Raw genomic sequence first — 141870 nt, forward strand, 5'->3', positions numbered from 1 at the left:
AAAAAAGCTGTAAGTGTGATTTGTTGTTCAAGACAATGCTCTTATGAATTTATGTGTACAGAAGTCCAACTCTCTGCCTAAGGGTAAAGTGAGTCTCCAAGAGAAGGAATTTTTTGTAGGTCACTCCAGGAAGTGTAAAATTATTTTTGACAGAAAATAATAACCATTGCATGTTTAGCAATTTGCATTTCAGATGCAATGCATGCCTCTTCAGTCTTAAATTTTCCTGTTAAGACATATCAGGTATTTGTTTGTCAGCTTTATTTGTTTGCTTGTTTTTTAAATCCCTGAACTATTCCTATAAAATCCTACAAAACCAAGCAATATAAAAAGTAAACAACTTTCCTTCTGGAGAAAAAGGAACAGATGGAACTGTATCTGCTGTTTCATGAACCATTGACAAGGCTTAGCCAAAACTTTGTGGGGTGATGGAGTGTAGGTTACCGACGGTCGGGTTCGGACGGACGGACGGTGACGAGAGATCTCTATAGGCAGGTCTTGGGACACAGTCGGTTTATTGTAAAGGTGTGGGTATTGGGGCACTGCTCAGAGCTGCCAGACTCAGCTCTGAGCAGGCCCAAGAGAGCAAGGGAGTAAACGGGTGAGAGAGAGAGAGAGTGTAAGAGCAAGAGTGGAAGTAAGAGCAAGAGTAAGAGCAAGAGTGTCTGAAGTCCTGGTTACAATACAATAAATCATCTTCTGTACTGAATATTCTAATTGTCACTAACCAATCTAATACAAGATACAAATCCTATAGCATTTACATACAGCCTATAAGAGTTCTTATATTACCATAGAGTGTTACATCTTAACTTCTAAAAACTACTCTTTGGACCCCTTCTGCTGAGCTAGTAGGGTCTGCTCTGACCCTTGGACCTGCTTGCAAGCAGAGGGTATTGTTCCATCAAGAGGGGATTACCTTCAGTCGGCCATACCATTGTTTTCCAGTTGTTCAGTAACTAAGACTTGGTATTTCAAAAGTGGCTTTCATTTCGATGTTGCCTGTAGTTTTCATATTCCCAAAATCTTTTGTCAGGCAATCATATTTATAAGGCTTTCCTGTTTCATCTTCCCCAACAATGGAGGAAATAATGAAGGATAAGCTATGAGATTAGTATTGATTGTAACATACTTTTTATTTAAGAATGTTAAATGCAGACTGTAGTACATATGAATTCACACTTAAATAAGTTTACCAGCACTAAAAGTCATTCAACATCAGATATTACAACACAATCACGGTACAATATCTGAAGTATAAAGTTGTCCACTGTAAATACACAATAAATGTCCAAATATAGAAAAATACTGACCTTAATTCATGACAACCTTTCCTGCATTAACATCTTTATTTCTCCTCCTAATAACTAATCTTAACTTGAAGAAGAGCTATTTTCCAAGTATGAGCATCAGCATATTCTGGACAAATGTGTTTAGTTCTATGCATAAATTACTTTTTCTTATTAAATAAATCATCACTTTCATCTAATTTTATTTTTAATCCTTCATTTTCAATAAATATGCTATATAACTCATTTTTGTGTTGCATTTGCTGTCTGGATATTTTAAACTCCACATGGATTATTTGTATTTTCATCTGTATTTCCATTTATTGTGATGCCAGAAATTCATTGGAATAATCTCCTCAGTTCCACTGTGACAGCTCTCCTCAAAGTTGCCAGTCACTCACCTGCATTTCTCAGCATCCTGGTTAATACATGTCCAGAATGCACTATCAAAACAGTTTCCAGTTGCTGTTAAGAATAGTAACACTGAACTAGAATTTAATTTTACACTACATAGAATTAAATGTTGTATGAATCTCCTTTCTCCCTATATTCATATTTCCATTCTCAAAGCCAAGATCACCCTTACTGCCAGGCATTTTCAGAAACCTCTCAAGGCTTCTTCTATGGATAGCGTGACTCCTGCGTGTCTGCTGAAACATGATCAGCTCCGCTGTGCTATTTTCTACCTGGCAATGGAGTAAGAACAATTCAGTCAAACTCATAGTCACTCAGGTACTTCTTACCATAAATATTCTTGATTATTATACATTGTTTGTTGTATCTGGCTTTCTGCAATGCCCAATTTGAAATTAATTAAAATCAAAACTTACAGACATTCTATGGAGCTATTTTTGCACTTTATTAGGCTATGGCGGAGCATTTTGCAATAGTAATGAAAAAACAGAAGAAAGAAGAATGAATTTTTTTTTCAGGAAGAGCAGGTTTTATCAGGAAACTGCAGGATGACAAGGAAAAGAACAAAATTCTGTCCGTGAAAACTACATTGTTGAGAAGGTACATTAAAACAGTATGTATGTGCACATTCAGTAAGGGGTAAGTGAGACTACAGAGGAAGCTATTATGTTATTTTCCTATAAACTAGCCCTTAAGGAATACTTCTGTTCTTATCACATCTCAATCACTTGTTTTGGTATTTCTCACTAATCCTTTTGTCTCTCACTCTGTGTTACTTTTGACATAGGCAGTAGTTTCCCAAACTCAGACCATGATTCATTACAACCCTCCTTCATGAAAAAACTGCTTCTACTGTGAATAATACAGGAACTAAATGCCTAATGTAACTTCCAATTCGGAGGTTATTGATCAAAATCTAAGTGCTATTGTTTACTTGTCTTCCAGCTCCCCTGTTCTTTTATTGCTGCCTACTAGTAGGATATGCATAATAACAACTGGACATAACCTTGCATTTGTTGCTCTTCCTGTGGGTGTGGACATGCTGCATTCTGGTTCATGATGTAGAAGGTCACCAGCCCTTCATGTTTCTGAGGTCACCGGAAGCCTTCCTTACTCACTGCAGCCTGTGCACCAGCCTCCTCTGGTGAGCTCTGCTCATGTCTCTGTTGAGATTTGTGCTGTTTGTTAAGAGCCTGAACTGAAGCTGATTAAAGCACGTTAAATTGGGAGCATTTTTCTATCATTTCACTGCAAATCACAGTAAATAAAACCGAAATGTCTGAAATGTAGTTGAGAGGATTAGAGCCAACAGAGAACTTAAGTACCTGAGAACCTTTTGATCTGATCATCATGTGGGATGTGAGAGGAGGAATTCAAAGCTAGCTGTTGATCAGGCTGGTGTGAAGCTGCGCATAAGGGCCAAGGTTCTTGTATACACAAGCACAGAGCAACAGGCACGATAGAGTTTTAAAATGGAAAAATAAGATTCTCTGGAGCCGGTTTAAATAACAGTTGAGAAGAGCTTATTTGATGAGCAATTTTCAACACAGGAGCCTGAAATCCTATGTTAGTCATCAAAGCCCTTTGTTACAGTTGAAATCATATTGGCTACTTCATCCAGGAATTCCTTAGGCTTTGATAAAGAAATGAAAGGATAGTATTTACTTCATTTGGAGAAGATTTTTATGGTGGCTAACATTTTTATGACAGTCTGCCTCATTCTAGCTTGCCATATATTAATAGTTCAGCATGACTGAACTTAAGATATTTTCTAGTTTATAAACACTTTCTTTTTTCTGTATAAATGACTCCATTTAAAAACAAGTTTAATTCTTGGCAAGGGCAACTGCCAATTTCCATGTTCCTAACCCAGCCACTTTTACTCAATTACTCCTTAGTCTATGTATTTTTTTTGCCCTGAGTTGAACTACCCTTATTTATTTACTAGTCAGGTTAAGATTGCTACTTAGATGTTAATGTATTTGTTTGATCAAAATGAATTGTGAGCACATGACGTCTCATAATTGGCAAACATATGATGACAGCTCAAACCCATCTTCATCACAGTTTTTCCATTTCAGGTAGCTAAAGGAAATTGAGAGAACACACAAACATTTGAATTTAGGAGTATGTTTTGTCTAAGATTATTTCAGATTAACCATCACATATCATAGAGGACTCAGCATTATTTCACAGTGAAACATGATCTCTTGCAGCCATATCAATGTTATTGATAGAGTACAAAAACTTTTCATCTTGTTTGTTTGTAAACCTTTGACATAGAACTTCTCTCTGGTGTCGGATAGTTTACCAATTACCAATAAAATCTGACAGTATTTGTTTTGCTTGAAGTTTCGTAAGTGATAGTTGTGTATACTGCATACATAAGAAATACACCTAAGACCTAATAGAAATAGAAATAGACCTAAGATGGTGTTTAGAAATATTATGTATTTATCAGTTTCAGGATTTCAAGACAGACCTTAAGGACATTAACAGCTAGCTGAAGACTCCAGTGTTGGGAGTGAACAGTCTCCATTACTCTTGTTGTTTTATCTCCAAGGCCAATTTAAGTATCAGAGAAGTTAGCCATTCCATTATTGATAAAATCTGTAGACACAATCAGAAAATAACATTATTTCATAACCTCAAGCTATTATTTCTTGCTGTTTCTCAGTTGATTCTCACAAGAATTGGCAAACCTCCTCCATTTACTAGAGGTAATTTCTGCAGTGGTCTTAAGTGTTGATAATGTAAAACTGTTAAAGTTATAAACCCAAAATTTTGATAATCATCAGGTAATTCCAGTTAAAGACTGGGGATTATAATCTAACACACAATAGAGAACCATAAAGAAATACTGCATTTCACAAAACTCTGGTAAGAATTTTTACCATTCTAAGGATGGAATAACCTCTACCAGAACTGCAGCTGTTACCGGAAGGAAAATAAGGACACAATCACAGTATCAGACAAAAATTATGCTGGAAAGGGTTTCTGGAAGTCATCTAGTTCAACCTTCTGCTTCAAGTCAGTTTAACTGAAAATATAAATGAGGATGTCCAAGGACTTGTTCAGTCATGTTTTGAAAATCTCCACAGAGGTGGATCCCATGCTGTCCAGGAAGCACATCTCAGTGCTTAACCACCCCCACAGTGAAGAATTTTCCGGTGCCCAATTACAATTTCTCTTGCTGCAACTTGTGATACTTGCGTCTTGTTGTCTCATTGTCACAGAGAGCACTGCCTAAGTGCCATTACAATATATCCCCTTCCTCCCACAACCTCACAGCAAGAACCAGATTGAAACAATAGACTCTATATTTTATCTACCTGGAATCCAGATATGTTCAGGTTTTCAGCTCACTTTGGGGGTGATGATGATGGGGATCCATCATTCCCAACTCTCATATGCCTCTGAAAGAGCTGAGAGGTGAAGATGGGAGACCACATACTCACCCAAATGCTTTGTTCTAACCAGTTACTATCAAAGACATGATGTAGAATTAGATGGATCTAATATAGCTACTCCTCTTCTGTAGTTGAAACATCTCCAGTTTAACCCAGAGCAGTTGTTCACAATTTGTACTTGTATTTGAAGTTTGCTGTGTCTGTTCCAGGTTTGGAGAAGTTTCAGTGACCATAAGCTTGTCTGCTTTCCACAACAGCATTAGCTGATTTGATGGAAGATTTATCTATTCTTAAAAATCTGAATCATAGATATTCTTAGTTTATCATGGTCATCACTACACTACTACATTAATTTTCAAGACACCTTGATAAATTTAGAACAAATTATGTTTATTTCATTAATTGCACATGTAAATTAACAATTTCACACTGATTATAAAGCACCAAATTCATGGGAAAACATTTGCTGAGCTCATAGTACTCATAAGTGTACTCCAGCATTTGCTGTGTACCATTCAGCCAATAAACATTCCCTAATCAAAGGGCATTTTTGTTTTCTGGGCAGGTATGTGGACACTTAAGAAAACCTTGTATGTGAGGACAGAATATTTCTGGCACTTTTTTACTACTTATGCCATTGATAATAACTTCCTTGGCTGTAACTTCATTGGCAGTTTGTGAATCTACCCAGGAAAGAATAAACCTGCCATTTCTAGTAGCTGCATTAAGATTTAGGATGTTGGTACTATAGACACTAACAACTTCCTTTGTTGTTGAGACTTCAATGTGATTTCATTATTTGATATAGGCTGCTCCATTCCCTGGTTTATTTTCCCCTTCTACTTCTGCCAGTATTACTTTTGACAGCCAGAGAACTCCCAAAGGCACTGTGAAACCTTTAATCCTTCCCAAATTTTAGAATAAGAAAAAGTTTAAAAGAAAGACTGGCTTGGGTGGATAAAGTTCCTGAGGACCACGAGCACCCAAGCAAACATCAGGGTAACATTGAAGGCTTCAAGTAACCAGCTCTAGGAAAACTAGCTTCAGGCACTTCTGGGATTGGAAGGAGACAAAGTCGTTTCATCCTTTTGCCAGCCTCACCTCCAAGCAGAGAGGTAAATACTAGGCCAAAATTGGGTCCTTGTAAGTACCAACCCACTGTCAAAGTGGTTACAGATTTGAAAATAAAATGTGCAAATCAAGCAACGATTTGTTCCTTCTAGCCCTGTCTCAGTTTTCTCTTTTTATGAATTTATTTGCAGGACTCACCTTTTTTCCCAGTCAGAAGAAACCTAGGAGCTGTGAATTCTCCTTTTGACTTGAAGATCCTTATGGCTATGTAGCAAGAGTCTACATGAAGGGAGGGGATGCCATCCAGAGGGACCTTGAGAGGCTTGAGACATGGGCCTATGCAAAGTCCATGAAGTTCAACCAAGAGAAATGTGAAGTCCTACACCTGGGTCAAGGCAATCCCAGGCACCCTTACAGGTTGGGCAGAGAAGGAATTGAGAGCAGCCCTGTGGAGAAGGACTTGGGGGTGATGGCTGATGAAAACTCAGTGTGAGCCAGTGGTGAGCTCACAGCCCAGAAAACCAGCTGTGCCCTGGGCTGCATTCAAAGCAGCATGGCCAGCAGGGCAAGAGAGGTGATTCTACACCTCCACTCTCATGAGACTGCACTTGGAGTGCTGCAACCAATTCTGTGTCCCCAGCATAAAAAGGACATGAAACTGTGGGAACAAGTCCAGAAGAGGCCATGAAGTTGGTAAGAGGACTGGAGCACCTCACCTATAAAGACAGTCTGAGAAAGTTGGGACTGTTCAGCCTGCAGAAGATTGTGTGGAGACCTCACAACCACCTTCCAGTATCTCAAGGGGTCTAAGGAAAGCTGGAGATGAACTCTTCGTCAGGAACTGTAGTGACAGAACAAAGAGTAATGGGTACAAATGGAAAGAGTGGAAATCTAGGTTATGTATTATGAAGAAACCTTTTACTTTGTAGTTAGTAAGGCATAAGACACTGGAACAGGTTTCCCAGGGAGGTTGTGGATGCCTCTTCCAGGGCAGTGTCCAAGGCCAGGCTGGACAAGGCTCTGAGCAACCTGGTCTAGTGAGAGGTATCCCTGCCCATGGCAGAAGGCTTTGGACTAGATCTTTAAGGCCCATTCCAACACCTGAACATTCCATGATTCTATGAACACGCTGTACTTGTTCTGGGGTTTTGGTGATGGCCTAATGCAAGATCTGGATCTGCAGATCATTAAAATATTAAGATCAACAGCAGACAACTTGCCATTCCATAAGGGAATTATTCTCCCTTCCTACATGGGGCTGAACATTCATGGAATCTGTACTGAGGAGAAACAGATTAAACAGTAAGAGATATTTTCCATTACTAATGGATAAACAGCAAACTGGACTTTAACGTACTCAAAATCTTGGACCAACTGGTGTATGGTTATGTTTAAGAATTTGATTCTTATATACAATGTGAATTTGTACATAGTAGTTTCTATAATATTAAATGCGAATACTTTAAACAATTATCATAGGTTTACCTTCTACTAAATTAGTGTAAAATTTTCATTTTCACATTACCCTAAAGTATGTCTGACTTTAAGACACAAGTGCATTCATCCCTAACCTCTAAACCCTTAAGCCCTGAATCTGGATTGCAAAATATATGGTTAAGATTTTGTCATTCAAACGCCGGCAGTGCACCAGGCCTCGGGAAGATCTGATGAGGAGAACAGGCTAAGTCCAGTAAGGAAGATATCCCAGAAAGTTCACTGGTAAAGTGAGCCAGTGGACAGCAAGATACAAGAAAGTGTTCCAACCAACTGAAAAATACGGTGCATTTAACTTTTTGCTTTATTTTTCTGGCAAAATTTGTATTACTGCCTGCTTGTAGTAGTAATAGTACAATGAGTTCTATTTCCAAAGTAAGTCAAAGGTGGATGTTGAAGTAAGGGCAAATGAAAAACAACTACAAGAATCATCCTGAAGTATGTGTCTTGGAAGCTGCAACAAAAATATGGATACTGCCTGGGCAAAAAGATTTCGAGGACTCTGAATAACAAGGACACTTAAAATCTCAGAAGACTTAAAATCTCAGAAGACATAAAATCTCAGAGAAACCTGCTGCTCGTTGTGCAGCTCTCTTCCCCAAGGGCAGGGGTGGAACCATGCTTAATGGCACTCACTGATACCTAAAGCCTGTAAGAAGACCAAGAGGAGCTACCTCTCTGATCCATAGAGAAGGAAGTTAATCGGAAGTAGAAATCTGTGCTTCTACTTCTTTATATTGAACTTAGCATGCTCTGAAGGAATAAGAACAGTTGTACGAATTCAGAACAAAGATCTGTGTAGCTCTTTAATGACATGTAAACAAGCGGCAAAGAGGAAAGTGAGAGGAACAAAGAATAGGAGCAGAGAATACTTTGTCAACCTCCATCAGTTTGAAACTTCTTGTCTTGGAACTGCCTGAGCAAGAGATATTGGCTTCATATTAAAGCTGACATCAGAGGAGTTTCCTTCTCTGTATTCAGGCCTGTTGTACACTGGAGCTACATGTCATGTAATGAACCACACCAGGAAGTCTCAATCACCAACTCCATTCCATTCTGAAGAGTCGCAGCCTGTGTGACTCTTCCTCAGATGGCAACTCTTCTTCACCTTTGATCATTCCTCTCACTCTGCTCTTTTACCCTCTCTCTTAGCTAGTCATGCAGGCGGCAGAAAATAAAGACTGGTGGATTTTTATTTATTTTCTTGTGCCACAAAAATAATATGCTTTGCATAATTTTATTCATCTCTTACCATAAATTTCTCAAAGGAAGCACACGGATGCTCTTCACACAATTGAACTTCCTAAAGTAATTTCAGTAGGTTTGTACAAGCCTTTGACACGGGACCTGACCTACAACAAAAACCTACCATATAGTACACAGCACATATACCCAGGCCCCAATATATGGGTTAGGAACCCTCTCAGTAAAAGATCTTGGCTTTAATACTTTGTATTTTGACTACTGGCCATTTCTTGATAGAAGCTGTGAAAGTAATTGGCAAACTAGCCAGTGTTTGGACATTGCCAAATATTTTCTTAGCATTAGAAGGACCAAATTAATGCATTCTTGATTTAAGAATATGATACCAAATAGAGTAGGTTATGATTATTTAATTTGAAAAAGGTCTACTGAGAGTAGGACACCTGCTTTTCCATATTAATTTGTAGTTTTCTGTCTCATTTTTCTCTCTGCTACTTTATGAAAAGTGTGGATTTTGTATCACTACTCATCAAGCTTTGTACAAATGCAGTGCAGCTCCTTTTATATTCATATCTGTAGCAACACATTTCCCTTAATTTTAAGATTAGTGTGTGAAGTCTCTGTGCTTATGCTTTAGCTTAGATGGCCATTGATTTGTAAATAGTATGAATCTTCAGGACTGTGTTTTTTCTTCCTCTGTTTAAAATCTAATAAAAGCTCAACTCATAGGTGTAATGAATTGTATAAACATCCACTGCTTCCAAATCAATGTTCCCTTTAGTAAATCTAAATGAAATCTTAGTAAGCATGCAATAGGCATATAATTCATATAAATATTTCTCCTTAATAATCATCCATATCATAAACTTCTGGACTGGTGTCATTGAATATGTGATAATAATCTTTTATCTTCTGCTTGCATTCAGCTAGACCTGTACAGGGCAAGATGATCTGTCCATACAAAAAAAAGTCTCAGAACTGGAAACGGATGGAAGTCACACGGATGATCATCCATCAGCATTATCATCTATTGAGTACCCAGGTCACTTAAGACAATCATTCTAAAGATGGGGGTATCAAACATACTGAGTTGATCCTTCTATCCCATGTAGTTTATGAACAAGCTATGTCTAAGAACTTCTGTCATTTTGAGGCTTTATGAATCAGTTGGATTACAGTAAAACAATTCCAATCAATAGGATGCTTAAACTGATGCTGCTCAATGCCACATTTTCAATGGCAAAAGGAAAGGCCGTTTAGGCCAATGAGGGCTGGCCAATTTCTGCAGTCCCTTCCCCGCATAGTGCTGCAGTTCCACAACTCTAGGAGTAAGGACACTGAAGCACATACTCCTGCCTCATACTTTTACAATGCAGTTTTATACCTATTGTTTAAGAATTTGTCTTACTGCTTATTAAGCTTGCTCATACTGTCTGCTTCCACTGATGCCTGTGGCTGCAAGGCACAGAAGTTTGCTAACTGCTAGGTAAAAATGTTCTTTATTTAGACAGTTAACAGTTTCCAAAATATATTACCCAAGCTGTGTTTTATGAAGTGTCTGGTCTGGTATAGCTACTGGAGGGCTTCAATTGATAAACTGTAAGGGAGCTGTAAGGGCGCTGTAAGGGAGGAGAAAAAACCCTTTTCTTGTACAGATACTACTGTAGCAAAAAACCCTAGATCCTTTCCTTCATGCAGATTTCCTTATTTAGAAACCTATGACTGGTCTCATTACAGTTTTCTGTTTATGCTAAACCTGTACTCAACCACTTAACTTCTCTAGAAGACACAGGCTTGTAAATTTTGTGTAATAAATGTCCAACCAATTCAGTCAAGGTCAAAAGAGGTTTTGTGACCATTCATCTACCTTCCTACCCTTTCATAAATAATTTTAGAAATAATAAATAATTTTAGAAAATAATAAATAATTTAGAAATAATAAATAATTTTAGAAAATAGATCTGCTCTTTTAAAAATAGCCTCACCTTCTTATGGGTAAGTTTCCACAGAAACATGTTCTCCTTCCTGACTATGTATTTTCATGGGATAGAAAGTGCTGTATACTAGTTATAAAGTTCTATGTACCTTTTAATATTTTGTTTGTTTTTAAAGCAGTTTTCACCCTGTATTTTTCATCAAAACCAGGGAAATTCTTTTTTTGAGTGTGAGAAGGGTCTAATCGTTTAATCCAGATGCTCCTTTGTCTGTAAAGGGTAGTCCATGACTATATTAACACCAACTATTTCCTCTTGTGCATTCCACTACCTGAATTAACTGCACAGGAAAAAATCACTCCCTGATGGCCAGACTTATACATCTATATACACATAAATATACAAATATTGCTGTGCAGATATTGCATTTTTTTTTACTGTTTTCTTCTCAGAGACCATCATCAGGATGTCACAGTAGAGCCATGCTTAACTTCAGAAACAGGATATATCCCACACTATTAGGCAGCAAAGGTTAGGAAAATGACTTAGGCTTTATCAGCAATAACTTATCCAGTCTGGCTTTAAGCACAAACTGCCAGGGTTACACTGCATTGTCTCCAACACCTCAAGAAAAAGCTGCCTTTAGTTAGGGACCACAAAGTAGATATGGACAAAGCCTATAAAAAGTTTAAAATTACAAAACCCTCTCAAGTATGCTTGTTATGCACATGTGATGCGCTGATCTGTTGGTGGTTGCAAGATCCTGCTGCAAAGATGATCGCGTTTTCAAAGAGCCTTTCAGGGAGGGCTCTCCAAGGTTTCAACGCGTGGATTGCCATGCGGCGTGCCCAGCCTGCTGCTGGAAAGAATGAAGCAGGAAGGCCCAGATGCATTGCAGCCGGGATGGGGGCTCTACATTCAGGTCCGTTTCTCTCACCCGAGAAATCAAGAGCAAAAGAAGAAAAGCTTCTCAAAGCCACCTAGCTATGGAAAGGGGGCTTGTCCATATATCCTACTTTGAAGGTCTCAAACGGGTATCGCTCCCTTGCCGGGACTCGCTCCACCGGAGTTAACCTGGAAACCGTGACTCGAGGCTGACGGGTTTGTTTTTTCTTGAAGCCAACGTTTACTTTTGAGTTTAATCTCCCACGCACACCCCGCTCCCGGGCCCGCCGCGGGGCTGCCGACGCCTCGGCTCGGGCCGCCCCTGCCCCGCGGGCTCCCGCGGCTGCCGGCCGGCCCGGAGGGCAGGGCTGGGGCGAGGGACCCGGCGCGGCCCGGGGAAGGCGCTGCCCTTCGCTCCGCGCGAGAGGGCCGGGCTTCCCCAGTTCAGACAAGTCCTTGCCCCGCTCCCGCGGCGGCGGGTTTGGTGCGACACCGTCCTGACATGTTGTAACTGGTTTCCACACCCACCGCGCCTGAGAGCGACGGGAAGTACCTGCGATGAGCGCTGCGCCGCCGTGACTCGCCGCCGCCGCGCTCGCAGCAGCCCGGTCGAGCCGCCCCGCCGCTCCGGAGGCGAGACCCCACGCGGGGCACCGGCGCAGTAAGTGGGTCTCCCTTCAGTCTCCGACGGGACGGGACGGGACGGGACGGGACGGGACGGGACAGGGCAGGGCAGTCCCCCGCCCCTCCAACATGCCGCTCGGCGCCGCGGGGCGCTTGGAACGGGGGCGCGCGGGTCGCGGGGCGCAGGCGACGGCGGGGACGCTCCGGCTCGGGCGCGGGGGCCGGCGGCGGGCGGGGGCCGGGCGCGGTGGGCGGCCCGCGGGCGCGGCTCCCGCGGCTCCCACGCCGCGCTCCCTCCCGGGGCCGCCCTGCGCAAGCGGCCCCCGCCCGCCGGGCCGGGGGCGCCACACGTGTGGTGTTGCCCAGGGGAGCGCCCGCTGCCCTTGTTTGGGCTGGAAAGTTAACTTTCTGGTTGAACGAACAAAGGCATCCCCCCCCCTCCCCCCCCCCCCCAAAAAAAAAAACAAAACCAAAAAAAACAAACGCTCCACAAAACAAGCAAACAAACAAAAACAGAAAAAGGAAAAAGAAGGAAAGCAGCAGGAACGCTTGCGGTGTTGTTTTTCACTTGGATTTGATGGCCTTTGTATTCACAGAAAATGTAATTTCGTTAATAATTAAATAATTGCCTGTCACTGCTTAATGTAAGGTAATTATTATTTATTCTTGATACAATTCTTTAATAGGTTGGTGGAAGGCAGGTGTCATAAAACGCCTGTTTGTTCTCTTAAAGGTTGGTCATGCCAGGCCCTTAAGCCGTGGGGAGGCTCCTTGACAGAGCTGTGGGCCAGACGTGCTCAGGTGGATGTCCCAAAAACGATACCTGAGAGTACGCAACAGCTTGCAGCAAGGTGTTCCCGAGGTTTAAATTTCATGGCAAGGTTGAAACTTTATGTAGAAACTGTCAAAGTTACCATCTTTCCATTGGAAAAGAGATAAGGACATCCTGAGGAGAGCACCATGACCAGGCCCTTGCCAAGGACTGGCTGTATGAGCCTGAGGTTAGAGCTGCTCCCTAAAGTTGCTGAATAGGAAATTTTTCAAATCCTGTGAATATTAGTATGGCAGGGAAGTTCCTTGTCTCTAGTACTAGCCTGGAACCCTTGTAGAATGTTGTATAATTTTCTTTAGTGGACATTTGTCATCTGCTGCATTTGTGAAGTCTGGGATACTCTCCAGATCTTTCTGTATAAAGGCACAGTTACATCTTTCTCATAAAAAAAGGTCTTCTCTTGCTAGGTTCCTGGCAATGGCATTAGAAAGGTCTGAGCATGTTGTTAATAGAAGGACAAGATGATCACATCAATGCCGGGTTCAGAATTTGTGTACTTCAGCAGAAGTTTCAGTTTTAGCAGCTCCATTGGAGTTCAAATTCAATTTAAGCCCATTAATGGCACTTACTAAAAAAGTTTTATGTGATTGAACCCTGTGTTCAAACAGAGAAGATGGCTGATATGCTGGGCTGGCATTAACAGCTAAGGTTATTTCTCAGAGGCTAAACAACAACTTTCCTGGTGCTGGTGAAATTTGTAATCATGTACATAAAGTGTGATAAAGATCTGTAAGCCTCCAGAGATGGGCCTCATTCTGCACAACCTTGCTAATATAATTGTTGACCTGAGGAGGACCTTTGAAGAATCAAGTTTATTATGCAGAAATCACAATACATAGTTGAAGAAAACACCAAAAAGTTTATTTAAGAGTTTTGTCTAAATCTCTGCCTCTTTATGCAAAGTAATACGGTTTCATAGCTTCAGTTTCTACAAAGTAGCTCTTACCTTTTAAGAAGGAAAATACCTATGTCAAGACATCTAGAGCTTTTGTCAAATATACCTGAAGCCATTGTTTTAGTTTGGGAGTTCTCTTTTGTTTTGTATTAATGTATCTCATGCTGATGTCCTTAATTTCAAAAAACAGGATTAAAATTTTTTCATTTGTCTCAAGTGTTCTGTGATTTATTTCCATGCTGGCAAATTTTACATTTACTTTCTTAAATTAATGTGCACTGCTTTAAGCTTTTTTGTAAACAGCACTTGTAAATCAAACATCAACTTCAAAGACGTTCACTGTAAAATGACTATTCTTGTTTGGAAGATGCTGCACCAGAAGTCTCACCTTTCCATGGTTACTTATATGTATACACTACTTTCAGGATAAGTCTGAGCATAAGTTGCTGTATTTGACCTCTGCCACAATTAATTAATTCATTATATTCAATGAAAAGTCAAGCAATGTACTGTACTGTTGTGAAAAACAAATGAAAGAACCAAACCAAATAAAAGAAATGCATGTGAGGCAGAACACACATGCAGTCATTTTTAGCCTTTTATTTATTCATAGCATTCAATATTTGATATTGCACAATGTTACATATTAAGTATAGTCCTGTTCCCTTAAGTTATTTTCAAAGAACAGAATGGGAAAAAGAAAAAATGAATTCAGACAGGCTTTTGAAATAAACACATCTTTCTCAGCTGTATATATGCAGTCAGTGGAAAAAATTCTATTTTAGAAGTATTTCCATTCCAAAGTAGTAAGAATTTTAGAAATATCTTTCACTTGTCTTTGTAAAATCATATTTATTCTTAAATATCATAATAAGACTGACTTTTAAGACTGACTGTGTTACTACAGTGACTAGAGAATTACTTGTCCTGGAGGGCCCTAAAAGAAGGTTGTATTGGAATCTCAGTAAATCACCTGTATTAGCATTCAGACTCTTCAGAACAACTCAGCTGAGTACCTGCATTTTGTACTCTCGGTTGTTCTTCATTCTTTATCTAAAATGTCTTGAAAACCTGGTCCAGATGATTGGGCCAGTCCTGATGTGTGACTGTTTTAATTTTACAGTATGTTAAGAGTTTAATCTTTGTCTGTCTTGCCTGTACTGTGTGCTAAGTTCTCGATCACCTTCTGCCACAGGCTGTATCTGCATCTGTAAGAAGGGAAATGGTATCACTCCTGTTTTATAACATTTCACTTCTGTTAGTGAGAGCAGTGTAGAACAAAGCCCTGAGTGGCTGTCAGAGGAATACATGTAGTTCTCAGTTGGGGGGAGAGCAGTCAGATCCCTTTCGTGTTCTGCTTTCCAGTTCACCACAAAGAGCTACTCTTGGAGCAGCCAGGAACACTCCTTTCCCCCAGGCTCGAAAGCAATCCTATCTGGGAAGATCTGCCCTGCTACTTGGCTGAGAGACAGGATTCAAATGGAATTATTCCATATGACATGCTGATGCCAGCTTCAGATCTGGATTTGTGTTTCTTGGTCTTTTTTTTTAACCTCAGACTCCCCAAGTTTCCTATAAATCTTGGTTTAATTGAACATTTAATTGGTTTTTGAAGTATGAGTAGTTATGGAGATTTTTATTGTCATTCCTTTAGGTTAATACAGCTAATTTACATTTCCTTTTGGGAAGATTTAAACTGTTCCCGACAGTGGAAAGCAATTGCACTGTTTGCAAAAATATCAGGAAGGTCTTGATGGGAAGAGGGAATTAAGTTACATTTATATGCCAGTAAACGAAATCAGGACTCCCTATGACTATTTGCTGTTATACTTCTATACTATTAATTAGGCTTGTAGGGAAACCCAACGTTAACTTTTAAGCTATCAAAGTTTTTCTAGCTATTCTGCCTTCATTGCATGTTCTTCCTACTTCTGCAGTCTTTTTCTTAAGCTTCATGCCTTAGCCCTGACAGATGGAAGCCCATCTTTCTATTTTACATGGCTATGCTGATGCTGCTGTCAGGAAACACCTCCCCACCGTTGTCTGGTGACTTACTGAGGGTTGCAGAAACATGAAGGAAGAAACACTGGGTATTTGTTCTCCCTATATCTTAAATCCCAAATGTGCAGCACAAAGCAACCCTCTCAGACCCTGTTAAATGAGATAAAAAAAGTATGAGTTTATAAAACATCAGCAGTAAACAGCTTGTTATTAATGTTTTGAAAAAAAAAAATTAAGATTAAAGCAGCCGCTCCTTTTGGCAGAAGGAATGAGCAGGGTGGAAACTAGACATCAAATTGCTGATTCAGAGTTTGATCCCAGATGTGGGAGGATAAATCTTTCTGGAGTTCCTCATAACTCACTGAAATGAGGTAGGCTGGTCCTGCTTGGGAGCAACAAATGGATTAGATCAGCATGGGAGAACAGATAGATAAGGAGAAGTACCTGAATGATTGTGGTTTCAAGGAAGCCAAAGAAAAGAGATGCGTTGCAGAGACAGTAATGCATCAAAAAGTAGGAAATTTAATTGGTTTCTGAAGTGTTTGTTTCAACAGTACTCAGTTGTTACAAAGGGGGTTTTGAAACACGGCCTATGATAGTGTACTGGAACATGCATTGGGTATGTATTGGTGTTACTGGTACAGGTGTTCGGTGTACTATGAGCTCTGACATAGCTTGTAATATCAGAACTTCTTAAAATCACTGAATTATGTGTTTGTTCAGTTTACTTTATGTAAAAGCTCGTTGGCTATCTCTCTAATATATTGTCTTTCTATTTAATATTTATCTCTTTAATATTTAATATTTGGTAATACTAGTCCCTGAGCCTTTTCAAAATGTTTTTAAATTCTTGGAAGATGCTAGAAAAACTTGAGCAACTTTGCCAGAAAAGTATTTTAGTTAATAACTGTGTGTGTATCATAGATATCTAGAAATATTCTGATTGTTTTCTTACTTACTTTCTCTTTGCAGATACATTTCGTCAGCTCATTAATGGAAGCTTAGAAGACTTTATACAAAATATACGTGAAAATGGAAACTTCATCTTTGCTATCATCCTTACACGATGAATGCAGATCAGACAACTATATTGAACCTCATTACAAGGAGTGGTACCGAATAGCTATTGATGCTCTTATTGAAGGAGGTTTAGAAGCCTACAAAGAATTTCTTTCCAAAGAGAGATGCTCAGAATTCCTAGCAGATGAGGAAATTGATTATATTTTGAACAATGTTCACAAACTTCCCCAAAACACAATTTATTCCTCTAACCATTCCATTGATGACACCTCTTCCTCGGGAACCTACTGGCCCATTGAATCAGATGTGGAAGCTCCAAATCTTGACTTAGGTTGGCCCTATCTGATGCCTGGAATTTCTGGTGGAACAAATATTGATCTGCTTTTTCATCCACCACGAGCACAGCCTTACACCATAAAGGAAACTGTTCGGAAGATGATACGAGATGCAAGAAAGGTAAACATGAAAAAGCATATTGGGAAAAAAGTGGCAATAATAATAATCTAGTTCGTGTTTTATTACAGGGGGATTTTTACTTTTATTTTTGCCCTGGCAGGAAAAAATTACCTGGTTGCTCACAATTCAGTCAGAAAAGTTTTCCCAGACTGAGATCAGTCCTTTGGTGTCACATGCACCAGTGTTATTCACCTTAATTCAGAGGGATCAGGGGTTAATTGGAGGGATTAATTAATACTACCATTATAATGAATAATTACCTTTTACTGTAATGCTGACCAGTGCATGAGAATTTCGTAGATAATGAGCACACCTCTTCTTTGCCTTCAGTTGAGTATACATCAAGTGATACAATTCTGTATAACTTCAGATGTTTCTCTCTTGCATCAGTGGGAGCATGCATTGGTTTGGCATGGCAGACAGTTACAAGGAAACAACACCTCGGTGTACATCTGACTCACGTATTTTGAGAATCAGGTTTTGTGATTTTTGTATGTCCTTGCAGAAATCGAAGCAAACTCAGAATGAAAAAAACGAACTAGACTTAGGAAAGAAGGAAATAGATTTTACTTGTGTATCTTGCCTTCATTTCTGATTAATGATTAGAGATTTGGACATTTTTCCAAATATATTTGTCTCCATTTAAGGGCACTTGTGTCTTGAGTTTCCTACAGCACACCCAGTGTACACCTTAGTGGCAGAATGTTGTATGTACAAACCGCTTTTGCTTTCAGTGTGTCAGTTTAAAACATCTTAAGTTTTAAAACAATGTCATTTAAAAATATCAAAAAATGTATTAATATGCAAATCTGTTTGACACAGGGGCATAATACCTCTTTAACAGGTATAACAGAGTTTCAGAAGTATTTCTAGCAAGTATGTCAAACTCACAAATTTTCCCCATGAAATACAATTGTGTTCTGCATGACTCTATGAGCTTTAAATTGGTAGAATGGGCTCTAGCTCACATACATATGTAAACACTTCAGGGGCTGAAATATGTGTGTAAATGTGTGCAGTAGAAATGGACTGAACAGGGCAGGGCAGGGAAGGATGGCCTCTTTTTACAATGTCTCTGCTATATTTAGATAACACATACAATTTGTTGCCATAATAGAGTTATCACTAAGCCTTTTATCCTACAGTTTATGATTTGGTATGACTGTATGCTCAAAAAAGAGTTAATTAATTCCCTCCCTCTTTGTCCCTTTCTGAGTGAGATTTGGTGTTTTCTGTTTTGGTATGCAGTGAGACTTGACTGAATTACCCAAAATAACTCTGTCAATGGCAGCTCCTGACCTACCAATGTATCCGCTGTAAGGGAAACAACAAAACCACTGTTAACTCTATTGAGAAGGCTAGTTCAGTTTTGCTACAAGGTCTTGAAATACCATGAATTTAGGCCATTCCCCCTTACTTGCTCCTTGGAATGCAGCTATAGAAAAAAAGTAGGTGTGACTTAGATTGGCCCTATCTGATGCCTGGAATTTCTGGTGGCTTGCTTTGCTTTGGAAGAAAGTTGAATGCATAGTATATTGGCTCCCTGATGTGCTTGTGGTGCTTCCACATTATAAAGAGGATGTTTTATGTGTGTCACTGTCAAATCTAACAGCTGAAAGGTTTGTTTAGTTGATCAGCACAACCTCAACAACCATAACACTTTTGATACAAGTGATACAGGTTGGTTGCTTCAGGGACCAGCAATTAAATCTAAGAGACGTAGTGTTGTTCAGCCTCTTCTGTCTGCAGATGCATAGAAAAGTTTAAAGTATTTCTAAGTAAGGAAGTGAAGTATCTAAAACATACTTACAGTAGGGAAGCACTTTGTAAACAGCCTAGCACACTTCTCGTAAGCCACTTAAAAAATGTAGTTATATTAACCGGGGTTCTTTGTTATGTAGTAGTGGAGATGTGTAGTCTTAAGAATACTGAAAGACAATAGGATAATGTTACACATGGAAAACAGAAAGCTTTAAAGAATAAATCAGCAAATCATGTTCAGCCAACACATCTCTAAGCCAAATCTATGGTAATTTCAGCAAACTTCTGTGTGAAAATAAACAGGCTGTTGGAGGTGGGCATATTCATACCACCTACATTTAAGCTCCAAACCTGAGTGGCTGAGTTCAGGCATTGATTTCCCTGGGCTACCTGAGAGCTCAGTGTAGTAGAAAACCAGCTCCTATCAGGGCAAGGCAGAGAATGTTTCTGCACTGATTCACTCCGTGAAGGAACCCATTTGATGTGTATTTATATGTATAAACTATCCCAAAAATTCATGAAGGAGACTGAGCCACTTGAAACCTAGATGCTTTTGAATACTGGGAGATCTATAAGGATAAGATGACACTATTAGTGGACTTTGTCTTGACCTCTTTCATGCTTGATGCATCACAGTGTCACTCCTTAAAATGATTATTACCTATGTTAATTTTGACCTTAAGAAGATGTTGTAAACAACATTAAGCAACTTGGTTGCTGACTGAATTTTTTCCTGACTAAAGAGGAAAATAATTTGTAAGACCATGCTACACTAGACTAAAACCTGTGACTATAGAAAAGTGTTGTAATAAAATCTTGTCACATATTTCTTGCATATGTAATCAGCATAAAAATTACAGACATCGCCTTCATTGTAAAGTACATTGTAAAGTACAATATAATAATGGAATTCTTACAGAAAAGGATCAAGACTGTTAAATCCTAGAAAAATGAGCGAACCGTTTAAAAGAGATGAATCCATGCTTGTGATACATGTTTCTGAAGTTATGTTAGAGCAGGGAAACTATTTGTACACAGCATGGCATTACATTGTCATCTATATACTACAGCACTTTTGTGGGATAGATGTGATGTTAGCAGAGTGCCTTAGGTCAAACCAAGATGTCAACAAAATGGGCTTACAGTTGGTGTAACTAGACCTCATCTCTAAATGATACAGCTTGCCAGCCACCCTCCTCTGTCAACATAACCTGTGCTCACACAAGGAAGCTGTGTGGCGTGACTGTGTCGACTGGGGAGACATGAGTCTTTTTCGCATGTTGATATAAGCATGTGAGCAAAAAGCACTGCAAGGTCTGCCTGACCTTAATGATGGAGACTTTTGTAAACAAGCTGGTAACCTTATTTCTCTTATGTTTTGGAGGTTTCTGCCTTTAATCACTTGCAAGTTTCCGGCTTCTCTGAAGCTTCAGGTGCTCCTACAGCCTGACTCATCATGGCTGGGCTGTCTGAACAGCAACTGATAATGTTTAGCAGTTTTTACTGAGAAGATTATTCATCTGGGAAATTTTATCAAGATCATTACTCATCTGTGTCAGGTTGTAGTGGGTAGATGCTGGTTAACATGAAACTTCCTTCTTTTAGTACAGAGTAACACAGAGACATCAGTAATTAGGTGTTCTCTCCCTCTGTGACTTTTCATAAGAGTTGCCTCAAAACCATCAGTCATGAGGCTTGTACATGTGTGCAAGAAATACCTTGTACTGTTTTCTCAGGTGTGATTGACAGGGTGAGGCAACAGGGAAAGGACAGGACAGAGCACCAAAGGGACCTTCTGGCAGTGTAGTTTTCTCTTATACAGTAATTAAATTCCTCTTTCGACCATGGAGACATTCCTACACAGTTTTAGAAAAAAGGCACAGTTCAGACTAATATCCAAATAAGGATCTGCTCTTCCTAGAGAGAATTAAAACCTGTTTTTTAAAGAACCATGTTGTATAGACAACCCAAGGGTTACTGGTTTGTAGCACAGGCCAGAAGACACTTAAAGACTTTCCTGACATACTTTTGGGATTTATGATGGAATGTTTGAAGTTACACATTATTCACAATATACACAATACTTTTCACTGATTTTATTTTATTCAGATAGACTAGCAGTCATAAGCCTGGGTTCATGAAGTCAGTGACATTTGTAAGAATTTTTTAAAAATATAATTGCTTAGAAGCTTAAATAAAAATTTAGATGGTTAGTGTATTACCATTTCGGACAATTAAAAAAGGCTTTGTTTGTTTGCTGAAATACTCATGATTGGGGTTTTTAATGAGAAAAGTTGCAAAACTTGGACCCTTGGGAAAGAATTATGTTATACACTGTGAATGAGTGTAACTTGTTATTAGTCTTGCTGGACACACTGTAGGTAAGCACCTACTCAAAATGTCTTCCTTTGAATTCTTGTGAGAGAGAGTTATGTACTAAATGTAATGCCTGCGTTGTTTTCTAAAGCAGTGGACCTAGTCAAATAAAAACAGCTGACTCATTTTAAAAATATATAAAAAGGAAAATATTTTCTTTTACTTTTTTTTTTTAATTTTATTTTGTATTGTTTCAGGCAAGAGTAAAATGTGTTTTCTGAAACAGAAAAAAATTTTTCATTATTAATTCATTATTATTGGCTATTAATTAGTATTTTTGTTCATTATTAATTCACTATTATTTACTGTTGATCTCATTTGGTCATGTGTATAATACAATAATAATAGTCTAGTACTGGCTGCAGTCTAGTATGAAAGAAAATCAAATTCTTACATACTTATATGAAGAGTGATGTTCCTATACAGAAAAAAACTTGTAGAATATGGATATGTTGAGCAATCTTTTATTACTCTTTCAACAATGCTCTTTGCCAGCTATTTTAAATATAATTTGAACACAGACTGGAACAATGATAATGAATTGTGCTTGTGGCAATACTTGTCTTAGCTCACTAATTGCATCAGTTCAGGCAGATGAGAGAGGGACTGCACTTAAAAACCAGAGCAATCTGCTGAATTCAGGGAGACAGAATAGATAAATGCAGTAGTTTTCCCACTCAGACATTTTTTGTACTATCTATAAAGTGTTTGATAATCAGTGGGTATCTTTTTTTAAGATGAGAGTAAGACATAGAAGTACTCAGTTTCCAGCTGAAAACATATAGGCAGCATTTTCCCTGCCAAGATACTCTGCCCCACAAGGATTTCAGAAGGTGCCTTTTGGTTCGGGTGCTCTGCTGAAGGGTGAATTCATCATTAACTTCCTCTCAGCTTCTGTTAAAAGACTTCCCGATAGTTGAAAATCAGCATGGCAGCCATGTGTATGATTCCCAGGTGAAACATAGTTTTTAGTTTGTGATAGATTTATTTCAGAAAGTGAGATCGTGTCCCAGCTTTTCTAATCACTCAAGAGTACATGCCATGCGTTGGGAGAGGACTTGTCTTACTCGTGTGACCCAGTATCAATTTTTTGTCATCACAAAGTAGTGCTGCTCACAATAAGTAATTATTTCAGGCATTTTCTCTGCTTGGATTTGCCTGCAGAGTCTTCACACTATTTTGTGTGCCTGTCCTCTTCTCTCCCTGCTGTCCTGCTCTCCCCATGTAAGGGTAGTCCTAGAGCAGGCACAGCAGAGCACTCACAGTGCAGGCAGAGAGGACTGCCATCGATGGGACACATCTGCAAGCAGTTTTATAATCTGGAAAACCTGGGGCTTTTGTGAAATGCAATTCTTACGTGCAGTTGCTCTAAACATGAAACCGGCAATTTTTCCTGGTAGTGCTCCTGTTACGTGGGAAGGATCCAAAACTGAAAAGCAAGCGCAGTGCAGAGCCTGAGGAGTGGGAATCTTTGAGAACGTAATTTTTAATTAGTTGTGGTAGTTTTTTATTCATTGGTTTCTATCTTTGCAAGACTTTTGACATCTTCAATACTCGTATTAGAAGATGTAATTAAATAATTTATAGGTATTGCCATTTTTATGTCATAGCTGTGCTAATGTGTTATCAAAATACCACACTCCATGATGAATTTAAAAATGGAATAGGGAAGATTAAAGGCCAGATATTGCAGGCAGCTGTATTTCTTTATTAATGTCTGTCTCATTCACATACATATGAGAAGTAAGCGTACACATATGCGTTGTAGCAGTTCCTTTCATTAAAGCATTTTCGGTCATTGACATTAATCTCTGTCAGTCAAAACAAAAGTGCCATTAAGAAGTCATTTACGCTTTTTGCACATTCACTAGATTAACGTGTTCTTTATCATATTCAACAGTAACTTTGTACTACATTATGCTGAAGCAATTACAGATCAAAATATGCTATACATATAGGACTGTTGATTTAAAATAATTTTGCCCAGGCAGAATGCTTCTTTCAGTGCCCAGACTAGTGTCTTTGGGTTCTGTCCCTTTCCTTTTCTTGCTTGTCAAAAAAATACAGATAATGTTGAAGTGCTATTTTTGTTCATCTGAATTCCTCTCCTGGAGAGATCTCCATTTTTCTATATTTTTTTTCAGCCAGGAAACAATCTTGCCTGAAGAACTATAGCCTTAATCACTTCACATTCATAAATCCATAAGCCTTTTTTCATCTTTTGCAGTTTTAGCGTAGCTTTTGAACTCATGATAGCTTTCCAACATAGCCAGTGATGCTCTGAGGGGACACATTTAGGGTGATTTTAAACTTTGAATTTGTTATATATTGAATTTGGAAAATAAAATATTATATTATATGTGGTAGAATTTTAAATGAACATAGCTTGGTGTGCAGATACCTGCAATACTGCAGCAGTATTTGTGTAACATGGTGTGATAGGATCTACATAGAAAGTGGAGAAGTACTGACAAAACAAAAGAAGTTCAAAATTTCCCATTCTTCTGTTTGGAAGGAGTGGGATTGCATGCCAGTGAGTTACATGTATTAAGTTTTCTCATATATCAGATCTTAGTGCAAGCATCTACTTCACTTGTAATTATTTCAGAACAATTTGCTTAACGCTGCATTATTTTCCTTGAGGAGTACTGCAGGTATTCCAGTACAGATAATAGAAGGGTCAAAGTACACTTCTCTTATTTACCTCTTAAAAGAAGTGCAGACCTCGCCACAGATAGCTGTGTAATCATGCCTTCCATTTTAGCCTGATAATAGAGTATGTCTATAACCACTTTTTAATAAAGATACAACAAAATTGTAAGAGAAGTTAAAGTCCACATTTTCAGAAGTGCTGTCAGCATGCCTGAGACCTCAGAGGGCTTTTGCTCTGTAAAACCCAACTGTAATTTACCTTTGGAAGGAAGAAAGCGTTGGCCATCACAACCATAACAGGGTGTAACTGGTGCTGAGCTTGCTACTTTACCATAGGATCTGCAGACATCCATAAAATGACTCACCTCAATAGAACTGTTCAAAATAAATAAATTCAAGATCTGGCCGTGGCTTGCTTGATCAACAGTTAATAATTTTTCAGTATACAGTCCACTGATCAGTAAGCCAGCTGAGTTTATAGTAGTGTTATTTGCATTATAAATACAGAATTATAAGCAACCAAACTGGCTATGTGTGCTTTCCTTGCCCTTGTTTGTCTTCTTTTCCAATATCTTAGGTGGTTTTTTTCTGAAGCAATAAACATTATTATGTTTTGCTGCCTGTCTATATATCATACATGTTACTGGTGTCATAGTCTTCCTGATTGGTGCCAGTCAGTACAGACATACCACTACTAAAATATGAACAGGAGATTCAGAATTGATATGCTCTCCTTTATTCTTAGCTAGCGAAGAACATAGCCAAAGTGTGTGCAGTTTTGTAGATGAGACTACTGAGACACATTGAGTATTAAATGACTATAAATCAAAAAGCCTGAGAGTATTATACTTTAGCAAACAGTACTCAGAACAAGTAGGGGCCATTTTTTATTTTCTTGCCTCTGTGGTTTTATTGATGATAAAAATTACAGTTGTGCATTTGTAGTTACGCAGGCCAATTTCTGACGAACATCAGTACTTCCCAGATAAAAGCTGCAAACCATAGCTTTGTAATGCTTACTTTTCAAATATGTTTGTAAAAGCATGAAGCATTTCTTAGCTTCAGATAAGGAGGGTGTATCTTTAAGATGTATACAGGGTGTTCTCATACCTTATCTCGGAGCAGGTTATCTTAACCAGTTCTGTCTCTTGGTCTGGAGTGCTTGTGCTGACTGCCCAGAAGATGTATGGTGTGAGGGAACCAGAACAGATTCCTCAAAAACAGGGTCCATGATGATCACTGCTTTCCCCAGCAAGGCATGTGGGCTTGTAACCGCCTTCAAAAAACTTTCTGGTGCTTCTTTTTACCGGGGATTTTTGCTAACTGCAGCACCAGATCTCCTCAGGCCTTTTCGCATCTGCCAGTGATCCTTCTGTCAGAGACGAAGCTGGGTGATAGGATAATAGGAGAAGTTATGCACCATATCTCTTAGAGATGAAAAGAAAACTTTGAGATCTGCATCATCCACTAGCAATCAGGCTTGAACAGTAGCACAGGATTGTGTGTTCAGGTGGCCAAATAGGTGTGCCTTCAGTTCAAATGGCAGATAGAACATCTCAGCCTTATTTTCATGCTGTTTCCTGGAGCTGCAGGCACTCTTTGCCAAGAAGGCTGCACTTCAGCTCAATAAACTCCCTTTATGGCTTAAGCACTAGGTAAAGCACTAAGACGTCACCTTTGAATTCAGGTGACTCTGAGTGGCATCAGCCCACTCAGAATTGTAGTTAGTGTTTTTCTTTAGGCTTTTGATGCTTGATAAGCCAGAAATAATATTGAGGATGAGATGAAATAACCAGCGCAGAAGAAAATTATGATTCCCAGTGGGACCTTTCTCAAGAAATGTCCACTAAGGGACTAAGCTCTTCTTAAGCTGTGCAGAATTCCCTGCTAGTGAGCTCTGCCTTCTGATAAGAGGCATCAGAGGCAGCAAACAGAAGTTACAGTGTCAAGCCAGCAAAACTGATTTGCTTCAAATGCCAGGGAGATACTGCTTGTCAAAGCAACTAGGTCTCCATCCAGCATGACAGAGCACAGTAATATCTGAAGCTGTCTGCTGTTCTGATAATTTACTGTCACTGACTAATGGTGGATTAGCTCAGGCACGCAGTAATTGCCTGAAAAGCCCTGTTAAGGGCATGGGGTTTTTTTAAGTAAGAGGAAGGCCTCTGTGGCTGCATGGAATATGTTTGATACAGATCAGTAACCTGTGTTTTCTGAGGATGGGCCTAAAAATATAGCCATCTAAAGGTCTAATTCTTACAGCAGTATGTACTCTTAACAAGTCTACAGAAAGTTGCTTTAAAATGTAACAAAAACTATGTTATTTTGCTCAAAGGATATATACTTTTGGAATGAGAAGACCAAGCATAGTGGTGAAACTGGGAACTATGACTGATTCTTCTATTTGTTTATTTGCTATCACCCTATTTCATGTTTTAGCATAACATGAGCACCAGTAATATCACTGTATTTTCTAATGGATTTTATGATGCATGATACGATTGCAGTAATATCATCTATTCTGTTAATGAACTCTAGAGTATTGAATATCAGTAAGCCACTTGTGCCAGAAATCTCATTAGTCAGATGATTTGATTTCTTATGCATAAGTTTAATGATGAAAGTTCAGTCCAGATCTGAAGTGCCATGATAAAATACTGCAATCTCCTGTTACAGGATTTCTGTCCCAAGTAAAGGCTCTGTACTTTGTCTTGAAGTTAGAGGAGTTAAACAGTGCCTTTGCAATGAGTTCTTTACAGCTCAGGAAGCTCTTGTGTGTACATGTCAGAGCCTTTCAAAGCCAGAGCTCCAGGTGCTTTTTGGAGGAAGGAAAATGAAGAAAAAGATTTGCTGTTCTTGGGTATTGAGAAAGGCATGTCGGAGGAGCAGGGATCCCTGGCAGTCCTTTCAGTTGATTCTTAATAGAAACCAGTGCAGCAACTAAACACTGTTTAGACCTTCTGAGGGACCATAACACTCTGGAGCCTGCACCCAGGGTGAAAATGTTGGCAGCTTGAGGTTACTGGAGTCTCAGAACATCATGTGGAAGGGGACAGCTTAAGAGATACAGATGGATCAATGTTTGAATCAGCTGGGCTCTACTCTGCGGTGGGGAGCATTGATCAGAAGTAACTCCCTGAGAATCTGTATCAAAGGAGTGGGAGTAAGGCACAAAAGTTGTGCATACTGAAGTGACCATACTTACAGTATGATAGGAAACCATCATACATACATTTTTGGTCTTAGTTCTTCTTTCCTTTCCCTCCCTCTTTGTCCCCGTCTCCAGCTCTATCCTTTGGACAGCCCTATCTCCTCTGTCTTTTCTCCTTCCATTCTGCACCTCAGACAGAGGTGAACATTTGCTGCCTGCTCTAGACACTTCTGGCATCTTTCTGGAAGGCAGTTCCAGGTGTGACATCTGGGAGTAATAATCTCCCTCTTAGGTCAATAAAGAAATGTGGCTGCCCTTGACGATGCCAGTCAGCATCCCTGAAGACAGTGCTTGCAGTACAGTGTTTGTGTCTTTTCCCCATCCTCTGTCACTTCCAGTGAGAACTTAAAAAACACCAACATGATGTTAGAAACACAGCAATGCTTTTGAATTGCTAGTCAAATCAAATTCATTGCCAGGTTTCTGATTTTTATTATAAATTGCATATCTGACATTAAATATTGGGGCGGTAGATTTTCTGAACAGGACTGTCTTACTGATGTTTTTGGCAAAAATGACGAAGTTTAGAGATCAAGCAATTGTGTATCAGAAATGACAGTAGGCTATTGAACTACAACCGTGATTTCTATACACACTTGATTTTCATCTCATTTTAACAAACAATACATCTAATAAAACTTGACAAGAATTTTTGGGGGGTATATTTAGTAAAGGGCAGAGAGACAGAAATATAATATCTGCTCAAAGAAGACGCTTTTTTTTCTTCAAGCAAAATTAGATCCCTTATTCTGGGAGGATTTAAATACTGTAATTTGTGCCCATGAGAGGTTCCATTAACTTCACATGCATATGTTTGCAGGATTGATGCCTAGGGATATGGCCATATATCATTAAGGATCTGATTTTGAATGTTTAATTAATCTCTTTCTCGTAAATCATGCCACAGTACATTCGTAGTACAAAATGAGCTACATCTTCAGGTGATTGCATTCATTGTTAGCAACTAAAAAAAGAATAATGTGTGTCCAATCAGATTGCTGTAATTCTTTTATTCTAAATAAAAACTGTGGTGAATAATTGAATATCTGAAAGCCAAGCTAAGCCATGAAACCAATGGAATGTTTTCCTTTCCCCAGATGCTATTCCATCCCTTTACTGATCCTTGCATTCAGGCCCAGGTCCTGCAGAAGCAGGATGGATGCACATATGAATGTTACAGAAGATAGGCTGGTCCTTTCAAAAGAAATACAAGAGCGAGACTTATCATGTTGATACATAAAGAGCAAGATCAGATTTTGCCAATATAGAATGTCTGTCAAAGAACATTTTATTCCATAGTTTGCTGTAAAAGGCCTCAACCAAAATGATTAAGTCCTCTGCTAGCTAACCCTAACAGTTTATACGAGGGATACAGGCCTTACTATATTCTGCCAACATTACACGTTTACTGAGCTTATGTACACTGCAAGGAAAATTCCATGGAAAAGTTTCTCAATTTGTACTCTTAAGGCTTTAAAAATGATTTCAAAATGTTTTGCAAAAAGCACACGTGCACTTTGTCATGCATGCTGGCATGGAAGTAAGAAAAACAAAAGAAAAACCAGTAAGAAGTGAACATCTGGAATTTAGTTATTGTGGTAGAACTGTCCAAAATAGTTTATGGATTTTGGTTTTTAATGCTCTGTATTCTTAAATTAAAACAATCACCTCAAGAAATGGACAGTTATGACATGTTGATACAATATAGTGTGTACACAGGTGTACCTATTTTGAATTTTCTTAGCGGTGTTTCAAAAAATTCTAGGGATCAGAACTTTATAATCTGCTAAATTCTGTGGAGAGACATTGCTCATTCTGTCTGAATTTAATTATACAAAGTAGTCCTTTGAGATAAAAAGTAAAAGAAGAAAGCATTTCAGTTTAATGGTTTACTGTTTAGTTCATAACCCAGCTATCTATTTTTAAGGTAGTAGACTGCACATAACAAAAATACATATAATTTGAAAAGGGAAAAAGATCTAATTTCTGAAATATGTAATAATAATATTTTAATGCAGGCTTTTTTAATGACGTTAAAAAGCTGAGTACTCTATCTGAAAGCATCATTAGAAGATGATCTTGTCAAACTTTTTTCCACAGAATGTAATTAGTTTCAAAATACCACAAAAAGGTAGGTGTTTAAAGATTTTTGGGGATTTTCAGCTAGGTACATTTGTTGAAACATTCTAGGAGCACAGTTATAGTTATCTGTTGTGGAAATATGATGCTGAATGAGAAACCGAAAGCTGTGGCATTTTAATTCCAAATACAGAAATCTTTCTGGCTTGTTTCAAAGAAGTAACAGTGGCATTGTTGGCTGCCTTTCATTTCACCCCGATGTTCACACAGACTTTCTAGTTTTAAAAACTCAAACGGAACTTGGTCAGAGCTGCTTGTTGTTATATAGTGTGTGGGGGGATTCATAATACATATAGTGCATGCAAAAAGAAACAGACATAGGTTTAAGCGTAATTTTTCCTTGCTCAGTAGATATAAATTTGGGCAGTCTCTTTGATCAGTCTTGACTGACTGTGTATCAAAAATCTGAAATTTTCCCCAAAGAAAAGAAATCCCTGATATGGTACAAAAAAGCTTCTTATCATTGCCTATTGGAGGCATTGCTGGCCTAACAGCGGAGATGTTTCTGATAATTACACTAAATATATTCGTGTTTGGAGATTATGAAAGAAATCACTTTGACCAGAATTTAAGCTACTTCTCTAGTGAGTAGAAATGTGGAAATATAGAAGGCATCGTAACATAAAAATTAAAAATAATCCAGTAATTTGTTGTTTTGTTTTGTTGTTGTTGTTGTTGTTGGTTTTTTTGATTTAGTGACTTCCACTGACTGTCATAAATTACAGTAAAAATACACTGGCTTGTATTTTTTCTTTTTCAACAGCTATGAATGAAGCCATTACAGTGTAAGTAATAAGCATTGAACTGTTCTGGTTTTGTTTTTAAATTGCTGATCTGTGGCTCTAAATTGGATTTTGGCCTGAAACAGTAAAAATGTAAAGCATCCTCTTTGGATCAATTTTATGATTATCAAATATATATACCAAATAGGAGAAATCTCTTTACCTGTTGAAAAAAAGAAGAAAAAGCTGACATTAAATATTTTTCAATAATCTGTATTAACAGGTTACAAAATATTTATATAAATAAATACACAGACACACACACTGGAATTTCACTGAATAGCTGGCTGTCAGCAGCTGCCACAGGCTGAAATGCAAAACACCTGTAAATATGATGTATGCCAAAAATCTTTAATTGTAATTATGAACATAGTTAACTAAATGAATGCATTATGAAAATTGAGAATGGTATTTTACTTAGGACATTTTAATTAATTTCAAAGTCATGGTTGGTTCTTGAAGGTCAGCGGGTTATCCAGGAAGGATTTTAATGGTAATAAAACTGTACACTCCTTTTTCCTTCCTTTCTCAAATTTGTTCAAAACCACAAAACCAAGAAAATCTCAATTTAAATGTTTCATTTGTTTTCAAGTTGTAAAATATTCCTTGGTGTTTCAAAGAATCTGCAGTTTGTGCTTCCTTGGGTTTTTTTAGGCATGATTTGGGGTTCTCTGTGCCTGGGAATTTGAAGTGAGTTGCTCATTGCACTGTGTCTAGTGAGAATTCCTATGCTCCAGGGTCATTCCCCCAAAATCCCAGTGGCAGGGCTTTAGTTTTGAACTCATTCATAGAAACACAGTCTCCCCTCAAGACCAGCAGTTATTCTGGTATTTTAATAAATGCAATTTTTTTCTATAAAGCAATCTTCTGTCCTTCTTGATTATATGCTGCTGCTTGTACTGTGTTCATGTGTCTTCTTCATGAGCCTGGTCATTGCTTTCCTTTCCAGATACGATTTTCTAGTTGATTTTACTGAGAATTGTTTTGAAAAAGAGCTGGGTAAGCATGAGCCTGTGATGAGTGTTTGTATCCTTTAAAAACTTGGAGCTTTTTTGGCCTCTCCCTATTCACCTTTGTAGCCATTTCTGGACTGCAGAATCAGCAGAGGCTGATAAAACTGAGAGATTCACAGGTTTCAATGTCAGAAGGGACCCTTATGATGATGACATCTGACTCCCTGCACAACACAAGCCTGATGGTGTTGCATCTTCGAAGAGCTGATGTTAAGAATAAATCTGACCTTAAAACACGTGGGTGCTAGTCTTACCGTCAACACTTCTGGGTAACTAATTCGTAATTGCTCAGGAGATAATTTTTTCTTAGGACAACCACATTTCTCTAAATGATGGAATTTGCTTGAGGAAACCCGTATTACAAGCCCAGACCAAGCCTGCTTGTATCTCATCACTCAACATGACAGTCAGCCAAAAGAGAAGGTGCAGAGACTTCTAAATGCAGGACTGGAGGGTGAGGTGAGGCTCAGGCTGCTTCGTAGCTGCAGGGGTTGCTTTCATAGGGACCTTGGGATGCTCAGCCTCTCCACAAGCACTGGCTGTTGGCCTCTGAGAATCTGCTCACGCAGCAGGGATCAGTGCACAAGGACACTCCTGAGGAGCAGGGTGTCTTCACCTCCTTGGAGCATCACCTTAGCGTGACTAGACTGTTTCCAGTAGCAAAGCTCATTAGCAATGGGCTGACTCAGGTGTCCCTGCACAGGACAGCAGCATGACATGCACATACACACGCCCTGTGTATGTTCAGTTTCCCAGATAAAAATAGGTGCTGTGTTCCCACATTTATGGAATGCTTTGTGCTTTACAAAGATGAGCTCTCTGTGTGCATTTAAGTGTTAATTCACGAGGAATTTAAAAAGATGCTTATTTTTTCTGGTAATTCTTCCGGAGTCTTTTTATGACAGAGAAGTAGTAGAAGCAGACTTCAGTAAGTTTCTGGTTTTTTAATTGTGCCAGGGATGATTCAGGAGGTTGTAAATAACATTACTCTATTAAAAATATATTTCTATGCTAATATCTTCTAGAACTGGATAAAATGGGAGTGATTTACATGTTTCTCTAGTTCCTGCATTTGTATGCATTCAAAGGTCTTTTACATCCTTTAAAATTTTTTTTTGTTTGTATGTTTTTGCTGAATATAAAAGTTTTGTGATTAAATACATTGGTCTAGGACTTGGAAGACTTGTATACAAATTGCTTGTAGAACATAGACTCCTCACCTATAAATATGAATATTATCTCAGAGTAATTTGTGAACACATATACATAGTTTGGGGTACTCATGCTAGGGGTAGGGAACACAGTTTCAAGAGCTTAAGGGAAATCTCCCTTTTTTAGGTGCTTGCAATGGTTTAAAACTTTATGTTTTGCATCAACCTTTTGTGTATTTGTTTTGTCCATAAGATTGTTTGTTTGCTATAGAGCATTCAAGCAGAAATATTTCAGTAATATCCAAATATGAAACAGAGTTGTTTGCTTCTCCATTATCTGCCAATGTTCTGATGTTACTTTTTTTCTCACACTGTTCCTCTATGCATCACTGAGAAACAAGAAAATAACTTTTTTGTTGTTCACTTGAAATAGTGTTTCTAATTTAGGTCGCATTTCAGCAAACAGTCACCCACAGAAGTGTCATGAAAATCTTACCTTTGCATACCTGACTCTCGTTTCATTGCAAAAATTGTTCCTATGTCAGTGAAAATTATGTATATTGCATTTCTAAGATTGAAAAGAGATTGGAGTATCTTTTAATTACCAACTGCTGGTCACAGTTAACCAAAAATTATAATAAACTCTCTGAAAAATTCCTTCCTGATGGTTGTACCTCAAATCTCATGTGAGTGCGTACTGCACCAACATCTGAAAGCAGATTCAGAATTACAGGGAAAGACTCTGAAGATTGAGAAAAGATGTGCACCTTTTTAAGTGAGCAAGTAAAAAGGATAAAAGGTGTCTTGTTATTACATCTGAAATTATTACTCTTTTTTTTTTTTATCAATGCAATGCTGGTTTGAAACTTTTTATCCAAAGGAAAGAGGCAAATAATAAAATTTCGTTTTTTCAGTCAATGTGTGTGCATGTGCATACAATCCTCTACATGCACATGTACACACTGTGCTACAGAGAAGCGTGGATTCCAGGCATGCAGACATGCACAGGGAGCATAGCAGTCTGGGATGGGGAGAGGCTTTCTGGCATTAACACGGAGTGGGCAGCTTACTGAAGGGAAGATGTTTCCTGAGATCTGAGAGGTACTTCGTAAGAACAAATATTTATTTGAAAGGCACTAGTTTGAATCAAAAAGCAACAGTTTACAAAATGTTCTTGGAATAAAATGTTTACCTCTCCTCTACGTATTGCAGGTTCTCATCTCCATTCTTATTTCAAGCAACTAAAGTTATCTAGTATATTTAGCTGTTAGCATGCTTGGCACATTTTCCAACAGAGCCAATTTGCCAACAGAATGTAGCTTAATGTAAATCCATGGGTGGTTTGGTCAGCGGTGTTTCTGCTTTTGCTCCTTATTATGAGAAGGTTCTGCTTTTGATGGCAAAAGAAGTGAATTTTCCTCTCCGCCCCTCATGTTTCCTAGCATATGTAATTTTGAGGTACATAGCTTTTCAACACAGGAATGTTTTGTGGCTGCAGGGAATTCACTGGCACAAATAGGCCGTGATTCTCGCAAAGAAAGCTAGTGAAGAGCTGCAGTAAGTGCCCCTGAGACTGATTTTCTTCTTCCTCCATTCTTAAATCCAGGTATCTGCTGTGATGTTTTGGAGGATACTGCCTTGCTCTAGCAAGGGGTTTTGCATTTCTTGCAGATGTTCAGCAGGCTTCCTGATTAGATCTCTGATTATCATTACCCAAATGGAGGTTAGGTGTGTGTGTGAACTGGCATGCAATGCACATCAGGAGGAATATTTTGTGGAAAGGGGAATGCTCTCACATACATGGAGCTGTAAAGTGGAAGATTTGTGATAACATGTTTCTTTTCTACTCATTAAAAAACCCCTATTAACTTGCCATGTTGGTCACTAGCTCAGTTGAATATAAAGGGTTCAGTTGCTTGCACAGTGATAACTCATTTATTTGAATAATTGTTCATTTTAATGATTCTTGAATGAGTGCTTCATTATGCATCCTATCCTTGTGAGAATGAGAAAAATGAGAGGAGCAGGGGAGCATGGGATGACAGTGCCCATCTGTGGCTGAGGCAGATGGAATCTGGATCGTGGAAGGAAGTCTTGCAGCCTGGCTGTGTGTCTGCTCCTCCCCAGATGTGTCCTGGAAGTGGCCTAGGGCTCTGGTTTAAGAAAACATTATGAATACACTTAGTAAGCTTTTAACCATTAAAAATAAACTTTTACGTTTAAATGGAAAGAGTATTAAATAGCAAAGATGGAGTATTATAAATACCTGATCAGACTTTATCGCGAAGATCAAATAATCATTCCTCTGATTTTGCATAATTGCAGTATCAAATTGCAAGTGATGAATTAATACCTCTGTGCTCTTGTGGAAGAGCTGTACGCAGATCAGTGGAAGCTGATGCTAACGGCATTTACAAAATAATAGTGTCACCAAGATAATTCTTAAGCTGTATGACTTCTTGCTTGACAAAGATGGTTATGCAAAAGTCAGCTCACACAGAGGCAAAAGATCAGTTGAGCAAAAACCTGGCAGAAACGAATAAGAAAGAAATGTTTCTTTAAATTTTTTTAACTTCTGTCTTTGAATTCCCTTTCTTATCCCTTGACTTGCACTCCCTCAAATACCTCACTACCTGTGGAAGATTCACGCTTGAACAACAGTTGCCAGGTTTCACTTTAAAAGCTTTTAGAGGGTTTAAAAATTGAAATAATTTTTATAAATATGATGCTTTTAAAGCATAGCATTGGTACTGAAATTATAACTCTTTAGTAATAATTTTACTTGTAATTCTTTTATTGTTTTATTTTTTAAGTGCTGCATTTGATTCAGGAATTAAATTCTGTTTAGTACCTTGTTTAGTTCCAATTCACTATTCACTCCACTGGGGCTGCAAGAATTGCAGCATTACTTATCTTTTTCATTTCAGTCTGCTTCACAGGAGGTTTGAGCTGGGTTTTTATAATTGCTTCCCTACTATTTCAGACATCTTGCTCCATATGTTAATGTGCATAAAAATGTGAATCTGTTTTCTTCCTGAAAAGCTGCACATAATTACTTATTAACAAGATTAATCTATTCTTATCTTTAGGACGTTCTGCTGATGCTTTCAAACTAGTCTGCAATTATTTTTTCGTTTAATCTATAGTAAATAATCTAGCATGCCAGGGTAATGGATTTCACCTGAGGATCTGAACATGATTTGCAGACAACAATTAATTAATTAGTTTCAAAACCTGTCTTTAGAATAGGTGAAATTGAAATGCAGTCTGCCAGCACACAGTCATTAGCAGTATGTTGCACAAGTCGCTGTGGCTGCTCTGTGAGCAGGTGGTGTAATCTGCTTCTCGTGAGTATCAGGGAAGGTTCCTGCTCAATTGGCAGCATGTTTAAAAAGTAAATAGTTTAAATCATCTGATTGGGTTGTTTACTGGCATTCAGATGTAACTATGTGCCATATGGACTTATGTAGGCATACATTATGTCTCTAGTATATGTTTCAGAATACTGATCTGACATCATTGCTATTGCTTTTTTTTGCAACATAAATGTTACTACAGGTGTTGTCCAGGCATGCTATTTTTACTTATAAATGCATTTTACTATGTCATGTAGCTAAACTGGAAAAATTTTCAATGTGAACAGAGAATCTGGCAGAACTAAACCCTGCAGAAACTTTTTATTATTCATCCTCTTGTATTTATACCAGAGGATCACTGGCCTTCCTCTATAGTGACCCATCACTGACCTGTGACCAGTAATTTTAAACAGCCTGCATTCTGTATTTTTCTGGTTTACCCTAACCATATTACTGCTTGAGTTGACCTCCTTAAACATATTTAGGTACATCTATAAAAATGGAAATTAGTGGCATTTAAGCAAATAGTAGTTGTAGCAGGAAGCAAAAGCTTTATTGTGAATATCATAAGGGTATAGTCATAAAATGTGTAATAAAAAGGGAGGTATTTTTAAGCTTGTATAAAATGTGCAGGAACCCATTTTAAGCCCACATTCGGTATCCAATATCAGGGTTTTTTTGCAGTCTCAAATTTAAATGAGTTTGGAGTTCGTCCCTTGAAAGAGGGAAGAAGGGACAGGAAGGGAGAAAGCAAGAATTAAGGGAGTGAAGTGGTAGAGGAGAAGGAGGGGGAAGAGGGAAGTGAGGCAAAGGCAGTCACAGAAGGAAGGGACGGTGGTAACAGAAGTAGGCCATAATAGTCTGTAAATTATAGTGGGTTTGCTTCCACTTCTGTGACAGCAGTATAAAAATCTTTAATAACATTGAGCCTTAAAAGGTGCTAGAAATACATGCAATCAAAATGTTTTCACTGGACAACTGCTTTAAACATCTAGCCAATGACCAGTCCTTAAGTGTGTACCTCGTGTGTCTATTACTGACTCTCAGTCACGTTTGAAGCTGAATACGAAAGCTGTATTTTGAAAAAGGATGAAATAAGCAATATTTGAAAAGGTGTTTTCCAATTTACCCTTCCCTAAATATGTGATTTAAACTATCCAGGTCTGCTAATTGTAGCTGCAACAAGTATAGTCTATTGAAGTAGACTGTAATGTTCCTCTTAACCTTCTTAACCTAAAGAAATTATTGCTATTTTCCAAAGAATAACTGGAGCCTCTGTTGAAGCTTCCTTTCTTCACTTCGATATTACCTTCTCTAGACCATGAACTAGAGGAGGTTTTTAACCAGAATTGGTTCAGTTCTTAGTTGGTGTTCTATGGATATATAACAATGTCTTCTGCAAGGACTCCCAATATTTTATTTCTCTTTTTCTTCTACATTTGTCTCCGAAACACTTTCTCTAGCAGTGTTCCTTCGGATTATGCAGTCTACATTTTGGTAGAAGTTTTGACTGTCTATAGAGGACAAACCTGCAACAATTAATGAACTAATTAGGACTTGTTTCTCAGTATTAAGGTGATTAAGTCAGTTATATAATCAGGTCATGCTCACTGGTCTGTAAGCTTTCACTGATTTGAAATTTGCTGATTTAACTTTTTTTTTTAATTGGGCACTGCCTACGAAAATACATTTGTTTTCTCTTGGATGCAATGTCTTTCATGTTAGAAAATATTAGCCTTCATATTAGTTTGTGTTTACTTGATGCAAGGTTACCGTGGTATAAGACTCATGGACTTAACAGTGCATGGCTTACAAGTCTTCCAGAACTGTATGCTTTTATTTTTCCACATGCCAAAAATGTTGATAGGCCATCCGTGCGGACTGTGCTTAACGTACTGCATATAGGCATTCCAAAGTCCATCTTTCCAAATCATAAGCCACTCTGAAACATATTGGATTTGTCTGCGGACTTAGATCCGCCAAAATTTTCACATGCATAGAAATGCAAAAATAAGTGTTTCCTGCTTTTGAGACACTTACTTTCATCTAACTCCATTCTTTTCCGGCATCTACTATGGAGTCAGTCAGCACTGTTTCCATCCCTGTGTTATGTAGCTGCCTTTCTTTTTTGATTCTCTTCTTTTGTGCAAATTGTAACTGTTGTACCTACTTATTCTTGTAAGTAAGAGCAAGGAATTTCAGGCAGTATTATAGAATTGAACTACATAGTTATGTTTTACTGGAATTTTTTTTTGTCTAAAACATACATATATACTAGCAGAAGCATTGAAACTCATGCAGGATATTTTAAATATGTAGCTTATTTATAAAATATGAATATTAGATATTCAGCTCTTCCTATTTCATTTAGTTTCAGAAACTGTTTACTATTAAGTTTACTCTGGAGTTTGCTATTAAGATCTCAAAACAGTACACAGCTCTTGCATAAGCAAACCTAAAAGCAAAATTATCGTTCCTGGTCTAGAAAAGTCAGTCTGAACCATCTCTTCTTCCTATAAACCTGCCTTTGACAAAGAGAATCTTTCATTGTTTCCAAGTGTCGAATTAACAAATGCCAACAAAGTTCTGTACTTTAAGAAATGCTTTTGTCATGTAAGTTAAAATTTACAGCCTGTAAGTGTTCATTAATATTGTGGGGTTTCATACACTGTCAAGTGTTTTTCCATATATAAGCTCTCAGGAAGAGGGGTTTAGTGTTGAAAATGTGTTTATACGGGATTCCTGAGGAAACCAAGTGAAGCAGTGGGAAGGCAGACTGACTCAGAACATCAGTCCATTCCCGATCTAAGAAACCCCACCAAAACGTACTGTTAAAGGTGGCAAACCCCCAAAATATTCTCTAGAATTTTTACCTAGGTTAGCTGAAATCTCATACATTTACTTTGACTCTTTGATAAGCAGTCAATTGATTTAATATTTCTTGAAAGAAATCACAGAAAGAGTCCTTAGAAGTATTAGTGTCCAATCTACCATGGCATGAGGAGCATTTTTAAACAGGAGCAATTTGAAATGACAATTTTAGTACATTTTAAAAAATGTTTTTGTTCCTTTGCCTTCCCCTCACCCCCCTGCGTTTGAGGTGTCCCTTTCCCTTGTTCTCAGGTGTGAGTTAATAATTTCAGGTATTGAAAGAGTTTTTAACCTTGCAGTGGTCAACTCATACTACTGGCACTTTTAAATAAAATAATTAAGGCTTATCACACTGTTGTGCATTGTTTGTTTTTGTGCAGTCACTAAATATTGCACACATGAATAAACATGTGCTTCTACTTAAAAACAAATTTAAAATAAAAAGTATAACATTATAATATTAATTCAAGTAGCCCAATCATTCCCTAAATATTAAAGGATCCCATGACAACCCACATATTAAAGCTGTTAATTCTCTTTTAAATCAAAAAAATATTTCCTAAGCAGCAAGTCTTTGAAATTCATCATAGAGAAAGCTGGAGGCTAGAGAAGTACCTTTTATTTTTGTCATGACTTTCCATTGTGGTATAGCAGAGTCATAGGCCATCAGAAATCCTGCCATTTCCTTTCTGTTTGCTTTCTTCAGGAAAAGCTTGGCAGCTTCTGAACATAACAACTGAATATGAACATTCTGAAGAGCTAAATACAAATATTAGAATCTTGCTACCCAACCAGCTGCAGCCCACCTGGCACTGGGAATACAGCAGCAATATCAATGGCAAGAGAAGAAAGGGCAGAGTAAGGTCCCTAATGCATTCCCTCCGTCGTGCCAAGGATTCTTTGTGCTGCCTTATGTGCTTCTCTGTAGGGCCTCTGCCTGCTTCTGTTCTCAGTGACAGAACACAGCTTGCTTGCTGAATACCAAAAGCATTTTAGTTATTGATGGGAGCATTACAAGCAGGAAGGAAAGTGTTAAAACTGAGCATTGTAAACGCTTGTTGTTTTAACCATACATGACAGTTCTTTGCAAATTTAGGTAAATGTTTTCTTGTCTATGGTGTGCCAGCACTGAGCAGCAGCTGTTTCTTTGCAAATCCTTCATTCCAAGGATTAGGTTTGTAAATGCTTTCTGGAAAGTCCCCATGAAGAATTCCTGGAATATCCCCTTCCATCTTCTCGTTGCCATGACTTGCTGACACTCAATTCTGCGTGTGTGGAAGTGAAGCTTCAGAGGAATTATTGCCCTTGCTGCTGGCTGGAGTGAGGTGGTGTCTCCTGTCATTTGGTCAGCTCAAGATGAGTTCTTACTAATCCTTCAGCCAGAATAACAACTACCAAATCCATAGATAAAGATCATATTTATAGAATTAATTAATGTATCTCAATCCCATAAGTTTTGCAAGATAAAAATCCCAGTTGTGTGAATTTGAAGAGGTAACACAGAAGGCGTCACGTCAAGATGGTGTGTGTATGGCTTGCTAGCTTGGTCTGCAATAGCTTTCTGAAAAGTAATGCAGAAGGCTACTGTACATTCACTTCTCAGAGAAAACAGTCGTATTTACATTTCAGAGAGCTTTACTTTTGTGTTGGTTTTAGTTTCACCTGTTGAGGAGCTAGTGCTGGTTTTCTGATCTGTTTTTGTAGTCATATGAGCTATACAAAAGTTGCCAAATTGAGCAAAAGGCAGAATTCTCATGTAGTTTCAAGAAGGTTGTTCATTGTAAAAAATTGATCTTCCCAGGGTTTTTCAAAGTAAAACTGCATCTTTCTTCAGAGCTCCTGTTATGACTCTCGTATTATTCTTTGCTGACAGAATCAGAGTATTTTCCCCTGTTACTGATAGCTAGAAAGTTCCCCTCCTGCACATCTTCAGTGTGTGTTTCTTGGACAGAACAGATAAGGTTTTACCATGTGGACTGCAGAGGTAAACACAGATAAAACAATTTGCCTTATGTGGTTACCTGCCTTCATAATTTTCTAATAGTTTGCATTGGTTTTTCTTGTTGTATTGCAGGAGATAGCTAGAAGTTTAGTATATGTTTTCTGGGCAGTGAACTTACATATATTTTTTGTTCGTGTTGAACTTGTCTGATGTCCTGTTGCAGAGAGAAGCTGTTGAGGTTATTGAAGACTGCTAACGTACATGTTGGAAGTTAATTTTTATTCCATATAAACTTAGTTTTTACTTTAAAATTCTTAGGTTTTATAGGTGGTACGTGACATGACAAAATGAGGCTTGGTGATCAGAACAGAAGGTGTAGTTGGTTCTGAGAGCCTCTGTTTTTCTATCCTCAGAATAAATGGTAGAAATATTTTGGAGCAAGAGGAGGAAAAGAGGGTAGTGAGGGTTAGGAGAGCTGATTCTGAGGTGGTGTAGCTGCCAGTAATAATGAAGTGCCAGACTTCACTCTGTAGTTAATTAAATTGCTTTTAAAGAATGCAATAATGGAAGAACATTTCCAAGTACACTGCATAGTTATTGGCTATTGCTCTGTGTCTGTAGAGCCAAATTAAATATATTAAATAAGATCTCAGGGGGTCAATTATGATGATAATACAAGTAGTGACAATGCAACAAGTAGTGACATTAATTTCATGAATGTTGCATAGGTATAAATCATCTCAGTATTTGTTCATTATATTGCCATAGAAATTGTTCGAAAATGGATAATACCCAGATGGTTGATTACTATTTATATTATTGTATTAGGCTGTGTTTACAGAGCAGGGCTCCCCTCATTACATTGCTCTTTGGCACTTTATTGCAAGACTTATCATCTGTTTCTGCAATTCATCCAGCACAAAGGTGACCCAGCATATTCAGGTGCAACTCACAGTGATTTCAAAGTACACATTGCGATGAAAGGATGTGTTGTGCAAAGCATTTCAGGGCTGTCTTCAATTTTGAAAATTAATACCAAATTAATGAACTTTCATCTTAGAAGCACTCTGGTGAGAGCAACAGTGCCAGAAAGTAAGGATAACAGATGATTTCTTACAGAGCTGTTAATATGAATTGCAGCAAACATAAGCTGGATCTAAACCCTCAACCATAAAAACCAACATATTTTAATTGAAAAAAGCCACAGTAATTTGTGGGACACATTATATAGCTTACTAGAGGGAGAGTTGTCTGCATTGATCACAAAATTTGTCTCTTACGATGCCGGAAACTCATCCAGTCAGTTTGCTGCCTGCCTCCAGTTCCTAACAGCATGGTACACAGCACTGCATCCTCCTTCTGCGCTGTTGCAATTGCCTGCTGTCTGAGAAAGGCCAGACTCAGATAGCACTGAGCCTGTGCCACAAGGAGATCCTCTCCAAAACAGAGATCTGCAAAAAGAGGACTGGAGTACCAGAGAAAAGGTCAATGAAAATAGAGTTAATAATTCTGTCAGAGATGTGGTCTTTTGTTCTTGGGGTGAGAAAGGGTGGTGACATTCAAAGCACTGCACAGCAGTATGGATTTTTGTCATATAATGCCCAAAGTAAGCCGCATGTAGGTTACAAGAAATCAATACTCCTGCAGTGTAGGATAGGTCTTCAACATCGTTCCTTACTAAGTTATTGATATTGGTAGGTGTCTCTAGTAAAGCCTGCCCTAAGGAAGCAGTTTTAGTAGAGGACTGCTGTATTTTTACTGTTTATAGCAAAGGAGTTGTTAAATGACACACACTGCTATATATAACCTAGAGAATCATAATTTGTATTTGTGAAAGAAGTGATAATGCTGAGATAGTGAAACTGTCAGGGGTTCACAAAATAGACTTACTGAGCACTAGCAGTAAAGACCTTTCGTTACATTTATGCTCGAATTTCAGCACAAACCCATTAAAAGGTTGATTTTGATGTCCTAAAACTCATGTGAAGATTAAAGTCCGCTTATTTTTTTTGTATCAAAAATGGGAGAAGTAAAGCAGAAAAACTCCTTTATTTCTCAGTGTTCTCTTTTTATAGTCTTTGTTTTCTTTAAGCCTCACAGCAAAGTTTATAATTACTACCAAACATGGCAAAATTTGCTTTCATTTTGACAATGATGGGAGTGAAGATCTCTGAATCATTGAGTTGCAGCCTTGGTCTGCAACCAATTGTCTTTTGTCCTGCCACCATTGCAAAGAACATGACTTTGTCTCCTCGAGAACTTCCCTGTAAAGTGCCAGGAACTGCTGTAAGATTCCCTGAAGCCATCTTTGCTCCAGACTGAACAACCCAGCTCCTTCATGTACTCTGCACAGGGCAAGTGCCCTCTTGGTGGCCCTCCCCTGGACATGCTCAGGAGATGTTTAGTGATAAGTGTAAGTGTTTGGATTGGCAACTTCTTTCTAGATAAGCCTCTGAATAGAGTTAGTTTCTGAAAGTGAGAACCATCAAAGCAAATACAATGCACATGAATGGGCCCAAACCAGCAGTAACTTACCCTGTGACATAATAGATGCGACAGAACTGGACATCAGCCTCCATTTACAGTCTCGTAATATCCACTGTGTTGCCATGTGACTGTGTACTTAATCTCCTGTTTAGCAAGAATATGCAGGATATTTCAGCTATGGCTGGTTTTTTTAGCCTTCAAAACAAATGTGTATGTGTCTGTGTATGTGTATATGTGAACCTTGTCACTGGTACTTTGTGTAGGAGTCAGTCATTTACCGAACTTGAAGATTAAGAACTTTGAAAGAATGAAAAGAACTCCGTATTAAAGTGGTGATAGTTTAGAGATGAGTTTTTAAATTGTACTTTCCTCACTAATGTGCAAAATAAATAAATCAGCTTACTGAAAAATATAGTTTAGAATATTTGCATAAAAGTAGTGCTATTCAACAAAATTATACTTTCCTGTCTGTACTTACATGTTTTTTAAATGCCGAGGTAGTGTGCGTAGTTTACTTTTCTGTTGCAAAGCATAGTCTTAGTGTCAAGACAGTAAGGAGAATGATTGCATATGGCTCTACTGCTGCCTTCAGTTCAGGTGAGCATACTGTGAGATTTATTAGGAGTAATTTTGTGCATATTGACTCCAGCAGATTTTCTTCTTCTGTAAGGATGTCATTGAAACCAAATTTTAAGCTTAAAAATATTCATCACTTAAAAAAAAAAAGAATGGGTAGATAAGATAAAAATACTAGTAGTGACAATCAAAGATTATTTAAGTTTAATTTTGGGAGAAGAAAACTAGCATAAAAACTGTTTTCTGCGCTGTCTTCACTTTTAGTTGATCATTGAAATGTGCTCTTTTATATAATACCCATCCAGGTGGTGGTAGTTCCCTCTTGCATAATTTCAGTGTTACATGATGTTATGCACAGCAAGTGTCTGCTCTACCAACTATTTTCTCCTCCCAGAAAGTGTAACATGCTTAATTATTTATTCTCAAATGAGGGTCATTTTTGATCAGGGTGATAATCAGTTTGCCAAGGTTTGGAAAGTTCTCCCAAAATTCTGGTGCTGTCATCAAAAAACTGCTGTACCCATCCAGTTTTCCCGGAATGGTTGGAAGGCCATTGTATTTGCTTCAAAAGCATGTGTGGTTGCTTTTAAAAAGACCTTTGCATTGTGGAAAACAAATACGTTACGGAAAGAAAATGTCAGTTTTTAAGGAAGCCTTCTGTATGACACTAGAGCTTTCTGCCTTGAGGAGGTTTTCTTGGCTCAGGATAGTATTGTTATGCCCAAAAGAAACAGAATTTATGGGATAGGCAATTTTCTGATCTCTTTCTGCAGTTTGAATTGTATCAGTTTTTCTTCCTTGCTGGAATTGACTGTTGAATTCGTCTTGTAAGTACCAGGGTGGAAATTAGCTGTGCAATTGCAAAAACAAATGTAAAAACACGGTCATGAAGTCTTTCCTTCCGCAGTGATGCAGCAAGTAACTAATCCTGCAGCTGTTGTTGCAGCTTTAATTAAAGGTTGGTACACATTATGGAATACCTCACTTAAGTAATTTCGAAATCTTGGTCTTCTTAATTAATCAAAACTTGGGACCCTGAATACCATATTTGCTTTGTCTTTTCCCATGTGCAATACTCCCTTCTGCTGCAAAGGAGGCAAACTGGGGAAATGTACACACATGCCAATTAAAAGGAGAAAAAAAAAGGAAGTTAAAGGCCAGAATATTCCATGACGTTTATGGAATCCACTCTTTCTGAATCAAAATCTTTAATTTATGGTCAGACATCTTATTTTGCTTTATGGCAATCGGTATGCAAAAATTACCTTACCACTTTTAATGACTTGTTACATATTGTATGTATATGTATATCATATTCATTGTTCAAATTTGGCACTCTTATCCAGCAAACGAGCCTAATTATGTTTGTGTTTAATAGATCAGTTGAGTGTCGCTAAGAGTAAATGGGCAGCCTAATGAGGATGTTCAACAAGAGTCGCCTCTGGTCTGTAGGGAACACAAAAAAGGGATACCTAGTTGGTTGTCAAATCATGACTATGGCTTTGCATGTATGTACTCAAATTCTGGTGAGGACTTTTCAGACAGCACAAGTTTCAGGTTTCAAAATATAATCCCTATTCCAACTCTGGAAGTGAAACCTACATTTTCTTGAAAGACTACTTGATGCTTTGCAGAATTACTCCAGATTTAATAAGCTAAATGGTTTAAGAACAATTCTGCTAGTGAGGACAAAGAGGGTCCCCTGTTCATCCCCAAGTGAAATATCTTCACAGTAGTTCACATGCATAGTTCTAAAATCACCAGCTTACTGGCCTGCTTGCTTATTTGTTTATTTCTCTACCTTCCTCTTCATAAAGATAGATATGGTCATTCTAGTCAGTGTTGGGTTTTAGTTTTTATTACATGTTCTTGTGGGGTTTTTTCTGCATCTTTCCAGTTTAGCAGTCTTTGCAACCACAAAATGCTGCAAATGTGTGAGTATCTTAGATACCTGCCATAGGAAAGTGTTAGAGAAGGCTGTACTGTGGGTTTTGAATATTTCATGTATTCGTATCAGTGTACACTAATGAATCCATTCAGGATTTTTCTCTTATATTTAAATTGATTCTAGAACGTAATGAGCACCCATTTCTTGAAGATCTGAAGAAAAGGAAAGTCTAGGAATAAATTAGGGAGTTCAGAGGGGTGGGGACACAGGTAATGAAACAGACTATTTGAGAACAGATTATTTTTTGGTCTTTTTACCTACTGTACTTGATCTGTCTTGGCAGTTTTCTTCTCAGGAGCAAGTGAAACAAGACAGGTGGATAAATAGGGCTGCCATGTTCAGTTGACATTGTGTATGTCAAGACCAAGCAGAAGGTGCAGTCTGAAAGTGATGAGTTCCATGGAGTCAAGATAAACATTTGTGTTTTCAATCTTTAGATAAAGAAATATATTCTGTACTGAAGAAAAACACATTTAGGTTTTACTTTCAAAAAATGAATAAAGAAAATGAGGTAGTGCATTGGCATATTACCTAAGATTTCTGAAAGAATTGAATTCTTTGATGCTGTTTAGTTCCTCTCTGGCTGGTGTAAAGACTGTTTATTGCCAGGTGACATGTAATGAAGAGGCCAAGTTTGTTCCTTTTTTCTTTTTCAGGAACTGTCTTTTTACCTTTTCTAATTGTTTTCATTGTTATTTTATTTTATGTAAGTCATCTCATTTATATTTCTAGTGATTTAAATACGTGTTTGGCATAAATTAAGCTTTTAGTTCTAAGCAGGTGGGATTCAAAAAAGGTAATTCATGCAACTGACAGGAGACATAACTTTTACTTGGGTGTGTACAACAGCATTTACCAAATTTTGTGAGTGAGGTAAATATTTCAGTTCCAGAATAAGATGAGTGCTTGCAACTTAACAATTACACCTATAAAGTTGATGGACAGGTAGTTTAAAGACTAGTGAAAATGGTAAAAGCTGCTTTGATACCTGTGAAAGGTTTTATTTGGTTTGAATTTGAACCTGAGACATCTCACTGGAACTTTTCATGAGACCTCTAGTGGATAAAAATACTATCATTAGAAGTTACACAGACACTGGTTCTTCTACTTACTTCCTTTCACATTTCAACAGTAGTTCTTCCCAAATTACTAATGATATGTCAACAGTACAACATTTCCATATATATAGATCTCTCCAAAATACCACTAGAGGGACATTGCTTTTCCAAATCAGACATACTTACTTTATCCCTGTGGATTGAAGGGTGTTGGTAGCTGGTATTCAGCACTCTGATCTTCTTGAGCCAAGCTCTCACGAGCTGAGGAAGTGTTGTCCCAGTAAGAGTGCCTCCAGCTCTTCAGTGTCTGCCTATTGGCTACTTCAAGCTCTTGAGCCATTAGCTTTAGAGAAAATGATGAGAGATTAAGAAGCCCCTTGTACAAAAACTTTCATCTGAATTTTTTTTATGCGTACTTCAGTTCTATTTTGATGGGTTTTTCCACTGCATTTATATTGCTTGTTTTTCCTCCCTCTCTCTTTACTGGACTTCCTTTTCCTCATAAAACTAATCACTACACACACCCATATAATGGGTCATCTGGTGGTCTTGAAAAGCCTTCCAGTTTAAGTGGAACAACATAGGAAATAGAACCTTTTAATGTGTAAAAAATATTAATGTGTTAGGGGCTCGGTGCAGGCTTCAGTGAAGAGTTCTGTGTATGAGTTTATACAATACAATGATTTGTGTCTTTTCTGTTTGATTCAGGTCATTGCCATTGTTATGGACATGTTTACAGACGTGGATATTTTTAGAGAAATCGTGGAGGCATCTGCTAGAGGGATCGCAGTGTATATCCTGCTTGATGAGTCGAACTTCAGTCACTTTCTGAAGATGACAGAGAAACAAGGCTGTCAAGTTCAGAGGCTCAGGGTAAGGCATCCTGTCTTCCTTTGCATGAACATTCACTGCTTACTCCTCCACAGCCCACTGAAAAGCGACTGTTACTGAAAACATGATTATTGAATACTGATTTTTGAAATTAACAATCAGGTGTAAATAGGTAAGCTCTCAGCAGAACTTTCTCTACGGATACATTTTTTTAAAAGCACCTTTTTCAAGTGTCAGAACAAGAGTATTTGATAGAATGACAATTTTCATATATTATTTATAAAATAATTTTCCATTATTGTATGTATAGGAATACAGCATGTTTGCAAAACTAAGCTTTTTTTTCCCTTTCTCTTATAGTTGCCTGTAAATAAAGTCATAAAACTTAGATAAATTAATAAGGTGTGTACTTTATTTTATGATCTTCTTTAAGGTTATGAATTAAAATACTTTTAAGAGGCCCAAGATTCTATTTTATTAGTGTTTTCCTGAAAATCCATATTATCATGTCTGTACTTCATCCTATTGCTTTTAGACATTAAATATGTAATTTTATCTTGTAAGAGAGATAACAAGATGACTACCATTTATGTCTTCACAAGATTTCCTGCACTGCCCAAATGTTTATCAGGGATTAGAATTTAAACCACGAGCTGCACTGAACTGACATAAATGCTTCATAAATACTGATAGATTTACTCTACTGTCTGCTGTTCTGAAGAAGTTCCAAGGATGTTGTCGAAGTCTCTTTGCAAAGTTCTGAGCGCTGCCTTAGCTCATAACTCCATTTGAAATTCCTTGCCTCTGTAACTAGTTAAGCTATGTTCATGCCAGACAAAAGTATTATAAAAACTCTTCTTAGCAGCACCTCTTTTAAGAACCCAGTCCAAGAATCAGATAGAGATGTGGTGTATTTGTGAGGATAAAGAGTATTTTTTGGTAGTTGTTTGAAGGAAACTCTGTTTTATACCCATTTTTACTCTGGAGTGTTGACTTAAGTCCTTAAAAGTATTCCCACTCCACTTTCCATGCTTGTTTCTTGTGTATGAGTGTGTGTGGGATCACTGTCTGGTGTCCTAACATACAGATCTGCGGGAACTTCTGGGAAAAGACACCAAAACTGTGGTGTGATTCTATAAACACTGGTAGTGACTGCTTTCATGAAGTCAGTATTTGGCAATACTTCCATACTCTGGAACCTGAGATACCACCATTTGCTGATTAGTTAGGTTAATTATACCATAGACGTTGCCAAAAATGGCCTGTGTCTATATATGGAATGAGTTTTGTCCTTCCAAAATAAAAACAATTAGGACCATGCCTTTCAAGTGATATTTTAAAAACGCCATGTGCATTTTCAAATTAATTCCACGCAGTGTGTACCCACAGCTGTTTCAAAAGCTTACCTTCTTGGGATTCAAGGTTGTCTTTTTAATGCAGTTTTACAGACCTGTAGGCATTTATACTGTGGTTGAAAGAATTAACATACATAGATTAGAGTGGATTTTGCATGGATTAGTGTGGATTGGAGAGGTTTGGATGCGGCCTGTTCAGTGACATTGTGTTTTATACATTTCTGGGTTTTGGTAGGAGAAATAAAATACATCTTCACTCTGCAAGGTTAGCTTAGAATACTTTGAGTGTTATCAGAAAATAAAATATATGCCAAAGAGGTAAGCACTAATCCTGTGGTGTGCTGAGTTTCCAGTTTAGCTTGTAATAAAGCTGTTCAAATTGATGGTCTTCTCATCCAAGGGCTACTCCCAGTGACTGTTGCTCTGAGAATAGCAGTTTACTACTCCTGCATTAACTCCGCTGCCTTTTTAGAGGTGAAAGGGAAATGCAGGTGACTATGAAAGAACAGCCAGTATTTTGAAGATGTTTTCTCCCTTTCCCTTTTCCCCATCACTCAAGGTTCAGAAAAAAAATAAACATCTTCAACTTTTTGTACTTTTGGCTTCTGGTCTTGCCCTTCTGTTCAGTGAAGGCAAGAAGAGAACAGAGTTGTATGAGTCTATTTCTTTTCCTGAAGATGTAGCACCAGCAGCATTGGTCTTGTTATTTTCTGGCATGATTTGGTTCAGTCTTGTTGGAGTATGGATGATGCTTCTTAGTCCATACACTCAGGATGAGTTTTCTGTAAAGCTTCTAAGACTCAACACCTCTGTCTCTTTTTCTCTCCCTTTGAGTCAGTAAAAAAAACAAGATGCAATGATGAACAAAACTGTATTTTTTAATTCAGATTTACAACTAAGTAGTCTTCTGTATGGAAAAAAAAGAGGATTTTGTTCATAAATCTTCATTAAATGTCTGTGCAGACAGTTTTTCTCATCTGTAGTCTGACTCCAAATCAGGGCGTTTCCCTCTTTATTGAAACATATAACTGAAAAAATGGATGGACTATATATTCTGTCGTTATTTTGTGAATTCTATATAGGAAACTATGAAATCAGGGGGTTACTAGGATTATTTTTAGTCTTTCCTGCAGCATCTTTTCATGTGGGTTGTTGTCTTACTTAATATTCATCTTGACATCACATCCATCAGTGGAACTCAAATTTCCTTTCCTATACTTTCCCTTTTCTCTTTTCCAGTTTCATTAGTTTTCTGACTGTACATTTGTCCTCAGTAATTAATATGTTTCTTTTTTTTTTTTTGCTCTACCTAAGCTTCTTTTGATTAGTTTTGTCACTGATCTGACTTGCTTGATCAAAAATTCCTTTGCATAGAAAGATGAAGAGTTGTTACAGATTCAAACTATTTCTTCAGGTGATTTTTCAGAAACTGATAGGTAAATTTTTTGACATTTTTTCCTGCTACTGACAGATGCCTCAGCAAACTGTGAAACAGATTTGCACTGCAGAATGCAGCAGCAAGACAACAATCCCCAGAGTCACCAGAATGCTCAATGCATTTTGGATTAGAAATAAAAAACTGATGTTGTAGGCAATGTTATTTAATGCCCAAGAAGGCAACCAAGCTCCTGACAAAGATCTGACACAGATCTTTGTATTTTATTTGATATGAGGTGAGACATGGTAGAGGTTCTATGCTCTGGAGAAACTTCTTTTTTACTCCTCTGTTAATAATGAAGAATCATTTTGCTACAGGAGGATATTGAAAGCAATTTGGCAGGACCTGTTTATTACTTGATAATCCTCTCAGTATTTTTAATGAATTGCAGGAAAGAGAATAATAAACCACTAATGAATTGATTTTAGTTTCCTTCAGTGAAGTCTACTCCCAGATATGCATGTTTAAATGCATAGTAGGAGCTGCTCTTGAGACCTGCTGGCAGCCTTTTTTTTCTTACCAGTGTTAGCAAAATCATCTAAAGTTTTCCAGTACTTCCACATCTAAGGCAAATTTGGTTATTGAATAGCCATGCACAGCATGATGTTGTATCTGTGAGCAAACTTCTGTGATAAGGATCAGACTCCAGTCAAGTCTTGAGTGGTTGTTGAATCACATTCAAAGTCAGAATAGAAAGAAACTTGAAAACTACTTAGCATTCCTAGAGCACATATACAGTCAATGACTACTTTTTAAATTGACAGTCTGTCACAATTGAAGTCATCCAGGGATCAATACTGGGCCCAGTGCTGTTTAATATCCTCATAAGTGATCTGGATGAGAGGATCAAGTGTACCCTGACAAAGTTTGCTGGTGATAGCAGACGGAGTGAGTAAGTGGACACTTTGGAGAGGAGAGCCACCCTGCAGGAGGACCTGGATTAGCTGTAAGAGTGCACTAACAAGACACTTGGGAAGTTCAACAAGGACAAGGGTAAAGTCTTGCACCTGGGAAAGCATAATCCAGGAATGCAGCACAGGCTGGGATGTAGCCAGCTGGGGAGCATCTCTGTGGAAAGGGATCTAAGGCTCTGTCAATATCAAGCTCATTGTGAGCAAGCAGTGTGCTGCTCCTGCAGGGAAAGCCAACAGGCTGCTGGGCTGCATCAGCAAGGGCATCACCGGCAGAGATAAGGAAGTCACTCTACTCAGCACTTGTCAGGCCACACTTGGAATAGTGTGTTCAGTTTTCATCCCCACTACTTAAAAGAGATGTGGACAGGCTGGAGATGGTCCAGAGAAGGACCACAAAGATGATCTGAGGACTGGAAAGCTGCCATATGAGGAAAGGCTGAGAGAATTGAGTTTTTTCAGCTTTGAGAACAGAAAGGGAGACCTTGTCACTGTGTTCTAGTATGGAAAGGGAGGCTACAAAGAGGATGGCAACTCATTTTTTACAAGGAGTCCCATGGAAAGAACAAAGGGTCTTGAGAACAAGTTGCTTCTGGAGAGATTCCAAGAGGAAATTTTGTCACAGTGAACAATCAGCCATTGAAATAATTTCCCCAGGGTAGTGGTGAATTCCTCAACACTGGACACTTTTAAGACTCAAGTGGACAGGTGCTGGGCCGTCTTGACCAGACTGTGCTTTTGCCAAGAAAGGTTGGATCAGATGATCCTCGAGGTCCAATCTGGTATTCTATGATTCTATGACCTATTTTATCTTACTAGAGAAGAGAGGCCCAGGATAATAAATAATATTAATAATGAGGAACAATATGAGAAATGTGACTATTTTTCCTTTAAAACTGTTAGGCTAACTGTTAGGGGGACATCCATTTTCTTGTTTGTGCATATTCTTGACAGCAAGTATGGGACGAGTAATGGAACACTGATAAAAGCCTACTAATAAAAAGTGCTGAAATGAAAAGTTTGAGACCGGTATACTCACTGTACTTACCTATCATATTGGAGAGATTTTACTAATGAAAATAAATGTGTAGTGGTGAATAATACTTCAGAATTTTAAATCATGGTCATGTGGCACTCTCTGGAATGCAAATATACAGAAAATGTACATAAAAAGAGGTTAGAGATTGTTTCCTGTTCATTATTGGGTGTCATTTAACTGGATAGCACTGATGGCTGTCATTAAACTGCAGCCACTGGATGTTTTAAATGTTCCAGAGTGTCCTGTAAACTCCTCTTGGACAAGAGAGATCATCTGTTTGACTTCAAAACCCTCCATTCATAAATGAATGATTGCTTTACCTGCAGTGATGCAGACATGAGTGGCACACTGCTGTTAGGAGGAGAGTCCTATAGCCTGAGGATGAAACCCAGCAGGAGGGTGAAGCCCAGCATTTCATACCAGATGGGGCTTGTAATTCAGTATGTATATGTTTACTGCTTCTAACCCCAAGTGGAATGCATTGTTGCCATATATCCTCAAATATGGTTTGTATTTTGGGTGATTATTAAAAGTGTGCATTCCTGGCACCTTAATTTGAGGCTTTGAAGCTGATGAAGAATGCTGGATGAACTGCACAGGAAAAGGAAATGTTGTGTGAGAAAGGTGGGCATGATCTCTGGTACTTGTCATGGTCCCATCTGGTAATGGATGACCCACCAAGGGACGAAAAGAGTTCAGGATCAGGGAATAGGATGGAAAAGTTTCAGGAGGAAAAATACTGAAGAGAGGGAAAACAAAAAAGGAGAACAGAGTGACTCTAGTGACTACAATTTTTTTAAACACCCCCAGGAATTTAATGTAAATCATCTTCTTCCTTTTTTACATATGCCTATTTAAAGTTATATTTCAACTTATGTGTACCTAAGGCAAAGCTTTTTTTTTGTGTGTATAGTATGGTAATTTGCAAGCCGTTAGACTTGGTTGTGCCTCCAGCATTGATTCCCAAGTGATATCCTGTCCAATGCCAATCAGACCTTATCTCAGTAAGATTTGATGTGTTCAACTGGCATGTCTTTAGGCCAACTGTTACGGTTACTTGAAAATGTGTAAGCTGCTCTCAAGTTACCTTTTTCAAATTATAATGACATAAATATGATTAAATATAATTAAATATAAGTCTGAGATACACATATAATTATGTGGTATATAGAACTGGGCAAAACAGTCATCAAAGTAAATGCAAATTTCATTATTAATTCACAAGATTTGTTTTAAAATAAGGAGATACTATTATGATTATCTTTAGAATGGGTAAATTTTAGTATTTTCTTTTCTTCTTCTTCAGGAATTACTATTTCCATGGTGTTTATCTTTCAAATAAAAGCTTTTAATATAATTAGTTAAAACTTGAATAGCTGCTGGTGAAAAAATTATTTTCTTCAGTGGACTTGTTAAAAGTTCAACAAAATCACTTTGGAAAAGCACAAAAATTGACTTTCATCAATAAGAAAACTTCTAATTGGAATGCAGAAAACTTAAAGACTGAACATTAGGTTAGCAAAAGTGATTAGCAGTTAGAGGTGCAAATTTATGTTAACCTGGCATTCAGTAATGCAAATTGGGTTGTTACTAATTCTTTTGTAGCTGCTCTGAAAATAGACCCAAGCATCCACCTGTGTTTTCACTTTTAAAATTTTTGCCTTTCAAAATTTTACAGGACTTCTAGATAATAGTTCTTTTATTTATCTAATTAAGAGATAAATTTTATGTTTTATGTTTTTAGCACATTTGCTAGGCAGATAGCTCACAAACAAAAGTAATTCTTAAATGCTGCCTTCGTACATTTTAACTAAGTTGAATTTGTGTTTGAACACAGCTTGACAAAAATGGTAAGTAAAAACTCACCTAACAGTGAATGAAATTTAAAGAACTTGAATAGCTTGAGTCAAACCATAATTTGCCAACTCTGCAACTTCTAAGTGTAACTCATTTGATAAAAGTTTCAAGATACCAACATTTAAATATGCACTGATTTAGAAAGCATGTGTTATTTGGAAATGTGCTTTCATTTCATGGATATTTTCTCCTAAGTTTTTGAATTTTCTGTTTGGAAAGATAAAAGTTCATTGGATTGTAGTAGATCTTATCCTTAAAACTACTGCTATATCCTTAAAGCTCTATCTATTAGAACTTTGTATGTTTTAGGTAAATGTAGACGTGCTCCCATAGATAATGAATGCTTATGTCACTGTATTGCAAACTCAGTCATACTTTATAGACTGGAATTTTAAATGAATTTGTAAGTTTAAACATCTCTACAGCTTCCTGAGGATGGAAGTGAAGAAAGAGATGCTGGTCTCTTCCCCCTGTTACCCAGTGACATGGTGCATGGGAGTGGTTGAAAGCCCCACCACAGGAGGTTTCGACTGGACATCAGGAATCATTTCTTTACTGAGGCAGTTGTTAAACAATGGAACAGGCTTCCTAGGGAAGTGGTCGATGCCCCAAGCCTGCCAGTGCTTGAGCGGTATTTGGACAATACTCATAATAATTTGCTTTAACTTTTGGTCAGTCCTGAATTTGTCAGGTAGTTGGACTAGATGATCACTGTACATCCTTTCCATCTGAAGCAGTCCTATCCTATCCTATCATATCCTGTCCTGTCGTATCCTATCCTATCCTATCCTATCCTGTCCTGTCCTGTCCTGTCCTGTCCTATCCTACCCTATCCTATCCTATCCTATCCTATCGCATCCTATCGCATCCTTTCCTATTTATTTGATCCTCCTGATTCTGCTGGATTTTCCATGTGCACAGTCTTTTCCGTTTGCTTCATGGACAGCCCTTCAACCTATAGCTGACCTTTACAGAGCAAGTCTGCTGTGATCTGCAACCTGGCCGTGTACCAGCCCTGCGAAGCAAGACATTCTTGTCTCTTTACAGCTCTTACATTCCACCATTTCCATATGTACAGAGTATGTAATAATCATAGAGATTCTTGTTGTTTACTGCCAATGCTAAATTATGGATTTCACTCCCACTGGAAAACCTAGGGTTGGTAGAAAAACTATTCCAAGGCTAGAAACCACAGTAAATATTTTGATTATTCACAGTTATATTCCAAGCTACTTTTATGTCTTGTGAAGCATTTTGTGTCTCACAGTTAAATGAGGTAGATGCTTGTAGGTTGGTTTACTTTGAGTATAAATTTTAGTTTTTCTATAAGTAAGCACCTTTTGTGTAACAATTTCTGTTAAATGTGCTTTTTTTTCTATATCCCCATAAGAACTTTCTGAAAATTGTTACTAGTACAGTCCATAAGGTGTTGTAACAACTTCTTTCAATTTTTTTATTTCTATGAGCATAAAAAAACAAGGGACAGTGGGGAGAGAAAAAATACAAGATGCTGACTTAGCTGAATCTGTTTCATCAGTAGTCTGGGATAAAAATTGACCACATTTTTGAGATCCAACATGGAAAATTTCCCAAGTGCCATTTACTGAGTTTGCATGAATAAAACACAAAGCTTAATAGAATTCAGAATTAACTGCTGCACTGAGTTCATGCTACCTATGCACGTGGTGTTAGCGTCTCTGAATTTAAAAATGTGATTGATCTCATGATGCAAAGCTGATAGAAAAATCTTACTGGTGGTAGAACTGCAAGGGATTCTGGCACCAAGTGGTATCATTCAGTGGATCATCTCAGAGTATGGTATATGTATTTGTAGACACAGGAGCCTTGTTCAATTAAAATAAAAGCGATCCTGGCTCTTTTAGTGTTCTCTATGATTAGCTGAGATACTTGGAAATCTTACAAACATGCGCATCAGATAATGGAATGAATTTTTTTTTTACAGTAATAAACCTCTTTCCCTTGTTGAAGACATCTTGTGTCAGAACTCATTTCTGAAGTGGTGGCTGTGGAAAAGTGGAGTTTCATTTTCTGTGGCCTAGGGAATCTCATCAGTCTTGAAGACAACAGTAACTGGCCATTTTGGGTCCCTAGGTGACAAGTTTGACAAGCATTTCATTCACTGCAGAATTTATTAATATGCAATAATGTAACTTTTCTTCTACTGTTCCTCTGAATTTTAGCCTCCTGGATGCTAAACATGGACTATAGTAGACCAAGTAAAGTATTTTGATTGTCTTTTTCAGAATATGAGGGTGCGGACAGTGAAAGGACAAGATTACTATTCTAAAACAGGAGCAAAATTCCATGGAAAAATGGAACAAAAATTTATTCTTGTTGACTGTAAGAAAGTCATATATGGTTCTTACAGGTAAGATCAATCACTGAAGTGTCTGTAGCAAACCTGTCATCTCAGGTATTTGCTGTAGCAAATTTGGGGGTTTTCTATTTGTGAAAATTCTTCTAGGGAAGCACATGGGTAAATTTGATTATGTTTTCTGTAATTTAACAGGTTTTTAATAGATACTTATTGCTAACTAGCCTAAGAGGTCCTCTGTTCATTTTTCACAAAGAAGAAATAAAGGATATAGGTTTTGCTACAGCTGGAGAGTTGCTAAAAAGAAAAAAAATCCTGATTTGTCTTATATTGTCTGAATTATTCTTGTTTAATATTCACTCCAGAAAAGGCTGTCAAAATTATTTCATAAACTGTCTTGGATAGTTCCTCCATCTAATAAATCTTATAAAGGTAACGTTAGAGACTGATTCTGTGTCTCTCTAGTATACGATGTCAAATTCAAAATTGCCCAAGTTAAGTCTCTCTCTATGTATGGCTAAGTTTCTTTATTCTGCTTTCCTTTATATTTCTAGTATATGTGTGCAAGACGTAGGCTGGAAGAACTTACAGCCTTGCAGAGCTGGAAAAAACCTAAGTTAAAGCAGAGACAGTCTTAACTCACACATTATTAAATGTTTTTCTTATTTTCATGCTACACTTTTCCCATTTGTCCTACTGAGTTAGTTTCTGCCAGCATAGTGCCTGGGTGCCAGATCCACAGCTACTGCCTTTCTAGATTACCACGACCGTAAGCTTTTGAAAATCTGACCTTTTATTTCCTCCGAGACTCAGCCAGCCCTAAATTCAGACTGACACATATAAATGGTAGTGAGGTAAGTGACAAGTTCATAAATGAATCAGATTAAGCAACTGCAGGGACGGCCTGCATGCTTTGACATCTGCACCCAGTGTTATGATCTGTGAGAATGTGATAGGTTTTCTCATTCCATTTTGAAAAACAACACTGCTTGAACACCTTGCACCACAGGGGCTGGAATCATCAATTTCTGTAGAAATCAGGCTTTCTTTGTGGAAGAATCTAGTGATTTGTAACAGGAAAAACAAGTCTTTCTGAACTCTGTCACTGAACTCAATTTAAAGTTCAGGGTTTTTTTCAAATATTATGTGTTACTCTTAATTGTGAGAATTAATAGGAAAAAAAACATTCGCAGCACAATTTGATTTAATCTTGATACACTATAACTTCCTGAAAAATACAAAGACAGCAAAAAAACCCCTTAATGAGCAAGCTGGTTTTGTGAACAAAACAAACCTATTTTCTAACATCTAGAAGAAAAATGCAAATGAATAAATTCATTGATTTTTTCCTTTTTTTAAGAAAATAGGATTTCAAAACAGATTTTTTCTTTGTTGTAATCTACAAATTGTATGCTTTACACACCATGATATTAGTCTTGTTTCAGCATCCTTAATGTACATATTAATTTATCTCATTTTGTAGCTGTAAAATAATTGCATCTACTTAGCTTTGACCTTGTGGTCAGTCTTTTACAGCAGGAAAGAGAAACATTTTCTTCATCAAAGCATTATCATTGCAATTAAAAGAAATTTTCATATCCAATCCAGTTTGCATACTAGAAAATGTAAACTTTTTAAAAATTCTGAGCTGATCTTTCTGAAAGTGTTTAGAATGAAGTGCATTCAAAATTGCTGAAGCACTCCTGCATGTTATCACAACATAATCACACAGTAACATTCTCTGACTGAAGAGTAAATACAGTGGGTATAGTTAGTCCTGCCGTAGTCTTTGTAGAAGTGATTTTGTTCCATTAGGTATTTGTACTTTACTGTTCTACATTTGTGAATACTTTTTTAGGATACTTTTTATAAGGGCAGTTATAAGAGTAGTTATAGACTCATTCCTGCTCCCACTGAAATCAGTGGAAAATCTCCAGCTGAGTTTAACTGGTATTAGATTAGACCTTCTGAGTCCAAATTACATGAATCATGCCCACAACTTATTTATTTAGAAAGTATTTTTACAAACCCAAGGTTTGTGTGAAAGCTTTCTTATCAAGAAGGACTAGTGTGATACTTTAGCTCAAAAGAACTGTATCTAATGGTCATTTGTTTTTCTTTCAGCTTCATGTGGTCATTTGAAAAAACCAACCTCAGTATGGTTCAAGTTATCACAGGACAGCTTGTGGAATCCTTTGATGAAGAGTTCAGGACACTGTATGCCCGTTCTTCTGTTCCTAGCTCATTTGCCCCAGAATTACTGCGAGTAAACAGTCGCAAGACACTCTGGGATAATGATACATACCAACACTCAGTGTCTTCCTTGGCTTCAGTTTCTAGCCAAAGAAACCTTTTTGGTAGGCAAGACAAGGTTCTCAAAATAGATCCTGTTTGGAAAACTCGTGGAAGATACGCAGTAAATGAAATAGATAAATATGGCTTGAGAAATCAAGCCTATAATAAGCAACCATTTAATCCAGGTTTTAATGTTCAAAATCCAATCCAGCAGTATCAACCTAGTGAAAAAAATGAGCACTGGAAGAGACATAGTTATGCTGGGGAGAAGCCAGAAAGGACACCTTACCTATTGCTCAACAGAGCTATTAACAGAACCAACAATTTACCAAATACTTGGAAGATGCCATCTGATAGCCTTAGTATTGTGTCATCATTACGAGGAGGATATGCAAATAACTACAATATGCCCCAGCAAAGTTTTGCTGATCAGTTCTCACGACCAAAGGTAAATCTTGCAGAGAGAAATTCAATTGTGCGGAGGTCTTTTAATGGGACAGATAATCATATCCGCCATCTGCAGCAGAGGATGCCAACCCTTGAGCACACAACAAAATCATTCCTACGTAACTGGCGAATAAAGTCATATTTGAATGATCAGTCAGATTATCCAGTAGAGTCTAATGGGTCAGCCTTGGGTGACAGGTACGATAGCTACGACACAGCTGAAAATATTAAAGCTCATGCACTGTACTCTCATTCTCGCTTGCGATCATCGTTGGTGTTTCAGCCAACTTTACCTGAACAGCAGGAAGTAAGCAGCTGTGCAAGTTCTTCAAATTCAACTATAATTGGGTCAGAAGGAAGTGCAACGCCTAAAGGGACATCTAACCATGCCCCAAGTGTGGAAAATGGAGTGGATAATATTTTAGAGGATCTTAGCACAAACTTTCCTCTCAAATCAGATGCACCAAAACCCCACGGAATTCAGATTGCAGACAACACAAAACCTAGTGTAAATTCAAATGCAGCTGGTGACTCATCACTGTATCTGTACACAACACTCTGCACAGACAAACATGCAGAAAATTTGAAGAACCTTCAAAATGAAAATATGCTCAAAAGGAGAAGTTTTCCCATGTTTAATTCAAAGTCCATATTGGATCCTGGTACCAACAAACATGCATCCAATTATGTTTACAGCACATTGACTAGGCATAGACTTAAGCAGCCAGTTAGTCCAAAACTTCCAGGAGAAATGCTGAAGAGTGCTAAAAGTTTGCATAGTGTGACCAACCACTTGCCACAGGAGGAAAAGGACATGAAAGGAGAGCTAAAGATTAGCCCGACTGCTAGCAAGGCAATCTCCATGGCGGCTCTCACTGAAGCCAGCAGGGAGGAGTCTAGTAAGGATTGCACATCGAAGAAAGAAAGTAAGAATTCCCCAAGTTTTCTGAAGAAAGGATCCCAGAAACTGCGGTCACTTCTTAATCTCACGCCAGACAAGAAGGAAAACTTGTCAAAAAACAAAGGCCCTGCCTTTTACAGAATGTGTAGTAGTTCTGACACATTGGTTTCTGAAGATGAGAATCAAAAACCAAAGATTTCTGAAAATAAGGCAGATTCTTCCCCAAGGAGAAAAAGAAATTCATCATCAAATTCTCAAGGTAGTTTGAACAGAAGTAAAGAAGATGTCACCGGGAGTCCAACAAAATCTCCGAAGTCTCCAAAATCGCCAAAATCTCCAAAACCTCCATCTGAGGAGAGCAATAAAAAGTGTCCTCTCTTGTGCCCCCTTGAAAGTAAGTTCATAGAAACTGCAGGAGATGCATCTACCCCAAGATTTAATACAGAACAGATTCAGTATCAAGATGCAAAGGAAATATCCATGAATACTACTTCTGAAAGTGCTCCTGTTCCTGCTCTTCAAAGAGCAAGTTCAATGACATCACAGCTGGCAGGCTCAAAACACCAAGAGGAGCTGAGATCTCGTTTGAGTGAGAGGCGTGTTTATAGTCGCTTTGAGCCATTCTGTAAGATGGAAAATGCCAGCCCACCTGCAGGAAATGCAGCCAACAGCAGTTCACATCTAGCAGATATCAAAAGCAAGACCTTAGGGAATAATTATGGCAGGAGTAATCACATGGTCACCTACAACTCAACTGCTTACCACCCATTGCAGCCTAATGAAAATAAGCTGAGAGGATTTATGCAAAAGTTTGGGAACTTCCTACACAAAAACAAGTAAAAATTTTGTCGATTATATTGAAATACAGCAAGACTGGCAAAGCTGGCCATGATCTTAACTGGACAAAGACTTGTGGCTAACTTTTGGAGAGCTTACTTGGATTTCTTCTTCGGTCTAGGACATTGGAATGGATGTACATATTTTTAAAAATAATTATTCTAGAATTGTTATACTTAAATCTTTCCAGAAATTTCCAGAAGATGTCTCAAGGCAGTTGTTTATAGTGTTGATATTGTAAGATTTATTTTATACATTTTCCTTATGAAGAAAATACATTCTAGCATATTGTAAGATTAATAAGCATGGGGTAAAAAAGATGGGGGATGTTTTTAAACTGCAGATAATACTGTTTCCAAAGATTTCCCTTCAAAAATAGGATAGCACTAGGAATAGTGAATTGTATTTTTCAGCATTTATGTACACTTTCAAATGATAAACACAAGTGTTAATGCATTGCATGTTTCTTATCTTTAATTGAAAACCTCTTTTGGGTTTCATCTTGTTAATAGTTTACCTCATAGCAGCTATTGAACTGTTTGGGCAGCAGATGGATCTATCTTACTTTATTGAATTTTCCGTGTAATATGATATTTTTCTGAAGTATTTGACATACAGATTTGAAAGTGACCTTAATCTGAGTTTTCACAGACTTGTTTACGTGGTTAAACTAGTGTGAATGTAGAATGAACATTAAAAAAATGATTTATAAAAAAAAGTGCCTTGAACATAACCTACAATTAGTTTAAATTTCAGTGGATTAATTACATTTGTACAGCGTGCCAGTGTTCTGTAATGTCTTCTTTAAAAAAGCTTTTTTATTACATTTTTCTATTTGGTGTTTAAAAAAAAAATTTCTATGGACTTCCGCTTCTCAGGTAAATTTTTGAGTTTCACATGCAGCAGTTTTAAATGTTTTAAATGTTGCCAGATCTGTTTGCAACTCTGGCTTTAAAGGCCTTATGTCAGGATGACTTTTACAAGCCCACAAGGAATTAGGCAGCTAAAAGTAAGATTTGTAATAATCACCACATCAAACAAGGCACCTTTCCTAAGCCAAAGAGAGTATCAGTGAAGGGTGATAGTAGAAAATGTTAAACTTAAGTGATGGGATTGAGACACCTAACTGCATTCTAAGGGACACGTTTGGTTTATCTGATCCTCTGTGTCATAAAAAATTTCTCGAGAATAGGTGACTGCATGTTAGTGCTTATAAAAACAGATGTGGTGATGTGTTTGGGCAGCAGCATGGCATCCACGTCTCATCTGCAGTGTACGGAACATCCAACTGGCTTACCCCATCCTGGGTAGGAATTTTGTGTCATAGAAGGACTCCATAATCATTTATCTGCAAGATTCTCTGTGACAGTTTCGTTCCAAATTCAGAATTTTTTGAAATTTCACTGCTGAAAGCTTAGAATTCTTATACAGATCTTCATGTTTCAGGAGAATGTTTTAGGAGACAAGTTCAGTCTTAGATCTGAAAGGTCCCACAGTGTTCTATGGAGGAGTCCACCATGAAGGCTTGGCATTCTTTAGAAAGAAATACCAAAAAGGCATTTCATGCACCAGTTGGATGAAGTTCATTTGTCTTATCCACCTGTGGCCCTGGGAATGGATTTTACATGGAAATCTACTTCTCGCTGAGAATCTGCTCTGGTTCCCATGAAGTCACTGTGGTTATTATCGGTGATTTCAACTAAGCAGCTTTTTATTCTTTCACAGGCAACTTTATTAGGGTTCATGCATCATAGCAGTAACTGTTTCATTGTGGGGGTGCTTATTATTTATGAGAGTGACAAAGACTTGCATGTCAATCCTCTGCTGAAAGTTTAGGTCTCTCCCTTACCTGTGATCACAAAAGATGTTATAAATTTCTTGGTGAACACTGGTAACTGTTCACTTCTTGATGAAATGGCCATAGTTAGTATTTTTCCCAAATGAACATTTATACTTAAATATTCTGTTCCAACAGAGGTAGCATGTTCATACCCAAGACAAGGAGTGTCTTAGTACTTGAGGCATGTTTTCAACATAGGCACACGTACCTCCACAGCTACGCAGCCAACAGCAATGCCATACTGTACTTTTTAAAGCACTTAATAATTTTTAGTCAGTCAGACATTTGTCCAGGATAGTATCTGAATTGAAGTGCAAGTGGTGCTAAAAATGATAGGGGTAGTTTTAGGAAGATCTTTAGTTTTCCTTCCTATTCTGACATACACTTGTAGGCAAACCTGTATTTGGGAAGGAAATGAGAGGGAGAACAAGGGTCTTGGGACGAGTTTTGAAGTGACGGTGCTTTCCATATTGTCATAAACTTTGGGAAATCTATACTGATGCAATTTGGAAATATTTTACTGTATTTTTCAAAGTAGATTGCTAATTGAAGTGTCTTGATAAGGCAGATATTTTAATTTACCAAGTCATCTGTGTTTGTAGATATATATACTGCTGGTTTTTATCTGCACAGAAGATTTAGAGCCTTCAGTGAAGAGCCTGCTTGTAGACTTGATAGTGCAAAAAAAAATCTTGGTAGAACTAGCTTTTTTCCATTTTCAGATCTCTTCTCAGAGTTCCCACATAGGAATGGTCTGCATTAAGGCTTGATCCGAGGTTAATTGACATGAATTCCACAGACCTCAGGGGAAGTAGGATCAGACACTTAATGTACGGACATCACTATTTTAGAAATGTTACAAGACCCAGTGCTGCTTGGGGAGGATAAGGCTCTGCTTGACGCCATGGGAAGAGCAGCCTGATGCCCTGCCTGCAGCTACAGCTTTGAAGGTTGGGACGCCCATTGGGGAGCTCCACAGGTGCTGCAAGGACCAAGTGTTCATTTGTTCCCTCCAGAACCTGTGTTTGTGGGAAAATGTTCACCAGTACTGTCTGATTTGCCTCACGTCTCCATGGGAACCCAGTTGTCTGTCAAATTAAAAGGAAAATATAGGGGTCAAAAAACACGTTGTATCTGCAAAGAAAAAGGATGTGCAGATTTCTGGAGGGAAAAGTTGGAGTTTGCTTTTTTGAACTTCTTTTTCCCAAAGCTTGTCTTGATGTTTCTGCCTTTCCAAGGAGATGCATTTCATTCAGTGTGTCCTAAATGTGCTTTGCATGTTAAAATTTTCCACCCTGCACACACCCAATGCACTCCCAGTTTTGTAAGGCTGTGAAGTAATAGCTGTTGCCATGCATGACGGCCACTTGGCCACATGGCTTGGGAGTTGTGAAATCCAGAAGAAATGTCGAGTCATTCCCACATTAAATAAAACTCCATTAGCACTGTCACACATCTCTGAGGGCAGCCCTGTGAAAGCTGGTCAGTTAGGCAGTGCTGAGAGTGGCCCTCAGGAGCACTGTCGGGAGCAGAGGGAAGTGCAGCTGGGAGATGCAGGCTCTTCATACAGTGCTCATTCAGTTTCTGTCATAAATAAACCACCCCTGCATACAGTCATAATACACAGTGAATAACTTGCTTCATTTCTTCAGCCTCCTAATAAACAGCTTTTACTGCTTCTCAGATTGCAAAATTGTTGGTTGTTCTCTTATTAATGACCTTGCACTGCACTCTTTATTCATGCTAACAAACACGAACTAGATGTGAAGAAAGGTTATAAATCAAGAAGAAGTAAGTTGCCAGCTGTCTAATAAATGAGGGGAGTAGTACTTGTGACAAACCTTGAGAGAAACAAAAAGCTTATCAGGCACTGCATGTTTGCGCATAGGTGAAAAATTGCTATTCAAAGACAACAACCGTTTGATCATTTTTCAGCTTTCTGAAATGTATTTAAAAATGTTGTGGCTTATCAGACATTATAAAAAAATAATACCAAAACCTGTTGCAGGGCAGTATAAAAATAGAATTTAGATTGACTCTACTAAGCTGTATGATAAATACATATCTTTTTTCATTTGTAACATCATGTGGGGTAAGTTTCACAGCCAACAAGTAGCTTTGCAACTGTAATGCAGAGGGATCTGTAGGGTTACTATGGTACTCAGTGTAATTTATTCCCCATATCAATGTTGTATTGCACAGTACAGTACTTACGGGTTTTTTAGTTTGTTTTCATTTAAGTCAGGATAGTTAGAGCAATATAGAGCTGCAGTAATTCGTGGGTAATTGAAGCATGTTCCTCCCATTTTGTCTTCACTTGCGTAAGTACATATTCCATTGGAACCCCAGTGACAAGAGAGGAGACCGCAACGATCAAAAGACTGTCATGCCATTTCATTCCTATCTCAGAGAGGTGCTTACAGAGATGTCTGGGTACCTTTATATAGGGTCTGAAATCTTTCATAATTTTCAACTCTAAGAGTTACAGTTAGGTCTACAGTTTTCACATTTTGATATGATGCCGAAGATGTTGCATGTTCTGAGAATGCTTTTCTGTACTTGGAAACAGGATGGAAGAAAACATTTGCTCTTGGAGAGCTCAGAACAGGGCTCCTTTGCTGTTAAGCAAACCTAGTAGTTCTGATTTTTGCTTTTGTGATGTTGACTAATTTAAGTCATAAAACTTGTGCTCCAGACCCTTCACCAGCTCCATTGCCCTTCTCTGGACACTCTCCAGCACCTCAATGACTTTCTTGTAGTGAGAGGCCCAGAACTGAACACAAGTGTTCAAAGTGTGGCCTCACCTCGCCAAGCACAGGAGCACAATCGCTGCCCTGGTCCTGTTGGCCGCGCTATTGCTGATCCAGCCTGTCCAGATCCCTCTGCAGAACCTTCTTACCCTCCAGCAGATCAACGCTCCCAGCCAACTTGGCATCATCTGCAAATTGTCTGAGGGTCCATGTGATCCCATCATGCAGATCGTCAATAAAGATATTAAGCAGGACTTGCCCCTACACTGAGCCCTGAGGAACACCATTGTGCAGACTGCCAATGGGAATTAATTCCATTCGTCACCAGACCATCCAGCCAGTTTTTTACCACAGGAACAGTGCACCCATCCAAGCCATGAGCACCCAGTTTCCCCAGGGGAGTGTTGTGGGAAATGGTGTCGCTGGCACCAAGGTCAGAGTGGAGAGTCCTGTAGTTTCCTGCATCCTCCTCTGGTCCTTGCAGGTTGACTTCACGTTTGCCGACTTCCAGTCACCTGGGATCTTCCCAGTTAACCAGACTGCTGGTAAATGAAAGGGGCTTGGTGAGCACTTCTGCCAGCTCCCTCTGTACCCCTGGGTAGATTCAATCCAGCCCCATAGACATGTGTGTGTATCAGGTATCTCACCATCTCCTCTTGGATTATGGGGGTTTCATTCTGCTCCTCATCGCTGTCTTCCAACTCAGGGGGCTGGTACCCAGAGGGCAACTGGACTTACTAGTAAAAACTGAGGCAAAGAAGGCATTAGGTACCTCAGCGTTTTCTTCATTCTTTGTGACTATGTTTCCCCCCCACACCCAAGAAAGGATAGAGATTCTTCTCAACATTCCTGTTGCTGAGGTGTTTATAGAAAGCTTTTTTATTGTCTTTTATGGCAGTGGCCAGGTTAAGTTCCAGATGGGCTTTGGCCCTTCTACTTTTCTCCCTGCAAAGCTTCACAATATCCTTGTAGTTGTCCTGAGTTGCCTGTCCCTTCTTCCAAAAGACATAATGCTTTTTTTTTTTAATTTTTTTTGTCATATATATCTTTGCGGATTTTTTCAAAATCTCTCTGTGTATTTCTGGAGGAGAATCTGGTTTGCTAAAAATTACTTGACATCCCTTCACAAGAGGCTTCTGTGAAGGCTATGCATCTTTTACCATATATGTTAAAGTATCTAAAAATTCAATGGTTAAGTGCAAAAGATAGTTGCAGGGAAAACTAATAATTTCTGATGCAGGAGCCATGATACATGCTTATTTTGACAGTGTTGCTTCCATGTGTAAGTACAGCTGAGAGAAAAATTACTTCTTTTCTCTCCAGAACATAGTTGAAGTAGAAATATTTGAAAGACTGAGCACCAGTGAGAATATTTTATTCTGTTTGAGAAATGAATGCAACTAGTTAATTAGCATTCAAACACTGCACTCCTACATGTCTGTTCTACATCTGTTCTTTCCTCATTTAGCAATCACCGTACTCAAAATTCAGACTGATCGTCTAAAGCTTCCCAAGCTCTTGAATATTACTCTGAAGAACTATTCCAATGAGGCATTAAAAACATGCTTAGATTTTTAAACTAGGCTATCCCAGGATAAAGCGTACCAGGCATATGTGTTTTGTTAGATTTTGGTGTGAAACTCAGAGCAATCCCAGCTGATGTAGTGTGCGTAACTGTTGACTGTGTAGTTTCATTTTTTTGTTTGGGTCATGTGTAATATTGACCCATGGCAACACCACTTTTAGGCATCATGTCTGATATGTTTCTTTCAAATGTCACATGTGCTGGTATGAAAATATTATTCTGATTTCAGGGTTTAGATTAATCTAAAGCAGAGTGTGTGGATCTGTGATGATCCATAAGATTTCAAAAGAGGATATGGATGTGAATTTGAATTACTAAAAAAACAGACAAAACTAAAAAGTATATGCAGATATCTTCACATACAGCAAAAGAAACAAGTAAAATCAGAAGATGAAATCACAAGTAAATATTAATAATGTTTTACCAGTTGAACATTTTACCAGTTGAAAATGAAAGCTGGTGCACCAACATGGCAGGAAACATAATTATCAGATACTCTCTGATTAAAAAAAGCTGAGAGACACTAATCTAGATAATGCAAAAGAAGAATGAGGGATGCTACAAATACAGAAGACCCAGAATGGATTTTCCTGAGTAATTTTTGGGGGGTGGGGAGCATGGGAAAGGAATTCCATCAAATTGGTTTCGATACTGACAGATGTAAAGGACTGTGCTGGTTTCATTTAAAACTACTTGATATGTAAACTTTTTTTTTCCTAAGATGGAATTCCTGTATTACATAGCAGCTATGTTATGGATATACTGTGTATGTAAAAATACAGCCCAAAAATTGCCTTGACATAATTTATTACTTTTATTTTTTACCAAATAAAATGTTTCTTTTAAAGCTCAGCTCATTTCTGTGTTCAATTCTTCATTGACTCATACTGTTACTAACATTTCTCATTCAAAATATAGAACATCTTTTTAAAAATGCTGACATCAGAAATGTTGAGTGAAATGTTACAAACTGAGGTCTCAAAGCTGGTTTGTGGTAGCATCCTCTCTGCAGAAGTGTTGCGCCTTCTATGGGACCTAGAGCTCACACAAACCACAGAGAAAGGACCAAAGCCAACCTCACTAAAATAAAATACCTGGAATAAAATATTGCTGTAATATAATGAAAGTAAGTGGAATCAAAAATGTAGGAGGGTAAGGTCCACAGTGTTAGTGTCCACGTTTTCTTTCAGAGCCTTCTATCACTTCCTTGCTCTAATATTTTGGGTTTGTTTGCCTTCCTGTTAATTCTGCCTTGCCAGTAGTGTCAGGTTCAATAGTGTTTTTTGTTTCCTCCTAGCTCTGCCTTAATTTCCTCTTCCCTATTTAAATGAAACATCCTTCAGAAATCTTTTTGCCTATCTATTGCATTGTACTTGCTACTGAAAAAATAATTTGCATCACACGGCTCGTGAGAATTAACTTCTGACAACTGCATGCATGAGTTGTACAATGGGATAGCTCATGAGAAATTGATTTTGAATCCTGAATATTTGCTCAGTGCAGTAGAAAACATAGTAGCCTTTCTGAACAGCTTATGATCTATATTTAGACTTAATGGCGGAAGGAGATGAAGAGAAAGAGAAGTTTGCACTTTTTCAGTTATAAAAGGTTATAGAACATTGAGGTGATTACTCATTTACCACATATGAAGAGTTTGTGGGGCTGTGGTGTCTGCAGGCACCCATGCACATACCTGTGCGCATAATACTGAGGCTCCTACTTGTACAGGAACTTCCACTTACATTGTAATTTAAGTAAAACTCATCGTGGTTCATTGAGCTCAAGTCTTTTCTCAGTTGCCACACACAAAAGTCATTATAATAATTACTACCTCGTCTCCTTTCCTCACTTAGGACAAATACAAACTTACCCTGCCAGCAAGTCTGCATGCAGCATTTCAACATTGCTAGGTAAATATATAAAAAACAAAACCTTTTTCATTTTTGGGGCATATCAATTGGGTTGAGAAGGGAGGTATGCCTATATCCTAATGAGGACAAGACTGATGAATGTATGAATAGGGGATTTCTGGCAGGAAAGTACTTGCATGCCAGTCATTACTGAAAGTTAAAATGTGACACTTTTCGCCAAAACTTATTTGAAAATGAGAATATTTAGAGTTATGGCAGAATTACTTGATTATCCAAGAATTCCTTGTAGCTGAGTAAGAGCTGTTATCCCGTTTTGGCAGATGGGAAGCCCAAGGCTTCACTGCTCTTGCATGCCAGAGCAGCTGTGGGTGCAGACGTGGGTGTCTCCTTGTTTTACTTCCATTCAGTTCCACTGCCTTGAATTTACCAATAATATGGTGACTTGGAGAGTCCATTTCCAGGTGTGCAAATTGGGTCTTGTTTAGCACAAGCACATTCCAAACTAAAATGTTGCTAAAGTCTGTATCCGTATGTTGGACTTAATTATCTCAGAGGTTTTTTCAACCTAACTGATTCTGTGATTCTATTAAGTGCCTGTAAAATGGCAGATCTTTTTGTATATACTAAATGGCCTTTCCCCATGTATCTCAAAAATTACAAACTTTCACACTGTATTTGTGACACACAGGTATTTTTATCTTGAAGTAGTGACTAGTAGTACTTGGAGCACTCTATTGTGATAAATGCCAGTAAGTAGACAACCCTTAAAAAACAAAAACGATTAACCATTACTCTGTGTGTGCAGTGGCCCATTTCAAATCAGTTAGCCATGGTCTTCACAGTTGTTCTACTTAACTTGCTTATCAAAACAAAATTATCTCGGTGCTTTCTAAGGTAGGACAGGCAGTTGGCTCTTAAGTCTGTTCAAGTCCATGTATGTCTACAGCAAAGTGATGCAGAGGACTCAGCCTGTGCGTGCATGTCAATGGGGCAGATGGGCCTTGGAGTCAGGATGTTCTTAGAACCCCCTCATGATTGTTTCCCTAATCAAGAACATTACAGCAATCAATACAGGCCGTAGGGAAGCAGATGGTTGCCATATGCTTATTCTCACACTTGTAACAGCCAGAGAAGTGCTGTAAAGATGTCATGCACACCTCAAGATTCATATCCTCTGCTCCTCCTCCTCTGATCAGAGCAGAGGTTTGGGGGAAAAAACACAAGAACTGGAGGAAAAGCGATCTGGGAAGATCAGAAGCCTGTTTGGCAGCAGATTTTTTTTCTTATGCCACATAAAAAGCCTTTAGGAGGACAGCATCTGTCACTGGTTACTTGACACTTAAAGAAGTAACCTGCTGGGTTTTAGTTACTTCATTGACACCCATCTCAGGCGTATACAGTCCCTGCAAATTCTTAGTGGTGGGAGGAATATTCTGGAGAAATGTCATTGTATACAGCCTCTTTTCAGCCAGGTTACTTACAGTGGTGTCTCTCTGCCATTGTCCAAGGGATCACGCCATTGTCCAAGAGATTGTGCCATCGTCCTTGGTGCTTCACATGATTGGGCAGAGACAGGATCACAAATCATGGATCTAGAATAGTATCCTTCTCACTTGCTGGGAAGATGTCAGCTGTGAAAGGGAAGCTTGTTTTGCTCTGCAGGTTTCAAGAACAGATGTTCTGCAATCTAGATTTTTTTTTTAACTGAATTTCCTTTTTTTTCATGCACAATGTGCAGACTTCAAGCAATAAAACTTCTCAAACAATAAAGTGTTGAACTTTAGGAGATTATAAGCAGAATTAAGGTTTTGCCTGAAGCATTTTTGTACATTTTTTTCCCCACCGCACCACAAATGTGGCCAGAGAGAAAAAAAGCCATGAAAATAAGAGTAAACCAGAAGGCATCTTTATATCTCATACTTGCTCATACTTTTTCCTAACAGGACTTCTGTGCTATCTATTGAATTTATGCCTCTGCTGCAAACCTGTGGGCTCATGTTGCTCCCCGTCAAACCCACTTTTCACAGACTTGTTTAGTACTGCTTTTATCATATTCTTTCACCCTTCTGAGAAAAACGTTTTCTACATGGGAATATATTTTTTCTGAGGAGTATTACTTGTTACAGAGCTATTATTTTGAGGGTTTTCTATACATCCATGCATACATCCTCACATGAGCTTGTTTTCCATCTCAATCAGTTCTATAGACAAGTTTATTCAACAATGGTCTGTAATTCAAAAGAGATTACTTTCTCAGTAGGTAAAAATTTACAGTCTATAATCTTTAGGTTAATAGGGAATATTTTATTCAGTCAACAAGCCAGTAATTTGTTTGGATTATTTTTCAGATCACTTATTTATAACAATGTTAATCTCATGACCTTGAGAGATTAATAATAAATGAAGTTTATAGCTGACAGTTTAAATTCAAACAACATTTACTTCACCTGCATTTCCTTGAGCAAGAAGTATTGTATGTTTCTTTACTTTTTTGTAAATAAAATCCTAATTTTTTTACTTTTAGTTTTTAATTTCCTAAAATCAAAAGTATTTTATTAATTAATAGATCTTATTCCTTTGAATTTTAAATAACTCACTCCAATACCATGACTGTCTTGGGTTCCAAAATTATAGAAACACAAGAGACATGACTTTGCAAATTTTATGTACCTGAAGTTTCAAGGGGAATATCATTAAGCATATTTTAGCATGCTCCTTCACAAATAATGGAATGCTTTCTCCTCTTACTGAGAAACAAGAGCCATTATGCCCTTGAATTCTTTAGAAATACTTTTAATGTGAGAGGAAATGTGGGTCAATGCATTTCTATCATAATACTTGTGTGCATGTCTGTAAATCTCTTAATTAAATGTGAAAAAGAATCATAGGGCAGAAAGAGATGTTAGTACCTCCATTTGCTTGAGGCAGCCAAAATGTACATTGGCATATTTTAATTCCCTGCCAGCAGCAAGCCAAATTAGCAGTGCTTCAAAGTGACAAACAAAACAAGGTCACAACTAAAAATCTCATAAAGCCCAGGCTACCATTTCACACAGAGCACTTCACTTACCTGTGCCTCTAGTCTTTAAGCATGAATCTCAGAAAATTACAAAAGCTAGACCTCTCTGTTATTTTCATGAGCAGAGAGCAGAGTTTGCCCACACTGAGCAGCAGAGATGGGGCAGAGCCCGTCCCAGCAGGGTGCTCAGCACACAGTGCGATGGAGTACCTCACCTGGCATTTTTAGTGTTTCCCAGTAACTGCATGGACTCCTGTCAAAATGCTCTGTATGTATCCCCTACCCTCCCTATAATTGATATTAATGTTTAATTTGAGTGTGAAGCTCAAACCTGGAGATAGGAGACCCGTATCCTGTTCTGACTCACGCGCTGTCAAGTTAAACATTTAGAAAATTCAGTCCCAAAATCTTTTCTCTTGGTGCTGATGAATGACCACACCAGGCTTCAGCAAGATTGCTGTTACTGGCAGGGAGGCTGTTCGAGAAACTGAAACAATCTTCCTGAATATCACAAAAAGGGAAAAGCAAAAAAAGTCTCTCTCATCAATATTTTTTATGTTCCTTTTCGTGTGGAAGCAGACTGTTGTGGCAGGGAGAAGTGCTGAGGAGGCCAGAGCAGGAGCCAGTGATGTGATTTGTTACTATTCTGTTGGAAAGCACACAAAGTGACACAAAACCATAAGAAGCAGGAATCTGACCTCATCAGTACACTGAGTTAATACCTATTCCTGTAAGCACTTCTGAGAAATCTCAAGCAGGTCTGTTCTGTGGTGTTCCTTGTCTGATGAAAATTTCACAGATCAAAAACACACAATCACAATAAAGGACCTGGTCTTCAGTTTTTCCCTCATTTCCTGAAAGAAATTTCTTCTCTCCTTACACTGCTACCCATGCATTTATGGGTCCAGCACAGCATCAGCATCAATGCATAGTGATACTCCAGAGAAATATGCAAGCTACAGTCAATTTTGCAGGTATAATGAGACTGCTAAAGTATCTGAAGTGCCACAGTTCGCAGCCTGCTCAGATATCTCTGCTCTTTAGCATTGGCAAAAGTATAGACACAGTTACTGAAGAGATGACAAAGCTGGCATTTAAACCACCCCCACTTTCTGAGGTTCAGTGTCAATGTCCCAGTGTGATAGTAGTCTTCGTATGATAAGCGATTATATCTCATGATATTTTATACATATCATATTTATATCATTAAATGAATAATCAGTCAATACTTAATACTGATTTGTTCGATCTAACAAGGTAGTAAAATGGCCCAGAATAAAGTACATATTATTAAACAGGCCTGATTTTGCAGATGGTTCCTTACTGACCTTCAAGTAAGAATGGAGTGTTCTTTGAGGTTTACTTTAGCTAGTAATCAATTACAGGAAATGATACTTAGGAAACACACCGTTAATTTGCTTTCAGTATGGTGGTGATGCAGATGTAAAAGGATCAGCACCAGAAAAATGGGTACAGAAAACCACAACCTGATGACACAGTTTTTCAAGCATCTTTTTGGTTTTGTTTTTAGTTTGGATTTTCTTTTTGTGTATATGATGCATATTCCCTGTATAGATGAAGAACTGAAAACCAATCATAAAGTAAAAGTAGTGTGAATGAATGCATTCTGCTTGCTGTAAAACATAGTCAATAATATATTCATTATTTCCAGCTAATACTATATAGCCCACAGCTGCTACATCTAAGTAACACTGAGGCAATTTCCATGCTGACTTACACCTGAGAGAGGGCAGTTCCAAGTCCTGATTTTCAGGATGGGCAATATTTTTAAATTAAGTACTGGACTAGCACGTGGGAGATAAGGATTCAGCAGCTCTTACACAGGTTTCCTACGTAGCCAAGCAGGATTTGATTTCGAAACACATTATGCAACCCTATTTTTCTGTCTTTTGTTTGTCCTCTAAAATAAAGAAGCAGAGACAGACACAAAGACCAAAAGGCAGGATTCCTTCTTTCATTGACCTAATTTCTCAATCAACAGACACCTCTTTTCTTGTCCTTACCTGTTTTACTACCGGATTGCTCATCTTCATCAGTGGTGCTCCTACAGGGGTAATCCAGGGGGAGCTACTAGTTCTCCCTCGGCTCCATGCAGACTTTCTGTATCAACCAGGGACAAAGACCAGGCATAGATGGATGAATCAGGTACCTTGAATGCAAAACAAGGAGAAAAGCTTAACTGAGAAACTTTAAATGCAGAGATGTGAGAAAGGTGAGGTGACTGTCTCTCTGCCAGCAAGATCTGGGCCCATTAGGGGTGACTAAAGCAGAATTTAGGTGGTCAGAAAACTGTAATACTGACAGCTTATGTGTCTGCAGTGACTTTCTAGTCTGGAAGAAACCAGGCTGGCTTTTGAGGCTTAATAATTTAGATCAATGTGAGTAAAATGGGTGTTATGCTGGAGGTACTTTAGTTGGTATAGTTTCTGGTCCATTTTTGCCCTTCCCTGTACATAGCAACTACACTGTAAAAAGAAAAGAAAAAAAGACAAAAGCAAAACAAAACAGACAAAAAAAAAAACCACCCAAAAAAACCCCAACAACAAAAACCAAAACGCCTCTAAAAACCAAAACTCTCTTGCCTTTACCTGTCTGCATCATACCAGGGACAAAATGCAATACATCTCCTGTGCCCATGCTACAGTTGGCTGCTGCAATCTCATATCTTTTCTGTCTAGACAGTAAAAAATCCTAAATTGCTCCTTAATGTATCCCTTTTTAAAATTTTCTGAGTTATACTCATTATAACCTTCAGAAGAGAGTGATGAATAAGTTTCTCCTGCTTCTTCACTAGGTGAATCTACTTCTGTAACTTACAACTAGGTTTATTTGAATAATTTGGGTGTAACTTTACAGCTTTGTGAAAAAGACAGAAACAACTGTGCTGTGTAAATATCTTTAATATTGATCATTGCAATTTGCAGCATTTGCAGCAGTATAGCTATGAATAAATATGTGTATTTCTGAAATTTTTACTAAGAAGTTTTCTACATGACTTGTTTTGCAATAATTGTATTTGTTTCAATGGTTCTCTTAAACTAGAATGTTTGATTTTGGTTTAAGAAATCTACCATGGCAACAAAACAACAATTCTAAATTTGTTGCTTTTTAAGGTAACATTACTTAACAACTGTAGAATTAATTCCACTCTGTTTATTTTTTTTTCTCACAATTTACTGCTGAGATGGAAAAATGAGCTGACAAATGCTACGCATCTGTGTGTCTGCTTCTCCTCAAGTGCTGTAGGGAGGAAGAAGGCTGCTGGTGATTCCCATGGAATTAAGCAGGATGATGGGGGCTACTGGACCAACCACCCAGCAAGGAGGGTAGAAGATATAAAATTAATCCCCAAATCTCTGTCAGTAGCTCCCAATGTTTTAAGGAGGATTTTGTTCCTCATTGTTGTTCCTCATTTTCATTTTGCCCCTTCAGAGTGAGCTATTTCTATGAATTTTTAGACTTGAAAATATTTAGAGAAACTTTTCAAAAGCAGCTTAACCACTGCATTAAGTCATTCTGGAAATTCCAGCCCAACCTGTTCAAAAAGGAGCACTTACTTTCAAAGAAGACAGCATGTACAAAAGGGTAAATATAAACAACAGCCAAATGTGATGGACTGGAATGACTTTCTAAGTATCATCTTGAGATGGTCCCATCTCTTGTCTGTTGTTCTGTGATTTGGGATATTTTACAACAGCTGACTGTTGTATGGCAGCCCAGCATGATTCTGGCTCTGTTGGAGCTTTGTAAGTTGCACTTCTGTGCAGCAACACAGTGTGTTGTGTCCCATTCTCACTCCTGCCTGCAACCCCCACGTTGGGTATGTCCCTGGCATGTCATACAGGAGTCACAAAGGTGTCATGCCGTCTGGGTAGAGGGAAACATGTTTCCCCCTTCCTACATGAAGCCTGAAACTGCTGCTGCACATGGAGCTCTTGCTGTTCTTCTCACGTGGCAATCATTTTTCCTTGAGAGAGTATCCTCAAGGGACGCACAGTATTTATTTATTGTAACCTTTGGGTTTAATGTGCAAGCTGCACTGTGGGTTTTATAACTCTCTTTGATCATCTGCAGGCTATGTCGACATAAGCCATCTCTGTGGGTACAAGTTTGCTCTGGGATCTTTTTTTAACAGATTCAGTGTTTCCTGATTTAGTTTAGCATTATTCCGCTTGTGACATGTGAATTGCTGTTGCTCCACAGAACATCACAGGTGTTCTACAAAATTATTTCAGACTCTCCTTCATTCCCACCCCAGAAAAGATCCTACAAAAAGCCCTCCTGTGTAGTCAGGTACAAAGCGAAGCAGCATGAGTGAAATCAAATAATAAATGAGGACTTAAAGTTTACGCTGCTGTTCTGTGTTGAAAAGAATAATTTTGTGCTGGAACTTTATGAATTAGTCCTTCCTTTTTCTCTGCAAATAGTACAGTCCTTTAACAAAATAACTTATTTGACGTGCCAGTTAAACAAAATTATTTTGCATTTAGTTTTAGATAGTTTGAAAGTCTTTTTGCACTTCACTGATATTCCAGCCACAACATAGTCCCAAGTTGGGCATTTAAAATTTCTAAGCAGTGTTTTTTTCAAAAGTTTAGCTTGATAATACCAAATAGGCTAATAATGAGATTTTTCACAAGTTTGTGAGGTAATGGATGAAACCTTCAGAAAATTCCTTTAATTTTATCTCTAATGTTTTTGTAATAACCAGTTATGATACAGCAGCTGTATTAAAGTTTGTCTTCTGAAATAGAAGGAAAATATTGCTCCTTTCCAGGTCAATGTTAAGAACATCCTGTGGAAAGATGTCTTAGAATAACTTTTAGGGGATGTGAAGGGTAGGTGTTGTGCACTTATCCCGAAGGATACTTTTGCTTTCAGCTAGTGTCTTATGAATGCATCCTCAGAGAAAACTTGTAGTTAGCCCCAGATGCAGTTCCAGTGGATGAGCAAGCTCTCTTAAACCTGATTTTAATAGAGCCTTGGGATCCTTCCTTCACCCTGTGGCCTCAGAGCAGGGCATGTCAGGGAGCTCACTCTCACGAGATCAAGACCATCAGCAGCTGAGAACATATTTCTCTATGAAACAAAGCAGTGTGTACTTGTTGCCTGAAAGCAGTGGATAGTACTGTCCCGGAGGGAGGCTGGTGTGTTAGTCCATGGTATTAGCTGGAGAGCATGTCAGCTGGCCAGGCTTCTGTGCGCAAACCCCAGCCCATTCCTCCCTGCATCCCAGCCTCTCCTATGGCACAGGGTCAGCCTCTCCCTTTGCTCCCTTTATCTGTTTTAATCACATGATGCCTTTGAAGTCACTTCAAAGGTCTCCTTTAAAAATTCATATCCATTAGATGAGGCTTCCTGTTGTTTTAGGCAGGAAAACTGCCTCAAGTAATTGTCCTGTTCATGTCTTGATGCTTCATTCAACAGCTGGCTACATTTCCCTGCATCTCCTTGCCTTGGACTGTGTGGTTAACCCTTCAGAACCTCTTAGAAACAGCATGCAGGAAAGAAGACAAATAGTGAAGACAAGTGTTTTATTATATTTAAACGTGCAACAGTTATGCAAAGTTTGCCAGGCATTGTTTGTGAATATTGCATATTAATCATTATCACAGGATCTGGAGAAAACTGCTTCTCTTCCTACTAGTTTTTGCATCTGAACAAATCCACTGTCCTTCAGAGTAATTTTCCTGACTTTCTGTGATGTGAAATTGGACAGAAGTCTCATGTGTGTTTGTGCCTTACAAATTTCCTGTACCATTGTGTAAGTCAGGATCACCCACACTGAAGTCATTACTCACAGCCATAATCCATAAATATGCTTTTACTGCTGTTAATGTTCTTATTTTGTGTGAAGTTGTAATTATTTAATATTCACAATTAAAATGCTACTCAGTATTCTTAAGGTATAGCTGTCGAATGTGTAGCAGTGAAGTGGTTTTAAAGGAGTAAAGGTGAGATGCCTTAGAGCTATCAGCTGGTGAGTCCTACCAATACTTCAGAGGACTCAGTTGGGCCAACAGAAAAGATTTAGGCCTTAGACATCTGTTTTGTCCCAGATAATCGGCTACAAATGGCAGACTGAGCATTTCCTCGGTGTTCCTTCTACTCTCAGCAGTATCAGCTTCTACTTCAATTTGGTCACCTTCCAGTATGGATGTCTGGGGAGGGAGCAGAGACCAGAGCACCACTGATCTAGCTTTTATTTCATGTTTCCCTCTGAATTACAGCTAACCTAGATACCCTCTTGCTGTTCTCTCAGTCATGAATATCTCAACCCTAGAGAAAATATGGCTCATTGTGTGCTGGGAGTCTTCATTTTGTCACATCTGTCTGGGAAATTTTGTGTACTCTGTAATAACATCTTCATGTTTATGAATAGACACTCAATACATGCTTTGATCTTTTTTATAAAGTGCTGAACTGATTTATTTGAATCACAGTACTTCTCTTAGAAACAACTAGCTCAGATCTGAACTGCAAATATCAGTAAAGTCTAATAAATAACTAATCTGTAAGATAAACTCTTAAAGGAATGCAAATTATGTCAAAGTGGATATTGCTCAATTCTTTTCTAAAATTTCTTCTCTGAATCTACCCTGAAATGACCTAGTAGATTTCTATATTCACAACAGAAAGTGGGACCTGGAGGTTTCCACACTGCAAAATGTTTAGCTCTAAGGAGAGGAAGAATCAAGAACATGCCCACAGTAATGACACCAACACAGCTACAGAAAACGTTTGACTGCAGAAAATAAAATTTTACATTTACATTTTTTATTCATCTGCTCTGAACTTTCTTAGGCTCTCCTCAGAGATGTCACACCCAATGGGGACTCTGAGGTCTGTAAGTCAAGCCTCTTGATTATGGGTATGACTATCCACTTAAGCATACTCCCTGTTGACTCACCTGAAAGTGCAGCTTACAAAATGTCCTGAAAGGCTCATATTCATTGGAGCAAAGTGAACAGGCAGAATTTCTCTGGCGTAATTGTCTTGCATGCTGCACACCTGCCTAATAACAAAGAAGTGGAAGTCATTCAGGGATGCATGCATTCAAAACCTTCATCTCCATTGAAATAGATGTAAGATTAGTGCAGAATGAAAAACAGGCCTTCAATTAAGTCATGAGGTATGAAATCTAACCTAAGTTAGCTCTTTGCAATACTTCTCAGGCATGTTTATTACTGAAGATGAAAGAACTGTAATTCATTGGCATATGTGTATCTCTCCCTACCTGCAAGCCTGCTCTGCCAAAGAAGGGAGTTTATTTTCTGATGTCACGGGAAAATACATAGTCCTTCATGAATATTAAAAGTTTTAGTCCCTTACTAAAGGTCTTCTTGAACTTAGCACATGCTGTTTCTTGACTGTGTTCATCTCCAGTTCTACCTCAGGAAGGAATGTGTAAATACCATCCTTAATTATAATTAAATTGTTCCCAAACTGTATTATTCCCAACTTAGAGAAAGCTGCACTCTAAGTAGCAGTTAGAGTAGCAACCAAATTGGAGACAAGGTTGCCCTGTCTGGTGTGATAGCTCATTCCAGCTCTGCTTGTAAAAAGGAAAGATATAATGCAATACAGCAGCAAGATTCTAAAACAACACAGATAGGCATTGAACAGTTCTTCATTTGATTTATTAACTCATCAGCCCATAAAACTCAAGCCAAGGTGTGTCATGAGGATAACACAAAGAGATAAGCCATAACATTTCTTGTCTTACTGATTAAAGAATCAAGGTGACTTTTAAAGTGGAATCTCTGAAGTGATGAATGCTCTAGTATAATGAAGACTGATTACCATCATACAGAATCACAGAATATTCTGAGCTGGAGAGGACCTACTAGAATCATCAAAATCATATTCCTGGCCCTGCACAGGACACTCCAAGAGTCACAGCATGTGCCTGAGAGCATTGTCCTAATGCTTCTTGAACACTGTCAGGATTGGTGCTGAGACCACTTTCCTGGGGAGCCTGTTCCCATGCCCAAACACTCTCTGGGTGAAGAAGCTTTTTCTAGTATCCAACCTACAGCTCCCCTGACATAAGTTCAGGCCATTCCATTCAGTGTTTGTGCCACTGAAATGACATACAACTTGCTTGTTAAGCCATTTGTCAGTTAATTTAAAAAATGAGCAAGCTAACATGAATAAAAAATCTGAAAATATATATTTTTTTCTTTTAAAAAAATCATCTTGTACAGATACAGAAGTTGTGGGGGTTAAGAAAGGAGGGGTGGGAAGAGATGTTCACCATGTAACAACAGTCCTACTACTCATGTGTGAGCATGTTTTCAGCTTCATATATCTTCTTGACTAGCTCTTATGTTAGTCAGACTACCATCATTATGCCTATGAAGAGCTGATTTTGGGTAGATGCTGGCAGAAAAGCTGATGACTTTGCCTGTGCTTTATCCATGTATTTACAAAGGGAAATAATAGATATGTGATGGGGTGCCAAGTGTCCTCAGCTTTTCACTTTTCAGAGATCTCTGGAGTTGAGACAATCTCTGTATGTACCTATGAATTTGGGCTCAAAAAACCTGTTTGCGGTCAGGAAATATTAAATGTAACATGGCTGAAACCTGGCTTGTATGGATATAGACATATCCTTTATCTCTGTGTGTCTCTTTCTGTTTATGATCTACTTCTGACGCTCCAGATATCACAGTTAAAAGGGATAGCTGAAACCTTTTAGAGCAGACTGAAGTCCTAAGCCCCTTTACTTGTTTTGTTATACTATACTTGTTCCAGATAAGCTCCTTCTTTGCCCATTCTTGAATATTTCCTTTCTTCCAGAAAGATACCTAGATGAATCAAAATGCCCTTTCAATAGAAAATATCTGGAGTTTAATTTAATCACCTCTTGAAACAAGGTCCTTTCTAGAACATAATGTGCTAACAGGGGCATTCAAATAGCATGCCATCAACTTCAGGAAACTTCTAGGCAAAATCAAGAGATTCTTTTAATAGTTGTCTGTGTTACAGTGTTTGGAATTCTGTAGATACATATATATATAACTAGTATGTGTAGGATGGGCAGAAACAAAGGACACACGGATTCAGAACAGAAAAGTAGAAGATGACATTGAAATAACAAGTGCTCTCACTGCAATCTGGAGATCAATTTTCAAAATCAGAACAATGCAGAAGTATCTAACAGTCACCTGATGGGTTTGAAGGACATTTCCTGCTTACCTTACACCAACTTAACTGCCACGAAATAAAATAATTCTCTTCAAGCTAAAAATTTGGATTCATGTGGCAGTTTTCACACAGATTCAAGAGTCTAAAGATCTGTATTTTTCAAACTCAAATGCTCACTGATGCAGAAAAGGTACATGTCCCAATGTGGTGAGTGGCCCTCTCTCAAATCACTTACCTATTTTCTCTCACCACTAATGCAGTAAGGAGAAAAGCCCTTAAAGCCAATTCACATCAGTGAAATTTGTCAAAAATTATTTTAATTCCTTTATGATACCAGAAGAAGACTGTAGGTCAGAATGTAAAATAATCTCTCTTTAATAGGTGCTCACATCTAATATGTGAGTGCTTCTTGTTATCTGTCTAATGGTATTTCACGTGACCATCAGCATTTTGGTTATGACACGTGCCATTTGGATCTGCTGTTCCAATGTGCATATACTGTTCTATGCCGTAGTGTAGCACTGCCCTGTCCTATAAATTGCCTAGAAAGGAAGGGTTCTTAATGTTGCTGTTGATTCCTGAAGGCTTTGCTCAAATAGTCTCATGTTAGGTTAGTGCTTTGTGGCCTAGAGCCTGGAGATACCAAACCCTTTTCTAGGATTCTAATCATTGTAATCACTGTAGTCTACTATTATATTTCCCATTAAATATGTGCCAAAATCTAATGTCTACATAGGGCAATACATAAGAATAAGATTCTTTCTCAATAATGAATCGGCAGAGGAGAATGATGTATCATCTTTCATGAAAACACAATATCCTTTTCTTACAAAAAACAGGTACATTTACTATTTCACTCAGTTTTTAGCATTTCTTACATGACATAGCTATGAGAAAGTCTGCCCCAATAATTCTTAAAGAAAAGATACAAGGATTTTAGAAATGTAAAGTTTGTTCTGAAAGTGAATTAAGTGAATTCAAGCTAGAAATGGCTGGGCCAGCTCCAGGGCTGGAAGAATGACACATGCATGAAGGCAGTATGCACTAGCCTTATTGAATGTATTTACTTGCTAGGATGCAGTGTGGAGCAAACGCAGCTGTAGAAATTTTTGACATGTAATTGGTACATCCCTGCTGCCCTATGTGCACCGTTTTTATATAGCAAACACTTAGGGCTAATATGGGACTTTTTATATATTGTATTCACTAAGGCACTTATGAAAATCTTACCATTTGAGCTGGATCACCACTGTATTTATTGTGAAGCCACTGTACCTCAGAAGCCATTGTCTTCCATCTCAATGATGAAAATGAACTTTTGTTCATATCCAGTTCTTTTTCCCTATCGGGGCCAGGTCGCAGATCTTTGTATCCTATTTGGACTTCCTTGTCTCTCTGTATGTGGGCAGAGTGTTCCTGTTTCATGTGCTGCACAGGGAATAATAACATCAGAGGAGTCAGTGCTTGTAAAATCAAATTAAGGTGTGGATGCAGGTAGGTTCCCATTAGCCCTGTGTACTCATATTGATGTCATAGTGACACTTCCAGCCTCTTCCTTTCTGCAGTTTGTGTTCTTCCCTCCAGGATCCAGTTTTTCTACACCTTTCCTGTCCTTTATTTGATTGCAGACTCCATAGTGCTTCCTGGGGTCAAGCCTAACTAGGACTTGTTGCATCATAGGAACCTGAAAGAAGCCAGTAAGTTTCATACACATTTCAGAACACTAGTCTATAGTTTGGACCACTGATGCTGATAGGGAAACCTGAGTGGTCATAAGTTGTTTTTCAAATCCAGTTATGTACTAAATACATTTGAATATGCTGGCATGTACTGTGACCCTTTAATTCATATGCTAAACAACAGCATGTTACAACTTGCAGAATCTGCTGTCGATACTTATCATAGTTCTTGCTGGCATGATTTAGCTCTCAGAGGCTGATAATTGTGACCTTGTAGTTCTTGACCTTAAAACTGTAAAGGTCTATCACAACCTTTTCTAAAAAACAGGCTGTGATTTCTCAAGTTTGAAAAGTTTGCTTTTATGAGTGACCAAAGTATTCTCTACACACTTTGTATTTTTACCTGTATGGGTGTTCATGACAAAATGCAAGGTGCTTGTCTCCTTCCTTTTAGACATTATTTTATCTCTAGGCATGAAATATACATCAATTAAATGTTGTCGCCTCTTAAATTTGATATTATTACTGTCTGGATCCTTTTAAAGATACGCTTTTCCACCCATAGTGCAGCACTTTGTTGACAGAAGAAAGCAACTTCTTGTGATTATTATATCTTAGGTTCTGGCCAGCTCTGGAGTTTGGGAATTATTTTACTGTGTGTCATACCACATCTTCTTAGTGTTGCATGGAACTGCTCATCAAAGGTAAAAATACAATGCAGTTTATTAATTAATGCTGTTCACAGTATGTTATGATGTATAGAATTAGGCCTCATATTCATGTCCTTGTATTCAGCAAAAATTATTTAAGAGCTCTTCTTTTCTCCTTTGGCAGTCTGTGACTAAGTTGTCTGTCTTCACTGTGAGCTGGTGGAACTGTCCTATTCCAAAAGCACTTCTTTCGTCAGTCCCCTCTGTGACTGACACAGTTAGAAAATGCCTCTTTTATTAAAAAGAAAAAAAAAGGGGCCAAAAAAATTCTGAAAATATTTTCATATTGACCTTAAATATTTATTATTTTTTTCACTGAATACAATATAGTTTTCTTGTCTTCTAGTCCTGGATTTTTTTCACATTTGACCTTATATATTTTTCCTGTGTTTTAACAGCATCATAATTTTGACCATGGTTTTGATCTTTTCCTGCCAATTCTCTTTAACATTTGGAGGCACAGCTCACTTTTTGTCAACAGACTGTCCTACAAACTAGACTACTATACCTCACAAAATAAGCCTATTATTAAGATTTTCTCCTTGATTTTCAATGTGGATACCAGATTGCCCAAGTCTGCAGCATATCTACTGTCCCTGCTGATTCTTGGTTTTAGTTTTAAAAGATAAGGCAAAACATTCACCCAATTAACTCTCTACAGTCTCTCTCATCAAACACTTTTAGCACTGTTACAGTGTTCCTAGCATCATTCCTGAGATTCTAAAATGTTACTTACTTTTTTAAACTTAATTTGCTGATTTCTATCTTCCATGGGCATATCTGTGTTCCCAGAAGGGTTTGTAGCTCACAAGATCATGCAGCATTTTAATCAGAAAAACCAGTATTCTCACTGATCTCATTTCCTGCAATCTGTCTATTTTCTCTGCTTCTCAAAGCTGTCTGGCTTCCTCATGGATCACACTTCCTTTTTTGCAGGTCTAGCTAAAATGTGTGATGCCTAACAGCTAGCTAATAGCACATGAGGAATCCCTTTCAGCATGAGAACAGATGTGTTATTTAAATGTCAATTTGCTACAGCTTAAGTTCAAGTAACAGTCATGAAGAAAAGCCTCTGAATATCCTCTTACTTTTGCCTCCATTAGGATTTTGATGCTCCAGTTCACAGAGGCTGAAGTAATACCAAAGCCAGTTGGCTCTGTATCCTTGGGACATTATGGCTGGATAGTTCAATGATCCAGGCCATCAGTTTCATATTGTTCCCGTCTATCTTCAATTGACATTCAAGTCTTGTTTTGAAGTAATTGCAGTTTAATGAACATCTGTTTTCAGCTGTGCTCAGCGATAGATTAGACATGAGCTTGGTTTCCTAGCTGAGCCTTCAACCTGCCGTGACACTCCTGAGTGTAAACTGGTTCCATGGCAGCTCTGTCAATGCACAGGGACAAAATATCTCTTCATGTAAGTTGTTTGAATGCCAATGAATACAATGCACTAATGCGATTTTAATCCTTCAGGCACATCTGGGCATACATAAGCACAGATCTTGGGAGAGATGTAAACATGAGGGTACAACTTAAAAGAGTTTTTCTCAGCTGTGTTACCAGGTCTGTGAGATGGTATGAACTGCATTTGCTGTGTTTGAGAACTGGGCCAAGAATTCAGTAGTGATTTTGCCAGAGGAGGATGACAAAATGGGGCCTATGTAGATATTCTTTAAAGACTTACATAATGCTCCTTAGTTTAGTCTGCTTTATACTCTATCCCATGCCAAAACATAAAATACCCAATTACAGAATATTAACATGTTTCTGAGGCCATGGGATATTTGCATATTTGATAAGTAACTTTTCAGAGAGTTCCACAGTCTATAAACTGTGGTGCTGTTATGGAATGTGGCTGTTAATCAGTGTTGTGCATTTGCAACACTTAGGCATCCTGGAGAAGTAAAAATATTGAAAAGTGAAGGGGAGCCCGACTTTCACATGATGCTGTTTTATAACATAATAACATTCAACTAGGAGGTCTGGAGTTGAGTAAGGTATGACTCTTACAGGAAAATCCTATGTCTTGTGGCCTCAGTCTCCAAATATCAGTCTGGTCTGGTTTTAAAGCAGATGTATTAACTTAACAAACATACTGTGTAGAGCACATTGCTCTGAAAGAACAGGCTCAAGGACCAGATTCTAGTAATAATTAGCGGTCAAAAATTATTAAAATAACCTGTTTTCCAATGGTTTCTAGATGGATTGTGAATAAGATGTAGAATAAAATAAAAATAGAGTTTTTTATAAATAATTATTGTTTAATTACAAGAAGTGAGAAAATTCCTTGTCATATGCATAGACCTTTTATGCAGGTCCACAGTAGAAAAGAGGTACACCAATAAGGAAGTCATTATAGGATCAGTGTCATAGATTATTACAGGCAGCAACATAAGGGAACAAATACAAATTAAATAATTAAAAATTACCTCAAGCATCAAATTAAATAATTTACAACCATCATAAGATATTGCAATAAATTAATGCCATTAAAATCATAAGCAATGCAGACAGGCCAGATGCCAGGCAGAAAGATTCGGCAGTGGCTATTTGGCTGCACTTCAGATCTGCTTGTTTCCTGAGTCCAAAAGCATGGACAGCAGCCCAGTAACCCAGAGGAAAGGGTCTGACCTTCTCTTCTGCAATGGCTCTGCTTTGCCAACTTACTATAGCAGTTTCACTAATCACCTTGTCTTCCAGATAGCCAGGATCTTTTTCCCAGAGGCTAGTTAACACTGAGCTGCAGCTAGGGCACTGGACACCAGCCACCTCTTCATCCTCTTCCTCTTTTTAAACCTAAAAGTCTTCTTTAGGTATGGTGGTTTTATTTTGTAATGTTCTTAGACTGATCATATTTGTTGTGAGTCTTCTGTATTTCTGTACAGTGTGAAGTGTTTTTTCCTATTCCCTTTCCACTTTCACCCTGTAGTTGTTTTGATATGCCTCCTCCATTTCTTCTTTTGGTCTCATCACCCCAAAATGTGGGTAGGAAGACTGAGTTGCTGATACTCACCACAAATGAGGCTGTGAAAATTAAATGGCTCAGTATACTGATTGGTACTGAATTGCATAGACAGACACAGAGACCTATGTATGTGCTTATGACTTAAGTTTTACTAGAACTCTGAGAGGAATATCCTTTTCCTAACATGGTATGACCTTTCCAGAAACAGAATATATAGATTTGAATGGCACTGTTGCATTCACTCCTGTGGGGTTTTTGCAATGTTTTATTAGAATTGTGTTTGTTCACATTTCACATATTTAAAAAAGCTGCAAGGTTTGCTTTGCTTTTGTGTCTATACTCAGCTCATGATGGTACCTTGTTTTGTGGGTTCTATTTTCAAATTCCTCCCTTTCAACACTGTGGCATCTCTTCCTTTATAAACACTGAGGAGGTCTCATTTAGGCTGTATGTTCAGTCTGTCCTAGGGGCAGAAGTCCCCTATCTATCCTTCATGAGGACTACGGGGAAGAAAACTGAACATTAATCTTTCAGGAAGCTGAACTGGGTACCTGGCAGTGCTTGCTGAAGCATGTGTCTAGTGAGCAGCACTGTCTCTGCCTGCAGAGAAGCAGAAAATGGCTCTGTAAAGTTTATCTTGACTCACAAAAGATTGTCCTTGCAAAATGGAGACCAAGCTTTTTAATTTTTATTCTGTAAAATGTGTTCTTTAGGAATGTAAAAATTGCAGGTAATTATGTTTGTCATGTTACTTGCTCTCCTCCATCCCACAAGCCAAGATACAGGAGACAAGTGCTTTTAGCTCCATCTAGGAGGCAAAGAGACTATTACTGTATCTACCTGAAACCAGATCCAGCAGGTTTTTCTCATTTCTAAACTGCATTTTAATGGCTCCAATGAATTAGTCTTGCTGCATCTCTCCCAGTCAGACTGCCATTTCTGCCATCATTTTTGTGCATGAAATTCTGCAATGCAGAGAGCCAAATTTTGCCCAGCCTAGCAGCATCTAAGTTTACATTTTATATAACTTAGTTAAGATAATGGAGCTAATAGAAAATAAAAAGTTATTTCAACCAAACGAATTAATGCCTGAAAAAGGGGAAAACAAATCTCATTACCTTACTGAAGGGAAAGACACATTTTAATGAAAACAGTGAATGAAGAGTAAGAAGTACATTTGAACCTGGATACCTCATTCAAGGTCACACAGAAAATCAAGTATAGAGATGAAATCAGCCCCCAAAACATCAGCCTCCAAAACACCCTCTCTCACTTTACTCAGAAGGTAATCCACTTCTTCCCAGTTAATAGGAGTCTCAAAGAATCAGAATCATAGATTGGTTTGGGTTGGAAGGGACATTGGAGATAGTTGGTTCAAACTGAGCAAATTCACTCCTACAAATAGATTATATTTTTCATTTTTATTGTTTATTTATTTTAGCACTGAAGTGTCAGTACAAAGGAATGGTGGATTTTTACCTGCCTGATGTAGTAGCTGTGTGAATGTCTTCTGACCATCAACAACCTTTTTTCATTTTTTGTATGACAATTAATCAATCTAGTCAGTATATCATGAACTTAATCTCCCACTTTTATGGTAGTCTTCCCTCTTCCTTCTTCCTACACACTTTCTACCTACAAGTACTGTCTGTTCCTTTTACAGTTAACTGATTGTCCATTTTTCATTATTTTTTCCTGCTTAACAGAACCTTCATCTTGCAACTTTTTATGAGCTTTAAAAAAGACCACAGAGCATCTCCAGTTCTTTTCACTTAAGCTCTTTGGTGAGCTATTCCAAATTGCAGTTTTTTGGCAAGCCTAGAAGCATGTCTGCAGTTTTCTGACATCTTAATAAAATGTAATACATGACTTCTAAGACTAAACTCAGAGGCAGAAATAGGAATGTAACCACCTTCTGCCTAGTGCATTTTGTATAATGGTTCAGTCTAGACTACCCAATTTATTATCATTCTTCATATCATGCATTCTATATACACACATAGAGTCAAAATGTAATTCCCAAATTAAATAGGGATTTAAGGAGCTGTCTAATTTTAAGAACTGTTTCTGTCTGCTTGCTTTTCCTTTCCGTTGCCCTAAACCATTTGCAGAATGAAAGTACCAGGTGAAATCCGGTAAGTTTGTTCAGTTTTGGTTTTGTCACAAAATTGCATAAAACGCCATATAACCACATAAATTTCTTCTCCCTGTAACCATTAAAATTTACATCAGTTTATAACAATAAGACCTCTTCACATCAATTTATAACAGAAGTGGGAAGTACCGCTCTGGTACACTTTTTATTCCAAAATATACAATTACAAAAGGAGTAGCAGAGATTTAACTATATCTCTTGATTTATTAAAAAAAAAAGAAAAAGTAGAGGCCTTGCCTTAAAGTTTTCAGCCCACCAATATCTAGAGAATAAAAAGGGCTTATTATTAAAAATGTGACAATATACCTTTGTTGTCTTCCCTCACTTGCTTTTTTCTCTGAGACTGGTGCAAATATCTTTTTATTGGTTTTTGACTTACATGCTATAGAGGTTGACATTTTTAAAAGTTACATTATGTACTTTTAATATCAATATCCTTAAAAATGCAGGTACACAACAGACTAAGATGCTCTTATGTTTTGTGTAAATAGCTGCTTTTTTCTTTCTCATGATTGCTACTTTACTTGTTGGATCAGAAGATTAAATCTTTATAAATACAGTTCTCATGTGTTTCTGTGAAGGAGAGAGTTATGAAAAATTAGTCAAGGCCAAATGAAATATTCTAACCAGATTCAACCTACAGCTAGATATAAGCAAACACATTTAAATAGTAATAGCCAGATACCCTTTAATTTATATTTAGTGATTTTTTTTTCCTTAGTCAATAAATCTTTCAAACTTTCAGATTTTCATTTCTGAAGAATTATCCTTTCACTTGTAATGTTTGCTGTAAAAATGCATGATGTAGCCAGCAAGGATACCAAACTGATAAACAGATATATTAAGAATGAGCAAACCATAACAAAGTCAAGGGCAGAGGACACATGCTGAGAAATCACTTCTCTGCTGAAGCCAAGACCTTTAAATTAATGCAGTAGGATCTCACATGTAACTATCCATATGCTGAAAATGATCCAATTTACTGGAACATATTTACCAAGTACAAAGATTTCTTCAATGGGGTACTGTACTTATAAAACCATAATTATATCTTTACATTTTGTGCAAAATCATCTTGTTTTGGAACATTTGCATAAATGTATTTTTTCCACCTGGGATTTTTCACATTTGTTAGATTTGATTGAGTTTACTAGATACATTTCAGTTGTTGTTTGGTAGCGTGTGTGCTAAGGTTTAGCTGTCTCCATGATATGACTGAAATCTTTACTGAAAATATTCAGAAAAATATTTGAAGATTTCATTCAAATGATGCCTTAGGTTTTAACTTTTATATTTTTCAAATTCTGTACTGCTTAGTGTGTAACTCTGAAGTTTCTTGTAGCCTGTTAATTTCTGCTCTCTCATGCTAGGTAGATGTAACAAAGCCTCTCTGGGCCTGCTCTTCAAGGACACCCAGACTGTCCTAGGCCCAAAATGTAAACCAAAGAGCCTCTAAGGGAGGGTAAGCTGAGGGGAATTACATCATTAAAGGGAGGCTTTAATTGGAGAATTAACCCTGATATGCAAGTGAACCAAACCTATAAACCTCGTGACCTGTCGTCCATCTTGGGGTCCATCTTGTCAATAGCCTCTGGCTCCCCAGGGGTACCTTTGAAGGCCTTTCAAATAAATATACCTACTTTTATTGCCTTACTCCTTTCTAGTCTCTGTTTCTAGGAGGCTTCTCAAGGCATCACAAAGTTATTTGAGAGTGCTATATTGATGCTTAAATGGCTAAACTTTCTTCAAATTCAATGTTTTTCACTTAGTTGCATGCATTCATGGTTGCCATGATCTCTTTGTTTTCATTCTCATAGAAGATCCCAGGATATTTTCCACAGGAAAAGTCAGCTGATTTCAGGGAACATTTCAGTGTTCATCAGTATTCATTCAAGCCCTGAAGCTCTCTGCTTTCAGGAGAATGTATCTCATCAGAGTGTCCATTTTTTTTTGCTTATTCTTAAGGGAGAAATACTGGTCCATGTTGTGTCTCCTATTGGCAGCTACAGTGGAAAATTAGAATCAGGAGGTATATTTGCTCTTCATCTTCTGCTACTTACTAGGGATCACCTATCTGACTGTTAAAGAGGAAATCCAAAGGCTGTTAGCAATTTTTAACATGAAGGAAACACAGGCAAGGAGAATAGAAAGGATGACTGTACTGGTCCATCTGATGCTGCATCATGTTGTCACCGCTGGCCACTGGGAGATGTCCAGATTACCAGGACATCAGGATACTCTTTGAATGTTCAGCACCCTGCACGTCAAAAATCTCTTGATAAAGAGGTGGATATGTATTTTATGAACACAGCTTACACCTGCACTGAGAAGAACTACCTACTTTTTTGGGGTGACCAGCCACCCTCTAGGTTTATTTGATTGCCCTTATTCTTTCATTGGAAGACACGGTGAGCAATTCTTTATTTGTTTGTATTTTAATCTCTCATACGAGTTAGGTTATTTCACCTAATCCCTCTTCTTCCCAGTCACCTCTGTTGGGTCCTAAGGCCTGGTCTGGGTGCACTAAAATGCAGCCTGAAAGTAACAAAAGTAGGTACAGCATCTCTAAGGAGACACTCACTGCTGGAGTTGTAGGGGTACACAAACTTTTATAATGCCTGAAGACTTACAGTGGCAGGAAGCAAGCTGCAACACCTCTCTGCTCCAGCTGGTAGTTGAGAATGGATGATGAGAAAACAGATGCTGCACCTTTTGGAGGAACAGTTTCCCATTCCATATTCATTTTGTGTTGTGGGCTGATTGTATTTGCCAGCTGCCGTTTTCATATAATAATAGTAAACTTAATTTTAAAAGATGCTTTTTATCATATTATTATCATTATCCCTAGCTCTTATCCCCCTTTTCTCTCTTTGCTCTTCCTCATTTACTTCAGCTAACAAATTCAGCTATGAAATCAAGAACTAATGTCCAAAATCAATGCTTGCTTGTATCTCAATTAGAGGTGTGTTTTCTGTGCTCTGAAGATTGACAGCTTTAAAGAAACTCTAGTGTACTGAATCAGTATTGCCTGCAGCAAGGTACTGCATCACTTCATATGAAAATTAACTTAAAATCCACTGATCCCAAATGGTAAACAGCAACAATATTCTTCCTGTTGGAAATTCTAGTACGAATGCTAATTACTGTTCTAAGAACTAATAGCTGCTGATTCCACATTGATCTGAATATTTGTAGCTTAGTTTGCAAGTCATAAGATCAGATTTAATGAATTGAGAGTCTTGTGTATGATTTAAGGGATTAAGAAGAAATGTATTTCTACTGAATGTTGACAATTATCATGCTCTACACAAACGTTCCCCCAATTTTTCAACTAAAAAATTCCTTCATTTTCTAAGGTGTTGTAGCAGATGAGAAAGGATTATGACCTGGGGGTTTTTATGTTTTCCATGTTCCTTTGACACTTGGCCATTAGGAAAGGGTAGGGGATGGTGACCTTGCTTCTGTCTTCACAGCTGATGTGGGAAAAGTTTCCACAGTTCAGTAGACAGAATGTAATTTGCTCTCATAAAGGAAAGGTTATATAACAAACCTAGCTAAATCAGAGCCAGGAAATACAAAGGTTGGACAAGTTGCTTAATTTTTAATTAAACATTCCATTACGCAATTGTGTAAAGTACCAAACACAATTTGTTTCTCAAACTAACTAAATTACTTCTAAAGTTCCTTGTTATTTGGTCGTGAACACATCTCCACAATTCATTAACTGGCTAAACTACTTTGATGCATGTGAGTATAATTTCTTGGTACTGGGGGCTTTTATGCATATACTGCTCTGACCTCATAAATGAGCAAATTAAACACGACAGGTATATGATGAGATAGGAGCTACCGGTTTCTCTCTCAGAAAGCCTTTTGGTAGTGGTTAAGTGTCACTGTCCTTGTTGAAAACACATCTCAAACATTTTTAATCAAACCTACTGGGAATAAAAAAGATCTAATACACCTGCAGATGATTAAAGAGGACATCACTGTAAATCCACATGTGTTCTCCGGTTATGGTATAGTGCCTTCTTTGCTAAATGGATTGTGTTAGTTGGCTCTAGAGAGTCCAAGATGCAGTCTGGTTTAAATATTGTTGGTAAGATCTTTTGAATTTAGTTTCCTCTTTCTGTGTTTAGTTTCCTCCTTCTCACTCTTCTAACCCCAAGTTACTTTTCTGTGTCTGCAACCTAATTTCTTGAGAGCAGCTGGATGGACACCATGCAGTCCTAACCTTTGCTTATGGAGCAAAGGTGGACTCTGGTGTCATGTACTGATCACTGTACATATAGTGATCTGTTGTGAGGTTGTTCTCATCTCTTGTCCTGAAACAGGAACACAGCGTCCAGAGTGATCTTATTAATGATACTTACTGCAAAACTGCTCATAAATTGCCAGTTTCTGTGGATGTCTAATTAAATCCTTTTCTTCCTCTTACTCAGCCTCTTCAGAACTGCATGCAATGTCTACATGGTCCTGAAAATTAAGCTCTAAATAACATTCTCAAAGGTGCACACAAAGTATGCGAGTTCTGCTTGCAGTTATATTTCATTTGGAACAGATTGTCCAAAAAGATTGAGCAGCCTCCATCCCTGGAGATTTTCAAGACCTGGACAAAATAATGGAATGAGTAACCTGGTCAGACCTCAGTTGACCTGCAGAATATGAGACTATAGACTCCTGAGATCTCTCCAACCTCAGTTATCCTACTTTGTTCTACTACATCAACTCTATTTAATCTAAAAGCTTCTGAACACCTAAAGCCTCTAACACCTAAAATAAAACATGGGATATATCCCAAATACGACTATTTATGCATTTGCATCTCAGTTAGTCTTAATCTTTCAGCTGAAATAATGTAATTTTATAATTCATCTACCATGTCAGGTAATAGCAAAGAGTCTATTGTACAGCACATGCTTCTTATCACATACAGAGTTCCTGTAACAGCTTTTGGGGGAAGGATTCTGTTCAAGCCTCCCATTTAGGTGTTTAGGTTTGCTGTATGTGCTGAAGTTTGCTTTGCAGCAAGCGGAGTGAGTTAGTTTAACAAGTAATATAGACAGGAGTCAGCTGCCTCTGTGTAGTCCTCTAGTGCCAGTTCAGACGCACTGGGAAGTGCATTATACCTGCTGAGGGACACAGATTACATGATACTTTCATCCCTCTGAAAAGGCAACTGGGAGCAGGTATTGCACTATATACCAGCTGAGACAATTCTTGACATTAATATCTAGGCAGCTGAATTTCATTGTAGGTCACTGCTGAAGGATGAGCTGCTTTCTCTACAGCTCTACCTCCATGGACCCTGACAAAGAATGAGACACTTGATGTGCCTACAGACACCTATTAATTTAGATATCTTCATCTTAGACTGTATCACTGCATAGATACCCACCTGTTCTGGGTGCAGAGAGGGGGCATTGCCAGGGTGCTATTCTATGATACCCACATCATCGCTGGGGGAGTGGTTTTTGGGGGAAAAAAATGGCAAATGTACCACTGGAAGTGCGATGTTTTGCCTCCCTCTCTCCATCAGGGAGGTTTTCGGGATCAGCCCTGTGGACCTTGTCCTCTGTCACTGCCTATACCCTTCCCATTCCTCTAAGACACAGCTCCAAGGAGTGATGTTGAAAAGTGGTTCTGGTATGGGAAGTATCCATGGACAACAGAGCAGCAGAGGTGAGCCTGATCCCAGCCCAGCTGAAAGGAGCCACACAGAGCCAGGTGGAGTGGGGCAGAGCAGTGCAAAGCAATGGCACTGTGTGGAATTGAACCAGCGGAGCACAGCGGTCCGGGAAACAACAGGTGGCACAGCACACACAGTCCAGCTTTTTGGGGGTTTGTCCATCATTTTTTGTCATTGTCTTGGGGTCAGGGATGGGAAAATCACCTGTGGGGAGCGCCTGCCATTTGTCTTTATCTGGGGAAACCATGTGGTGTTGTATGGGAACGGCTGCCATCCTGTCTTTTTCCTGGGGGCCATGCGGACTCAACTTACAGGCAGCATCCACCGTTCTGCCTTTGTCCCGGCAGAGACACAGAACTAAGTCAAGGTGATGAACAGCTTTTGTGTGTAAAGCACCTTCTCTTTTTGTATACTTTTGTTATTAATATTGCTGCCATTACTGTGTGTTCCTTATTCCAAGGCTGCTTGCTTTCAGTAAGTTGTTATCTCAACCCATAGTCTCTGCATTTGTCCCTCTCTTTTCGGAAGGGGCAGGGGAAAGGGGAGTGGCTTATTTGGAGTCTAATTTCCAGCTGGTGTTAAACCTTCACACCATCTCAAGCTGATTTTCATATTTATTGTGGTTGAAATCTTTGTCTGGGATGAGCATGTGAGGTATTCATAGGCTGATTAGTCTTTGGGGATGTGTCTTGGGGTGACTTTATGATGTGTATCCCCTATCGCTGCTCTATGCCCAGAAATTAACTTTGTGCCTTTCTATGCCATTAAATTGAGCCTGAGAGGGGGAAGGAAAAACTGAGCAAAACTTTTTCAAAGCAGTTTGCAGCTTGTTCAAGGTCACACAGAGATAGAGACTTTTTTTTTCCTATCTGCAGCAGGGGAGCAAGGAAGCACCAGGCTTGCTACTGCCCAGTCAGTTTCCGGTCAGTTGTTTCAGTTTCTTTTTCTCCGGAGAGAGACAGAGAGTCAAACTTTTTTTCCTTCCCTGGAATTTCAGATTTTCTCCCTTTTCTACTGGACTGCTTCAACGTCAGAGCACATTGGGAGGACTTTCCACCGAGCACAGAGGGCCTGGCCCTGGGCCAAGCCCCAGCTCCAAGGAGACCAAAGGGAGGCCTCTAACGCTTTCCCAGGTTTTTTCTCCACAGTGAAAGATTTTATTATTTAGCATTATTTTCCTTCCCTGTGTGTTTGTTCAATAAATAGTTTTTATCTCCTTCACTTTCCTTTGAGGAAAATCTATTTCTCCCAAGCCTGGTGGGGGAGGGGTGGTGACCTGCCTTCTCTCAGAGGATATATTTCTAAATTTGGCCAAACTGGAACAGGATGGTAGACAGAAATAATCACAGAGACATGTCAATATGTTCTGCTTTTATTTTGTGATTCCTGAGCTGTAGGAAATTACTTCACATGTCCTTGTTCAGAGTTTGCTTGCATGTGGTTTTGGCGGAATCCTTTACCGTTTTTCTACTCATTTAGGCATGCAATTGTTTGGACATCCCAGGTTTTCAGTATCCCAGAAATTATTTTATTTAAAAGGCACCTAAACCAAAATAATATTTCACTTCTTGGTTTTGATAGGGCAGCATGGGCTCTACTGTCAAAAAATCTCTGCTTAGCCTTCTGTTTCTTTTTCTTATTTCTGGCCTTCCTCTACTATCGAAAATTGGTGTATTGGCATACTCTTTTACCAGTCACACTCTTAAGCTATTTCTCATGTATTTTATGGTGTTATATTACTATATAACCACTTACAGAATGGAAGATGAAGGCAAAAGGAACAGCTGGGTAGCACTGCCATTATGTTCACAACACATATTTCCCTCATAATAAGGCTTCTGTCCAGAATAACATTTTAAGTTTTGGTCCTCTCTTGAACCCACAGAATTCAAGTCCAAAGTCACGCTGGATATTTTCATAGCAGCGTAATTTAGTAGAGCTGTGTTGATGCTCTTAGTGTAGTGCTGCTGAGATATCCTGCCTACACCTACATTTGCATTTATTTCTTTAAAGAGGCTAGAGGACAGACCCAAGCAGTATTTTCCTCAACATCCATTTCTCATCATTGAGCCTGGAATAGCAGGGTGTAACAGCAATGTCACAGCCCTAGCTCAGGAATCAGTGCATGCCGTAGATCCATCACAGTGTAGTTCAAATGTGTCCATCTCCTGGGTTTATGGAGATACGGACTGAACTATGTGTTTTGGCTGGCCTTCAGTGCATGCAATGTCAGTCTGTCCATGTTATCAACCCCTAGGTTTGCCAAAACCATTTGCCAGGAACCTCGACTAACAGATTGTTAATGGTATCAATAATGTCCCAGCATAGCCACAATGTGCTGGGAGCTGGTGGGAAGCTTAGGCATGGACAGCCAGAAAATATTTATTGCTTCAAAATAGAGGAAAGAGAACAGGATTTGGGAATTACATTTCATAGCAACAAGCCCTTTAAATTATTGCTAATTATTCCTTGTTATTGTTGTCTAATCTTCCTAATTATCATTAAAGTGTTGGGTTTAATTCTCCTTTCACAGCCACAGGAGGAGTATTTTCAGCTGCCTTCCAACAGTCAGTCATGAAAACTCTGCAAAAGCATTCTGTCAGTACAGGGTAGAAGGGGTCTCTTGCTTTTAACATTTAATTTGAGCAGTTATCATTTTACCATGTATGCAGTGGGAGATTTGGGTGAGGTTCTCAATCTGAGAGGTCCTTTTGTCCAAACACTAATGTGAACAACAGTGATAGGAGGAAATTCAAAACAAGCCTACAGTGGTTCCAAATGAAGTGTTTGAAACAGGCTGGAATTATCCCCCCTGCAGGGCTGAGACTCGCAGTGCATAGAGTCCCGAGGTGGGACTCAGCTTGCTCTGGTCACTCCCAAGAGATTGGTCCATACTGGACTCCCAGCCAAGATCTGGGTATAGCACATGACAGGACATGCACTGAGGACTCTGACCCAGTCTGATGTGTCATGGCATTATACCAGGGCAGCTCAGCACAGAGAAACTCAGGTGGTGCCATGGGACCACATGGTGATCTGTACAGGCTTGTTCTGAACACTGACTACAGGATTGCTCCCAGGAGAGGGATCAACGGCTGGCTTTTAAAACACAATTCAATATCTCTGCAAGAGCTTAACATTCTCTCACCTCTTCTCATGAACTGTTCCAACATTTAATTTTCATCCTCAGGGAAGTGGCCTGACTTCAACTTCCAGCAGCTGTGCTATCCCATGCTCTTTTCTGTAGGTCTGAAATATTTCTCTATTTCTCCTACAATGGGAATTACAAGCATACATTAATTGTTATGGACAAGTAACCCCCATAGCCCATAGCTTCTCTCTGAATAGCTGGATAGAGTGTGCTTTGCAAGTTTTGCATCACAAGGCTCCTTTTTTTTTCTGAATCTGCCCTCTTTTAAGACTGTGCTTTGAACTCCTCACAAGGGTTGAAATGTGAGTATATAGTCAGTCACTCTATGTTGGTCAGTTACGTGCAAAGTCACTGTTGCTGGCCCTGAAGTAGCTATTATGTTGTTTAGAAGAGATGCTCCCCTCTTTATCATATCTAAATATTGGAAATATAAGAGCAGATGTCTTCCAGAGGTTTTTTTTTCCATATTCAAAGATTAAATCCTAATATATAAATCATTAAACTATATGAGCCTTCTGGCTCCTTTCTTTAAGGCCATTAGGTGTAATTTGTCTGGGTCACATGATGTCATGACCTGAAACTGTTGCATCGTGCCAGAACACTTTTATAGTTCATAAAACACAAATAAATAAAAAATTCTTTTCTACATATAAATGTAAAGATTTTACACCTCAGAAGTTGTGCTGGGCTACAGATTTTCTTTTTTTAAAAATTTTTTAAACACTTCCTTTTGCCATATTACCTACTGGGATTTACTTTCTTTTCTGGGACTATTCAACCCTTTTGCTACCTCTATATTAGTAAATTAGGTAATGGTAAAAGGAACAGGATGGCAACTCGACTGCCTATGCTATTTAGTTGTTATAACTGTACCTGGCAGCCTCAACCAATAATACTCTCCCAAGTACTTCCCAAAATTTGGGATTTAGTCTAGTCCAAACCTCCTTTCCAGAAGATGGTGACTTTTAATAAATAGCATGCATATGCTAGCCTTGGAATCTCATAACTTTTTAGTTTGCAAGTTTAGAGGCAAGTTTCATTATGTAAATTAAAATAATATTCCATTTTTAATAGGGATATTAAATGCAAAGTTAGAAGTGGTGACTAGTTTGGTAAGAACTAAGCTTTTTAAAGCTAATTCAAATATTACTTACCAATCCAATGACTTGAAAAGTTTACAGGAAGTAAAAAAATGCAAGATATCAGATAAATGTCTTTCACATTGAGATTACCAAAGCCATGACCAGTTATCTTCTATACTTTATGAAGAGAGATTAAATACTCACTTTAATCTTAGGATGTATGCAGTATGACTGTGACATGTATATGTAGTATGACTTACAATGCCACGTGCAGTGTAGGTCCTTTACAGCACGCTGCTACATTTGGCTATTTCCACACCTATTACTATTAAGGGATTGTTTTGCTCCAGAAGTAGAACTTTTCACTTCTTTTTGTTGAACTTTTTGAGATTTCTCTTAGCTCAGTCCTCAAGCTTCTCAAATCTCCCCTGGATTAAAGCCTTCCAGTTCAGCCCTTCACCCTTAATTTATCATTACCTGATAACCTACTCACAATCATATTGATTATGCAGGGTTTGCAGGCTGCCTGTTCCTTATTACCTTCTTGTCTCTCAATAAACTGGAAATGGATTGCAAGGGAATGTGCTCTAAGACCTTTCCAGGAACTGAGGTGAGGCTGATCAGACTATTGTTCCCAAGGTGGTTCTTCTTATGAAGATAAGCATAACTTTAAACATTTTCCACCTGGCAGAGAATTTCTCCAGCTGTCATCTACTTTCTGCAGATGATAGTCAGCCACCTCATAACAGTGTGCCATTTCAACTCTCTTGAATTAATCTCTTACAGCTCCATGTATCTCACTACTATCAGCTTCTCTAAGTAGCCCCTAACCTGTTGATTGCCCACTTCAAGCTGTCCTTCTCTATCTCAGCAAAGCTGCAGAGACACCGAGCTGAGTGCTGTAGATGACACACCAGGGGGACCTGGATAAGCTCGAGAAATGGGTCTATGTGAAAACCACGAGGTTCAACAAGGCCAAGTGCAAGGTGCACACCTGGGTTGGGGCAAACCCCTGGTATCAGTAAAGGTAAGGGGATGAAGGGATTGAGAGCAGCCCTGCTGAGAAGGACTTTAGGGTGCTGATGGATGACATGAGCTGGCAATGGGCATTCACAGTCCAGAAGCCCAACTGCATCCTAGACTGCATCAAACGCAGTGTGGCCAGCAGGGCAAGGAAGGGCATTCTGTCCCTCTACTCTGCTTCACTCTGGTGAGACCCCACCTGCACTGCTGCATCCAGATCTGGGTTCCACAGCACAGGAAAGACATGTACTTATTGAAGCAGTTCCAGAGGAGACCATGAAAATGATCAGCAGGACTGGAGTATCTCTTGTATGAAGACAGGCTGAGAGTTGGGGATGCTCAGCCTGAAGAAGAGGATCTCTAGGAAAACCTTATTGTGGCCTTTCAGTAATGAAAAGGTACTTATAAGAAAGATGGGGATAGAAGTTTTAGGAGGGTCTGTTGCAACAGGACAAGGGGAAAAAGTTTTAAACTAAAAAGGGTAGATTTAGACTAGATAGAAGGAAGAATTTTTTTTACAATGAGGGTGGAATAACTCTGGAACAGGTTGCCCAGAGATGTGGTAGATATCCTATCCCTACAAAGAGTTAAGGCAGGTTGTATGGGGCTCTGAGCAACCTGGTCTGGTTGAAGATGTCCCTGGTCACTGCAGAGGGGATGGACTAAATGATCTTAAAATGTCCCTTCCAACTCAAACTATTCTATAATTCTATGATTGTGTTCTTAGACTGTACATGAGAAGGACAGAAAGCCAATTTTTACTGTGAAGCCTAAGACAAAAAAAAACGTATTGGGTACCATCCAAAAATGTACCACATTTTACCAGAATGTCCTCTTATTACTAACACACTGGTGGATTCCTTTCTTTTTATCCTTTAGCTAGCTTTATCTTCTTGCTTTTGTCCCCAAATATCTGAGTTATGCTTTTATGACTGTCCTTTGATTCCTCTCCCTTTTTTTCCACTTTTTCTATGCCTCTGGGGCTATGTCTAGTCTGTACTCTGAGTAATTCAGAGGGAAAGATGAGTAGGTGTTTGGTCATCTCAATGAAGGACTTTGGTCCCTGTATGACAGACTAGATGTCAGCATCTCAAAGAACCCCCAAATTATGCTTTTTTTTTTTTTTGTGCCTTGAACAGCTGTAGCTGACAATAGAAGTGCTCCTTTCCATCAAGACTGAGTTGGTGCAGACCCAAAAGAAACCAATCAGTGCAGATAACCTGCCCCTTCTCCAAAGAAAGCTATCAAGAGACATCAGGGTGAGGTTCAGTAATCTGAAAGGAATTAATTCCTGATACATTTTTGATATGATAAAAATAATAGAAAAAATATTACTAGATTTCCCGTATCCTTCTGAATGTAGCAGGATGTTTGTGATATTGAATATAATTGCGTCCACCAAATACTCTCATTTTGTCTATGGTTATAACCAGTGCTTTTATCATTTCACCTGTGTGATCTCTGATCTACTGGCCAAATATTAGCAACTCCAGCAGTGATGTTTCTTTTCTTTATTGATGAAGGCCCATACACAATTAAAAGAAATATTCTTTTGTCATATATCGTCTTCATATTTACCATCAGATTTTCATGGCTATCTTACTGTATTTCATAGCTGATGTGTTTAGCAGGAGCTAACAGAAAATCAGTTTATCTGGCATTTGTGAGCAAATGCCATCAGATGGGAAGAGAAAAGGAGTGGCAAAAAGCACACAATGTTCTGTTGTTAAATCTCTCTAAATTAGCTTGGTGAAGAAAGAACAACCATTTATGCACTGATTAATTTCTAGTCAATAGAAATAGAATTGCCATCAGTGCTTCTACACAAGGCCAACATAATTTTATGTGCTATGACAGTCATATGTTTTAATGTTATTCATAGAAGAAAAATGGCATTTCAGTTGATCAGAGAACTCAAAAAACTTTCAGAGAAAATCTTTGGTATTGTTGTTTGGGTTTTGTTTTATTTTTATTTTTATTTTTCCATTCTTTGTGAACTCAACCTGATTTGTACAGTAAGAGCCTCAGGTTATGTTTACCTTCACAGCTGATTCTTTGATTCAGTATTCAAGTATATAAAATAAGTTTAAAATAAAGTAATCAAACTTGTTTTCATCCTTCCTTGCTGAAGCAATACCTCCCTACTTGCCAAGGACAGTAAAAGTGGTCAATCCCTGACCTGCTTCCAGTGGCCCAGTCAGCATTTTCCAGAAAAAGTGCTGGAGGTTTTGAATTACATCTCTAGGCAACCTGTTCCAGGGTTTCACCATCCTTCGGTAACTTTTTTTCCATGTTTAAAGGGATTTCCTGTATTTCCTTTTGTGATCATTGTTTGTTTTCCTTTTACAAAATACCAGTGACAAAAGCCTGACACCCTCTTCTTTATACCCTCCCATCAGGTTTTATATATCCCATCATATTGATGTGATTCCTCTTCTTCAGCCTTTTCTTCTCTAAACAATCCCATCTCTTTGAGCTTCTCTTTGTATATTAGATGTTCCTCTCTCAACCATATTCATAGTCCTGAACTGGACTTGTTCCAGTATGACCATGTCTTTCTTGTACTAGAGAGCCCAGGACTGGACACAATACTTCAGATTTGACCTCAGCAGAGCTGGCCTGATGAGGGACCACTGTGTCCCATCGTCCAGGTAATTAATGACAGAGTTGACCAACAGTGGCTGTGACATTGACCCCTCCAGGACAGCATGTGTGATGGCCTTGAGCTGGACATCATATCGCTGCTCAAACCACTTTGAGCCAAACAGTTCATTTTGGCTACGTAATCCAAACTTCACCAGTTTGTTGAGAAGGATATTATGGAAGTGTGGGATATCTTCTTAAAAACAAGATAAACAAGATAAACCACTGGTCTTTCCTCAGCTACTAAGCTGGTAATTTCATAGCAGAAAGCTATCAGGAGTGTCAGGAGGGATTTCTCCTTTGTAAATCCATGCTGACTAGATCTACAGCTTCTTGTAATATATAAGTTTGAAAATTTCTGCTCTGTCATATTCCCAAGGAATCGAGGTGAAGCTGCCTGACCTGTAGTTCTCCAGATCTTTCTTCTTGTCCTTTTTGAAGATAGGAATTAGATTTGGCCCCTTCTAGCTCTCAATATTTTCTCTTGATTGACCTTTTAAAGGCAATTGAGATAGATCTTATAATAACATTGGCCATCTTCCAAGTAATCATTGTTACATCACATGGAGACTCATGGATGTCCAGTTTGTTTAATTATTCCCTAACGTGGTCCTCCTCCTCCAAGGAAAAGTCTTCCTTGCTCCAGATTTTCCCGCTGATCTTAAGGACCTAGGAGGATCAAAGGCCAGTCTTACCAGTAGAGATTGATACAGTCAGTAGTCCTTCTCAGATTCAGCTCCCCCATTTCATATGCCTACTGGCTGATTTTCTAGAATGCTAAAAATTGGCAGTTCCAGAAATTTTAAACTGAAGTTTTGCTGCCTATTCATTTTCTCACTCTACAGATAGGCATCAGTAATCATTGCCAAAAGTGTTAATATTCCTGCCTACTGTTCTCAGTTAAACAACGCCTCATATGCCTCCAAGGCCATTTTGCTTTACACCCCATCCTGAAGTTCTAAAGAGCTGTGCTGAAGAACCCAACCATCAATCACACATCCCTGATTTACTTTTCATGTGACAGCCCTTGCATACCAACAAAGTGTACTCTGCACCTGTGCATCTGTAATTAGTAATAAATTAAGAATTTAATTAAGAAACAAGTAACAGAAAAGAAGACAAGATTAATATATTTATTTCAAGATCAACACTTAAAGGCTTGGTCCCACAGTTTATTCCACATCAGTGGGGTGCGTTCTCAAAAGAATGCAAGCTGGAGTTGATTGCTGTATTCTGTACATCTCCTCTCACCTGGATTTTAATTGAGGGGTACATAGCTATAGAGAAAGTCTAGTGTTCCTAAATGAGAGGCTCAAGGTTTGGTGGGAGGAAAGTAGGACTTTCTCTTCCATTCTTTAAATACTCTAGCAGAAGGTGGCTCAGGACACTAAGAAAGGTGGCTATCATGACACCTGGTAGGGGGTTTTTGCTGGTGTATTGCATCTGGATGACTGGAAAATAATTTCTCTGATATTAAAGTAGAAGTGAATGAGAAAGAGTATGTTTCTGTGTGATCATTTAATCTATGTAATGATTCCTTGCAGGAGTATATTAATGAAACCAGAAACAACAGTGAATGAATCTCATAAAATGTAAGAACTTACCTTTTCCTATTCTGTTTTGGTGACAATTTCTCACTATGAGTCTTCAGTATACACTGCATTGAGGGAATACTTATTTTTGATTAAAAAGCATTTTGGAATTTGAGTCCAACATGATCTTAATTGAAGGCTGACATTTCCATTTTCCATAAAACCTTTCTGTAATTAGATCTAATGTAGAAATAATTACTTTTTCTTTTTACTTACGTATGTGAAACTGTATAATTATTTCTAAATATAAAAAAATATGTGAACTAGTATTTCTTGGAAATGTTAAAGACCTTTTCCAAAAGTAATTTTGAATACACATAAGTTAGAGAGTACCTTAATATTGATATTTACTTCTCAAATAACTTCCAAAAGAGAGGGTAACTATTTCTCATAGACTAACAGAAGATTTAAAGATCAAAAATTTGTATTATAAAATTGTCTGTGGTTATTGATAAGAGTTGTTAGTGGTGGCCTCCACCTCCAGCAGGTCTGTCCCAAGGCTTTCTCCTGCCTGACCTTTGGAGCTCAACCTGGTGCACCAGAGACCCAGGGTCTCTGCCCAGGCTGGGGGATATGGCTGCCCCTTTTCCTGTTCAGGTTCTTCCCATAGGGAAGCTGAACACTTGTCCCAGACACACAGGACACATACAGGACATGGACATGGCTGGCTGCATAAATGCTGCATCTACACAGCACTCATGACAGAGAAGCACAGGGAGCACCATCCCCTCCTCCCCCAGGGCTGGCAGACACAGAAGGTCTCCTGCGTGGGCACACACTCCTCAGTGTCCAGGCTCACAAGCACATGCACAGTCACAGATTTCCTGAGTACAGCATGGCCCTTCTGTCCATTTGATGCCCTGTCAGGACTCCAGACCCTCTTACCCACCCCTTGGGTCCCCAATTTGCCAGCTGGTCTAGGCCAGGGCTTGCTGCAAAATGGCATACAAATTCACACACCCATTGCACAGGCGCCCCTCCTCCCCATGGACTCTCTACCTGCCTGATGTTCTTGCTCCAACATGGGGCATCCACTGCTGGTGAGTCCAGCTTGGAGTTTGCTGTTGAATGACTCCATGCACACCCATCTTGAGAGCGATACAGACACTTGCTCCCCCACCCCCAAACTGGCACCAGGCATGTGAGCTGTGAGCCATGGTCTTGCTTCAGCTGCCACTGCTGAGTCCCTCATTTGCCTCACCCACACCAGAATCCTGGTAGGTGGCACTCAGACCTTGCCCTCACCCTTGTGAAACAGAGGGTGAGAAAATGCAGAGCTAGTTACCAAAGTGTGTAATAAAAAGATAGGACAAATTGTGACAATCAGCCGCAGGGCTCCATCAGACAAGTGTGTTAATGGCTCCATTTTACATGCAACCAGACCCTTTTATACCCATTTCTATCAGTTTCCCTCTTCATTCCTCCCTGCTCCCCCTTCCCCTGCATATTCCCTTGTCAGTATGCACAGCTCCATCGAACTCCTTCCATCTTCTTTCACCCTTGGGTTTGCTTGCAGCTTCTTGATAGCCCACAAACTACTGTGACTGGACAGGTTTGTTTCTTGTCTTTGTCTCCATTATGTTTGTCTGTTGGGTTTGTGCCTCTGCATCTGCTTGTTTATGGATTCTGTCTATACTTATTGTACCTTTTTTTGCATTGAAAAGGTCCTTGACCACACATCCCTAAAGGAGAAGATGCTCTCTCCTTCCATACACACTTGAAGTTTATTCCATGGGTTGGCTGGGCCATGTCTGTTCCTTACAGGCTTCAACAGGGAAGAGTTCAGAATATTGAGTGAGAGTTTAATTCTGCCACAAGGTATAATACTAATTATAATATCTAAATATGTATTGAATCTACTACTGCCAAGTGGCTTTGGTGTTTATAGACATGAAAGGAAGCCCCTGACTTGAAGAATTTATGGTATTTAGGTAGAAGGTAATTAGAAGAAAGGCTCACTTCACTAAAATGGAGTTAATCTTTCTAGAGGCATTCTATCCGCAGTGAATGAAGAAGTGCCCTCAGAAGGCTATTTAGACTTACCTCCCATGCAGGAAGCCCTTTCTCTTTCTGCAGAAGAAGCCTTGGAATACTAACCTTGCAAGAAACATTGTCAAAACTACCAGGCCAGTGTCAGCCACCTTTGGAAAAAAAACAGCTGGATATGAAGGGTCAAACAATGCACCACAAAGAAAGTGAGAAAGAGGAAAACTCTGGGAAAATAAATTAAATGGAAGTAATAGAGACTAAGCCCAGTATCTGAGGTGTCAAAAACCACAAAGAGTACCAGGGACCTAATCCGGGTTCAGGAAGGGTCTGTTTAGACTGACTGTAAAGCATGCATCCTCACATAACCCTAGCTAGAGCCTTTGTCAGCATATACTTCCATATCTGTCAGTCTCCATGGCCTGGTTTCTCTCCTGAGGGAAGCAGGATTAGGAAACTGAAGCATACTTGTGTATGCTTCACTCTAATCAGCAGAGACACAACTTGGGGGTAATCTCAGTCTTCCCATTTACACATACCTTGACTCAGTCTCAGAAGGAATCTCCCTGTTCAATAGGTGGGAAAATTGATGCGACAAATCTCAAGAAGTTTCCTAAACTATACAGTCTCTCAGCATGAACGTTTCCCTTCAAAATCTAAATAAAAATATAGTGTCTATTTGACTGGTTTTAAGCAGATGTTCTGGTGTGGTTATGAGTTCATATTCAACACACTGATGATTCTGCAGTATTTGTTCTCAGTCAGTCCTGGAGTCTTGAAATAATTCACACTTCTGATGATATTTCAGGGATTAAATCACAGGTTTAAGGTGAACTGATGGTTGAACTGCAGAAGTTATGCTTGACTACATATGTTGCTGGTAAAAAATATTAGTGAAAAAATCAATTGTGCCTCCCTGCTATATTTGTCAATAAAAGTTCTAATATCAAGAAAAGAATATTGCTTGTAATAAATTAATGTTTCTTTTTTTCATACTAGTCATTCATTCTCACAAGAGATAATTGCTACACATTTAAATTAAAAACCTTTTTCAGAATCAGCCTTTAAGTTCATGCATCTACAGTCAAAATTAAAGTCCAAACTGTTGCTTAGAGTACCCAAACCTGACAGTACCTGAACTTACTCTGCCACTTTGGTTATGTAAGTGTCTAGTTCGTTCAGTTTGGGGCATGCTGCTAGTTTTTTCAGTCTTAGACACTCAGTGCCACCTTTCCATGAGGATCCATCTGAAAAAACAGGTGAATGAAAGCTTGTATCTACAGAGGGAATTCATATGGCATGCATGATAATGAATATTCCCTAATACATGTCCACAGGGTCCAGCTTCTCCAGTGATAAATTTCCTGATGTTTTCTCTTCAGCTGGGACTAAGGAATTGCTTTTACTCACCAAGGAATTGGGAGCTTTTGCCCTTTTTAGAATGAAAGTTTATAACTGAGCTTTTTTGCCAGGATATTTTCTTAGAGAAAGATTTTGTTCTCCCACGGTAAAGCAGGGCCTCTGTGGCAAAATAACTCATGTCTTTTGTATCAGAGAGCAAAAGAGCAGATGAGATGATCTAGCATGATGCTGTAGCCTACTGTTTCCTGTCATCTAAGATATGGAAACCATGCCCTTTATCACCACCACCATCCATGCAGCTCTTCAACAACTCTTCAAAGAGTCTAGACTGTGGTTCCTCAGTAGATGAAGGGACTAAGCCATCCTATTCCTAAGAAAAGCCCTCTGAAACATTTATAATGTGAGTGTCATATCCTCAGCACCAACTATTTTCCTTGTTGAGTTTGGGTCTTACAGAATTCACTAGTCTCAACCTAGACACATCAAAAATAATTTCTGGCTTGATTGTCAAAATTCTAGGAGGGCTGGCTTTTAAAACCATTTCATTTCAGTGAATTTCATTTCTTCTTTAGCTTTAGGCACCTCCTCAGTTTGAGTGTAGTATTTTATCAGCTATCCAGAGGTATAGAGATGGGGCTTTGAACTTTAGGTTTACTGTGATGGGCTTAGAATTCAGGTCACAACTCCTTAGAATGTATTTTTCCATTTTCTAAATAGATGTAGATTTCTAGAACTGATAGGTAAATAGATTTCTTAGTTGACCTCAGTAGCATGGTAGGACTCACTTAAAGGCTATTCTAAATAATTTCTAAATAAGTTGCAGACATTAAAAAAAAATTCTGTAAATTATTTTCTGTAAGTTAATATGCTAATAGGTAAGACAACAAATCAGTTGAACTGAGGTATTAAGAACCCCATATAATATTCAATCTGTTGTTTATTTTTAACTACCACATTTTGAAGTAAAGTTCACACAAACAACAAAAGATTGGGTTTTTGATTGAATGTCTGAGTGAGGTCAGTGTATTTTTATCAGAGCCTCTGCAATGATTCATCCATCTGTTTTCTCATTGCTTTCTTGTTTGGAGGCTTCTCCCCTCTATTTATTTTGATATTAAACCAAGAGCAAAAGCTAGCCTATTTCTTTAATTTTCCCACTCCTGTTACGTTAATGAAGGATGACTTCAAAAGATCTAATTCTAAATATTCATAATTTAGCATAGATTTCTATTTACACTGATTAAATATACAAAGCAAAGCAGAAAATTTTCTGTCAATTTCCATTCACTAGTAGTGGGTCAATTTGAGAAGTTACCTTTCAAGTAATTGGATTGTATTCTCTTTTTGTTACATAAATCTGATCTGTAAAACTCACAAATTAAATGACTGATTTGCTCTCCTATCTGCTGGTACGCTGGATTTCTATACCTTCATAACCTTTGGACACCATTTTCCAGAGCATTCTCCTGGAGAAACTGGCTGGTCATGGTTTGGACTGGGACATGGTTGCTGGGTAAAAACTGGCTGGATGGCCGGGCACAGAGAGTGGTGATAAATGGTGCAGCCAATCACAGGTGGTGTTCCCCAGGGCTCACTGTTGGGTCCAGTCCTGTTCAACATCTTTATTGATGATGTGGATGAGGTGATCAAGTGCACTCTCAGTCAGTTTGCAGATGACACCAAGTAGGCTGGGAGTGTTGATCTCCTGGGGGTAAGAAGGTTCTGCAGAGGGATCTGGACAGGCTGGTTCAGCAGTAGTGTGGCCAGCATGACCAGGGGTGTGATTGTCCCCCTGTGTTTGGAGAGGTGAGGCCACACTTTGAACACTTGTGGTCAGTTCTGGGTCCCTCACTACAAGAAAGTCATTGAGGTACTGGAATGTGTCCAGAGAAGGGCAATGGAGCTGGTGAAGGTTCTGGAGCACAAGTCAGGAGGAGTGGCTGAGGGAACTGGGGTTAGCCGGGAGAAAAGAAAGCTGAAGGGAGACCTTATTGCTCTCTACAACTACCTGAAAGGAGGTTGTAGAGAGGTGGGAGTCAGACTTGTCTCCCAAGTGACCAGCAACAGGACAAGAGAAAATGACTTCAAACTGTACCAGAGAAGGTTTAGGTTGGATATTCAGAAAAAGGTCTTCAAGAAAAGGGTTGTCAAGTATTGGAACAGGCTGCCCAGGGAAGTGGTTGATTCACCGCTCCTGGAAGAGCTCAGAAGATGAGTAGATGTGTCACTCAGGGACATGGTGCACTTGGCAGTGCTGGGTTAATGGTAGTGCTCAACAATCTTATAGATCTTATCCAACTTGAATGATTTTATCAAAGAAGAAATAACAAACCTTCATGAAGTAAGAATTTTCCCCTAAAGAATTCTCTTTCAAGGAAGTAAAGTCTTTCATTCTTTATACATGTTCCTTCTACATTTTAATTATAAATTTCTACCATGAGGAAATGTCCCCGCAGCTGTATTTATCTATGCCTATGTATATCTATCTATATCTACATCTATCTGCAGGCATGTGTAAAAATATATATAAAACAATTCTTTTCATGGTATGTCATCCACACATACTGCACAATCATTTATTTAATCACCAATAATCTAAAATTAGTGCCATTTTACCACTCCAGACACAAAGTCCAATCTCAGGTAGACTGTTATGTTCTTAACACATCTTTGGAATCATGCTGGGTACAGAATTCTGTAAAATGAATATCTTAAAAGTCAGTTTTAACCAGGTTTCCAAGGTTTGGTACCTGTAATGAAATGCACTTCCTCTGCTCAAACAGGACCCAGATTTGGGCTGCAAGAAGACTTGCAGAGTATAACAGTGGATGTTTCTGGGTTCTGCAGCCTCCTTTAAACCACTATTAACTATCAGATCACTTTTGCTGATGTTGCAAACTCTGCCTGCAAATAGTAACATGTGAACATTTCTGATTTATAGATTATTTAATAATATAAATCCTTTTTTGCTTTCCTCAGATCTTTAATTTTTAATACTGTTTATTTCCATTTTCCTTATAAATACACCACAGCAATATGTCCAGTATAATATATTTGAAGAGCAGTATATATATTTCATTTATTTTTATATTAGATCAGAGTTGTGTTCAGAGTTTTACAGTTGTTTGTTAATGTGTAAGGATGTGTTAGTTGTTTTCTACAATGCAAAATCATGGTGTCAGGCATATCCACATATATTAAACTGAGGTCTGAGTTTCAGGCTTTGAATTCATCAATCTTCCTCCTAATTTGAACAATCTGAATAATCCAATATTTAAAATTACAAATGTGTTCTTTGATTATTCAGCATTAAAATCTGATTAAATTAATACTGGCAACCTACCATGTTGGCATAACTGCAAGGACAATTCTACAACAATGAAGGAATAAGATGTCTCCATTACCCTGGGGGCAAGAAGTGCAATTCAGCGGGGCACAAAATTGCTGAGGCTGGAAGAGACCTCTGGAGTTCATCTAGTCCCATCCTTGGCTCGAAGGCAGGGGCAGGTAGAGCATGTTAGCTGGAACCATATCCAATGAGGATTTCAGTGTCTTCAAGAACAGATATTTCAGAACCTCTCTGGGCAGCCTGTTCCGGAGTTTGATGGCTCTCAGTAAAAGAAAAAAACAAACCAAAAAACCCCGTATTTTTCTGTGTTTCAATGGAATTTACTATATCTGAATGTATGTCTGTTACCTCCTTTTCTTTCCCTTGATACCCCTGAGAAGGGTCTGGCTTCAACTTCTTTATTACCCCTGACCTACACATTGTTATATCTTTATAAACCTTCTCCACTCTTTAACAACCCCAGCTCTCTTTGCTTTTTCTTGTATAGTAGATGTTCCAGTTCTTTAGTCATCTCTGTGTCTCTCACTGAACCCACAACAGTGTGCCCATGTCTCTCCTGTACTGGGAATCCTAGGAGTGGAAATAGCACTCCAGATGTGTCTCACCAGATCTGAGCAGAGGGGTAGGATCATCTCCCTAGAACTAATGGCAGCAGTCTTTTTAAAGTAGCTAGGATGCCACTGGCTTGCTTTGCCACAAGAAAGCTTCATGGAAGTACTCCTTTCCAAGTGCATTTGACTGTTTGACATCCTTTTCCAACTACTATCACCTCTATCATAGTCTTCCCTTCATTTCCTGTAGTAGTCTAATGAGAATAAAGCACTTGCCTCCGAACACTGTTACTCAGTTTCTGGCTTAAGCTTTGTGTGTTCTGCCTGCAGATCCAAGCCCAAATAAGAGATCTGAGGCTTTTCCAAACTCAGTTCCTACTCCTGCGAGACAATTTGGGATGCAATTCCCTTCCTTCTTTTGATACTTCTTTCAGAGCAGGAGTCTCTTGCCCACCTTTACCTGGGAAAAGGTGGAGCCTGTTTCTTCTAGCATCAGGAAGAAAAAAACCCATGGAGATTTAATAAGCTAAATGCATATGCAATGTCTTAATCCAAGTAGTATTTGCAGTTGCTTCAGTATGGAATTAATTTTGAAGCCTGTGTAGAGAAGGTAGCTTGATGAAGCTCATACCTACTTGTCCACTGTTGTGCCCTTGACTTTGATGTATCATGTTTTGTCTTTCTCAAACTTGGTTTAACTCCTATCTTACCCTTGAGGTCCCTTTTTCCCAATCACCTTTCCCTGCTGCCAGTGCAGAAGTGAGGATATGCCATTACTGAATTGAACTCTAGGAGGTACTGAAGTTCACAAAGTACATTCCCTGAAGGCTACAAGGTCCGAAGGAGTTCCTGTGGTGTCCTAAATCCAATTGCTTCCCATTTCCCTGTTATGACATTTACAGTCCTAGTGAAACAAACAATGCAAGGGCATCTCACTATTTTGTTGGTAATTTTTAACAGGCTTCAATCTTCTCTGTGGAGCAAGAACATGCCTTCCCAGGATATTTTTAATGGGGATGTGGGCAGCACCATCAAAATTCCCCAGATTCCTATAGACAAAGTGGTTTAAATGCTGATGGCTGCAACAAAACAGAGACACTGGTTTTTTTCATCATCTCTTCTGAATGTAGAATTCTCATAAGATCTGGAAATACAGTTCTAATTCTCAATTAATTTGGAGAAAGCTTTTTGACAAAAAGCGTTTGCCCAGTCCTGTCTCTGAAAGACAGTTGTTCCACAACAGTCCAAGAATACTGAGTGTACTAACTGATCAATATTTTGGGATCAGTATATTGAACTATAAAACAGCTATCATGTGCATTTTAAAACTACCCTGTGCCAATGATGCACTTGACAAGTAGAAAGTAGGAGATGTAAGACATTCTGAAATCTAAAAAGAAACCAAAGGCCTTCCTAAATACAGCATCCACAAACACCCTGTGTGTACTGTAGAATATTAGCCAATGTTGCTGGTGTTTGGAGTCTAATGTCCTTTTGATAGATAAATATCTATCATTTAGTCTTCCAATCATCACAAGGATGTATTTTTGCTCCTGCAGAGATACATTTTCTTTGGTGTATTTTCACATTAGTCTGTCAAACTGTGTGCTTATCTACCAAGAGACAATATGGCTGGCATGTCAAGGAGTAATGTGGGTCTTCATTATTCTAGGCAAGTCTCAAAAAAGTACGGTACCTTGAAAATGTAAATATGAATGTTTCTTTGTTGAAATATCAGATCAAAAGCTGTCCTTAAAAAGAAGATAACCTTGTCACAAGATGAAGGGAAAGAAAAAGGCAGATGGAAGAAAGTCATGTCCTTTTTCTTGTCAGTTATGTTACACTGGGTTTTTTAACTTAACTTTGTGCAAAGAAAATGCACATCTTATGAATCACAGCCAAATATTAGTGAAAATAACACATTGCACTCGTTTTCTTTTCCTCATATTTTTGAATATATCACTGAATGAGAGGGAATTGATATTTGTTCAGTCAAATTAAACTAAGTCTCCCAGAATGGTGTTTACAGTGACCTTATCACTGATTGTATCTCTACAACTGCCTGAAAGGAGGCTGTAGCCAGGTGGGGGTTGGTCTCTTCTCCCAGGCAACCACTGACAGAATGAGAGGACATAGTCTTAAGCTGCACCAGGAGAAGTTTAGGTTAGACATAAGGAAAAAATTCTTCACGGAAAGATTGATTGGACACTAGAATCATCTGCCCAGGGAGGTGGTGTAGTCACCGTCCCTGGACATGTTTAAAAAAAGACTGGATGTGGCACTCAGTGCCATGGTTCAGTTGACAAGGTGGTGTTAGGCTAGGTCATAGGTTGAACTTGATGTTCTCAAAGGTCTTTTCCAACCTAATTCATTCTGTGATTCTGTGATTCTGTGATCCCAAGTGTGATGTGGATTTACAATAGCAGTTTGTAAATGGCAATGTGAGCAAATAGTACATGTGTGTCCCTCCATTGAGTAAGTTTTGTTATCAGATAAGATGCTTTATTTTTTGGGTTTTAGTCATATACTTCTAATTGATAAAATTTTGTGTACAGAGAAGAATATAAAATAGGACTGTAAGGGATATTCAGAAATTGCCTGGTCCAATGCTATCCATGATAATTTACCCCCTCATCCTGCTCAGATAAGGTTGTTAATCTTTTTTTAATAAGCATTCTGAGATGGAGATTTCATACCCTATTAAAATATCTATTCCAGTGCTTGTCTAGCCTTACTGTAAGAACATTTCCCTGTATCTGAATTTTCCTTGCTATAACTCAAGGTCATTTTCCCTTGTTCTATCCTGAGTAAGAAAGAGCAGAAAAATAGTTTTTCTTTCCCTTACTGTAGATTTTTGTGCACTTGAATGCTGTTATAAAGTTTTCTCTAATCTGCTTTTCTTCAGCAAAACTAACTTATTCATTCTTCCTTCAGAGGGCACATATTCTAGCCCCTTTTAATTGTTCGTGGTTCTTCTTTGGCTCTTCCCAAACCGATCCAGTGTTTCTTAAGCTTCTCCAGCTGGCATCTTGCCAATAACAAATGGAACAGGTCAATAATTTTTCATGCTGCTTGTGTAATACTAGGCTAAAATTTTGCCTTTTCTCATAATAGGGTTATTACATTTATTTATTGTTTGTTCATAAATTCCAGGCCCTGTTTTCAAGACCTGACACCTAGTCAGTGTGCTCTTTATTATTCCTTTTCTGTCATTTAATTTCACTAAATTGTATCCTATTTACTTTGTGTCATTTCTTGCTTTTGTTGAAGTTATTTTAAATTATGATCCTTATTGCCAGAACATCTGCATCTATTCCAGCTTGCCATGACCTACAACACTGACTTTCACAGGTCTGTAGGGATGCACAGTTTGTTCCCAAATAGTCTTCATGAGCAACAGTTACAGTCTAAAATTGCCAAGGCTGAAAATTCTCCGTCTCCCTGGAAATGTTTTAAAAGTTCACCTGTTGACTGAAAAGTGTTAGAATAAACATAGCTTATAGATGCATCACATGAATCAGCCTAATGTAGTAGCCTAATTTAGAAACCCTTTCTCTTCCAAAAACTGATGGTGAGTCTATAAACTTAACAGGTTCCAAAACTGGTAGTGCTACTTATCCTAAAGAATGAGTGTAATATTAAGAATAAGTATAGAATCAAAAAGGTATATATATATATTTGTGGGGTTTTCAGCTCTGTTTAAATGGAATACTTTACAATTCACCTATGTGACCATGAACTTTGCTCTACATGTGAACCAGCTTTATATCACAAAAATGTTGTTTTCTAAAGGCAATCTGTATCTATCTATGACAAAATTTCAAAGAGCATAATAAATTTTTGTTATTTTAAAAATAATATCTCACACAGATATGTAAAATATTCCATTGTATTTGTTAGATATATCTGGGCTATTTATGTTGGAAAGTGGTAAAAGCTTTTTGCAGATATATATTTGGAATATTTATCCAGCTCTGTAGACTGCTGACATTAGTGGCAATGGGGGTTCAACCAGCTGTAAAACAGATTAGAGGACAGCTAGTTTCCTGTGCTGCTGGAATCTGTAATCTGGGGCTGGAGGGCAAGATGGTAGGCTGGCAGTGAGAAACTTGCTTCCAGTTTCTGTATGTCCCAAGGAAGTTCAAGTCTACATATCCGAACATAAATCCAGTTCCAGGGAGTTCCTAAATAGTCTACTGGCATACCCTACAGAAACTGAGTTAACAAGCAGCCAAGAGCATTGGTACTAGAATAGCTACCAAAAGAAGGAAGCTGACTGTGTAACCCACCAATTAACTAAGGGTATGCAGGAACCCAAGGTCTAGTTCTGCCACTGTAATTTTTCTAGAGATTCTTCAATATAAAATGCAGAAATTATCCTAGCAGTAAAAAACAGAATGAGAGATTCCTCCTTTTCTTCCTCCATCCGAAGAATCTTGCTTTCTCAGATCAACAGTGTTGGTCTCCTAGTCTGTCAAGCTTTTTAACTCACTTATCATGTCTCTCTCCTAGGAGTTAAATACTGGTGGAAACGTCTTCAGAGGGAGGCCTACAGTTCAAGTTTACCTTTAAATAATAATCAAGATTTAATAAGGCTGGCTTTACTCTTGCCTCCTTTTCAAACAATATTTTTTTTTTCTTTACTTAAAGTCACCTTGAATCAGGAGAAGACTTGCTATGTTTGTTTCTGTTTCATTTAAAAATGAACCTCAGAGCTCCAGGGAGGTAATTGATCCCAAGAACAGACAAATTTCAGAAGCACATACGTGCTGGGTTTGGCTGGCATAAAGTTAGTTTTCTTGACATCTAGTATGGGCTGTGTCTTGGATTTGTGCTGAAAACAACATTGATAACACAGGTGTTTTTGTGACTGCTGAGCAGTGCTTACACAAAGTCAAGGCCTTTTCTGCCCCTCACACCACCCCACCAGCAAGGAGGCTGGAGGTGCATAGTAATTTGGGAGGGGGTGGAATCCTCCTTCAGACTTCGTTCTTAGAAAGTTGTCAGAGCTTCAGTGATGATTTGATTACAGACACTAAACCTCAATTGAATAATCACAAACTGATTCAATTAAATGGAAAATAAAAAACCAGAAAGCCAAAGCTTTTTTTTTCCAAGAAGGAACCTGTAGTTTGAGTCTATGTTATGAACCTTTAAGAACTTACAAAGTGCTTTAAGCTCCATCCTTCCTTTTCCTACCATCAGCTATAGGCTTCTGTCTCTTGCCTCTTCACCTCTTCATAGAAATTGGAGATACCATTTCTTGTGCCTCTAAGCTGGTAATTTATTTTGCCTTAGACTGGATCTGTAAAATGACACTACTAGGAACAAAAACCAAATATTTTTACTGTTGTTAGAAGACTCACTGAAGTCAGATGGGGTCATTGATTAGAGGCTTAGCTGTAACATGGCATAGGGAATTTCTTTCAAGCTGAATGTAAAACTTTGTGATGCTTTCAGCTTGTGTCAAGAGGAAAGCACATTGAGTCTCCATGTCTCCACAAAAGAAAAGCCATTTTATTCAGAATATTGGGAATAAATAACAACCTAAAAGAACTAAGGAGGGAATAGAATGTAGTGAAGACAGCTGAGCTATGTCTCACAAACTGCAATGAACCGCAAAATGTTCATTCAAAACCCATAAAAAACAAATCAAACAAGAAGGAGTAGAACTGGTCCTACACCAAGAATGAAGAAGATAATTCAGTATGATGGTCCAACAAAGAAATATTTGATTTATTTTCACCAATACTGTTTTTTTAAAGTATTGGTCTGTTACAGGGAATAAGGCTACAGAAATAGAAATACTGAATTTGAGGACCAAACACAAGAGTACTGCATTCGGTAATCTCTCAACCTTGAAAAAATTAACAAGTGAAACTAGTACTCTTCTAGTTATGATTCAGTAAATCACTCATCCTGGGATTTATGATGCATAACCACATTATAAGGCACATTCATCTAATGTCAAGTTTTTAGATCAAGGTTTAAAGGAAAGACAAGCTTCAGCTGGCACAAACTCTAAAATTTGCCTACTCAAGATCCTGACCAGAATTCTATGTCACAATCCCATCTTTAATTGAAATTGATCTCAACAAGGGTTTAAGGAGGAAGGGGCATGGAAAGCCAATGTGGCTATTTAAGGAGTACAAAGAAATAAATCAATAGCACAAAATGCTCATAAACCAAAAACCGCTCAGTAGAAAAAGGAGAAAGTGTGAGCACAGTGAAGATATAAACAATGTTCAGAATGGACAAGTAGAAAAGAATTTCTTAAAAAGAATAGGCTAAACAATATTTCAAAGCTTTAAAACATGTTGGCTATGATTACTGTCCTCTGGGACAATGGTTTAGAGCTCATTATCCTATATTTGTTTGAAATTAAAAAACACTTTCTAAATATTGTGAGTTTTTGTTTGTGCCTGGGTGTTTGTTTTTCAGTATTTTAGATTTCAGGCTTCTGGAGCTATTAAGGCTTTTTCTGAACACTTTTCAGCTAGGTCACACGAGGTTAAAGGTGAGAGCAATAACTAGCTCTCCACCCCACCATATTTCTGAGCATGCACTGGTAATTAATTTTGATCTTTTCAGGAAACTGACTGACTAGGAGCATGCCAAGTGAAGCTGGGGATTTCTGAACTGCAAGATTTCTAGGCTGGTTTTTTTGGGTATGACCATCTACAGTCTACATTAAAGTTATACAACAAGGATATAAAACATAATTTGTAGTGTTAAATACAGAGTTTGATTTTAAAATAGTGAGCATCAAATGTTCACTGTGAGCTGATCAGGGATATGTAGGAAAAACACATCAGAACTAGTGAATATATTGAGATAAGAAAACACTGAGTAATGTCAATGTTTTCAGACAGAATACATTTCTATCTCATTGTTCAATGTCTAAATTCCCCAGAAACTCCTATAATCTCTCAGAACATTCATTTCAACCTAGTTTGGCAAACCTTAGATGTCTGAGAAAGACTTTGAAGCAGTTACTATATCAAATTCTTTTTATCCAATGATAGCTGACCATATAATGTATTTTACAGTATAATTCAAAGCAGTTCACTAGCAATAATGATAGATTAAGGATGTGCTAAACTGTATTGAAATGTGTTTGATATTGTGCCAGCATCGGATAGTCAAGGTTCAATAGACCTCTAACTGCTCTTCCTCTCAAGCTTTCTTTTTAATGTATGGAAAAAAGCCTGCTACAAAGTAGTCTATTTTAGTCAAAGTTAACAGTTTTCTATGAAATCATCTGTTAGTCAAATTCCCATTTTGACCTCATGCATATGCCAGGTATGCTCGTCATCCACTCCTTTATTTTCTAAAATAAAAGTCTTTTTAAAACAAAAGGTTATTATACTGAATGCCAGAACTCGCAGCTTTTCCATTTCTTCAGAAAAAACACATTATTTACAAGCATCATATTTTTGTATCTGCAGATCACTGTCTAATGTATGGACTATTTCTTTGCTGTTTCTCATTTCTGTTTTTATGGTGTTGGCTGCAATAATTTATTCCATTAAGGATAGGTGAGACAAGTATTAAAGAAATTAGTTGAAAATATCCATATCATACTTTTCTACATATTCTCAAATTTTTTTCCAATGTCAGCCTTTAGTAATAGCTATTACTGACAGATTTTAATTTCTTTGGCAGTCACACTGTATTCTACAAAGCAGCACTGACAGCCTTCCTGTAAGGAAATACAAACAGAAACTTTCATAGACACAGCTCCTCTGTTCCCACTTACATCTCTCTACACACATGAGGATATCTGATAGACCTAAACAGGATATAAATAGAGCATTTACACACAATATTTCACAGAGTAACTTCAATAATTTTGTAGTATAGCTGTAAAGAAAGGAAATCCTTCTCAAAGCAGACAGTGCACATTGAAAATACAGTAGGATTAAATGACAATATTTATGGAACAAAACACAATGTGCTATTGAATACAAATAATCTAGCTCAAGAATCACTAGAAGATGGGAGATTATGTGTGAGAAGTATAATTATATGCTTGTTGTACTCTAATACTCTTCCTGGGCATCTGCTGTCAGCAACTGAGGAAGAGCACCACACCGGAGGGACCTTGCCTCAGCACTGGTGTTCTTGTTCCACTGCACCGTGTAGACCCCGGCTGTGGCACTTAGCCATACATATGTGATGTAATGTATAGGTAATGTAAGGTCACTTTATTGGAGACAACCCTGCTGCTACCTGCAGGGATCAGCTCTGGAACTTCAGAAAATCCATGAGCTCTGTTGACAGAGTTAGATGACCCATCAGTGTTAGCTGTATCCAAGGAGGGACCAGCTGTAATCCAGTGAGGTCAGAATGCCTTCCTAAAGCAATTTGCTACTGATAAAATTTTCTTTCACTCATGTAATTCATTCTGTTGGCTTTCCTGGGGTGTCTGGATGTAAAATAAAACAGAATTTGATTCTTGCTTACATGTCGTGAGTTGGGTTCCACATCTGTGCTCTTTGAGATATTATACCATAAAAGACAAGCAGGAAGTCCAAATTCTACACACCAGAGAATTATTACAACCACAAAATAAAATTTACCCTAAGGAGGGCTGATGTGTTATGAACATGGATAAGACTTGCCAGGCTACAGATGAATAAAATAGAGGTACTTGCATAAAAATACCTTTTAAACATGGAAAAAAATCCTCAGGAAAATTAAAAGAGAAAGAGAGATAATGATAATCTTTCTCTTTTGGTGTCACTAAACATACACTAAGCCACTTTGGCAATTAAAAAGTTTCAAATGGCATAGTATGCATCAGAGAACATTAGTGAGTTCTCAATGTCAGATATTTACTAAGTTTGCATTATATAACCTGCTTCTGAAAACATCAAAGAAGGCAAATGTATATATATTGATGGTATTGATTTTTTGGGGTTTTTTTTGTTTTGTTTTTTTTGTTGTTGTTGTTTTGTTTGGTTTTTTTGTTGCTGTTGGGGTTTTTTTTTGTTTTATTTTTACATTATATGAGCATAATTCCCTGCCACCTACATCTCAGTGTTACCTTCAAGTCACTGTGTTAATGACACATTTTCAGGAAGTACACCCCAAAACAAACATCACAGTCAGAACAGAACTGGTTATTTTTAACTCCAGTTTGAACAGCATCTGTTTCTTGATACGAAAATCTGCATGGCTAAATCATTGTGTCTACTGATAAGACAAGCAGATATCCAAATGATATAAATAATCAAAGGTCTGCAGGCATGTAATTTTCCTAATATTTACCCTACTATTCATTTTGCACCTATTTTATTTTCTGTTCCATTACTTTAATTTTTTTTTTAAGGAAGAATTTTTCATTGTAGACAATGCTTTACCTTCAGGGAACTGGCAGATCACAGATTCTATCAAATGCATTATCAGTTATAGATATGCTTAAACTTGTACAACACATTCGTATTATTGACCATTTTCCTCACCTGCTTATCGTAAAAGTTGTCTCATGATTCAGGATTAGTACAAGTTTACTACAGGCAACAAAAAGAATGATGCAAACCTCTCAGATGCTAATACTTCTCTTCTGTATTTGTTCTGAGTAGTTCTGCACTTAGGTTTGCTCTGCTACCATTTCTTTTCTAGCAATTAACTTTCTTGATTAACTATTTGATAAATAAAACCTAGACAAAATACTGAGAAGAACAGACTGCAAATTCCTATAATAATATTAAAAATAGCAATAAACCAATCAAGAAGCAAGACCATGCTGTGGGAAATGAAGTTGCAGGGAGCTCTCTCACAGAGAGCCCGCAGGTGCTGACAGAATACATAAACGACATTGTGCTTGAGCAGATAGAAATGGATACGTTTCGATTTGCGGCCTTGGTGAAAACTGCCTGACTTAGAGTAATAAGCTTTTGCAAAACTAAAGCAAATGCAGTTTTGTAGTTTTGAAATAAATATGCCTTACAAGAATAGAAATGTAGTAAAAATATACTTTATACAAGAAATAATAGTGATAAATAAAAGAGTAAAGAGTTTTGAGTTTAATAATAAGTTTAATAATAAACTTTCCTAAAAAGTTAAGATGTATTAGTGCAAGCTTGTGCAATAGACTATAATAGCAATGTGTTTATTGGATAAGAAAATACGCATTGCGGCAAATTATACAGTGTTGATTGGTACAAATGTGTAGCAAGCTTTGTGGCATTTGCTTATTGGCTAAAAAAGTTATAAAAAGCCTTGTAGAGATATAGTGAGGCAGGGTGCTGCTTCTTCAGCAAGCTGTTGCTACCTCATTGAATGGCTGCTGCCTGGCATCTGTACCTGCTGCAGCTGCCAGGCCTACTGCTTCTGCTATTGTTACTGTAACTACTGCCTTTGATATTGGAGATGCTGTTCGTAAGGACTCTTCTGTCTCACCCTTCAATAAACATGAGACTGATTCAGCAATAAATCATCTCAGTGACATCTCGTGCATACTTTAATCCCGGGACAATCCTGGAAATCCTGACACCATGCAATACCTTATAACCTATCAAAGCAATTTTTAGCCTCCATGTACTAACAATGAAAATTCAAGGAACAAGTTAGCAGGCAGGAGTATGCTGTACATATTATTTTGCATTTTAAAGAATTAATTGATGTAAAATCATCACAGTCTATTAAGTTGGTTTATTAATGATAAGACATCTACTTATCTTGTACAGTATTTTGTCTTGCGTGCTAATTAAAATTGTCTGAAACAGCAGACTTCACCACATCTAAAAAGCAGAATAGTCTTGCAATAAACAAGAATGTCTAATGCTATTTTGTCAGCTGTAACTGGCCAAATTGTGTGTAGCAGTACAATGAAAAAGATGGGAGAAAAAGATATTTGCTGTAAGTAGTTTAGAATCTTAGTTTGAAAATATAAAATTAGATCTGATTTCAAAGATTAAATTTGTGTTCATTTATATTTAATGTGCAGCTTGTAGCTCTTTAACTCAAATATCCAAATCTCACAAACAGACTTACATAAATGGTAAATCTTTTAAACATAAAGAGTTAACAGAAGGAAAAGGAAAATCTTACATTGGTATCTCTGGATTAAAATGAAGGGAATACAGCTTTCTGCACAGGATAGAAAAACAAGATATTTCTGGAGTGGATTCAGTGGTACATTATCTTCCGCAGTTTAATATCTTAGTAAGAATTGGCTTAGTAAACTAGAAAGTTCCACCTTTGTTTTTGAGAATGATCTGAGTTATGTGTGTCAAGTTCACATTGGGATCTAATGATTGCAATTCATAAAGTTCCAGATAGAAGGAACACAACAAGCCTTTATTTTTACTCAGCACCTGTTCAAGCCTTATGCTAGGGTAAAACCTTTCTGCCTATCTTTAAGCAACTGACAAAGACACTAAAGTTCGAAACACAGGTTCTTCAAGTTCCTTCTGTGGTCAGGGAAGGGTTCCAGACAGGTCTGTAAGATTTCAGTTCTCTAGAGACTTGTCTGCCTTGCTATCTCTCTCCACTCTGACCCTCGGAGGATGACAGTCCTGACTTGGATGTTCCAGTTCAGCATTTAAATTATTTTGTCATGCCATAGATAAAGCATATGCAAGAAGACACCCTCTATTAAACAGTATCCGGTATGCGTGTCCTATCTTTAGAGGCAAATACCTTAACTAATTCTGCCACAGCTCAAACACTTCCTGTGGGTGTCCTGCACTCCTTGTGGAGTCAAAGGACTGCTACAAGAGGATCTCTTGTTAATGCTTCCATAGTTGTGACTGTGTAAGCAATGAGCCATTCAATTTCTGATTACAGAGAATGCTAGTATTATTAACTTTTAAGGCAAACAGAAATCAGCAGACTTTAATGATAATGAACTCTTCCAATCCCCATGCATGCTCCAGGTTCTTATTCTTACTTCCCCAGCGGTAGGTGCCTACATGGCCTTCAGAGTCACACAGGTTACCCAGGTTTTTTCTGCTGACAGCTTGTGAAGCTGGTTCACAGCTGATAATTCGTGGGCACAGCGACCACAAAATGATGGAGTTTTCAAGTTTGGGTCAAGTAGCAGGGATGCCAGCAGAACTGCCACGTTGGAATTCCATCAGGCAGGATGGAACTTAACTATCAGCAAACTTGCAATGGTTTTCTTGCATCATGAATACTCACAGGAAATAGTGAGATCAGTATAGATGTTTCTTGTACTGAAAGGTGTTACTGGTTTCTGTGAATGGGTCAACAGACAATAACAAATTCAGTTTAAACAAAACACATCTAGTTCAGCCTTCTTTACAGATTGACAGCTATAAAAATTAACAGGACAACTCCTAAAAAATTTAGCCAAATATTGGAGCCAGGACCCCTCTGACTGGGTGCAACTGAAGAGGCATGAAGACTTGGTGGAATGCACACCCATGAGGAAAAAAAGGGTGAAAAGCATTCATGCACCTGGTTTGATGAAGGGTGTTCTTTGGGTGCAAAATGGACTGAGAAGATGACCAGAGACACTAAAAGCAAGGTCCTTTACCTCTTGTAGTGAGGGAAAACAGGCTTTGTGTATAGGACAAAGAAAAATCCCATTTTTATCATTCATTTATTCTCAGAATGAAGACAGCCATGGGAGTTCCTGTCTACTGACTATCAGCTCAGAAAAGTAATGAATAATGGAAATCACAGAACTCTCACTAGGTTGTCTAGGAAATAATTCAGTGAAAGTATGTGATTGTCAGTGCCTGTTGTCAGTGGAGAAAGCAAATTATTTAGCACATACTATCAAACGTGCTACAGTTTGAACCTTATTTTTGAAATATAATTCTGCTGAAGGTGGGAGAATTACAAGGGTTTGTTTTACTCATACTTAAATGACATTATCTTAATGATAAGGTTAGATCCCTTGAGATCAGATCTCTTTGCCTCCAACAGAAGCATCTTAACTATCAGCTACTTTAACTGTTATTTACAGATTCTACTTACATATTCACAGAGGATCTGAAAAGTAATTTTTCTGTGTATCAGTACAAATGGCAGATAGGGCCAGTTCCTAGACAAAAAGGTTCAAAATAAATCTGCATTGGTGATATGTTCAAAATTTTGTCGGGTTGCATCTGTGTCAGCAAAGTAACAATGTCCAGGTTCATTTTCCAGTCCCAAAGAAAAATGGCAGGATTAGGCTTCCTTAGTATAGTTAAGCTGACTGCAGGACAGGAGGATTCTTTATTCGTAGACTCTACTGGGAATATTTATTTGTGTGTTCTACCTGCTGAACTATTCCCCAGAATTTTTTAGCAGAGGAATTATTTAGTAAAAACCAGGCCCAGAACAATTTTAACCACTGAATTGTGAACATTCAAGTTCCAGTGCCTGGACTCAGACATTGGCATGGATAACAGTCTGAATAGTTTTTGTCATGGAGAGCTTAGGTGAGATCTTTCTTTAATTTTTTAACCAACAGTTTGCTCTTCTAAGCCTGTATCCTAATGTAAAGAAGAGATTTTATTTTCAAATGAAATGGAGTAATGTTGGGTCTGAAATGTGTCAGCCATCAGCATGCTGGAAACCTTTCAAATTCTTCTCAAATAGAACTATGTTGTAAGCTTCCCATGAGTTGATGGTGCTTCCTTCAATCTTCGTCTGTACTCTACCCAAGCACCTGTAATCCAGGAGTGTTATTGCATAACACAGAAACTCTGTAGGCCGCAAATTTTTGCTGTCAGCCCGATACATAATCACTTTGGATTCCTTGTCCTTTTTATTTTTAGACCTCTGTTGCCTCTTTTATACATTATCACTCATAAAATACAAAGAAAATTAGAGGGTTTATTTTCTTATTCACTCCAGATAAAATAAGATTGTCACTTGCACCCTTGCAAGTGTGCTCATTTTTTCAGGCTCTATTGGCTAATCATTAAGTGAAGGTGAGGTGAGGGGAAGTAAATCTCAGTGTGCTAAATGTAGTATGTACACTCTTCTATGCCTAGAGCTGTGACTCTCAAATCTGATGCCTTTCTAGAAGTGAAGAACTATTGGGGATTTTGCTGACAGGTTTTTTTCCCTTAAGGCATTCCCCATCAATTTTATCATCACCTGAAGTTTTATATCCCAGAAGGAAATACATTACTGGAATCAGCACCATCTCCATCTTTGCCAGTACTTGATAAGGTGAGACCTCCCATAGCTGGTTTATTTAGCTCACATCTTTGTAAGAAGTAAACTAGAATCCTTCAACAAATTTGATAACAGTTCTTTGTTTCCTGGGAGCAATATAAATGTGAGAAATATGTGGATTATAGCACAGATTATAGTACTCCTTCCTTATAGTTGAAACTACTATAATTTTTTTCAAGTTGCTCTCCAGGAACTTTGTGCCATCTCTTGTGTCACTGAAGAAAAATTTCTGGAATGCTTGGATATGAACCAAAACTAATCAGGTTTAAGTCAAAACATTTAGAATGTTTCCTGATTTTTAAAAGAAACATATTTATAAAAGGCAATTCCTTGTTCCACTGGCACATTCCTGCAATTCTAATTTCTGGTATTAAACAAGGCTTGAGGCTATGAGCAAGTGGGAGAATTAAGAATGGTCCTAAGCTATCTCTTGCTCTAAGAACCTTGGTGAGTTACTGTGTAACAGAAATTGAGTTATAATAGTTGATCTGTCTAGTCATGCTCATCCATCCATGAAAATATTCACGTAATGCTGCACCACACACCTTTCTTCAAACACAAATGATTCTTTGTGCTTCATTCAGAATTACATCAAACTTCCAGGAACCTCTAACTGACAGGAGCTGTACACACTCAGACTGTACCTGGGCTTATATTAGTGAATTGAAATACAGTTTGGACATGGTGTCCTGATTTGAAGAGTAAAATACTTAAGTAGTATTGATGCAATTTCTGGAGAATTGTGTCCAGAATACTGATTTATTAGTATAAGCATAGCCTCACTTTCATGATAAATACCACTTGTTTACTCAGATGGAAGCTCCCACAAAGGGCTGTGAGCTGTTGGCAATGGTACTTGGCTGCCTGCCCTGAAGCACAGTGGTTTTCTGTACCAGCACTTATGATGTGTTACATTTAAACATCACCCCTGCGAGAACCTGACCTAGACACAGCTAAGTGACTCCTCCGTGTTCCAAGGAGCCAAACTGAGCTCGGGAGAAAACTTAATAGGTGCTGATTAAGAGCAGCATCTGTTCAAGCCTTTCCAGCAGCCTCCCCCTGTGTGTAACCCTCAACAGGTATCCAGTACAGGGCATGGAGGCTTTGATTAGCAGCTGAAATAACACGGCACACAGTCATAGCTCTGCTGTGATCCACTACTTCAAGGAAAGAATATACTTTCAAAAATAAAGAATGTATTAAAATGCTTGGGCTTGTGAATGCGTCTTTTTCTAATGGTCCACATTGCCACAATGGTCACAGTCTTGTAGTTCTGAGATGCAAAGGTCTGCTGTACAAAATACAAAGTTTGAAACTGGGAGACATGAGTTTGATTTCCAACAGTGTGAGTGACTCTCTTTGGGTCATTAGAAAGGTCTGCACATCTCTATTTTCCTGTTTGTCCTCCCACATTTTTCTTTTGTGTCTGTTCCCATAATAACTTCTTCAGAGATGACTAGTTTTCTTTTAATTCTGTTTCTTTATGTTTTCTAGGCTACTGTGGTTTTCTTTTAAGTGCTGCATTTTGGAAGAAGAACAAGGCAGTTTTTCTAATTTTCAAGGGCTATGATTTATTACCTGCACTGCCTAATTTCATTTAACTGAAAACTGAGTCCAAACACAATGCATATAGTACTTGTCACAGAAAACATCAAAGGCACTTCTCTTCCAAGTAAAATCCATCCTAAGTAAGTAAACAGTGTGTGTTCCAGCAGCAAATAAATATTGACATATCAACCTGCAGCTGGAATCGACAACAGCTCCCTGCTTACTTCTCAGGTTCTTGTAGGCCATGGCTCAACCATTATCAACACAAGATCTGAGTGTTGCTGGGTCACCTGGCAGTACTAGCTGTACACAGATGAAAAATGAAGACATGAATTCAGTTCTGATGAAGCTGTGATTCTATGTAGCGGGTTATTTATTAATGTTTTATGCTAGCTCTGAAAAAAATGATGATTCCTGACCTAACTTAAAACTCCTCAAAAAAATTATGAGCACATTTGAAGTAGGGGTGTTTGTACAGGTTGAGCTTTTCACAGGTGACTGTGAACATTTTTATCATGTCCAGTTCTGAAAGCAGATTTGCCATTGTATTGAGCCAAACAATAAGGAAATACAAAGAAGGTGAAAATTGGGATGGGCTACTTGAGGAGCTATAGAGATATTGCCTAAACATCTAGGGCTGGAGCTAGCAAAGTCAGATATTAGCTGGAGCTGAAACTGGTGAAGTTCATTAATGAAAATAAGAGTTTCTTAATGTTCAGCAGAAGGGAAACTAAGAAAAATGTGGGTTTGCTACTCAGTGTGCTCATCTAATGGCAAAGGACACAGAAAAGGCAAAAGTATTAAATGGCATTATTCTCATAGCCTTTTCTGGCAAGGTCTGCTCTCAGGTCTTTTGTGTCTAGTAGGAGAGGGTGTGAGAATGACTCTATTTACAGCAGAGGAAGATACAGCTAAGAAAGTCTCAGACGAATTCAATTTCTTGGGATGGGATGAATCCAGTCATGCCAAAGGAACCAGCTAATTTCATTGATTGGCAAATTTCATTTCTCTATCATGTTTAAAAAGTCATGACAACCAAGGAAGATTTCTACTGACTGTAAAAATAAAAAATGTTACATCTATCTTCAAGAAGTGCAACAAGGAAGATCCAAGGACAAATACACAAGCCAGGAACCTGGAGTGGCTCATGTCAGCAGAGATAAACTCTTCTCTCAGAAAATGTGTGATGTCCTGAAAACTCTGTGTTGGAAATGGTTCCTGCCCTGGTTTAACCTCCAAATCATACTCAGGCATTGCAAAGGTTTTGCTTAGTTTCCTGTATAGATGCAGCCAGTACCAGTAGAGAGGCAGTCAACAGACCCAAAGCTGAGACCAAAGTAGTGTTGACGTATCTGGCTGGTGACCCACTAACTCAGGACCAGAGAACAGCCTCTGGTCCTGTTTAAATAAATTATAGATGCCTTCAGTGTGTCACTTATTAGTAAAACACGTGCATAGGAACTACAGGGGCAGGCACATAGACAAGCAGGTTATAAATGCTTTGCTCATCTGAAGTCAGCTTCTACTCTAAGCAGCAGAACTTTTCTCAAACGGGTTAACAACTGTTTAGCAGAACACGTGGAGCAGAGGTGAACAATTGAAAGGTGCTACCATTGATCTGTGGTACATCCCTGTGAATGTATGATACAGTTTCCAGATGTCTGTTCAAACAATTAATTCTAAAATGAAAATGAGATCACTTGAGTACTGCAGTTTTGAGTACTTTGTTAATCTTTAAAAACTCATGTTTGATTTGTTTATTACTGCTTAAAAAATCATTGTTTTAAAATAAAAATACAAACAGAAGTCAGCAGAGATAACTGTAATTTTTTCCAAAATTATATAAATTCTGATAAAAAGTGACAGTTCCTCAGCATTCAAGTTTGGTATTTTTGTTGAAATGCAAATAATTTTTTAATTTTATTTTTCAACTGGGTATGAATGACTTTTCAGCAAAACATTATTCACAGAGAATATCTAAAATTTAGGTTCAAAAACTGGTCACTAGGAGAGTTACAGACTAATAATTTAGTGTATAAAAACAGAGACTGCTGCAGCTTGTAGACCAGCAAAGAAGCTGTGTTTCTTAGGGCATGGGGAATGACAGTATTTAAACAAAAGAAATAATCAATACGTAGGAAATGCAAATCTTCAGCTACAGACTGAAAGAAAAAGTATTGTAAGTCACAAGATAATACAGTTTAGTGTTACAGCAATAAAGTACAACCCAACATTGTAATACTGCGTGCAATGGCATTGATAGCAAAAGGAAGTATTTGGCTTCTAGGTAAAGCATATTCCCTCTTAACTGTATTCCTTCTCACAGAGTGGAAAAATATTATCTGACTAAGCTGTCTCTAGTAGAGTGAGGGAACAGTTTCTGGGTAATGAATTAAATACTAGTTTCCTAGGAGATGGATTGATGTACAGGAGGCAGTGTGAGCCCTTTTTCTTTCTATCCAGTGTGCTCTCAGCCTACAATATTAAACTCCGTCAGTGGTCTAGGAGAAGGAAACTTTTTTCTGTGCAAGTATCTTGAATTACTGAAGAGCAATTTAGGACAGTTTCCAGGTAATTTATGCTAGCCTCTCATATTCTCTGTAGAAGGAGAGCTAAGTAAGACCCAAGTACAAGAATGTATTATTACTGTAACTCTGTGAGACTGTCTTGCCTATGACACAGGTACAAATTTGGGGGGGGTGGGGGGGGGGAGCTAATCTGCATACCTGAGTTGAAGTTTTTATGTTCTTGTTGCCTTATAGTCCCTAAAATCAAGAGGCAAACAAGATTAAGACTATAAAAAGTAGTTACCGTTAATGAAGGTCCTCCAGATGCACTTATGGCAAAAATGCACGCGTGATACAGGGCTTCAACACCTTTAAAAGTTTAACAAATTATCATAATAGACAAGAATCCCCAATTAGAAGGACAGTTAATTAAGTCATTCCCCCCTTGGTTCAGCCCCCTACTGAAGCCTCCCCCTTGCTTCTAGCCCTACATTTTTTTGTCTAAATACATGGGAAAGCGACATGGCCTTGGTTCATTGAAGAAGCAAGATTAGAATAGGATTCCAGGAATGTGTTTGTCTAACAGGGTGGGAAAAGTAATGGAGTTAGCTAAGAAATTATATAACTGTACAATAATAGTCTAAAGAGATACGAATATATGAAAAATATATAAAAAGCAGAAAACCTTAGGCATCCTTCTGATGTGTACATTTTTTCAGCTTCAACAGAAAGTGAAGCCTGTTTTCTTAATTATTCTCAGATGTTGCAATTTTATATTCAAGAAGGAATGTACTTTTCTTAAATTGTTTCAAAGATAATGTAACTTGAAAAACACTCAGTTCAACTGTAATCATCCATCTTTACTGTGATTTTGTGACAACAGGAGATATATAGTTTATCTGGGTACAATTGGCTTGTTTACAGTAAGCTGGATTTGTGGAGAGAAGAAATTCAGCTCATTTTAAGGTGCATCTTATTACATTATTAGTGGATTCCATAGTGTGTTAGTTTATGGGCAACAGGATTTCCATAGGAAACTTCAGAAATCTGACCTAATATCTAGGAAAGATAAGCCAAACTTTTAGTTATAATCAGCAGTGACAAGTCTGGATATTCTTGTTGTATATATTGATTATGAGACTTTCTAAAAGGTAGTTAAATTTTTTACCTTAATTGCTTTTATGGTCTATTTTTACCTTGTTGGAAGAAAAGCTGTTGGTCTAGTCTTTATTTCTCACTACTATTTGCATTTGGTGATTCCTTCTTGTGCCATGAGTTAGAGCAGAACCATGGAGTTTGCCTTCCTCTTGCTGTTCATTTTTGACACACTTACTGATATTCTTTCTGATTTGTTTCCTATGGTAAAATATTCTAATTTTTCAAAGCAATTTTCATGGTGTTTATCATTCTCACCATTTTTTTACAAAGATCTTCAAGACCTGCAGTGTGCTCTTTGAGTGATAGATTCACTAGCACTTCCAACAGCATTATTGATGGGACAACACTGATCTATTTAATTATACCATACTCTTGTATTTCTCCACAAATTGTCCTTTCTCCTTATTAATAATTATACTGAAGGTCCCTAATTAATATACATATTAATTAGAGACCTTCAGTAAAATTTAACAACAAAGTAACAAATCATTTGGGGTGAATTTACAACAGCTCATTTTTCAATATAGATTCTCCATCTCATGATCCAGCTGAGTGTTTTTCTCTGGGAGAAAATTGGAAAATGAAGGAGCAGTGTACAAATCCTGTAAAAAAATACATATATATTTACACAGGTTATAAATCAATTGTGTTTAGGTAATTGTAGATGTGAGTAGATATACTGAAGCCAGAATAATTTGAGGGTTTTTTTACACAAGTTGAATGACTAAGCAAATTTACAGAAGGAAACAAAATTACTAAAGGAAGGGAAAGATTTCTCAAGTTCTGACATTTAATTTTTAGTGGACTTAGTCTGGATATTTTCAGTGCACCAGTATCAGTATTTATGTAATTCATATAAATTCAGGTGTTAAACTTGCCATCCTTCACCCCCTTCACTTATAGCAGTTAAAATTTAAGTTTTTACAGACATTCACACTAAAGAAGTTCTGTGAAGTCAGTTTGTAGATGAGTAACTAGAAGATGAGTTTAAGTGATGACAGAGTTTTCTATAGGCAAGCAATAGACTATGATGTGTATAAACATACAGAATCCTCACAAAGTTGAAAATGCGAAGAGTTCAGCTGTGCTTCACAAGAAATGGTCTTCACATCTTAAGTTTTGAAATGGTCAGAAGAAAAAGTCACTAAAGAAACAGCAAAAAACATCTGAGAAGATCTAAGTATGTAAACAGGCAGCCAACTTGGAAGAAAAAAGTGAATAATGCTTTTTCAAATTATAGTTTTCCAAGCTCTGCTCATGCTTGACCATGAGATATTTAGATTTTTAGTTGAAGAAGTTGGTTAATCTGATCCAGCTGAAATTAAACTGAGACAAGGATGCCATGTTTTCAAGCTATTTTATAACTGTAAATGAAAAATGTGCAGCCAATATAATTACATTTTAGAAGAGGAAAGAATGAAAAGTATCACAGACTCAGTCTTGTTTATAGTCCTGTGCCAGTTTGGACAAATTTGGAAGAAAATATCCTCTGATAGAAGGCAGGTTACAACCATCCCTCCCCCACCAGGTTCGGGAAAAAGAAATTTTCCTCGGAGGAAAGTGAAAGAGATACAAAACTATTTATTTAACAAACACACAGGAAAAGGATAATAATGCTAAATAATAAAACCTCTCACTGTGGAGAGAAACCTGGGAAATTTTCAGATTTCTTCTGTAGATGTAGTCTCTCTCCTCCTCGGAGCCAGGTCGGTGTGGGCCCACCTCCGTGGCCTTGGTGGAAAATTCTCCCAATGTGTTCTGATGTTGAAACAGTCCAGAAGAGAAGAAGGGAAAAACCAAAGTCCCAGGAAAACAAAGTTCAACTCTCCATCTCCCTCTGGAGAAAAGGAGCTGAAAGCTGGCTGAAAAGCAAGAAGGGTGCTTCCTCCACTCTTGCTGCTGCAGAAAAAGAGGAGTGTGTATCTGTGTCCTTGAACAACTGTTTTGAAAAGTTCGCTTGGTTTTTTCTCTCTCCCCCCTCTTGGGCTCTGTTTAAAGGCACAGAAAGGCACAAAGTTAATTTGTAGGCATAGAGCAGCAATAGGGGATACAGCATCATAAAGTCACCCCAAGACAGGTCTTAAATCCCACAGAAGTGGATGATTTATCTTCACAATCACTGGAAGAATTTCAGAGATTGAGACATCCTCATTCCTAAAGCCTTCCTGAAAGAAACCTAAAGTTGCAGGACTGCTACAATCTCATACTCATCACTGAAAGCATATTAAGCACTGCCTCACATTTTCAACTTCACAGGAAAATAAGTGTTTCTCCTTTTCAGTGTTGGCTCCCCAACATGTAACAGCATTGTGAGAGATTATAACAGTTTGTTTAATAATATGACTCTCAGCTGACAGCTTGCTTATAAACACAAGGAAAAGCAAGGCAAGTTTCTGTGCCAGCGGGTTTCTATCTGATGGCCCAAATCAACAGTGATATCTATATTGTCACACATCTGAGCCCATTCAGGCTCCTGCCAGCCCCGATGTGCTGCTGCACAACAGGTGGGTAAGTCTGCATAGGCTTGGTCACAGGTCTGATTCTTCCACAATTGCCTTTACCAGTAGCAAAGATGGTCCCTAAATGACTTCTTCCTTCACCCCTCCATAGATAATAAGCTCTTCCTCCAAAATATACACACATCTTTACAGTAGGAAAGGAAGAACTATAATTATCTGAGGCTCAAATGTTGTCAAGTTGGCAAAGGGAAGAGAAAAAATCTGCCCATAATAATAAGTACTGGTATTCTCAGGCATGAGAACTGAAGCTAGATTTGACTTCTAAAATGCAAGGTGACTTGACTGAGATGAAAAAATATGGGTTTAATTCACTAAAAGGCTCATCTGATATTCAGCTAGGCTAATTTCTGTAGTATAATGTTGATCTGTATCTAGAAATTTTAATATTTCCTTTTATTTTTGACACTTTTTGGCACTGTATTTCATTATATTTTCTTCTTTTTTCAAGCTGAATTGTTGGCTTATGGTGTTTAGCAGAGTAAATACCTGAGCCAGCCACTGTCTAATAGGACATTGGGTAACAATATTCTAATATATATTCTAATATATTCTAATATTCTAATATTCTTTAATGCACAGCCAGTCAAGGTAAGACTTACTGAAACATGCAACTGACAGTAAGAGACAAAAAGAGAAACCAATAACCAATATTTGGGGAGCTGGCGAAGACCACTAAAGGTTCTAGTTTTAGTAATCCTGTAGCACAGGCAACTTCTGTTATTTATTTATTTTTGGCCCAGCATATCTTACAACATGAACAATCAAGTTCCTCACACTGATTTGGTGCCGAGTTTCAGACTTCTCTCTAACAATAGCCCTAGTAAATATACATTTTACAGATGCAGTAGCAAACTGCAGAATAGCAACAAATCAGTGCAGTTTATGCTGGTGAAACAGTGCACTTTCTCCCCATAGACTGAAAGATTGAGGAGAACAAGACTAATGAGGAGCAGCTGAGGGAACTGGGGTTGTTTAGCCCAGACAAAAGGAGGTTCATGAGGGATGTTACTGCTCTTTACAACTAACTGAAGGACCATTGTAGACTGCTGGGGACCAGTTTCTTCTCCCAGGTAACAAGTGATAGGACAAGATGAAATGGCATCAAAGTGCACCAGGGGATGTTTTGATTTGATATTAGGAAAAATCTCTTCCCTGAGAGGGTGAGAAAGCATTGGAATAGGCTGCCCAGGGAAGTGGCGGAATCACCGTCCCTGAAAGTGTTCAAGAAACGTAGATGTGGTGCTTAGGGACATGGTGTAATGGTGGACTTGACAGTGCTGGGTTAATGGTTGGCTCTGATTATCTTGGAGGTCTCTTCAAACCTTAACAATTCTATGATTCTATGATAAAATGTATAAGAAATTCTACATTTTTCTTTTGAAATTGAATGCCATAATGTCTTCAATTTCTGATGCATAAAAAATGTTTTTCTCTCACAAGAAACCTTATAACAAGGGAAATTACTGGAAAGTTCTGCATGTTGCAGTCCAAAGTAGTGTATAGCCACCTACAAGCTCATTGAATGAATGAGAAAAATATTTCACACACCAGTTCATATAAATAGGAGGAAAGTAAGCTCCCCCTGTTACCTAACTGAAGTATTTTATTAAGCTAGGAAAAAGAAGAAAAAAAGCAGGCATGGAATAAACTATCAAGTTAGCATTGAAGTCTTTAAATGCCATGTGAAAATACCCATATCTAAACAGAATATGAAATGACACCTTAAGAAACAAAATAGCAAGAAGTGAACAATGACTTGGAAACAAATGCTTTTGATGCTTTGTGAACAATCCTCATGACAAAATAATTCTCTTTTGTTCTCTGAAAACTCAACATTAAAATGGAAATCTCAAGAGGTCATATTATAGAATAGTAGGAACAGATTATATAAAATATTTGAGTAAAGATGCCCTGAGAAATGTTCTCACTATCATGAACAGGGCGAGACAGAGGGCAGTGTCAGTATGTGTCTGAGAAACAGCATAAAGAGCAGAGTCAGTTTATTAAGAACGGGGGAAACTTTAATGAAAGATCAAACTGATATTAGGGACATAGTCTATCCAAGGAAAAAGAAATCTATTAATGAAACTTAAAACAAAAATGAGTAAGTTTTTCAGCTTACTATCTGAAAGCCAACGTGCTGCAAAGTGCACCATTTGAGATGATTCATCTGCTAGTGAAGTTACAGAATGCTGTACTCAAATCAAGTGTAGTGTACAGGACAAACCAAACAAAATGCAAGGAAGTGACAGAAAAAAAACCGACCCACTGAATTAATTGTACCTTATTTAAATAGGTCAGAGATGATTCAGGGCATGAATATAAAAGGTAACAAAGTTTTCTGTTATGCTATGCTAATTAGCAAAAATAAAATCATTGTTGAAATGGAGAAAGAGGACCTGACTAAAGAAAAGCACATCACAAATGGTATGGAAAAACTGGAAAGGGAAATACCTCATTTTTTACGCTTTATGAGCAGCAAACCAAATAAAATTATTTAGGAACGCTTTTAAAGGTAGCAAAGGAGGAGCACTGTAACAAACTGGAAATCATTGCTTCTAGTTTCAGTGGAAGCTAGAGGTTCAGATGGGCTCAGGAAACAATTAAGCAAAATTGTTGGGGAAAGCACATAAAGACCTATTCATTAGCCAGACATAATGCCTCAGGAAGCTGCTAATTTGCAGCTTGCTCAAAGATGGGAAGTTGTAATGATGGAAAGTATCATTGCAAACTTGCCTTACTTTTATGTTCTCCTCTACTCATCTATTCCCAGCCACTGTCAGAGACGTAACCATGATTGGAGGGTTCACTGGCCTTGTGCAATAGGAGGGGCTAGAGAACAAAGTAAGAACCAGTTTGATGAAAGCAATAGCACAAGGTAGTGCTTTTATTCTGGTCTTCTGCCAGTAGGTCAGTGAACCCAAATAGAAAAAAATGCAGGTCATAGGCCTGTAATATATGTTGGTGTCATTTAGCTTTGACAAAGTGATGCATACCTTAAAGCCATCTTTGTCACTGTTCACTTCCCACTCCTAATCTATCTCATCTGCTTAAAATGCAGAGTAGAGACTGTTCCTTGCATCATGTTGCTAAGGGCAGATCCAATGCTCTAATCACCATGAAAACCTTGCAATAAATCATACAACTTTTTGTGCTGAATTCATTTGAAAGGCCTTTATTTCCTTTAAAATAACAAAAATATTTATTAAAAAAAAGCTGTCTTCTGTGCCTCTTCTTTCTTGTTCCTCAAAATACTTAATATGAAAGCATCTATCTTGTCTCAGATCACACCACAGATCTCCTCTGCTATTTCCAAATGGGTCAGAAGAAAATTCCAGGGAAAATAATTTTTTAGTTTCTATTTTGCGTTATATTTTCTCTGGCTTCAGAGCTCTTGAGTGCAATGTTGCATTCAAACTGCTTAATTTAACAGCTTTGATGGACTTGTAATAAATTTGTCTTGGCTTCTACAAAAATGACTTTCAGTGCTCACATATGTTTATGAAGTTAAGAAGAGATTTTTGGTTTTTACATATTTAAACTTGCTGACTGAAATTATCACTGGGCATGCCTTGTCTTATTTTTAAAAAAAGAGTAAACAGACATCCCTTTTTCAGCTTCCATATACAGCTCAGAGACCTTTTCAGGAAAGGTGTCTTGTAATTTGTTCTATCCAGGTTGGATTTGTGCCCTGATCATTAAATGTGTTTGCTTTTAAATATTTGTAGACTTGGTGAAGGAGAGAATACTGCAGATGGTACACATTAATTTTCATATATCAAAACAATTTTTTTTCTAAAATAAAACAAAGTTTTAAAACTCCTTTTAGTACTTGGCTGTTAATAAGCAAATGGACCAAGAAAAGCACAGTGGAGCAGTGTACTTTTTTACATACATGCATTGGACACCCTTGGAAACTATATCTGTAACATACAGGAATGATGTCAGGCAATTCTGTTCCCAGTTGGACAACAGAGTTTTCACCAAGAATCAGAAGGTTCTCACATTGCTTTCAGTTCATCTGAATTTGAACAACCATGCATTCTATTATCCTAATTTGTATTAGCAGCAGAACTCTACTGACATGAATGAAGATACTTCTAATTTCCAGTAGAGTGAATGAGACTAGAATCAGAATTTTTCACTTCAAATATGTTCTGCATTGGTGGATAGTAATAATGAAGATGGCATGAGCTAACCAACAGCTAATTTTTCTTATCTGATCACTACTAGAAACAGAGCAAATTATCTTATCTTTGGCTCATTTTAATGGTGCTAGTCAGCTAATAAATCGAGTGTTGCTCATACTCTTGTTATATTGGTGTAATAATACCTTTGCAACTTTTTACATTGTTTAAAACAGGATCCTGCTTTCTACATTCAAAGAGAAAAATGCCTGAGGTTGCCTAAATAAGGGTAATTTCCTAATGCTTCTCATATCCCCAGTTCAAAAGATTTAGCAGCAGGTTTGAGTAATATCTCTTATGTTAAAATTAGTTTTGAATCTTTAAGCTACAATTCATCACTGAATTGATGCTAAGACAAGAACAGACCTAAAGGAAACGTGGTGCTGCAAATGCATCGTGCAATGGAACATCATTGAGTTAACTTGTAAGGTTCACTGAGTAATTCATTCTGTTCACAAAAAAATACAGTAGAATATCTATTTTTATTTTGTGGTTCTTTACACCTCACTGCCTGATAGGCACTGTCCTTATCACCCCAATGAAATTGATGGCTGTATAGATTTCTAAGCCTGGATTTTTCTTTCAGTCTTCCTCTCTTGCTCTTAGCTTGTTTCTACTTGCTCATTTGTCGTCTTCACTATTTGGTTGATAATAGCCCACCTACTTCTCAGAAACTACTTAGTGCTGCTGCCAGGGAGCACCACTTCCACCTTGAAATACCATTATAGGAGGAAAGATACCAGAGGACCTTTGCAGGCAAAATCTGGAATTTGACAGGCCAGGATGACTCAAGTAATTAAACAGTAAGGTTGTTGATTTTCTACTATCAGGGGCATATTTCCTGAGAGGGACAAAGGAACAGAAAAAAGCTGTTAAATGAGAACAGAGGAAGGAAGGAAGGAAGGAAGGAAGGAATTCGGAAGGAAGGAATTCGGAAAGAAGGAAGGAAGGAAGGAAGGAAGGAAGGAAGGAAGGAAGGAAGGAAGGAAGGAAGGAAGGAATTTGGAAGGAAGGAAGGAATTCGGAAGGAAGGAATTCGGAAGGAAGGAAGGAAGGAATTAGGAAGGAATTCGGAAGGAAGGAATTCGGAAGGAAGGAATTCGGAAGGAAGGAAGGAATTTGGAAGGAATTTGGAAGGAATTCGGAAGGAAGGAATTTGGAAGGAATTCAGAAGGAAGGAATTCAGAAGGAAGGAAGGAATTCAGAAGGAAGGAAGGAATTCAGAAGGAAGGAATTCAGAAGGAATTCAGAAGGAAGGAAGGAAGGAAGGAAGGAAGGAAAGAAGGAAGGAAGGAAGGAAGGAAGTTTGCACAGTAGTGCTTTGGTTCATGTGGTTTGCTTTCCAACAACAAAATCATCTGCTGAAATGTTCAGCAAAGGCAGAACAGAAGCTCCCCAGCTGAGCTGCCTCTTCAACCAAGTTTGCAAAAAATTTTAAACTAATTCTGGTCTGAGAAAAGGGCTCCTAATTTAATATGGTATTTGACTACTATGGAATTAATCCTCTGAATCAAATAGATTTTAAAATGAAAGGGCTAGTCTCTGACAGAAGAAAATAAATGCTGCCTATTTATGTGATTAATAAAAATGTAGGTCTGCAATAAAATTATTATTATGGAGGGGGAAATGTGTTTGACAAAGCAATAAACTTAGATGCTGAAGTAAGGTTTGTTTATTCTCTATGAATGTCAGTTCCTGTGACATATCAGATGCAATAAAGCATAAAATTCTGTTTGATTTCTATTCACATGGTCTAATATCATATAATAAGTGATATCGAAAGCCACAAGACATATCTTCTAGGGTTGGTAGTTTAATTTCAGTATTTTTGGATTAGTGATGGAAAGTTATGGATTAGAAGAGATATCAATGTCTGTGAACCTTTTAGCTAAATAAAGTACCAGACAGTACTTCCCTGAGATAAGAGGGTTAATAGATATACACTTGAATTTAAGCTTCTTTTAAGTGCTGTGTTGCCAGTATATTTTTTGGTTGTAGAAGTTTGTAACATCACATGTTAAGCAGGCTTTGGACTGAAAAAAACCCCCAGTTAAAATAAGAATTACATAATTTTGAACATTTGCTGTACACTTTCATATGAAAGGAACAGATTTAAACTGATGCACCAAGCTCGATGCAGAGAGTATAATTAAAAGAAAAGATAAATCAGAACCAAAATTCATCAGGGGAATTGATTTAGCTAACACACTTTCACAAATTGGAAACCCAGAGGGGGACAACCATAATCATCTAGTCTGACCTCTTGCATTCCACACCATGTGATTTTTCTGAATTAATTCTCATCTCATCTAGCACTTATCTTTTAGAAAAGCATTTGATCTTGATTTTAAAATGCATAGCAAAAATGGCTCCATTTGAGAACTGTAGCAGAGTTTTGTACATGGTGAATATTTTCACGAAGTTAAGTTTCACTCATACTTTAAAACTTAATCTGTTTTCACAGGTATACTCATTTATACAATCAAGGATCAAGTGAAGCTTTCTGGCTACAGATTCATGATGAGCATGTGTCTTTAGCTGATTACACCTGACGTTTGGGTCATCTGCCAGCTTCTTCAAGGTCATTGAGGAATGAGTATAACAGAACTAAGAATTGACAGTAGGAATGCACAGGCTTGGCAACGATTCTTTGTCTACCATTTCATTCTGGGATCTGTTAGCTAACCCATATTTAATCTTTATAATGTGTGATATATTGATTTTTTTACTAGCCTGCTCCCTAATCAGAACGTGTGGTATCAATCAAAGCAAATGTCTTACAGTACTCTAGGAATACCAAATTTAGGCAGCGAATTAATCTGCATAATCAATTATTTATGTATTTATCAATCAAATTTGTAATCCTGTTAAAAAAAATAATTAGTGTTATGACAGGTTTTTCATAAATTCATATTGTTCCCAAATATTTATGCCTTTTAAATTCCATTTCTTACTATTCATAGGAATCATAGAATGGCTTGGGTTGGAATGGAAGGGACCTTAAAGATCATCTAGTTCCAACCTCTCTACTATAGGCAAGGAACCTTCCATCAGGTGAGGTTGCTCAAAACCCGATCCAATCTGGCCTTGAACACTTCCAGGGATGGGACATCTGGGTACTGTTTAGGTTCCTCACCACCCTCACAGTAAACAACTTTTTCCTAATATCTAATATAAACCTACTCTCTTTCAGGTGAAATCCATCCCCCACCTTGTCTTATCATCTTATCACTGCATATTTTTGTAAAAAGTCCCTCTCCATCTCTCTCATAGGCTCTCTTCAGGTACTGGGAGGCTGCAATTAAGTCACCCCTAAGCCATCTCTTTTCCAGCCTAAGCATTAAAATTCTTTTAACCTTTCCTGATTGGAGAGGTGCTTCATCCCTCTGATCACCTTGGTGGCCCTCCTCTAGACTAGCTTCAACAGGTCGATGTCTTTCCTGTGCTGGGGACTTCAGAGCTGGATGCCTCACTGCAGGTGGGGTCACTACTGGTGAGGGAGGAAGAAACTCTGTGTCAAAAAAGACATCACTTGATTTTTTGGCAATTTGGAAGCAAATAGTGGAATTACAAACATTTTAGCATAGGAAAAAAGCTGGAGCATGAGTGTGATTCTCTCTTATTGAATACCAAATTGTCATTCTCTAAATCTCTTTGCCACTTGCAAAGACCATGACAAGCTCCTTAAATAGGTCTCTTTTTGTGTACCACGTAATCCTGCATTCCCACATCGTCAGGAGGGTTTAAATCACTTCTCAATATTCACACCTCAATTAATATAACCTTAGGTGTTTTTGTTAGTTGTAGAGTATCTAATCTTTGTTTATAGTGTTTTCAAACTCTACCCTTCTAATTTAAGTAAGACAGATGCTCATCCTACCTGTATATCTGAGCATGTTTCACTCTATAACCTACAGACTAAAAGGTTCACTCAAGTTCCCTGTGGAATAGGAAAGAAATTTTTTCTTTGTTTTACAAGGAAGTAAAGCAAAGTGAGCAGGTCTATAGAAATAGGAGGAGGTATTCCAGGTGTAGGTATGCTGCATTGAACTTGGAAGGCTGCAGAGAAGGCTGCACACCAATGAAGAACAATTGGGTAGTCTAAAGTACTGTCAAGAGCTAAGCACTCTAAGCATGGTGTTAGTGAATGAATATCTGCCTCTCTGTTATGCTTATGTGGTGGAAGTAGAGTTGTATCGTAATACTTCCTCCATTTCTACAGAGGTGCAGACCCTGCACTGAAATGCTTCACTGAGCAAGTTGTGCCATGTCACAGCAGAAATGGTGTTTTTATCAGACTCATTAAATTATTCAGATAGGAAGTGAACAGACAAGTCCAGACCTATCCCTTCTCTTTCAGAGACTGTACACTTGGCAAAGTATGAAAATATTTCAAGAAGCAATGACCAGAAGCCAGGAATCCTATCATGCTGTTTAACTAGCACTTCTGGGTTGTCTTGAACTGCCTTTTGCCAGTTATTCATTTCAGAATAGCTGAGGGGCAGTTGCTATGTTGAGATTTCAAGCTGGATGT

General features: G+C 38.2%; 1 protein-coding gene across 3 annotated transcripts; it reads left to right on the forward strand.

Moving 5' to 3' along the window:
* Positions 1 to 12080: 12080 nt before the first annotated feature.
* Positions 12081 to 68121, forward strand: FAM83B (family with sequence similarity 83 member B). Of its 3 annotated transcripts, none has more exons than XM_032104654.1 (5): positions 12081 to 12365; positions 17025 to 17528; positions 47560 to 47724; positions 56547 to 56671; positions 58742 to 68121. In XM_032104654.1, exons 2-5 carry the CDS (start codon positions 17085 to 17087, stop codon positions 61098 to 61100), a joined length of 3093 nt encoding a protein of 1030 aa, XP_031960545.1. In that variant the 5' UTR covers positions 12081 to 12365; positions 17025 to 17084; the 3' UTR covers positions 61101 to 68121. The 3 variants fall into 3 exon arrangements, with proteins under 3 accessions (XP_031960545.1, XP_031960544.1, XP_031960548.1); XM_032104653.1 differs by having other exon boundaries at positions 12081 to 12361; XM_032104657.1 differs by lacking the exon at positions 12081 to 12365 and adding an exon at positions 16540 to 16671.
* The last annotated feature ends 73749 nt before the right edge of the window (positions 68122 to 141870 follow it).

The sequence above is a fragment of the Corvus moneduloides genome, chromosome 3 (genome assembly GCF_009650955.1).
Source record: "Corvus moneduloides isolate bCorMon1 chromosome 3, bCorMon1.pri, whole genome shotgun sequence".
NCBI classification, from domain to species: Eukaryota; Metazoa; Chordata; class Aves; order Passeriformes; family Corvidae; genus Corvus; species Corvus moneduloides.

Excerpts from the sequence above, each read along its gene's own strand:
- FAM83B (XM_032104654.1), top strand. The coding sequence starts at position 17,085 with ATGGAAACTTCATCTTTGCTATCATCCTTACACGATGAATGCAGATCA. Across the intron at positions 17,529-47,559 it reads TGATACGAGATGCAAGAAAG|GTCATTGCCATTGTTATGGA; the intron begins GTAAACATGAAA and ends TGTTTGATTCAG. Across the intron at positions 56,672-58,741 it reads GTCATATATGGTTCTTACAG|CTTCATGTGGTCATTTGAAA; the intron begins GTAAGATCAATC and ends TTTTTCTTTCAG.